Source organism: Rana temporaria, chromosome 2, assembly GCF_905171775.1.
Source record: "Rana temporaria chromosome 2, aRanTem1.1, whole genome shotgun sequence".
NCBI lineage: Eukaryota > Metazoa > Chordata > Amphibia > Anura > Ranidae > Rana > Rana temporaria.
In genome coordinates, this window is record NC_053490.1 from 181,466,337 (window position 1) to 181,610,151 (window position 143,815).

The window sequence follows — 143,815 nt, forward strand, 5'->3', positions numbered from 1 at the left end:
GTAAAATAAAAATAAGCCATATGACATGTATAAAAATATATCTTTTTTTATTATGTCACAATAAAATGTTTTTAACCAACACACAAAATAAATGTTGTCCAAATATAAAAACAGACAGTTTCAACATTTCTCCTTTGTTAACAATTTAATAAAAAAGAGATTATTCATTTATAAAAAGTAAAAAAGAAAGCATATTCCCCCTCAGGACTGTAATAATTATATCAATTTCCAGACAGATATATCTGCTACTGTTGCTTGCTATGCATTAGGCTTTGTGCATACAAATGATTATGAATGAACAGCGCTCTCCTGCCACAGGAATCACAGTTATTCTGTATCTGTATGTGAACAGCTGTGACCAGGAAGCCTACTCAAATGAAGGACAGACTGACAGTGGGCGCATGTAAGGGGTTACCTAGGGTTAGGGACAGATGATCGGTCCTGGATAAAGATTGTGTCCAGGGCCAATTACTAAGAGGAAATCAAACTGCATACAGCCTGTAAAAGAAAAGGGAGATATACAGTACAGACCAAAAGTTTGGACACACCTTCTCATTCAAAGAGTTTTCTTTATTTTCACTCTGAAGGCATGAAAACTATGAATGAACACATGTGGAATTATACATAACAAAAAAGTGTGAAACAACTGAAAATATATTTCATATTCTAGGTTCTTCAAAGTAGCCACCTTTTGCAGCAGACACATCTCTAGAACTGGTAAGAGGAGACTGTGTGAATCAGGCCTTCATGGTAGAATATCTGCTAGGAAACCACTGCTAAAGAAAGACAACAAGCAGAAGAGACTTGTTTGGGCTAAAGAACACAAGGAATGGACATTAGACCAGTGGAAATCTGTGCTTTGGTCTGATGAGTCCAAACTTGAGATCTTTGGTTCCAACCCCTGTGTCTTTGTGCGACGCAGAAAAGGTGAACGGATGGACTCTACATGCCTGGTTCCCACCGTGAAGCATGGAGGAGGAGGTGTGATGGTGTGGGGGTGCTTTGCTGGTGACACTGTTGGGGATTTATTCAAAATTGAAGGCATACTGAACCAGCATGGCTACCACAGCATCTTGCAGCGGCATGCTATTCCATCCGGTTTGCGTTTAGTTGGACCATCATTTATTTTTCAACAGGACAATGACCCCAAACACACCTCCAGGCTGTGTAAGGGCTATTTGACCAAGAAGGAGAGTGATGGGGTGCTGCGCCAGGTGACTACCTCTTGAAGCTCATCAAGAGAAATGCCAAGAGTGTGCCAAGCAGTAATCAAAGCAAAAGGTGGCTACTTTGAAGAACCTAGAATATGAAATATATTTAATTTATTTTTATATTTAGTTTTGATGCCTTCAGTGTGAATCTACAATTTTCATAGTCATGAAAGTAAAGAAAACTCTTTGAATGAGAAGGTGTGTCCAAACTTTTGGTCTGTACTATATATATATATATATATATATATATATATATATATATATATATATATATATATAAACAGATTTCTACCTTTGCAGCCAAATCTGCCAGCACATAAAAGGTTGGCTATAAAAGTGGAAACTTTTTAACTTTTGTGAAAAGTGGAGACTTTAGCGTCCTACGTCTTAAAATGTTGTAGTTGCAGATCTCCAGCCAGTCTATGGCACTTCTGGGCACGTCAGATACTTGCTCCCCTGTTGCTAATAACAGGACACTGACCGCCAGAAAGAAAAGTTTACATCTTCCATTACAGGCTGGGTTTTGTGTCATTTTACTTCCATTAGTGACAGGTTTGCTGTACCATTCTAGGAAGTAGCACATGTAGTAAATGCAACTCTCCCATATGGAGGAGTCACATATAAAACAGGGGACAACTATTCTACTACTCAAATCATTCAATGAAATCATCATTGTGAATCGGAAACCGCTTCCATCATTTTAGTGTAAGCAATAGAAAGACACCGATGTCTCCGGCATGCCAATGTGGCATTTAATTATTTGCCTCACAATCAATTACAACCAAGGAATAGATTGTAACTTTGTAATCATTATAAATGAACATATCTACATATGTTATATACTTCACTTTTCAGAGGTAATAAAGTGCATGATGTATAAATAGGACAGCATTATAAAATTCTATAATTCTATTCAGACATTTAGAAACCTATTTTTTTTTATTTATTTATCAACTAAATATATTTAGCCAACATATCCTAGAGAAGCGCCTTCATGGTAGTGTGTTCATTCCTCTGTTCCATCTACAAAAAAGGGCATCCTAGACCTTCTATACATATTGGTGCACACACTGGGGGTTATTTACTAAAAAACTGCATGGTGCAAAATCTAGTGCAGCTCTGCACAGAAACCAATCCACTTCCAGGTTTTAAATGTCAAAGGTTAAAGTGATTATTTAAAATAAAAAAAAGCTTTACAAAAACATGTTCTACTTACCTCCTCTGTGTAAGGGTTTTGCAGAGTGCCCCGATCCTCCTCTTTTGGTGTGCCCCGGCGGCGCTCCTCCTCTTCTCAGAGAGCCGCTTTCCATGTGGGCACCTTTGCGAGTGGGCTCCCTAGTCTTGCTGCTGTGCCCATTGACACATACAGCAGGACTCGGCCTGCCCCCCGACTCCCGTGTCACTGGATTTGATTGACAGCAGCGGGAGCTGCTATCAATCTATCCAAATGAGGACCCCGAGACAGCGGCTGGAGCTGCTGTGCTCGTCTCCATCGCTGGAATGATCGGGCTCAGGTAAGAAAAAGGGGTGGTCTGATGGGCAGCTGCAGCACAAAAGGTTTTTCACCTTCATGCAAAGAATGCATAAAGGTGAAAAACCTTGAGGGTTTACAACCCCTTTAAATGAACAACCTGAAGTTAGAAACCGATTGGCTACCATATACAGCTGCACCAGTTTTAGCAAATCTACCCCACTGATGGTTCGAGTAACCAGTAAATGCCAGCTGACTCTAGCTTCTTCATACGAGTATTAAACTCATCTGATGAGGTCATTGTGTAAAAGTGACTAAAAAGAATAAAATAAAAATAAATGTATTTAAGTTTACATTAAAATTCTTGAATTTAATACTTTGTTAAGGTATGTTTTGTTCAAGAGAGGAATTATATTACTATTTTCTTTGTTCCCACAATCCGCCGTTCTCTCCAAAAACTCTTTGCTTTGTATGTCAACAAAATGGCTCCAATGCATGCTCCGCATTCTTCCAGTTGTGGAAATTATTTTTGTACCATGTAACTGTGAAAACAGAAAAAAGTATACCAATTTTATTGTGGTTATATTAGCTTTTCAGCACATTTTATACCAGAACATTTGTCAGGTCAAAATGAAGGGAACCCTGTCTTGAAATAAATATGTGCGCGGCCATTGCTCAGCACCTACTGAATGTAGTAGACTGGTTGCCACTTTAATACCTGAGTGATCTGCCCATATTATTCATAGCAAATATGTGCAATGTTAGTTTGACGTTGCTGCCATCTAGTGGTCAGAGTTGGTTATTATTTTGCCAGAGCTTATAGGAAGTTGTATTTTCCTCAGAGAGAGAAGCAGTAACCTTTAACCTGGAACTGTATTTCCTCCATTTCATGCCTGCTCCTGGATCCAGGCAGACTCATACAGAGAAGCTCTTAATACATTCCTGGACTAGTGATGGAATTGTCTAAGTACTTTTACTGATGGACTGAGGCTGCTGTGTAATGTTTAATGTACTGACACATATGTTTTGTTTATGCTTATGTTGTAGTTTTACAAAGTTATTCAGAAAAACAAAGAACACATTCAGATCTGATGTCTCACGTTTCTTGACTTCTGAATTATTGTTAAGCTGTCTGACTAGTGTTATACAACAGTTCAATAACGCGAAGCAGAACACGGAGCCAGATTTTTTTTCTGGGTATCGCGGCTTCAGCGCTGGAGCCTCAATGTCGTCACTCCCGGGCATGCGCGCGGGAGACTTCTTTCCGGCAAGGTCCAGCGTCTGCTGGGGCTTCAGCCGAGAATCGGCATGTGCGCATTGCCAGTGGCTCATTGCGAGGGGAATATCTCCTAAACCGTAAAGGTTTAGGAGATATTTTTTTTACCTACAGGTAGGGCTTATTATATAGGGGGGAGAGGACACAGTAGACATATAGCGGTGTATGACATAGGCAAGTACATACTCCAGTGTCAGAGCTCAAAAGCCCTGATATATCGGAGTCAGCGTACAGAGGGTAGGGTAGAAACTGGCAGGATCAGACAGGTATTTCATGTGATAAAAGGGGCCAAATGACACAGCACAATCACTGTGCTGTATAATATGCTTTAAAGGGAACAGGATCGTTTTTTTTTCTTTTGGGTTAACTCTTTAAGCTTTCTTAAAGCTTCCAGTGAAGAAACTTTCCCTGTGTAGGTGGAGTCTCCAGACCTTCTACAAGTCAATATAAAATTGTGCACATGTAAATGACTTACAAGAAAGTGGCCCATAAAAGCAGTAGGAGGGTTGTCATTTCTCTGAAATAGAGTGATTTGTTTTAGATGGGAGTTGGAGTAAAAAAAGTTCTTCATGGGGATAATCTTTTAAAACATCAGTTGGACATTACCCAAATCTGGCTAGACAAAATAAGGTTATTTGCAGGAGTAAAACTAAATAACATACCTGTGCGTTCAATGCCTTCTTTCCAATGTACTTTAGGCCTCCACCCTAAACTGTGCATTTTTTCTGAATTCATTGCATATCGAAGGTCATTGACCGGCCTGCAAAAACAAGGATCAATTTACCCAATGTATAAATTTAAAACTAGCATACGAATAGAACAAAATGAAAAATGTCTATAATTAAAATGGAGAAAGTATAGCCAAAGCCAGTTAGTTCTGCACTCCTGTGACCCATTTCCAGCCGACAGCGTGCTAAAGTCTGCTCTCATCTGATCTCACTTATGCCTTGTACAAACACAAACGTATTTTCAGATGAAAAAAAATTCGTCTGACTTTTTGCATCGGATATTCCAACCATGTGTGCCCCATCTGACTTTTTTCCGTCGGAATTTAAAAAAAAGAGAACATGTTCTCCCCCCCCCCCCCCCCCCCGACGGGGGGAACTTAATTTTTCTCGGCTTGTCTTAGTGTTGTATGTTCTTGACGGTCGGAATTTGGTGCGACAGTGTGTATGCAAGACAGCTTGAAAGGAATCAGTGGTGGTGTATGGTCGCTCAGTTCTGACTGGGGACAGATGCAGCGATACTGCATCCACCTAGGGGAATATAAAAGGTTTGTTTTTCCCATACTTCTCTTTTTAACCAATAGCAATGCATATTACCGGTCATTCACATAATCCATCCAGTATTCAGTTTCTGTTTCTGAAGATGTAGGTTGAATCTTGAAAGACAAAAAAGAAAAAAAACTATATCAAAATATCATGTGTGACCATTGTACTCTAAACATCTTCTTCAGTACTAGATTTCCCCACCATGCAATATTCCTGCACATACAGTGGTTTTCTGCCCTTCAAAAATTGAATATTTTAATCAGCAGCTTCAGTCATCAGGTCATTAGCAATAATAACTATCGCCTACTCAAAGTGTTGTAATGTGGTTTACTCATACATGGCAAGCTATCATAATGAAATTCATGGATCTTTGGTGAAGCTCATAATACATATAAAGAAAAATGCAGCCTCAGGCATTTCAAAAGGAAAAAAAAGGGGGAAGAACAGTTTACTTGCTGTTTTTTTCTATAGAAAGCCTCTTCTAGAGGAAACAAAAAAAAAATATAATAATTAAATCTAGAATATACACAGGCATGAAAAAAACCTATAGGAGCAAAAACATAGGCTTTATAGCCTCTCTCACACAAAAAAAATAAAATGATTTATACAATTTTCAGCTTTAGGGCAGAACCCTAAAACTTCATTATGCCATTTTAGTTAAAATATAAGATATAGTTTTAACTTGATCCTCTTTAAGATTTGGACAATTTGAGAGAGGCCCTGTGAACATCCTATGCCTGGAATCTTTACAGGGACACAGTGCACTTGAACACAGTCAGTTACCTGCTGGTTGCCTAGCCGTGTCATACATATAGCAACGATGTGGGGGGAAAAAAAACACAATTCCTCATCTCCATATTCGTTCAATAAAGTCAATAAATCAAAGTATTGAAAACAGTATAACAAACCCTGATGTTTTCACAAGGACAAGCCAGCAAACCTATACATTTCTCACATGGCATGGCAGAAATCCCATCCTTTTCTTGTACATTACAGCCCTCTCTTTACCTACCAGTAACCATCAGTGGTTAACAACTCCTTCACCTACATACCCCTTTGTGTAGCTGCTAAGGGAGGAGAGAAGGGGGAATACTATAGTGTCACTGTTTTTTTTTTATATTTATAAATTCCCTTTTTTTGGAACAGTTGAAAAAGAAAAAAAAAAGGCAAAGAATATGGTCAAACAGGGTCATAAAAAGAAAAAAAGAAAGTCGATAAAACCTGTGTAAGGTTTATAAAACTATATCTGATCAAGCAGAAAAAAAGAAAAACACAAGAGCAGTTATATGGATAAAATATATAACAAAAAATAAATAAAAACAATAAATGACTTTTGACTTACCATTTGGATTAATTCTCTAGCAAGCTGGGATACAGATATTTCAAAACTTGAACCAATGTTGTAAATTTCTCCATCCTTCCCAACCTTTAGGATTGTCATTAATGCTTCGACAACATCAGAGGCATACAGAAAACTCCTGGTCTGTCTTCCACTTCCATGGATGCAGCTTCAAAAAGAGGAAAATATTTAGATTGTTTCTAGAAAAATTTCAAATGGATACATGGTTATAATACATTCAATATAGAGCCGAGTAAAGCAGAACCAAACTCTCCTATCCTTTATGGCCAAGGAAGCCATCATCTTAGCCTCCATTTCACCTGCAATGATGATGTGATCAGCTATGACACCAGCCTTTTGGGGGCTTAAAAGCCATGACAAAAGCACACCGGCAACTGTAAGGCCCCGTACACACGACCAAACATGTATGCTGAAACTGGTCCGCGGACCAGTTTCAGCATACATGTTCGGTCGTGTGTAGGCGCGAGCGGGCCGAATTCCAGCAAACATTTGCCCGCCGGGCCTTTTCCCAGCAGACAAATATTCCTGGACGTGTTTTAAAACCGTCCGCTGGAATCCTGCCCGCTCGGACATGTACGGTCGTCAGTACAGACCTACCGTACATGTCCGAGCGCCCGCCGTCCCTCGCATGCGTCGAATGACTTCGACGCATGCGTGGAAGCCTTTAAATGGCAGGCCCGCCCACGTCGCCGCGTCATCGTCGCGGTGATGACGCGGACACGCCCCGCGTATTGTTTACGCGCGGACTTCTGTACGATGGTTAGTACAGAAGCCCTCTGGCAGACATGTACGGTGAAAACGGTCCGACGGACCGGTTTCATCGTACATGTTTGCTCGTTAGTACCCGGCCTTATAGTCATCATTCAAGGCATGCAATGAAATCAACTGTTTTGGGAAACCAATGAATCCTTAAGCTTGGCTTCACATTAAGGTCCCTTACAGATTATAAGGAGAGGGAAAACCCTTCAACTGGGACATCTATTCCCATGACAACTCTCTAATAGGGAAATTTAGAGCAGGGGGCTTATAACCTGGGGTCCATTAAAAAATATTTACATTTACTATAAAACTCTCCCCCTTGTCCCAATCAATGGTTTCCTATTGAAAAAAAAAAAAAGTAAAGAAAATGCACTCTGCCACTGCTTATAGCACCGATTGCTAAGCATCTTTTGACTTGTTGCTTGCCCATGTATACCATTTACATTTGTATCATAATTCTCTACACAACTAGTAGTAATAGCAGTACTGGTAAATTTGAGCAAAATTCATTTGTTTAATTTACTCAAGAGGATTGTATCTAATTTTTGTAATGAGGGACCATAACTTTTTGCATGATAAAGGAGCGAGTTTACTTTAGTCAAACTTAGTGTATGTCATTCATGTATGAGGCAATCAAATAAAATAAAAGTACATATATTCATTTTATGCAATAATGTATTGGGCGGTGGTCCATAGCTTTCATAAGATTCTCAAATGGGGTTCGTGACTCGGAAAAAAGTTAAGCACTGAGATTCTCTCATCTCCAGTTGATTCTCCGGGATAAGTTGATTTACTAAAACCGGAGTGCAAAAACTGGTGCAGCTGTGCATGCTAGCCAATCAGCATTCTAACTTCAGCTTGTTCAATTAAGTTTTGACAAAAAAAAAAAAAAACCTTGAAGCTGATTTGTTCCTATGCAGAGCTGCACCAGATTTTGTACTCTCCAGTTTTAGTAAATCAACCATAGTGTGCATTAGAAGCTGTAGCAATGGGTTTAGTCGCACACATTTACGTGATACCTTGGGTGATCTACATTTTAATCCAACCTATCAATGAGAGCCAACCCCTTCAGACTGACATCCACCCATCAAGGCATTTGGTAATTTGCATAACTTCTCCCAAGAGCCAGCCTATTGTTTGCATCAGGACGGAGGCCTTAAAGAGTACTTAATGGGCAAGGATGTGCAGAAACCCTGTCAAACCCTCCTACCAGTTATGATCTGCCTTGCATTTTACAGAGAAACACAGAGACCTACTGATGACATCACTGGATAACTAATATAATGAAAATGTTTTGAAAAAGTTTTTTTGCCATTAGCTTGCTGATGAGGGGGTTGAAGCTGGGGAAGGGAACATTTAAAAAGAAGAAGATTACAATGAAAGAGTTCAAGGTTCTAGTTTTAGTATTGTAATGTGAGCTTATTTGAGGCTAGAACAAAAAAATATATCTCTCTATCTCTCTGGTGGAATAATATCCATTTCAAGTAAAAAAAAAAAAATTCTATTGATGCTCATTAGAAGTCACAAATTTTGTTCATTTTGTTCATGGGCTCATACCATTTTCTGTTACGTTGCAGCAAAGAAATAAACTTGGGTATAACCTGAGAACAAAGAAAACAAATGCTACATCAGTACATGTTGAAGGGAAAAATTGTTATCTTATTTTATAACGTTATAAACTTATAAACACAAATCTGAACAGCGCATGTTTAATCTATGAAGTAACAGAGAATTTGTGGCTGCCATCTGAAAGCCATATTTTCTAAGAGGTGGCACTGGACATTTTTCCAATGGACAAATAAGAAAGAACCTTTTACCACACACGCTGAATTACAACTTCTGCCAAGAGTTTAGTCTAGGTCAAGGATCTCCAAACTACGACCCTCCAGCTGTTGCGGAACTACACATCCCAAGAGGCATTGTAAAACTCTGACATTCACAGACATGATGGGAATTGTAGTTACTGAACAACTGGAGGGCCATAGTTTGGAGACCCCTGGTCTAGGTTATGACAGTGAGGAAAGAGGAGATCGGTCTGTATACTCTTGGATAGGTTAAACAAAAAAGGGGGCAATTATTACCTAAATTAAGTCTTTAGACTTGGAAGAATGGGAAGGATTAGACTACTCCTGCATGGCTATTGTTTTTTAAGGGATCAATAAGACAAGGTGAATGGTCTTGTTGTATGATGGTTGATTGTGTGCTTGTGTATGCACTTATGGAGTGATCAGATTCATTGTTGAACCCGAGGTTCAAACTTGTGCTTAGAACATTTGGCCATTAACATGTACAAGTCTTAAAGCAAAACTAGAGTTACAGAGTAAAACAATGGAGGAGATTTACTAAAACTAGTGTGCTTAATCTGCTACAGCTCTGCATAGAAACCAATCAGCTTCCAGGTTTTATTGCCAAAGCCCAATTGAAAACGCTGACGTTAGAAGCTGGTTGGCTACTATGCACAGCTGCACCGGATTCTGAGTACTCCAGTTTAGTTTTCCATTGTGAGCAGGCAGGCTCATAGCATGTCTCTTTTGAAAAAATACATATCTGCCTCTTCAACGCCTTGGTGACAGGATAAACAAATGCCCACGAGCAGGAATCTCGTCAGCCTGTGCCCGCCGAAGACCCCACTCCTGAAAGATGTTGATTAGAAGATGTTGGTGCAAGCAAGGTAGCTTGCAGATTTTGCAACGCAGAAAGTGGAAGGCAAGAATTTGGGGTCTCCAGTTACGCTTTACGATTAGGCTTCTTGCTGTCGGCAAGGGAGCTCATAGATGCTGCAGTGCTGGAGTGGAAGGGGAGTATTATAGCAGTCTTCAGTTCTGTTTTACAATTAGGCTTCTCCCTGACCACAGCAAATTAGGCAGAACAATCCCTAGGCGAATGGCTGCTTTATATCTTCTGGTAGGTAACGACTTAAGGAATTGAATATTTAGTCATCAAATATTTATGTTTGCGTAACATTAGGAAATAAAGAATATTTGCTAAAAGCATTAGTTAATCAATTACTGGATTTGATGAATGACAAAAATAGAAGAAAATGTCATTGTCACATGAAAAATAATTCTACTTAATGAGAAATGTGTCTTTAGAATTCAGAGAATTAAATGGAAGGGTAAACAAAAAGTACCATAACCTGTCAATTAGGTATGTATAAGCCTAGTGTACACTTGGGCATGACAGAGTTGTAATTTCACAGGGTTATTTCAGGACCCATGGAGATAAAAGAAGCAACAGTCACTGTAGAAACAGCAAAGCACAATTAACATCACATAATGGCACTGCTTCATACTGTTTGACTTAAATAAAGATGTGGTGAGCAGGCAATAAAACTAGAATTACGGAAGAAGAAAACAGATGTTAATCATGTTGTTCAAATTTTAATGCTTCCACAGAGTCCCCTAAATTACAATATAGAACACACCTTACCACCCCTTGCCTTTGCCAGGGAGCAGAAGACACTGAACTCTAGACTAATTTGCAAACATATTATATGAATATTTTTATAGCAACATATAGAAAAGACTATGTCAGAAATTATAACACAGATGTGCAGGAAGCGAGCCAGCCAAAGCAATAAACTAACCACTAACCTGCCAGCTAAAATATATGACACTCATAACTCGCAGCAATAATGAGACGGGTTAGAACTTTTTATATGTAAGAGCCGTAAGTATTGTGCTTCCACAATTTCAAAATTGTCAACTACAAGTATATGCCTAGGGCAAGGATATATGTCCTATATTCCCATGCTCTTTCCTCGTGAAAAAAAAATATTCATTTTTATTTACTCTGTAATATCTGTTGACAACCTTTCACACTTGCAGCGTGAGTGAATAAATGAGCATAACAAGTCACAAACTGCCTTTAATGAGTCATTGCTACCCGGAGCTGGCCCTGTCTTCTTCTCAATGGAATGAGGTAGTTACACAGAAACACACAATGGGGATGTGTATTGGCAGAAACATATGACACCAGTGCAGTAGGCCAAGGTTTAAAGAACACACACACACACACACACACACACACACACACACAGGACATCCCTGGAAAGGACCACATGACATTTGAAGCATGTCCTTGCTAAAATAAGGGCACTGGGTCAAGCAAGTCTACCATACTACATTCAAGAAAAAAAAAAATATATAGTATTTTGTATACACACACACACACACACACACACACAGAAATGGTCAACCCTTTTTTATTTTTAGAGAAGGCTAGAAAACTACTTGAAATATCAGACGTAAAATGTCTTTAGGTGTAGACTTAAGGAACACTTACTTTTTCTGGATACTGGTGTGGTCCATAGACATTGCTACTTCTGGTAATAATAACTGGAAACTTTGAAGAAAAAAAAAAAAAAAAAAAAAAAAAAAAGTATTTAAAATGACTGGTGACGTTTGAGACAGTTACTCAAAATTGTTACTAACACCTGAATTCACATGTCCCTTGCAACTTCATTCTACAATGATGCTCTCATCCTGAATGTCTTTGAAGACCCGGGTACTATTAACATTAGTGCCAAGCATACGGTATTGGTCTCTAGTTAAAGTGGATGTAAACCCACTCTCATCCTTTCTAAACTTCTGCCATAGTGCTGATCTATAAGGATATACATGCCTCCTGCATGTATCCTTACCTGTCAAATGTCTCTCCTCTGTCTGTTATAAGAACTGAAAAACTGCAGATTCTGTGGGTGGATCTGTTGTCTGGAGCTCGGTGATGTCAGTAGACTCCCTGCCCTCCTCTACACTCCCCTTGTCAACATGCATTTTCTCTTGTGTATTCCTTACACCAGGGCTTGACAAAATCCGGGCTCCCGGTTGCAATTGCGACAAGAAATAGTGACCTGGCGCCCGGGGAAGCTTAAGCCTGCAGAAGGCCGCAAAGCCGCAGCCTCAATTACCGGCCGGCGAGGGCGCACAGAGTCTCCGTGCGCCCCCACCTCCCCGCCACGTGATTGTGCCGGGCCCGCGCCGGCCAGTAATTGAGGCCGCGGCTTTGCGGCCTTCTGGAGGTCTAAGCTTCATTCTGCGATCTGGCACCATCTTGTGGTGGCTGTTGACATTACAAGTTAAACAGCAATTCTAATGTGTTTTTCACTGCGTTTTCACTGCCATCTTCTTCCCTCTAATTAGAGCCCCCAAACATTATATATATATTTTTTTATTCTAACACCCTAGAATACTTTCTGTCACACCGTCTTACAAACACAAAAATAAGATAACAGTAAAGTTAGCCCAATTTTTGTTTATATTGTGAAAGATAATGTTACGCCGAGTAAATTGATACCAAACATGTCACGCTTCAAAATTGCATCCGCTCGTGGAATGGCGACAAACTTTTACCCTTTAATATCTCCATAGGCGACGTTTAAAAAAATTCTACAGGTTGCATGTTTTGAGTTACAGAGGAGGTCTAGGGCTAGAATTATGGCTCTCGCTCTACCAATCGCAGCGATACCTCACATGTGTGGTTTTAATACCGTTTACATATGCGGGCGCTACTCACGAATGCGTTCGATTCTGTGCGCGAGCTTGGCGGGACGGGCGGGTTTCTGGCTCCTAACTTTTTTGGCTGGCTCCTAGATTCCAAGCAAATTTGTCAAACCCTGCCTTACACTAAATTCTGATATGATCACCAACATCCAGTCAAAATCCAGAAAAGTAACCACATGACTTCAGAAAAGGAGTGGGGGTGGGAATTAAAAAGTAATGCCCGTCTCCAGGCTAGTGCATGAAATATGTAAATAGCCTGTCACTCACAGCAAGGGGGCGGAACGGACTAAGGTTTTTCTCTGCAAGTCCATTTTATTTCACTGAACAATAAAAGAGGATTGCTCAGAGCTGGATTAACTCTATGTGGCAAGACTGGGCACAGATGATAGGAAATCTTATACTGTACATTGTGACATTCAAAAAAAAAAAAAAAATCGTGTTTACATCCACTTTAAGTTTTAAATCTTAGTTTAAATTGCTTATATTTTGCCTTCCCTGGTTTCTTTCGCTTCCCCTTAGCAACATGCTAAAGTTTTAAATGACATACTTTGTGTTGTCATCACCAGGTTTCGGTGTTTCTTTATGAAAGGGGAGATGGAGATCCTGGCTGATGGGAAGAGCTGGCAGGGGGCTGTACATAGCTTCCTGAAAAATGACACAGCATCCTGCCTAAGTTCTCCTCTCAAGAACTCTGATGCCCTGTACACACGATCGGTTCATCCGATGAAAAACAGACTGATGGATTTCTTCATCAGATATCCGATGAGGCTGACTTTCATCAGTCGTACCTACACACCATCAGTTAAAAAAACGATAGTGTCAGAATGCGGTGACGTAAAACACAATGACGTGCTGAGAAAAATTAAGTTCAATGCTTCCAAGCATGCGTTGACTTGATTCTGAGCATGCGTTGATTTTTAACCGATGGACGTGCCCACAGACGATCGATTTTTTGCTATCGGTTTTTTAACCATCAGATAATTTTAAAACAAGTTCCTAGTTTTTTCACCGATGGATAAAAAACCGATGGGGCCCACACCCGATCGGTTCGTCTGATGAAAATGGTCCATCAGACGAACTGATCGTGTGTACGCTGCATCAGCCCTAATGCAAACACTGGGCTTGGGAGGAATTACGCAAATATCAAAATACTCAATGAGTGGGTGTCAGTCTGAAAGAGTAGGTTTTCTGAGGCAGACTGCATTTGTATGCAGACAACCCCAGGTAACACCCACATGATACTGAGCCTTTATGATTGAAGGCATAAAATCTACTGAATGAAAATGGCGGGTGTGGAAAAAGCTAAACCCTAGCATATTTAAACATTGACTTCAGGGAAAGGAGCTTTAGACAAACATAATATGTCCAAAAGAAGAAAAAGACCAGCTGGTCAACAGCAGGAAGCTGAAGCTTAACACTCCTAACCCTTGGCTACAGGGAAATAAGGGAGGTTCCTTGCAAGGAAGGATTTTACAGCACTCGCAGCATAAAATGTAGGTGAACAGAAAGGAAAGATGCTTGAGGTGGAAAAAAATAAAGGAAACTAACTCTGAATCCGTCAAGGATAAAAGGGTAGGTAGGGATGATGCTTTAGCATAACCCAGACTGGTGTGCAAGAACACCAGAACTTGAAGAGAAGGGCTCCTTCTAGGGTGACAGGCACACTGCCACCTGCCTAGACACTTACAAACTATAGGATTCAAGTTTCTTGCAACCTACCCCTGAAAAGAGCAGCATTCTCCACCAAGGAGCATTGGGTAGGAATCCTACTGCTATTACTAGGGGCATTTTCCTGATAGAGGACAGGAGAAAGGAAGGTCTCTAGGGAGACTTCCCTAGAAGACTGCATTTGGGCCACAGAAAAAAAAAAAAAAATCTTTTCCACCTCTCCAGTGATTAGGTCCCATGAAGACCTCCAGATTTACATTATTCATCTTAGGGGAGGATCTGCAGCAGGGTAGCAGATTGCCATAGCTGGGGAACCATCCCATCCACCACCAGGAACTAGTGAAAAAGTCTCTTGGATATGTTGGTCTAACGAGACCACCTTAGTGTATTGTCCACGTTCCAGACTCCATAACACAGCACATAAGGACAGAACATAAAGGACAGAATCTGAAAAGGAGATCACATGGGAAGTGAAGACCATGTTAAAAAGGAGCCCCTCAAACCCCCCCCCCCCCCAAAAAAGGGAAGTGGGAATCTGCAACAAAAAAAGAAGAAAGGTCCATCTAGCAAGTGGCCTAAGGCTACCAAAGTCTGGTTATCAAGCAATACATCTCTAGACAAGGCTTGCAGATGATAGGACCTTCAATATTGCTTAAACTGGTAGAATCGAGGAAACTGACTCTTCATGGAGAGCTCACTGGGCATTCCACAATGAGAATTGTCTTTAAAAACATTGGGGCTAATTCTTTTAGCAGGGTCATTAAATGTTGGAAGTCACTGAAGAGTCAGGTCCTTACTAGAGAACAGATCTGATCTTGTAGAACCAAGAGGTCCCTTAGAAGAGGGATATGACAGGATGAGAATCAAGCAACATCTTGAGTGGTAAAAAAATGGAAAATCTGTTACAAGAAGGAGCTCAAGCTTGAGTGGGATACCAGTTCCAAAGATCAGTTCCTACCACAGTAGGAATCAGAGGTCCCGGGGTATGGGGAACACAAACAAACCTATAGAGATACACAGTTGGGTACAGGACAAAAGGGTGAAGAGGAGGTGCCGTATTCAGGGTTAAAAATCTGGAGGCTAGAGGGAGACCCAAGCATCCAAAAACCTGGTAGGCAACTGTCAGATGACCCAGCCGCTCGATGCATACGTGGGAGTGCACCTTCATGAGGAAAGCTGAATAAAGGAGAAAGAGGACATTTGAGCTTTGAGTCCTGTAGCTTGAATGGAAGGTAGGTTCTAATTTCCTATGAGGTAATACAGCTGTAGCACCTGAAGGAAAAGGGTGAGGTTCCTTCAGTAGAGGCAACATCACAGTGACATTGTTAATTATAGTGTCAACAGCAGGTATGAAGAGATGATATTGTCTCTTGAAGGGCAATGAAGTCAGATGTTCTTTGAACATATTATCGGCATCCCAGGCATTAGGAAGCCAAAGAGATCTACATATATGAATGGACAGTCTTATGTGAGACACCAGCTTAAAATGTAATTTAGGAGGCCATCACAGATGAAGCACAGGGCTTCAGACATTTGCTCCAAAAGTTCCAGGACACAAGTAACCAAGTCGCCATAGGTAAGAAGTAAGACAAGACCAGAGACTGGTACATCCCGAGGTTGCTTCAAAAAGCAAGATGGTGGTTCCTCCAAGCTGAATGGTGAAAAAACAGGTGTGAAATACATGCAACCCTCCACCTAACTGATGACACAAGCACCAGAGACCCTCAGCATCATCATTGTAAGGTAGCTCCAAATGCTTTAGCCAGACTGGCCTTACAAAGCAAGTCTTCATAGATCTATGAGCCTATAGTGGACACAAACTTGAATCAACTGTCCTTCATATTTAAGTGGCTCAGCATGTGATGCCTCAATAACGCCAGATTACCAGCACAAAAGGATGTTAAGCAGTGGGCTACCCTGGAGAAACTGAAGCCATGGGCAGGCAGGCTTTTAAATTTAAAAACTAGCTTGTGACTTGTACCCAATTTTTAACCCGTGTTTGGGTTAATTGTATAATATTTGACAGCTGGTAATGATACAGAAGAATATAGAATACATATACCATTTGCAGCAAAGTGCAATCAACATTATTTTTTAAGAAAGTAAAGAAACACTTTTGTTGTGAAGCAGACATTGATTAAACCCAACAATTCTCACGAGTAGGAAAAAATACCACCACAGATGCTATTCAAACACTAAACGGCATCCATGTATTTATGCTTTAACTCTGGGCAGATTACCGACTGCAGCTTCATGGGGTAAACAATTATACCATGAAAGAAATGAATGACAGCTGGTGTCTTGCAGAGCAGGTGGGACATTCTGGGCTCCATCCTAAATACATCCAGCGGTATAAATAATCATTTCACACTTCACAACATATGGCTGTGTGATGCTTCATTTACAGACATACCCCACTGAATAGAGCTAAGACTCCCTGTGCTAATATAAACTTGGCTCTCATATCGCCTCCTTACCTTGTATCTTTCCCAGAAAGACAGCACAAAGCTTTCTGCAGCTGCTTTGGACGATGCATATGGATTTGTTGGCCGTTTTGGTGACGTCTCATCAAATTCCTAATGAAATATGAATTTTTAAATATGCCAGTGAGGTGGAATAATGTTCAAAACGCTGGTCAAAAAACTCTATAATAAAGAGATTCATTTGCATAATTTTGCACTGGGAATAAAGCAATTTAAATGTTCAAAAACTCTGCGTACTCCAATGTGACCTCTAGCCATTTAAAATGTGTACATAAAAGGATGATTTATTAAGTTCAAAAACATAACCAACTCTATTGCTCCCTAAAGAAAAACACAAACTGTTTGGCAGGGTGTTAGCCGTGAACCTTTTAAACCCACTTGGGCACATTTATATACATTTGCTCAATACAAGATTTAAAACAGAAACGTTTATTTTGGAGTGAAGTACATTTCTATTACATATCTTGTCCTTCTCTGCCCTTCACAAACTGTTCTTGCCTTTATCCTTAGAATACAATGATACTCGGGTAAGGAGCTTCCAGATAAAGCTTTGATTAGAGCTTCAACTCAGCACCAAAGCCTTCTCCTGTGCATTGGAGTAATTGTAAATACGTAATACTAAGCTTACAGTGTATGTTTGAACAGCTGGCATTCATGTTGTACCACGTGCATCCAACTGGTATTAGGCATGTACTTTCTTGGGCCAGCAATAAAATTATACCCTTCTCTGAGTGCACCTATAGCAAGCTGCTTGCTATGGGAGCACTTGTGTGTGCTCCCTCCTCACTGGCTCTGATTGACAGTTATAGAAGCTAATGGTTCCTGCAGCAGAGCCAATGGGGAGTGAGAGAGCCTTGGCTTTAGTGCACAACGCTGCATGGAGGAGGAGGCTCAGGTATATCTTTTTTTTTCATGTGGGTAAATTCTGCATGTACCCACATGCAGAATTTTGTGAGAGAGAGAAAAAAAAGGGAGAGACTCCTTAAAGGGGACACAGATGGCACAACTCTATTCAAATGTAAAGAAAACTTGTGCCTTTAGTTATACTTTAACTTTAGTTATACAAGCCAACTCATTTCATAAAAATGTAGTAGGCACCGATGCTAATGCCACATTGCGTACTCATGGGTATGGAGTAAAAAGGCTTCAAGGATTGCCTGGTGCACATTAGAAAGCACACCAGGGACTCTGTTTTGCACGGGTGCTATATGTATATCAAAATGTGAAAGCAATTTTAAAAAGAACAAGGATTGACAATTAAAAAAATAAAATAAAAAAAATACTATTAGGAAAACTCTTACCTCAACAAGACTACCTCCATAGACTTCATCCGTACTTATGTAAATAAATTTTCCAACCCTAGCTTCATATGCCGCACGAAGAAGAACGCTTGTACCATATGTATTAACATAGGCAAATTTAAAGGAATCGGAAAAAGACAAATCTGCAAATAAAAAAAAATTAAAAAAAAGAGTTGACCTGTGTTGTTATCTAGTCTTACCACAACTTAACTCCTTAAATCTTTTCACAAAAATATGCAAAATTCCACATAACGATCTAATACAAAAGTTGTACAAGGCAGGGCTTAATCCTTGGGTGGTTCAGTGGATATGCAGTTGGCTAGAGGAGAGATATCAAAGTGTGGCTGTAAATGGGTTTCACTCAGAACAAAGAGCAGTTACTAGTGGTGTACCACAAGTCTCTGTACTGGGTCTGGTTCTATTTAATCTATATGTAAGTGATAGAACTAAAGGTTTGTTGGGCAAGGTAGGTATTTTTTGCTGAGGATACAAATGTGTGTAAAAGGGTTAATATCCCTGGAGGTGTCCAACATGGAACATTATTTGGCATTTCTATAAGATAGGTCAAAGCAGTGGAGACTGCAGCTCAATGTTTCTAAATTTAAAATAATGCACTAGGGAAAAATATTCCCTTGAGAGAGTAAAACATTGGGGGTACGGTTTTAGTCAGCACTACAGAGGAAGAAAAGAAATTGGGGGTGCTTATGTTAGATTATTGCAAAATTAGCAATCAGTGTGATCAGGCAGTGGGAAAAAGCAAAAAGAATTCTAGGATGCATCACAGAGGGATCACCAAAAGGAGGAAAGAGGAGGCCCCGATTCCCCTATATAGATTTTTAGTGAGACCTCATTTAAGTTCATTAAAGGTTTATTGAATTTTTAGACAAGTATAAACAGAAAGTCAACATGGTTTAATCGAGCATCCGACAAAGGGCGACCCGATCCGAAAATCATATAACATACACAATCCGTAATATAGAAAATAAAATGGTACAAACAGTTACTACAGTGAATGGAGTCGTACCGCTCAAATACCCAGTCATTGACCTGCGGGGTACCTCAGGGCTCTGCCCTTTCTCCCTTATTCTTTACCTGCTACATGCGCCCACTTGCCGACCTCATTACCAGCTATGGTCTAGGCTGCCAGATCTATGCGGATGACACACAGATCTTGGCAGACCTTGCAAGTGGACCTAATATGCCTGAGCAGCTGAATAAGGGATTATCCAACAATGGATGGACTCAAACAGGCTAGGCCTTAATGCCGACAAAACTGAGCTTTTGCTGATCGGCCCACAGGCCAACTCTACCTTTTTACCTGCCTGGCCATCCTCGTTTGGCCCTGCCCAACTCCAGCTAAGCAGGTAAAAAATCTGGGTATAATTTCTGATGCTGAACTAAGCTTCGTACCTCACGCAAAATATTGCATAAAATCAGCCAACTATCATCTGCAATTATTACGGAAAATTAAGAATCTCTTCACTCAGCATAACCGTATGATCTTGGTTCATGGACTTATCCACTCTAGGTTAGATTGTTCTAATGTTTTCTTTCTAGGGCTCCCACAGAAGTGGATAATAGGATTTTTATAACAGCTTACCTGTAAAATCCTTTTCTTGGAGTACATCACGGGACACAGAGCCGCATAGCCATTACATGTGGGTTATAGAGTCTACCTTCAGGTGATGGACACTGGTGTAATCAATTAAACAGGAAGTTCCCTTCCTATATAACCCCTCCCCTACTGGGAGTTCCTCAGTTTTTGTAGCAAAGCAATAAGTGTCCCAATATCCCCAAACAAGAGGGGCGGGAGCTCTGTGTCCCGTGATGTACTCCAAGAAAAGGATTTTACAGGTAAGCTGTTATAAAAATCCTATTTTCTTTATCGTACATCACGGGACACAGAGCCGCATAGCCATTACATGTGGGATGTCCCAAAGCAATGCTTACTGAGGGGAGGGAGACACCAACCATGCAGACCGCCATCAGACGTGAGGACCTATAATGCTGCCTGCAGCATACTGCGCCAAAAAGCTGCATCCTCTAGCCGTCTTATGTTCACCTGATAGTAATTAGTGAACGTAAGCACAGATGACCAAGTTGTGGCCTTGAAAATCTGCGTCATAAAGGCTTGGAAATGCATTGCGCATAAAGCGCTTACCATCCTGGTAGGGAGCACCCCCACAAAAAAACAGGGGGAATCCTACTCTAAACCACAAGCCTGAATAATAACCTGATGAATCAACCTTAAAAACAGTTGATTTTAGACGCTGCCTGCCCTTTCCTGGGGCCTCCTGGTAGCGCCACAACATCAGTTTTCCGTATCCGAGCAGCCGCTTCAGATAGGCCTAGACCCTTCTTACTCCAACGAGAGAGAGAGTGTAACCATTTTAATAGCTGACCTGAACACTGCCTGCCCATCTAGGGTCTTCTGGCAGCCCAATAAAAACGTCAGCTTTCTATATCTGAAACCTTCAGATAGGTATTTAACTGCTCTCATCTCAATTGAGAGAAAAGCAATAACTTTTCCTTCCGTGAAACAAGGTTTTGAAAAAAGGGAAGGTAAGAATATCTAGATTCAAATGAATACTAGATCCTTCTAGTAAATAAGGTTGGGTGAGGATGAAAATCACTCTACTTGTAAGAATAATTGAGTATGGCTCTAGTCTATACCAAGAAAGTTGCCAATACTGAAACTCTCTTGGAGGCTACCACAACCAAGAACACCAATTCCCTTGTTAAAAGATGAAGGGAAATATGGTGCATCGGCCCAAGGAGCTGACCCTGTAAGCCGACAAAACTAGAGCCAATCCTCCGAGCACAAGGGCGACCCAACTGGTGGACTTATGCACGTCACCCCTTGTATAACAGCCCGGACCAAAGAGTGTGAAGTAAGCGGCCTTTGGAAGCAAGGCCGAGATCGGATCCTTGATATAACTTAAGGCTAGCTCCGTCTCCTTTCCAAATGTAGGAAGGCAGGAATTTTACCTTTGACAAACTTCCACGGATGCCACCATCTGGTTTCACACCAGGAACATGGGCCTTCCAGACCGTAGGATATCTGGTCCTGGAGGCCAGCTCTCTTGTATGAAACAAGGGAATTGCCGCTAATTTTGAAAGCCCCGATCCTCGAGAATGTGGGCTATAATAGCCAGACCATTAATTCACCTGTTGCAGGGCAGGATGTAATACCCCCTGCAAAGTAGGCCTGGACAAGATGTAAGGGACCGTGGGTCCTCTACTACCACCCTTACTGTTCCTGCACCGAGAGGTCGTCAGGGTTATGCCGGAGTAATCAGGCCAGCTTCCGTTCTCCTCTAATGTTGCATAGAAGCCACAAAAGTCACGGCACTGGGGGGAGAGACACAACCAGTGATAACTGGTCCCCCCGGATTACAAACACATCTGCCCCGCATGCGGGTGGATCCTTTATCCTTGACCCCAAGCTGTTCAATTTCTTGATGACCCTGGACGCCAATACATCTTATGTACAGGGTACTATTTCTGTGACATTTGGTCAGGAAAACAGTCGGGGTGTAGAGGTCATTCTCCCGGAGACACTTGTTGACGGCTCCAGCGAATCGCCTGCCAACTCTGCATTTCATGAAATGACGAATGTCAATAGGCAAGGCACAAGCTCCTCCTTGGTAAATTAAGTAAATCACTAGTATGGCATAGTCTGATTGTACTCTGACAGAACCAACCTGCCACCTGAACGTTCAGGCCCCTAAGCCAGATGCTCCATCGGTAGCTCTAGCTGACAGATAAGGCTCCCTTGGAGCTTGACTACTTCCCCTGGGCCATGGTCTCTTCCTGATCTGGCAAACCCTTTTAGTTAAGAATCACCAAGAGGAATTCCAGCATATCTCTGAGACCGGGTTCTTTGGATAATGCTAGGTCAAGATCCACTCTTTCTAGGCCGACAAAATACTGTTTATAACAGCCCTGAATAAAAGTTAGTATAGGGAATTGTCTTGAATGAAGCCAGCATCTTCCCTAGTGCCTTAATCAAAAGGCCAAAAGTAAGGAACTGTTCCTTGCTGTGACCACATAGACCAGTTTTCTTATAGCGATGGTCTTGTCTGAGGCCAAAAAAACAAAACTCTCCTTTTTGGACTGTGCCAAACATACCCAGCTTCTTGTCAAATGAAAGAATGTATCTTTAGACTGGAATCCCAACCCAGGAGTTCCAGATACTTGACCATGCTGGACACCCTTAGGTTCAGCCATGCTACTGACTGACCCATCAGCAGGAGTTTGCTTCGGTATGCCATTACTGCTATACCCTGGGCCTACAGGCCTGCTAGAGGCGGGCCCTAGCACCCTGACAACCCAGGCACGGAGGCTAACCCAAAAGGGCAAGACCACCAACTGGAGATAGTGCTGTTCCCCTGCGAAACGCAGACAACCTCTGCAGACCCAAGTAAATAAACACATACAGTGAGGAAAATAAGTATTTGAACACCCTGCTATTTTGCAAGTTCTCCCACTTGGAAATCATGGAGGGGTCTGAAATTGTCATCGTAGGTGCATGTCCACTGTGAGAGACATAATCTAAAAAAAATATTCCAGAAATCACAATTTATGATTTTTTAACTATTTATTTGTACGATACAGCTGCAAATAAGTATTTGAACACCTGTCTATCAGCTAGAATTCTGACCCTCAAAGACCTGTTAGTCTGCCTTTAAAATGTCCACCTCCACTCCATTTATTATCCTAAATTAGATGCACCTGTTTGAGGTCATTAGCTGCATAAAGACACCTGTCCACCCCATACAATCAGTAAGAATCCAACTACTAACATGGCCAAGACCAAAGAGCTGTCCAAAGACACCAGAGACAAAATTGTACACCTCCACAAGGCTGGAAAGGGCTACGGGGAAATTGCCAAGCAGCTTGGTGAAAAAAGGTCCACTGTTGGAGCAATCATTAGAAAATGGAAGAAGCTAAACATGACTGTCAATCTCCCTCGGACTGGGGCTCCATGCAAAATCTCACCTCGTGGGGTCTCAATGATCCTAAGAAAGGTGAGAAATCAGCCCAGGACTACACGGGAGGAGCTGGTCAATGACCTGAAAAGAGCTGGGACCACCGTTTCCAAGGTTACTGTTGGTAATACACTAAGACGTCATGGTTTGAAATCATGCATGGCACGGAAGGTTCCCCTGCTTAAACCAGCACATGTCAAGGCCCGTCTTAAGTTTGCCAATGACCATTTGGATGATCCAGAGGAGTCATGGGAGAAAGTCATGTGGTCAGATGAGACCAAAATAGAACTTTTTGGTCATAATTCCACTAACCGTGTTTGGAGGAAGAAGAATGATGAGTACCATCCCAAGAACACCATCCCTACTGTGAAGCATGGGGGTGGTAGTATCATGCTTTGGGGGTGTTTTTCTGCACATGGGACAGGGTGACTGCACTGTATTAAGGAGAGGATGACCGGGGCCATGTATTGCGAGATTTTGGGCAACAACCTCCTTCCCTCAGTTAGAGCTTTGAAGATGGGTCGAGGCTGGGTCTTCCAACATGACAATGACCCGAAGCACACAGCCAGGATAACCAAGGAGTGGCTCTGTAAGAAGCATATCAAGGTTCTGGCGTGGCCTAGCCAGTCTCCAGACCTAAACCCAATAGAGAATCTTTGGAGGGAGCTCAAACTCCGTGTTTCTCAGCGACAGCCCAGAAACCTGACTGATCTAGAGAAGATCTGTGTGGAGGAGTGGGCCAAAATCCCTCCTCCAGTGTGTGCAAACCTGGTGAAAAACTACAAGAAACGTTTGACCTCTGTAATTGCAAACAAAGGCTACTGTACCAAATATTAACATTGATTTTCTCAGGTGTTCAAATACTTATTTGCAGCTGTATCATACAAATAAATAGTTAAAAAAATCATACATTGTGATTTCTGGATTTTTTTTTTGATTATGTCTCTCACAGTGGACATGCACCTACGATAACAATTTCAGACCCCTCCATGATTTCCAAGTGGGAGAACTTGCAAAATAGCAGGGTGTTCAAATACTTATTTTCCTCACTGTATGCAACTGGCTCCCCATATGTGTATGTGGCAAGTGTTAAAGCCATATGCCTCAATGGAAGTGTGTGTACATGGCAGCGTGTGTTCCTGGAAGCATTAATTCATATAAATATGTTTTAAGCAAAACATGCATATAGCATGTGTGCTCTGGAACAAGCATCTTGCAAGCAAGCATGCGCTATAAACGTGTTATGCAACAATGTGCAACATGAACCCATGCAGACACGTATTTCTATGCAAACACAAGGAATCCTGTATTGCTTAATTAGGCCACCATGTGCAACTTTAAAGTAATCATGCATCCTTATGCGATTCAGCATCTTCCATGCGATCATCATCTTATGCATTCCAAGCACTATTGTGCGGACAAGAACCCTTGTGTGACCAAGGACTCTTGTGTGACCAAGCACCCCTGTGCGATCCAGCATCCTTATGCACTCAAGCATCTTAATGCGACTTTAGGCATTTCTGTGAAACAAGCCTCTCTATGTGATCAAGTATCCTTGGGTAATCCAGGATGCTGTTGATCCGACAACCATGTGTGATCCAGCTTCTTTTTGCATTCAAGCATCTTTAAGCGATCTTTAGGCATTCTTGTAGAAACAAGCCTGTTTGTGTGACCAAATATCCTTGGGGAATCAAGGACTTGGGTGATCAGGTAATCATGTGTGATTCCAGCATTTTTATGCATACAAGCATCTTTATGCGAACTTAGGCACTTCTGTGGAAACAAGCCTCTCTGTGTGACCAAATATCCTTGGGTAATCCAGGACGCGGATGATCAGGTAACCATGTGTGATCCAGCATCTTTTTTGCATCCAAGCAACTTTATGCGATTTTAGGCATTTCTGTGGAAACAAACCTCCTCTGTGTGACCAAACATCCTTGGGTAATCAAGGATTTGGGTGATCAGGTAACCATGTGTGATCCAGCATTGTTATGCATACAAACGTCTTTATGCGATTTTAGGCCTTTCTGTGGAAACAAGTCTCTCTGTGTGACCAAATATCCTTGGGTAATCCAGGACTTGAGTGATCAGGTAACTAGCATCTTTATGCACTCAAGCATTTCTATGCAACTCTAACAAACATGCAACACCATACAGACAGAAACATGTATCCTTATGCGATCCACAATAAAACATGCTCTGTTACTTGTTTTTATCCCACATGCATTCCAAACTCATGTATCTTATGCAACATGCGGACTGGTAAAGAGGAAGTTATCCTCTGTAGATGTGCGTTTCCTCAATTAAGAGACGTTAGCAATGTGTACCAGCAACTGTGCATCCCTCAGATGTGCATTTGGTTAGCCTGAAGCCGACACCAGGCTGAGGACCATATGGAGGTCTTACTAGCCACCTATAGGAAAAACCTCTCTTTACACTCCAAGGAGAAGATAGAGGCTTTGGCCGAGTAGGCAGAGGGAAATTATATGCAGCATGAATCTCTGAAAAGACTGCAGGTGCAATCAGAACCTGTAGGGCTATTGATAGCTTCTCCTCGTTAGGCTGCAGCTCCTGTCTCCTGTCCTCTGACAGTGAACCTTCATCCCCAGCTCTTCTAATCCATTTGTTTAAGGATTAAAGCAGGAAAAGGGACACACCCTGCTTTTTTTTTTTTTTTTTTTGCTTCTTGCGAGGATGCTGCGAACATAGCAGTTAACCTCTTGTAGAACAACAAATGTGATACAAAAAACAAAACACATGCAGAGTGGCTGCAATGTTGGGGGAGGCTGCATTGATTGCCTGACAGGTCTGATGGCTCAATCTGTGAGCTGTTTAAGTCTCTACAGGGGAGAATAAGGGGCCACCAGGTTCAGGTGGCGATTCCTTTTTATATTCCTACCCCTGACCTTATTCAATGGGGAGACAAAAGTCCTAAGCTAAAAGCAGAGGAGCTTAACCCAGGTGCATCAACAGCTGAAGTCTGGCAGCAACAATGCCTGCTAATCTGCACAGCTAGATGCGGAGTAGGCGTCTTAGATGAATCTGTATCCAACTCACACAAGGTGCTTACATTTGTGTCCCCCTAGCTTTACAGAGCTCTGACATCTGGGCCTTTTTGAAGAGCCCTCTCTGCGACTGCACTGAGCCGGTGAGCACGTGCGACATGGTAGAGCCTGAAGCTGAGGAAGTGGGACGCACAATAGACCAGCTAACACTTAAGCTTCCGTTTTTGGAAAGCATGGTAAGCGAAAACATCAGGCATGTCTTACTGCCCATAGTAGTGGAAAAACAGATAAGACTTGCAGCTACTCATGGAAGACAATCCTTTGCATAGGATTAAGGGCATTTTTTTTTTTTTTTTTATGTACCAGCCCCTTCAAGGGGAGATATATGGGTACTACAGCCATCCTGTCTGAACAGACATAGTGGCCCAGGCTACATGCCGGCTAGGGGAGATATATGGGTGCCCTGAGCCATCCCGTCTCAGAAGACATCGTGGTTTACATTGCCCATGCATAGAAACATAATATAGGCGAGACCCATAGTCCCCTACAGAAGACCTACTGTCGAACTAAGTCCCGTAGGTCCCTCTCTTACCTTTCCACGCTGCAGGGTATTGCCAAGCAAGAGGCCCAATCTTCCCCCTTCACCGTGGGTATAGTCCTAGACCTTCAGGGACCGGGGTCCATAGCAGGAACACCACACCCCTGGACCTATATAGCACCCTGGCAGCAGAAAAAACATTTGGTCCTTAGAAGGCACAAAGTTCTGGAACCCAGGATCCAGCCCTCCGCAGAGAGGCATTATAGGCTAAACCTCGTTCTTCGTACCGAGGCACGGGTACCGTCCACTTTGGCTATGAAGCACCTTGGACGGATCCGGATTTATGGAGGCTTTTTACATCCAGCATGGATCCCTCCAGTGGAGCTCCTAAGAGCACATGTTAACTCGTGACCAACACCTTAGACACTGATGAAAAAACTGAGGAACTCCCAGTAGGGGAGGGGTTATATAGGGAGGGAACTTCCTGTTTAATTGATTACACCAGTGTCCATCACCTGAAGGTAGACTCTATAACCCACATGTAATGGCTATGCAGCTCTGTGTCCCGTGATGTACGATAAAGAAAAAACGATTGCAGTTTTATCCACAAATCTTGGGGTTCTCTCCTATAGACAAATAGCCCACCACCGATGAGCTTTGCTACTAACAAGCACACCGGGCAATATGAAAAGTATAAGAAGAAGGGTTTGGCCAGCATTCAAAGTTTGATTAATGGATTGCCCCAGGATTTAACCACTTGCCGACCTCCTCATGTAGATATACGTCAGCAGAATGGCACAGACAGGCACATGTACATACCCGTACGTCCTCTGCTTGACGTGGGTGGGGGGTCCGATCGGGACCCCCCCCCCGCTACATGCGGCGGTCGGTAAGCCTCGGGGAGCGATCCAGGACGACGGCGCGGCTATTCGTTTATAGCCGTCGCGATCGCTCCCCGGAGCTGAAGAACGGGGAGAGCCGTGAACACCAAATGTTACAGCGCCCCCTGTGTTTAACTCCCAAACTGCAACTGTCATTTTCACAATAAAGAATGCAATTTAAATGCATTTTTTGTTGTGAAAATGACAATGGTCCCAAAAATGTGTCAAAATTGTCCGAAGTGTCCGCCATAATGTCGCAGTCACGAAAAAAATCGCTGATCGCCGCCATTAGTAGTAAAAACAATAAAAAAAATAAAAATGCAATAAAACTATCCCCTATTTTGTAAACGCTATAAATTTTGCGCAAACCAACCAATAAATGATTATTGCGATTTTTTTAACCAAAAATAGGTAGAAGAATACGTATCGGCCTAAACTGAGGGAAAAAAAAAATTATATATGTCTTTGGGGGATATTTATTATAGCAAAAAGTATTGCATTTTTTTCAAAATTGTCGCTCTATTTTTGTTTATAGCGCAAAAAATAAAAACGGCAGAGGTGATCAAATACCACCAAAAGAAAGCTCCATTTGTGGGGAAAAAAGGACGCCAATTTTGTTTGGGAGCCACATCGCACGACCGTGCAATTGTCTGTTAAAGCGACGCAGTCCCGAACTGTAAAAACCCCTTGGGTCTTTAGGCAGCATATTGGTCCGGGGCTTAAGTGGTTAAAGTTCTACAAGTGTAGAGGTGCTGGGAAAGGCAGTTGAAGGCATGCTCTTGTGTTATATTGATGCAACCTTTTCAGAGATGCAAGGTGTACATTAAAAATGTATTAACGATTAGCACACTTACCTACATGGGTCTGTGCAGCAAAGTGTAGGACCACATCTATATGTTCTACTTCAAAGAGAGGTTTTAAAAAATGCACATCACAGATGTCTCCCTGGGGAACAAAATGTCAAAATTAGATCACAAGAAAAGAAAACAACAACATTCAAAAGTAGTTCAATGATAAAACAGGTTGAACCACCTGTCAGTACAGAAAATATAACTAACGTTTGTATATTGTACTCACAGTGCAGATGAAAGGAAATTCCTCTTTTTAATGGAATTTCAAAAGTTAAACTATGTCAACTGGCATTTTAATGCTGAATGCCAGCATCTAACCAATTCCAACCGGATACCATGTGAACTAAATTGCATGTGCATGATGTGGTTGGTGCCATACCTGTATAAACTTGTAGTTTGGCTGATCCGAAACGGAATCAAGGTTTTTCAAGCTAGCACAGTAATCAAGCTGAGGACAGAGAAAAGCGATTAAACATTTTTAAAAGTTTGCATTTAAAAAAAAAAAAAAAGTAAAGTAAAAAACTTTGACGATCAGAATTTCAGACACAAGTTTGAGCCAACATTTTGTTGTTAAAAAATCCACGTTTTTTTCTTGTCAGAATTTTCGATCGCGTGTACGCGTCATTACTGTGGCTTCTTTTTATTGAGATAAGTTCATAAAGAAATACCACCATATGGGTGACAAGGAAAGTGGAAGTAAATAAGACATCTTTCCGGTTGGGAGTAAATTATGTTACAGAACAGTCCCAGAAATGTTTTGTCTGCAACAGATTCATGTACTCGTTACTACTTGTACATGAATCTATTGTAATGCCGCGTACACACGGTCGTTTTCTGCGATGTAAAAAAACGACGTTTTCTGTGAAGTAAAAAACGACGTTTTTAAAACGACACTTTTCAAAAACGATGTTGCCTACACACCATCCTTTTTTCACAGTGCTCTAGCAAAGCGAGGTTACGTTCACCACGTTTTTCCATTGAAGCTCGCTTCATAACTAGCTTCTGGGCATGCGCGGGTGTAAAAACGTCGTTTGAAACGTCGTTTTTTGCTACACACGGTCAATTTCTGTGAAGTCAAAAACGACATTTTGAAAAAAGGCACATAAAAAAGAGATTTTTAATACAGCTTACCTGTAAAATCTTTTTCTTGGAGTACATCACAGGACACAGAGCGGCATTCATTACTATATGGGTTATATGGAGTACCTTCAGGTGATGGACACTGGCAATCTCAAACAGGAAATGCCCCTCCCTATATAACCCCCTCCCATAGGAGTACCTCAGTTTTGTAGCAAGCAGTATGCCTCCCAAAATGGTCCTCAAAAGAGGGGTGGGAGCTCTGTGTCCCGTGATGTACTCCAAGAAAAAGATTTTACAGGTAAGCTGTATTAAAAATCTCTTTTTCTTTATCGTTACATCACGGGACACAGAGCGGCATTCATTACTATATGGGATGTCCCAAAGCAATGCTTACAATGAGGGGAGGGAGAACATCTCCAAGACAAAAGGATTTAATTTAGAGAAATACTCAAATCATAATAAATCCAACTTAGTTGAGAAAAATAATCTTAAATTTTAAATTTAACTCAAAAAAGAGGAGCCCCCGGAATCCGAGGGTCTCAAACTGCAGCCTGCAGCACTGCCTGCCCAAAGGCTGTATCAGAATTCCTTCTTACGTCCAACTGGTAGAATTTTGTAAAACGTGTGGACAGAAGACCAGGTTGCCGCCTTGCAAACTTGAGCCATAGAGATCTGGTGGTGTGCTGCCCAGGAGGCGCCCATGGCCCTAGTAGAATGAGCCTTTAATGATACTGGAGGAGGCAACCCTTTCAAGCCGTAGGCCTGAGTGATTAATTGCTTAATCCACCTAGCAATGGTGGACTTTGCAGCTGCCTGCCCCTTCTTGGGCCCATCCGGTAATATGAACAGCACATCTGTTTTCCGGATCTTCTTTGTAGCTTTAAGATAGGCCTTCATGGCCCTGACGATATCCAAGGTATGCAGGAACCCTTCTTTTCTGGAAGTAGGTTTAGGGAAGAAGGATGGTAATACCAAATCCTGGTTCAAATGAAAACTGGATATAACCTTCGGTAGGAAGGAAGGATGAGGGCGGAGAACGACCCTGTCCTTATGAAAAATAAGATATGGTTCCTTACAGGATAAGGCCGCCAGTTCCGATACTCTTCTTGCGGAAACTATGGCGACCAAAAATACTAACTTCCTTGTCAGTAAAACCAAAGGAATTTCAGCCAACGGCTCAAACGGTTGTTTCTGTAAACTTGACAGAACAAGGTTTAAATCCCACGGGCAAAGCGGGGATTTAACTGGAGGTTTAATACGTAAGACCCCTTGAAGGAAGGTCTTAACCAGCGAGTGGGTGGCCAGCGGCCGCTGAAACCACACTGACAGAGCAGAAATCTGTCCTTTGATTGTGCTTAATGCCAATCCTTTATCCACTCCTAGCTGGAGAAAACTTAAAACTCTATCAATGGTGAATTTGCGAGGAAGCCATAGCTTGGACTCACACCAGCCTACATAGGCCTTCCAGACCCTGTGATAAATCACCCTAGAGACCGGTTTCCTGGCTCTGATTAGGGTAGAGATTACTTTCTGAGACAGACCTCTACCCCTGAGAATCAGGGATTCAGCTTCCAGGCCGTCAAATTTAGATGCCGTAAGGCAGGGTGGAGGATCGGACCTTGCGATAGCAGGTCTGGCCGTAGAGGAAGAGTCCAAGGGTCTCCCACTACCATCTTTAGGATTAGTGAGTACCATGCCCTTCTGGGCCATGCTGGAGCTACCAGGATGACTGGTATGTGCTCCACCCTGATCCTGCGCAGCAGGCGGGGTAGTAACTGAAGCGGGGGAAACGCATAAAGAAGTTTGAACTGATGCCAAGGGCAAACCAGCGCATCGGTTCCGCAGGCCATCGGATCCCTTGAGCGGGACATGAACCTGTCTAGCTTCTTGTTGAGTCTCGATGCCATGACATCCACGTCCGGCACTCCCCATCTTTGGCAGAGTGCTTGAAAGATTTGTGGATGCAGAGACCATTCCCCCGGCCATAGAGTCTGGCGGCTTAAGAAGTCCGCCTGAAAGTTGTCCACTCCGGGAATGAATATTGCCGATATGCAGGGCACATGAGCCTCTGCCCATAGGAGAATCAAGCTCACCTCTCTCTGAGCGGCTTGACTCCTGGTTCCCCCTTGGTGATTTATGTATGCCACGGCCGTGGCATTGTCTGATTGAATTCTCACCGGGAACCCCTGCAATTTTGACGTCCAAGCCCTGAGGGCTAGTCGAGCAGCTCTGAGCTCCAAGATGTTGATGGGCAACTGCTGCTCTAGCTTTGCCCAAGTACCTTGGCGAGTGCAACCATCCAAAATTGCTCCCCAGCCTGCCAGGCTGGCGTCTGTGGTCACTATCTTCCAAGCCACTGGGCTGAAAGATCTCCCCTTCAGTAGGTTCTGAGGGTCTAACCACCAACACAGACTTTGTCGGACTCTTGATGAGAGCGGCAACGGGATATCCAAGGCCTGTGGCCTTCTGCTCCATGCTGACAGGATGGCTGCCTGCAGGATGCGAGTGTGACTCTGGGCGTATGGTACCGCCTCGAATGTGGCCACCATCTTGCCTAGTAACCTCATACATAGGCGAATAGTCGGTTCCTTTTTGCTTAGAACCAGTAGGATTAATTCCTTGATGGCTTTGACCTTCCTCAGAGGTAGAAACACTCTTTGTTGTTCTGTGTCTAATCTCATGCCGAGATATTCCAACTGCCTTGTGGGCAGGAAAGCTGACTTTTCTCGATTTAGGACCCAGCCGAACTTCTCGAGGTATTGGACCGTGAGGGCCACTGCTCGCTCCAAGCCGGGAGACGAGTGATCTATGACTAGGAGGTCGTCCAGGTATGCTAGGATCGTGACCCCTTGGATCCTTAGTTTGGCTAGGATTGGAGCTAGGACCTTCGTGAACACCCGGGGGGCCGTAGCCAACCCGAAGGGAAGCGCCACGAATTGGAAGTGACGCGAAGCCACCATGAAGCGTAGATATCTTTGATGTGGCTGATAAATTGGAACATGAAGGTAGGCATCCTTTATGTCTATGGACGCCATGAAGTCGTCCTTTTGGAGTGTGGCAGCTGCTGACCGCACGGATTCCATCCGAAATGAGCGGATCTTTAGGTATGCATTTACCATCTTTAGGTCCAAAATTGGCCTGACATCTCCATTGGACTTCGGGATGATGAATAGGTTGGAGTAGAAACCTAGCCCCTGTTCCAGGACTGGTACCTCTACTATTACTTCTTGGGAAAGTAGATGATTTAATGCCGACATTAATGCGGCTCCTTTTTCCGGATCGTTTGGAATCCTCGACTCCTGGAAATGAGGAGGAGGAAACTTTAGGAAATCTAATTTGTAGCCCGTGGCCACGGAAGACCGTACCCACTCGTCAGGAATGCTGGCTTCCCAAACCTCTGAAAAGAGTCGCAGCCTTCCCCCCACCTTCGTGGGTGGGGGCGCCCCTTCATAAGGGCTTGGGGGCTGGTTTTGCTGGTTTGCGAAACCACTGCTTTCTGCCTCTAGCAGCCTGTCCTTGAGACTTGCTGTTGAAGCCGAAGTTTGCTTTCGCAGGAGGCCATCGATACTGTTTGGCATTAGAGGGCCCCTGCCCAGGGGAGTACTGTCGTTTAAACGCAGGCCCCTGAAACTTCTTTTTAGATGGCAAGAGAGTACTTTTGCCGTTTGAAATGGTCTGAATGTATTTATCTAGGTCTTCTCCGAAGAGTCGTCCTCCATAGAAGGGAAACCCTACCAGGAGCTTCTTGCATGGGGGCTCGGCCTCCCAGCTCTTTAACCATAAGAGTCTTCTCATATGGATAAGGGATAACGATAAACGTGACGCTTGCTGGATAGAATCCTTAATTGCGTCTACTGTAAAACATATGGCCCTAGGGACATCCGAAAATTCTTCTGCCTGCTGGGCAGGAATAAGTTTAAGCATCTGCTTAATTTGATCCGATAATGCTTGAGCAACCCCAATCGCAGCCACAGCTGGCTGTACTACTGCCCCTGCCGTAGTGAAGGAGTTCTTAAGTAGTGCTTCCAAGCGTTTATCAACTGGATCCTTGAATACCTGTATGTTTTCTACAGGGCATGTTAACGACTTGTTAACACATGAGATGGCTGCGTCCACTGCAGGAGTAGCCCATTTCTTGGAAAATTTATCTTCCATAGGATATAGGGCAGAGAATCTTTTAGGTGGTAAGAAGATTTTATCTGGCCTGTTCCAATCTTGGAACAAAACTCCCTCTAATAGAGGGTGGATCGGAAACACTGCATTGCTTTGAGGCGCCCTCAGTGAGCCCAAAGCTGAAACCGTCGATACCTGGAGATCTGGTACTGGCAAGTTGAATGCATTATGGACCAAGTCCGTTAAGGCTTGAATCCACCAGCCCTCCCCTTGGGAGACTGCTCCAGACTCCTCTGTATCCGGATCTTCGATCCCTGAACCTACTTGGTCCTTGTCCAAGAGATCGTCCAATTCCCCTGAGGAAAGGACCTCCTCTTCTGAGGGTCCACGCTCGGGCGACGGAGATCTAATCCGTTTACTGCCCCGCATAGCTGTGGCTATCATTTTTCCCATTCTTTTCTCCATCTCTCTTAAAGAGGTGAGTAATACCTCGTCCGTGACCATCTTAGGGTTGGACTGACCCGCGCCAGCTCCAGCCCCAGATCCCGATGGCCCCAAGGCTCCCTGTGGGGAAAGCAGCGGCATAGCTTTGTCCGAGACCTCAGACTCTCTGGGGGAATCCCCACCTCTTGTACCCTCTGACCCGGATGCCATGGTACAATACCGAGGTACACCTGCTACCTATTGGTACTTGGAACTATAAAAGTTAATTGCCCAAACACCTGTTTGGGGGATAAAAAATGCTTCCTCTCCCCTAGATGACTTTTTTTTTTTCAATCTTTTTTTTTTTTGTTTTTTGTTTCAAATCCAGGAAAGAAAAATCATTCTGTCCCCCTGAGTAGTATTGCAAGAAAAACTATGAGATGGAAAGAAACAGCCTATTTCTAGGCTTGAAAACAGTCTTCTGAAGACTGCAATATTCTTTTTTGGCCACTGTGTGTCCTCGGCGCCCCGTGCTGCCGCTCTGGTCTTTCCTCCCCAGTTCCAATGTATCGAATGCTGTTTGGAACGAAAAGGAAGGGCCGCCCCTTCCTTAAACCACTGACCCGCCCTTCCCCCCCTAAGCTAAACGGCGCGAATTGCGCCTATAACACGTGAACGCGCGCCCGCCGATAGGGGGGGGGGGGTTGGGGGGAAGGGAGCCTCTCTGCTCCAGCTGGAACCACGAGGAGGTCAGCGTTTTGCCTGCTTTGCAGGCTCTGAGGAGGAAGACTGATGGAGCATCGCCTGGAGGCTTGCAGGTAAGCATAGCTCTCTGACACACACATACACTTTATATTACACAGGCCCTACTCAAATGCTTTTCCAACACTACAAGGGAGGTCACTTCTTATGGGGAAAAAATACACATAGAGCCATCCTATCATTAAGATATGTGACTAGTTTGCCAGATGCAGCGCATAACTTTAGGCATGTCCCCTGTGACCCCCCAGAAAAAACCTGCTAAGAACCAAGTTCCGCAAGTTTTCCCCTCACTTACCTGCTCCATGCCGCAGGACTTTGCCAAGCAAGAGGCCCAATCTTCCCCCATCTCCGTGGGGATGTCTAGACCTTCAGGCCCTGGGTTCCTATGAAGGATCCACTGTCCTGGGCCCATATAGCACTCTGGCAACAGAAACATTAGGCACCCAAAGGTTTCTAAGTTCTGGGCCCAGGGTCCAGCTCTCTAAAAAGAAAAGCATTATGGGCTATACCCCAAGGGTTTGGGGTCCGGTTACTGACCACTTTAGCGCTGAGGCCTTTGGACAGAACCGGTTAGCTCACCTAATCCCAAGGATGCGGAGGCAAGCTAAACCATGACCAACACCTAAGACACTGGCGTAAAAACTGAGGTACTCCTCCTATGGGAGGGGGTTATATAGGGAGGGGCATTTCCTGTTTGAGATTGCCAGTGTCCATCACCTGAAGGTACTCCATATAACCCATATAGTAATGAATGCCGCTCTGTGTCCCGTGATGTAACGATAAAGAAATTGAAGCATGCTTCAATTTTTTTTGGTCGTTTTTCAGAAGACATAAAACGTCGTTTTCTCCCACACACGGTCAATTAAATTGACGTTTTTAAAAAACGTCGTTTTTTTACATCGCAGAAAACGACCGTGTGTACGCGGCATAAGTTGCGCCATTTGTCATATTGCGAGACACAGTCCCCGAAATTCATAAAACCTAGCGCAGACAGGTTTTGTGAGCTTGTCTTGCGTGTGTTCTAAAAGTGGCACAATGTGCGCCAAAATTGTGTACCTGTCTAAAACTTGTATTTGAATCGGGCACAATGCTTTTACAATGGTCTCATGCATCTCTGAGGAGAATTGGGGATCAAACTTGCTATTGGAGAAAATATCTCAAGGTAACATCTTTAATTGGGCCTACCAGTACAACATGAAGGAAAGCAAAGGTACCGAAGGAGGGGGGGTACAGTCGGGGTCTACTACACGACGCATAATAAAAAAAAAAAAAATATGATAAAAAAAACTATCAAGTTCCCAATAAAAAAAGACAGCACCACAGTAGTGTCTTCTGTCCTCTTCACATCACCCTTCCACTATAGTTTCCCCTGCCCCCCCTCTCAATGTGGTTTCCTCTGCCCCCTTCCCTTCCCACCCACTGTGGTGTTCCCTGCCCCCACAGTCGTGTTCTATTAACCCCCTAACGCAGTGTCCACTGCTCCCTTCGCATCATACCCCCCCCCCCACTGTAGTATGCTCTGCCCACTCCCCCCACAGCAGTGTTCTGTACCCCCAATGCTGTGTCCTCTACTCCCTTACCCACCCCCCCCCCCCATTGCAGTGTCCTCTGCCCCCCATAGCAGCACCCTCCTCTCTCCACAGTAGTGTTCGTTACCAACCCCACTCCAACACAGTGTCCTCTGCCCCTTCACATCACCCCCCATTGTAGTATCCTCTGCCCCCTCCCCCCACAGTAGTTTTCTGTAAACCCTGCAATGCAGTGTCCTCTGCCTACCACAGTAGTTTCCTGTACCCTCCAACGCAGTGTCCTTTGCCTGTAGTGTTCTCTGTCCACCACAGTAGTTTCCTGTACCCCCCAATGCCGTGTCCTCTGCCCCCTTCACATCACCCCCCCCCCCCAACTGTAGTGACCTCTGCCCCTCTCCTCCCCCTGGTAGTGTCCTGTATCCCCCCAAAACAGTGCCATCTGACCCACTTCACATCAATCCCCCCTGTAGTGTCCTCTGTCCCACCTTCAACAGTGTACCCCCCCTCCCCCCACATACACACATTGCTGTGTAGGTAGCACTTACCTGCCAGCATGTGTTCATCAAAGCAGAGATCAGGAGACAGCATAATGCTGGGTGGAAGGCGGGAGCTGCCCGAGTTCATAATAGCAAACCAGTGATTGGTTGCGAGGACTGCCTAGCAACCAATCACTGAGCAGCTGCCCCCCCCCCCCAACCAGCTCTTGCCTCCTGCTCTCTGCTCTGCAGTTAACAGAGGTTGTTGAGGGGCAGAGTCATGGGCACAATCCACCTGTCGTCGCCCCCCCCCCAACAGTATTGCCAACCCCCAGTATACAGGCACAAGAATGATAGCAGTAACAATCCAATGTACTGCACACACATTTGTTTACGATTACTTATCTCCATTCAAAAAACAGGAGGCCACCTTTAGTATTAGGAGGGGGCAGCAATACTGCAGACTGTTGAATGCTTGTTTCATACTGTCTCGTTGTAGAGTATGGGCCTAGAAAGATCTCACAGAGAATGTCCGATTTCCTAAGCAGAAATACAATGGGGTTGAGTTACTATAACAGGAGAGTGCAAAATCTGGTGCAGCTCTGCATGGTAGCCAATCAGCTTTTAACTTCAGCTTGTTCGGCTTCCAGTTTTTTTTGTCCAAAAACTTAATTGATTTCTATGCAGAGCAGCACCAGATTTTGCACTCTCCAGTTTTAGTAAATCAACCCCCCAAAAAATGCGCAAAACATACAGACCTTACCTTGTCTAGATTTATTACTAAATATTCTGGATAGTTTTCGACCAGGGAAATGATCATATGTGATGCTCTGAAAAAAAAAAGAAATACATATATAAGTAATAAAACACAAAAGATTGAAAGCAGAATTGAACTTGAAAATGTGATTATTATTTTTTTAACAGGTAGGGTTTATGTAGGACAGAAAATACCTTATTGGTCTCCTGTTACAAATGCTTCTCCCTGCCCTGATGTGTATGTGCAGTTCGAACAAGCACATTATAGCCAACTGCTTAAGGAGGGTCCACTTAATTAACGGATTCCCGCTCACATCATTGTAAAATAACAGATGGGCAGGAACCTTATTGTTCTGGGAGGACGTTATAAATGTCCTCCCGGGAATGTGCCGCGCTCTGGCACAATCTGTAACCCATGCACCCACTAGGCACAGCTGATGACTAAACCGGCCTGCTGCTAGAGTCATGTGGTCGATGTGACCAATCACAGCTGATCACATGCCATTTGTAAACAACGAAAGGCTTCCTTTCATGCCATTCATTATATACAACTGTGTTGCTAGCTGTGATTGGTCACAGTGATCACACGGTACAGACAGGGCCAAGCACAGCCCATTTGTACCACGTCTACACACTGTCATTCGGTAAAAATATTTGAAATTAGTTTGGGGTGTGGCAGCAAGTCTCAGGATTAACCGAAGCTCAATCTAGTTTCTCTTTCATAATTTTCTCATGTGATGGAGACACGTACAGGGAGGGGGAGGGGATGGAGACACGTACAGGGAGGGGGAGGGGATGGAGACACGTACAGGGAGGGGGAGGAGACGCAGGGAGAGCTGCAGATAGCAGTGTATGATGGAGACATGTACAAGGAGGGTGAGGGGAGAGGAGGAGACACAGGGAGAGCTGCAGATAGCAGCGTATGATGGAGACTTGTACATGGAGGGTGAGGGGGAAGGAGACACAGGGAGAGCAGCGTATGATGGAGACACATACTGACTCTGATGTCAGAACTCTGCAGCCCTGATACATGGGAGTCAGTGCAGAGAGGGGGAGGGTAGAAACTGGTAGTATCAGCCAGATATTTCATACACCGCACAAGCACTATAACAGGCTTAAAAGGAACAGGATCTTTATTTTTTGTTATAAAAACATCTTTATTGGAGTCCAAAGTTACACATGTATAGGAATGGAAATAGATATTGATTAGAGGTCACCCCCCCCATAGAGGCTGGGTGTTTAATAAGAAACAGAAGCACTGCAGATTACTCCCCCGCACATGAAAATTAAGAATCAGTTCCCTTTCTGACTTCATTCATTTTAGTGGGTTGGCATAACTGCCAGGCAACCAGAATTGTTATAGGAAGGCCAGTGATCCCCATGTTGGGTTTGTTTATGGTCCATGGCAGGGCTCGACAAATCCCGGGCGCCAGGTCGCCATGGCGACTAGAAATAGGGTCCTGGCGACTTGGCTTGGAAGGGGGGGCAAAAAAAAAAAAAAAAAAAAATTTTTTTTTTTTTAATTTTTTTGTGAGCTGGCTCCATCTGGTGGTGAGCCGTTGGTATTACAAGTTATTACCACCAGATGTGTAAGCTGGCGCCATCTGGTGGTGGCCGTTGGTATTACAAGTTAAGCATTACAAGTTAAACAGCAATTCTAATGTAATTTTTCACTATTTTCACTGCCATCTTCTTCCCTCTAATTAGAACCCCCAAACATTATATATATTTTTTATCCCTACACCCTAGAGAATAAAATGGCGATTGTTGCAATACTTTCTGTCACGCCGTATTTGCGCAGCGGTCTTGCAAGCGCACTTTTTTTGGGAAAAAATTACACTTTTTTTAATTAAAAAATAAGACAACAGTAAAGTTATCCCCATTTTTTTTAATATTATGAAAGATAATGTTACGCCGAGTAAATTGATACCCAACATGTCACGCTTCAAAATTACGTGCGCTCGTGGAATGGCGTCAAACTTTTACCCTTTAAAATCTCCATAGGCAACGTTTAAAAAACTCTACAGGTTGCATGTTTTGAGTTACAGAGGAGGTCTAGGGCTAGAATCATTGCTCTCGCTCTACCAATCGCGGCGATACCTCACATGTGTGGTTTGAACACCATTTACATATGCGGTCGCTGCTCACGTACGTGTTAGCTTCTGCGCGCAAGCTCGTCGGGACGGAGCGTGTTTTCTGGCTCCTAACTTTTTTTAGCTGGCTCCTAGATTCCAAGCAAATTTGTCAACCCCTGGTCCATGGCATTGGAATTTTGAACTTTTCTCTGTATAATTTGAGATTATATATTATGGCCCGGATTCACGTACAGCGGCATATCTTTGAGCGGGCGTAACGTATCCTATTTACGTTACACCTCCAACTTAGACGGGCAAGTGCAGTATTCTTAAAGCACTTGCTCCGTAAGTTGCGGCGGCGTCGCGTAAATAGGCCGGCGTAAGCCCACCTAATTCAAATGTGGAAGATGTGGGCATGTGTAATATAAATGTTATGTGTCCCCATGTAAATGACGCTTTTTACGAACGGCGCATGCGCCGTCCGTGGACATATCCCAGTGTGCATTGCTCCAAAGTATGCCGCAAGGACGTATTGGTTTCGACGTGAACGTAAATTACGTCCCGCCCCATTCACGGACGACTTACGCAAACAACGTAACATTTTCAAAATTTGACGCGGGAACGACATCCATACTTAACATTGGTACGCCTTATATAGCAGGGGTAACTTTACCCAGGGAAAAGCCTAACGTAAACGGCGTATCTGTACTGCGCCGGGCGTACTTTCGTGAATTCGCGTATCTAGCCGATTTACATATTTCTAGGCGTACACGCTCCTAGCGGCCAGCGTAAATATGCAGTTAAGATCCGACGGCGTAGACTTACGCCGGTCGGATCTAATACAAATCTATGCGTAACTGATTCTAAGAACCAGGCGCATAGATACAACGGCGCATCTCCTTTGAGAATCTGGGCCTAATATATATATATATATATATAAAAAATAAATAAAAAAATAAATAAAAATAAAAAAAATGTAGGTGAAAGTGCTAAACCCGATTCTTCTTTTTTTATTGCAGAGACAGCTCACAAGGCAGGACTGCCCTAGTGAGCGAGACAGAATATTAACGCTACATTGAGGCTTCACCAGCATGCAACGTTCACACGGAGGCTTCACCAGCATGCGACGTTCACACGGAGGCTTCACCAGCATGCAACGTTCACACGGAGGCTTCACCAGCATGCAACGTTCACACGGAGGCTTCACCAGCATGCAACGTTCACACGGAGGCTTCACCAGCATGCAACGTTCACACGGAGGCTTCACCAGCATGCAACGTTCACACGGAGGCTTCACCAGCATGCAACGTTCACACGGAGGCACCACCTAAATGTCACATTCATGTTGAGACTCCAGCACAATGTGGCGTACATGTTGGGAACCCACCAAAAAAACAGGGTAGCCATGGGAATATCTCCTCCCATGAAGATGAGGGCAAGCTTACAGAAAAGGATAGGCAGATTCTGGTGGTATTGGATTCTGTCATTAGAGGGACAGAGAGGGCAATCTGTCAGAATGACGGTGATCGACGAACAGTATATTGTTTCCCGGTCGCACGAGTTCGGGACATTGCAGATCGGATGGACTGATTGTTGGATGCGGCTGGGGAGGACCCAGCTGTCATGGTACATATTGGAACCAACAACAACATTAGAAGAAAATGGAGCGCCCTACAAAAATGAATTCAGGGACTTAGGAGCTGTACTGAAGAAAAGAACCTCCAAGGCAGCATTTTCAGAAATACTGCCTGTACCTCGAGCCACACCAAGGAGGCAGCAGGAGTTTAGGGAGCTTAGCAGGTGGCTGAAGAACTGGTGCAGGAAGGAGGGGTTTGGCTTCATGGAGACCTGGACCGACTTTTCAATTGGTTACTTGCTCTACAGCAGGGATGGACTGCACTTAAATGAACAGGGTGCAGCTCTGTTGGCAAAGAAAATAGCCCAAAAGTTGGGAATTTCTTTAAATCAACCACGTGTCATTCACATGAAGACTCCTTCAGCGTGCAACGATTCTGTTGAAACTCTGGAAGAATGTAACTTTCCCACTCCAGAATGCGACATTCACAACTAGACTACTCCAGAATGCGACATTCACAATGAGACCACTCCAGAATGTGATGTTCACAATGAGACCCCTCAAGAATGTGACGTTCATGAGACCCCTCAAGAATATGACGTTCACAATGAGACTACTCCAGAATTTCGCAATCACAATGAGTCTCCTCCAGAATGTGATGTTCACAATGAGACCCCTCCAGAATGTGACAATCGCGTAAAGAATTCACCAGCATGTGACTTTCACACAGACTGCACCTGCATGTGACAAAGATGGGGGCAAGGTTACAAGAAAGGATAGGCACATACTAGTGGTAGGGGATTCAGTTATTGGAAGAATACAGAGGGCAATCTGTCACAAAGACCATTATCGCCAAACAGTATGTTGTTTACCGGGTGCTCGGGTTCGGAACATTGCAGATTGCATGGACAGATTATTGGATGGCGCTGGAGAGGACCCAGCTGCCATGTTATATATCGGTACCAATGACAAAGTTAGAGAAAGTTGGATCGCCCTACAAAATGATTTCAGGGACTTGGGGGCCACATTGAAGAAAAGGTCCCCCAAAGCAGTATTTTCTGAAATACTGCCTGTACCTCGAGCCACACCACAGAGACAGCAAGAGCTTATGGTACTTAACAAGTGGCTGAGAAACTGGTGCAGGGAGGAGGGGTTTGGCTTCATGGTGAACTGGACTGACTTTTCAGGCCGTTACCATTTTTATAGTAGTGACGGATTGCACTTAAATGGGAGGGGTGCAGCTTTCTTGGGATTGAAGATGGCAAAAATGTTGGAAGAAAATTTAAACTAGGTGATGGGAAGAGGACGATTTGCTAGTGAATATGAGGGAGATGATCTTCATTTCAAGCCATCGTGACAGGAATCCTCTACGTCATCAATCTCTTAAAAGATTCTCATAAGCAGCTTCTGAATCACCAACTATCAATGTAGATGGACAAACAAGGCAATTGGCTGTTCCTAGAAGAAGACTCAATAAAAAGTTTGAGGGACCCTCCCAGGGGCCAGGTACGGCTGTACCAACACTGGTGGAGGCTGCCACTCCAGTAACTAGAGGGTCTTCCCATCAGCCCTCTATTTACCTTTCTGCAGAAGCTTTAAGGTTCGACAATACATTGCCCAAACATAATCACCTGTAAAAAAAAAAAGTGTCTGTGATGTTGGTGGTAAACAGCCTACTAGGCCCTAGGGGAACCAAACCAAGCTCTCCAAAAGTTGCCAAGAGTGTAAATGTAGACATTAAGCTTTAAGGTTAATCAAAAATAGAACACTCTAAAGGGAAAGGTAGAACAAATGGGGAGTATGGAAGAGGGAGAGATGGAGGAAAGGGGGGAGAAGGGAAGGTTGGAGGAAGAAGGGAAGGTTGGAGGAAGAAGGGGGTGAGAGTTTGGGGGAACCCCCACACCCCTTCCTTACCCGCAACTTTCCATCCCCCTTACTTTGCTCCCTCTCTGCCCCTTCCATATTCCCCTTCCCGTGTTTTACCTTTCCCTTTAGAATGTGATATTTTTGATTAACCTTAAAAGCATAATGTCTACATTTACACTCTTGGCAACTTTTGGAAATGAGGCAGCTTTTGGAGGACTTGGTTTGGTTCCCCCCGGGCCTAGTGTCTGTGATGTTGGTGGTAAACAGCCTACTAGGCCCTAGGGGAACCAAACCAAGCTCTCCAAAAGTTGCCAAGAGTGTAAATGTAGACATTAAGCTTTAAGGTTAATCAAAAATAGAACACTCTAAAGGGAAAGGTAGAACAAATGGGGAGTATGGAAGAGGGAGAGATGGAGGAAAGGGGGGAGAAGGGAAGGTTGGAGGAAGAAGGGAAGGTTGGAGGAAGAAGGGGGTGAGAGTTTGGGGGAACCCCCACACCCCTTCCTTACCCGCAACTTTCCATCCCCCTTACTTTGCTCCCTCTCTGCCCCTTCCATATTCCCCTTCCCGTGTTTTACCTTTCCCTTTAGAATGTGATATTTTTGATTAACCTTAAAAGCATAATGTCTACATTTACACTCTTGGCAACTTTTGGAAATGAGGCAGCTTTTGGAGGACTTGGTTTGGTTCCCCCCGGGCCTAGCAGGCTGTTTACCACCAACATCTCAAGCACGTTTTTACAGGTGATATGTTTGATCTATGTATTATCGATCGACAAAGTAATTGATTATGTTGTGAAGTTTTGAGGCGTGTGTTGGACCGTCTATAAGGGGAGGTTGAAGGCCGGTATGTTTTTGAGGCGTGTGTTGGACCGGCTATAAGGGGAGGTTGAAGGCCGGTATGTTTTTGAGGCGTGTGTTGGACTAACTATGAGTGGAGGTTGGAACTCTTTGTCGTCAGAGGACGGAGAAGTCTTTCCAGCTTTCTCTGCTAGAGAAATGAGAACTCTTCCCGCCAGTGAGGTCCTTCATGGAGAAGTCCAAGGCCTTACTCACACGGTGTGTATGAATCTGTGTGGGGGGCTGCGTTAACCCCAAAAAGGACATCCATGTTGGTGCAGTTGCGGACGCACCCTGGGTGCGTTCGGGGCCGTGCACCGGCACCCACACAGATGTCACACTGGGTACAGTCACTGCACCCCAGTTGACAGCAATGGGACTGCCTACACGGAATGCTGGGAACACCTGTGCATCCCCGTTCCGGTAAACATGGCCCTCCAATGGGGTACGGATAAATACCCCCCGTGTGAATGAGGCCTATGGGTGAGAGGAATATTTAGCTCCATTGTGTTGCTAATTTGGGGAACACTGTACCCTCTTTATTGTCATTTGGGTGTGTTTTAGTACAGGAGTGTTATAAATTGTAGTTTAGGATAAGTTTGGATTTCTTCTGAAGGCACTTTGAGTAAACATAAGTGATTTACCCCGCTCAGAGGGGGTGGGCCTTAGAGAACAGAGGCCGCATATGGGCAGCACAAAGGCTTAGGGGTTAGCCTTGCAGCACTGGGGTCCTTGTTTTAGATTCTGACCAGGACACTATCTGCATGGAGTTTGCATGTTCTCCCTGTGCTTGCGTGGGTTTCCTCCTGGTACTCCGGTTTCCTCCCACACTACTTTTGCGTTGGTGGTGCAGTGGTAAGCATAGCTGCCTTCCAAGCAGCTGACCCGGGTTAGATTCCCGGCCAACGCCATCTCCAATACTTGGAGTCCTCAGAGAGAAAAGCTCCATACAAGGTCAATGCGGAGTATATATTAGCGGTTGAATAAAGAATGAAGAGAATGTGTGGAATGTTTGAGGAAGAAAACGTTCCTCCGGAATCTATAGAAGGAGAACCAGCAGCTGATAGAAGACGCTTAGCTTTGGCTGTGATCACACCTAGGCGTTCCGAATCGTGGGCGGAATTACTGCAGTTTCCCGAATTGCCGCAAAACGCGTGACACGCTTGTGATCCCGTTACTTTCAAAGGCACCCCAATCATGGGACAATATTGTCACCTGACAAATCACACAAACAAAATGACGGGACGCCCGTTTCCCAAAAGCAGTCCTGCGATTTGACTGGCGACAATCGCAGCAAAAAAAAAAATCACAAAATTGAAAGTAAGGGGATTGCATACTCCACCCAGCGAGAATATTACACGCCATGTGTGATGTAACCACTTATAGACCACAATAAATATATACAGCATCTCACAAAAGTAAGTACACCCCTATGTGTGCGGGAGATCACATACAGTATGTCACAAAAGTAAGTACAACCCTTGCATTTGTGCAAATCTTTTCTTATATCTTTTCATGTGACAACACTGAAGAAATTACACTTTGCTACAATGTAAAGTAGTGAGTGTACAGCTTGTATAACAGTGTAAATTTGCTGTCCCCTCAAAATAACTCAACACACAGCCATTAATGTCTAAAACTGAAGAATTTTATACAGGACAGTCAATGGAAGAAAGTGTAGAACTCTTGTCATTTGGAAGTTCAATCAGCCAAAAGTAAAAGGCGTATCACAAAACGGGGCACATTGCCTGAAACTAGACAAAAATACCAACGTTTTGATGCATAAATTGTGTATGACAAGTAGATCTTGTGGGCGTGAGCAATTTATAGAGAAGGAACAAAGATTATTTTTTTTAAAGCTGTGCTGTAGCGATCACATCATCCACTCTATCCAGCCCCATAGACACTCTGTTTAATCGATTAAGTTTAGTGATCTTTTTAGGAAACTAACAGGTTTTTCACAAAAACTGTAAAAGATATCAAACTGAAAATATATAGCCAGATAGCTGAATATTTTGTGAACATTTTAAAGTTTGTTTGGTGTCTGTAGGTGAAAGTATGAAGGAGCTGAAACTTTTGGTAGCAGAGAAGATTTTAAGGATTTGAAGCATGCTCTCATTGACTTCAATGTTAAACAAAGTGTCTAAAAGCTTAATATTTAAAAAAAAGCATAAATAGTACAAAAAAAGTCGAAGAAGTCCCATCATTAGCTGAAAAAGCTGGATATAGCTGAAAGTATGCAGAAGTTACGCAGAGCCAAAAAACGTATGGAATAAAATAAAAATTAAGATTAAGAACTAGAAAATGCATTTCCTGCAGAAAATGCGTGGGAATGCTGAATAGCTAAGCCCACACCAAAGCCATTCACCATAACCACTACACTATCTTTAGGACATATAAGCAGTGTTCCTTCAGTACTTATAAAGCCTCTCTTTGATCATTAAAGGGGTTGTAAAGGTATTTCCCTAAATAACTTCCTTTACCTTAGTGCAGTCCTCCTTCACTTACCTCATCCTTCCATTTTGCTTTTAAAATGTCCTTATTTCTTCTAAAAAATCCTCACTTCCTGTTCTTCTGTCTGTAACTACAAACAGTAATGCAAGGCTTTCTCCCTGGTGTGGAGAAAGCCTCTTGTGGGGGGAGGGGCGAGCAGGAGTGTCAGGATGCCCACTAACACACAGCTCGCCTGCTCACCCCCTCAAGAGGCTTTCTCCACACCAGGGAGAAAGCCTTGCATTACTGTGTGGAATTACAGACAGAAGAACAGGAAGTGAGCATTTCTCAGAAGAAATAAGGACATTTAAAAGCAAAATGTAAGGATGAGGTAAGTGAAGGAGGACTGCACTAAGGTAAAGGAAGATATTTAGGGAAAAAAAAAAAAAAAAATTACCCTTACAACCCCTTTAATCCCTACACCTAATGATTTTGAGAACCCTTCAAACAAACCTTAAAGTGGAAGTTCACCCAAAAATACATTTCTAATAATACCTTGAGCTGACAGGTTATTCTGCAAGGATGCTGTTTTTTTTTCATCCATACCTTGTTAGCGGTGTTTCATCCCTCGGCTTCCGGGTACGATTCTAGCGGGGCTGGGCGTTCCTAGTTGATTGACGTTCCTCCGACCGGCGCATATTGCACATCACGACTTTCCGAAAGAAGCCGAACGTCGCTGCGCAATGACGTTCGGCTTCTTTCGGAAAGTTGTGACGCGCAGTATGTGGCGGTCGGAGGAACGTCAATCAACTAGGAACGCCCAGCCCCGCTAGAATCGTACCCGGAAGCCGAGGGATGAAACACCGCTAACAAGGTATGGATGAAAAAAAAAAAAACAGCATCCTCGCAGTATAACCGGTCAGTTCAAGGTATTATTAGAAATTTATTTTTGGGTGAAATTCCACTTTAATAAATCCACAACAGTACATGCTATCGAAACAGCGACTTCACCGTTAGAGACACACGACCTTTGTGAACGTATGGGTATAAAATTTATGTTGATAAACTTAAAAATTTGGGCATGTCAGTGATTTAAAAAAGAAGTTCTCTGTGCGTTTCGCTGGGAAATCTGATTTTTTTTTATACAAGACAGTCAATGGAAGAAAGTGTAGAACTCTTGTCATTTGGAAGCTCAACCAGCCAAAAGTAAAAGGAGTATCACAAAACAAGTGTATGACAAGTAGATCTTGTGGGCGTGAGAGCAATTTGTTCCTTCTCTATAAAGATAATTTTTTTAAAGCTCTGTGCTGTAGCGATGACATCATCCACTCTAACCAGCCCCATAGACACTCTGTTTAAAATCGATAAAATTTCCTGAAAAGATCACTAAACTTAAACAGCTTTTTCACAAAAACTTACCTTTACAACCCCTTTAATCCCCACTCCTAATGATTTTGAGAACCCTTCAAACAAACCTTAAAGCGGGAATTCACCCATTTAAAAAAAATAAAAAAATCTCCCCTTAGCTTCCTGCTCGTTCGGTCTAGGGGAATCGGCTATTTATATTAAAATATGTGCAGTACTTACCCGTTTTCGAGCTGCATCTTCTTCCGTCGCTTCCGGGTATGGGTCTTCGGGAGCCGGCGTTCCTTCTTGATTGACATTCTTCCGAGAGGCTTCCGACGGTCGCATCCATCGCGTCACTCGTAGCCGAAAGAAGCCGAACGTCGGTGCGGGTCTATACTGCGCCTGCGCACCGACGTTCGGCTTCTTTCGGAAAATCGTGACGCGATGGATGCGACCGTCGGAAGCCTCTCGGAAACCTGTCAATCAAGAAGGAACGCCCATTCCCGAAGCCCATACCCGGAAGCGACGGAGAGGATGCGTCTCGTAAACGGGTAAGTACTGCACATATTTTAAAATAAATAACCGATTCCCCTAGTAAAAACGAGCAGGAATCTAAGGGGGAAAAGTGCCCTCTAAGGGTGAACCCCCGCTTTAATAAATCCACAACAGTACATGCTATCGAAACAGCGACTTCACCTTAAAGCCCTGTACACACAATCGGTCCATCCGATGAAAACAGTCTGATGGACCGTTTTCATCGGTTAACCAATGAAGCTGACTGATGGTCAGTCGTGCCTACACACCATCGGTTAAAAAAACGATCGAGTCAGAACGCGGTGATGTAAAACACAACGACGTGCTGAAAAAAAACGAAGTTCAATGCTTCCAAGCATGCATGGATTTTTAACCGATGGACGTGCCTACAAACGATCGTTTTTTTCCTATTGGTTAGGTATCCATCGGTTAAATTTAAAACAAGATTGCTTTTTTTTAACTTATTGATAAATAACCGATGGGGCCTCCACACGATCGGTTTGGTCCGATGAAACCGGTCCATCGGACCGTTCTCATCGGTTTGTGATCGTGTGTACGCGGCATTAGAGACACATGACCTTTGTGTTTTAAGGATTTGAAGCATGCTCTCATTGACTTCAATGTTAAAAAAAAAAAAAGTGTTAAAAAGCGTAATATTTTAAAAAGTATAAATAGTACAAAAAAAAGTTGAAGAAGTCCCATCATTAGCTGAAAGAGCTGAACATTTTAAAAGTTGAATGGTCTTAATAGCTGAAAAGTATGCAGAAGTTACGCACAGCCAAAAAACGTACGGAATAAAATTAAAATTAAAATTAAGAATAATAAAAAAACGAACAACAATACTGGGAATGCTATTCAGCATTCCCACTAATAACAATACTGGAAATGCTATTGAGCATTCCCACTAATAATAAAAAACGAACAATACTGGGAATGCTATTGAGCATTCCCACTAATAAATACATAATAACCCTTTATATCCTAGACTACAAATAATTTGTATTCTGGTAAACTGCATACTGCTTATATTATAACTCCTTAAAAAAATAAAAACAAATTATCATCATGTATATAATAATTATTTCGGATTCATGAAAATTAGTTTAGTTGCCATCTTCCATGTCATAATTTGTATCCAATCATGCGCAGCCTTGTCCCTTTAAAAAAATCTAAGGATGAATATTGTACTAATTAAAAATAATAATATTTGTTCCGGTAACTAATGAGAAAAATTTTCCAACATGTCCCTTCGAAAATTTTCATCTGAACAATTGGTACTGGAAAACAGTATACTAACGAACAGAAAATCGAACGATCATTCAAAATATGAACATTTTTGTATAACTTTCTAATGTGTATTAGGCTTAAATTAGGGGAGCACTGAATGGGTTTTTTGGTGCCGAAACCAATACCGAAAATGAAAAATACCCTAGGCCAAAACCGATACTGGAAATGTCCGATAACGAAAATGACAGTTTTATATAACACATTTCTAATAGTATTAGCAAAATTTCCATGCGGTGCACCTCTAGCAGACATGGTACAGGAGGTGGTCAGAGACTGCGGACAATGCAGCCTCACCAGTGCCTGTCAGATGCAGCCCACCTGTGCCCATAAGACAGGGCTCGACAAATCCCGGGCGCCAGGTCACCATGGCGACTAGAAATAGGGTCCTGGCGACTTGAATTGGAAGGGGGGGCCATCTGGTGGTGAGCCGTTGGTATTACAAGTTATTACCACCAGATGTGAGCTGGCGCCATCTGGTGGTGGCCGTTGGTATTACAAGTTAAGCATTACAAGTTAAACAGCAATTCTAATGTTGTTTTTCACTATTTTCACTGCCATCTTCTTCCCTCTAATTAGAACCCCCAAACATTATATATATTTTTTATCCTAACATCCTAGAGAATAAAATGGCGATCGTTGCAATACTTTCTGTCACGCCGTATTTGCGCAGCGGTCTTACAAGCGCACTTTTTTTGTGAAAAAATTACACTTTTTTTAATTAAAAAATAAGACAACAGTAAAGTTATCCCCATTTTTTTTTTATATTATGAAAGATAATGTTACGCCGAGTAAATTCATACCCAACATGTCACGCTTCGAAATTGCGTCCGCTTGTGGAATGCCGACAAACTTTTACCCTTTAAAATCTTCATAGGCAACGTTTAAAAAAAATCTACAGGTTGCATGTTTTGAGTTACAGAGAAGGTCTAGGGCTAGAATTATTGCTCTCGCTCTACCAATCGCGGCGATACCTCACGTGTGGTTTGAACACCGTTTACATATGCGGGCGCTGCTCACGTATGTGTTCGCTTTTGCGCGCAAGCTCGTCGGGACGGGGCGCGTTTTCTGGCTCCTAGATTCCAAGCAAATTTGTCAACCCCTGCCATAAGATGCAGCCTCACCTGTGCCCATAAGATGCAGCTTGCCAGTTCCTGTCATGCAGCTTGCCAGTGCCTGTCACGCAGCCTGCCAGTTCCCGAATCAGAGCGGCGATCTTCATGTGTCACAGAGCTGCATTTGAATTGTCCGGGTCGCAGTAACAGTGTCCTGCCTCCTGTGATCACATCGCACTGATTCAAAGTCCTACCATTGGATCAGTGCGCCGTCTGTCACAGGAGGCGGGACATTGTTACTGCGGCCTGTGTAGTTTAGCTCTGTGACACACGAAGATCGCCGCGGAGGAGAGGACTGCAGCGCGCCGTGCCAGAAGGACACCCCCGTAATGGGCGGCACAATTAGCGTCAACATTTATCTTTCGGCAAAGTGCCGAAAAGGCCATTGTCGGCCGATATGTTTCGGCGGCTGAAATTTCGGTGCAACCCTAGCTTAAATCACAAAAACAAAAAACAAACACACACACACACACAACACTTAACACACCGATGCGATTGTTCACCATAAGCTGATCTCTATCATGTGTACAAAAAAAAAAGTGCCTTTTAATACACTGGTATATATTGCTAAAGCAAGTCTTATGTGAAGGCACAAGATCCTCACAAGATCAACAGAACCTTTCCGGAGGCCAATGCATTGTGTTCACAAAGGGGGCACTTATCTGAAGAAACAAAGGCATTTATACACAGTTCAATACAAGTTCACCCATAAATAGGCAAAAGGAACCAACCCCCTTTAAAACAGTACAACTAAAACCTAAAGTTTGTGAGGCAATTCTACTACTGACAGCGAAGAACAGAATCCTTGCTCCTGGTTTATAACAGAGCGGACAAATTCCAAACACTGTGTTAGCCCTATAAAACCATTTCCATTCATACCCCTTGAAATTTTACACATTTTGTCATGTTACTACCAAAAACATAAATCTATTTTATTGGGATTTTATGTGATATAGACCAACACAAAGTCACACATAATTGAAGTGGAAGGAAAATGATAAAGGATTTTCTAAATGTTTTACAAATAAATATGTGAAAAATGCAGCGTGCATTTGTATTCGGCCCGCCTTACTCTGATACCCCTAACTAAAACCTAGAGGAACCAATTTCCTTTCAGAAGTCACCTAATTAGTAAATAGAGTCCACATGTGTGTAATTTAATCTCAGTATAAAGACAGCTGTTCTGTGAAGCCCTCAGAGGTTTGTTAAAGAACCTTAGTGGACAAACAGCATCATGAAGGCCAAGGAACACAGCAGACAGGTCAGGGATAAAGTTGTGGAGAAGATTAAAGCAGAGTTAGGTTATAAAAAAATATCCCAAGCTTTGAACGTCTCATGCACTGTTCAATCCATTATCTGAAAATGATAAGAGTATGGTACAACTACAAACCTACCAAGACATGGCGGTCCACCTAAACTGCAAGGAGAGCATTAAAAGGGTTACTAAACCCTTGTTTTTTTTTAAATAACAAATATGTCATACTTACCTCCACTGTACAGTTGGTTTTGCACAGAGTGGCCCCGAACCTCCTCTTCTGGGGTCCCGGCACTGGTGGCTCCTTCTCTATATATGTTTTCTTTTAGGAAATGTAGAATAGTTGCATATTTTATTTATTTAAGAATAGAAGTATGGCCAAAAGCTTTTTTGCCCACACTTATTGTGGGTGACAGGAATGCACTTACTTTGGCACTCCTGTGGCCTAGCGTTGGCCAACATAGCAGAGCTGCTCCAGGCTCTGGAAGAATCCCAGACCTACAGACCTGTTAGTCAGGTCATTATAAAATATTGTATATGAATATTACGTAGCCATTTATCCAGCCTGGAGGTCCATGGTCCTTTCATTTCTCCATCTCCCTACCACATGTTGGAAAATGTACAACGCTAAATAAAGCAAGGTGAAGCGCAAGCATACCTAAGGGCTCATTCACAGAGTGCACAGGGTCGGATATACCCACATGGGAGGCACAGGTGTTCCATGCAGCCTAATAAAATCAATGACAAGTGGATGACATATCCCATTGTGTACACCCTGGCAAGATCGACGCAAGCATCAAAATCAGGGTGGATTTGATTTAAATCACTAGTAAAAAGGCTTGATTTAAATCAACTGTCATCCCTGTCCCACAGTGGCTCCTCCTCTGACCCGCTGTTGACTCTACGACAGTCACTTTAAATGTGACGGCTGGTGATGTGGCAGTGACACAACAAGGTGAGGGTCATGGCGGCAGCAGGTGAGTGGACAGCCGCTAACCGGCACTGCCATGACCGGTCTGAAATTACAGGTGCTCTTTAACTGCTTGCCGCCCGCCCTATTACAAAATGACGGCAGCAAAGTGGTTTCAATATCCAGACCCGACATCATATGGCGTCTTCAGGATATTGAGCCGCTGCGCGCCCCCCCGGGGGCGTGCATTGCAGCAATCGTTGTTGTGGTGTGTCAGTCTGACACCCCGCAACACCGATCTAGGTAAAGAGTCTCTGACAGAGACTTTTTACCACGTGATCAGTCGTGTCCAAACACGGCTGATCACGATATAAACAAGAGCCGGTGATCTGCTTTTCCTCACTCGGGTCTGTCAGACGCGAGTAGAGGAGAGACAATCGGCTGCTTCTCTGACAGGGGGGGTTGTGCTGATCGATTATCAGCGCAGCCCCCCGTCCCCCCCCCCCCCCCCCGAGGATGCACACACTAGACCACCAGGGATGTCACCAGACCACCAGGTATGCCACCCTAGACCACCAGGGATGCCAATCAGTGCCCACAATGGGCATCACTGATTGGCAGGCATTATTGTTTGGCACTGATTGGCATCCATCAGTACAATTTATTACAGTACATCTGTGCCACCTATAAGTGCCCATCCATGCCACCTATCAGTGCCCATCCATGCCACCTATCAGTGCCCATCCATGCCACCTATCAGTGCCCATCCGTGTTGCCTATCAGTGCCCATCCGTACCGCCTATCAGTGCCACCTCATTGGTGCCCATCAGTGCCGCCTTATCAGTGCAGCCCCATCAGTGAAGGAGAAAAAAAACTTACTTATTTACAAAGTTTTGTAACTGAAACAAAAAAAAAAATACATTTGTTTTTCAAAATTTTCGGTCTTTTTTAACCACTTGCCTACTGTACACATACACCCCCTTCCTGCCCAGACGAGATTTTAGCTTCCGGCACTGCGTCGCTTTAACTGACAATTGCGCGGTCGTGCGACGTGGCTCCCAAACAAAATTGATTTCCTTTTTTTCCCCACAAATAGAGCTTTCTTTTGGTGGTATTTGATCGCCTGTGCGTTTTTTATTTTTTGCGCTATAAACAAAAAAAATAGCGTCAATTTTGAAAAAAAACACTATTTTTTAATTTTTGCTATAATAAATATCCCATTTTTTTTAAAAAAAATATATTTTTTTTTTCTCAGTTTAGGCCGATACGTATTCTTCTACATATTTTTGGTAAAAAATATGTAGAAGAATACGTATCGGCCTAAACTGAGAAAAAAAAAATATATATTTTTTTTGTTTATAGCGCAAAAAATAAAAAATACCACCCAAAAAAAAAAAAAAAAAACGCAATAACCTGGTTTGCGCAAAAGTGATATTGCCTACAAAATAGGGGACATAATGATTTTTTTTTCATTTTTTTTTTTTTTACTAGGAATGGCAGCGATCTGCGTTTTTTTTTTTGGGACTGCGACATTATAGCGGACGTATCGGACACTTTTGACACATTTTTGGGACCATTCACATTTATACAGTGAACAGTGTTATAAATATGCATTGATTACTGTATAAATGTGACTGGCAGGGAAGGGGTTAACCACTAGGGGGCGGGGAAGGGGTTAAATGTGTATCCTGGGTGTGTTCTAACTGTAGGGGGAGGGGACCGATCTGTGTCCCTATGTACAAGGGAGACAGATCGGTCTCCTCTCTCCCTGACAGGACGTGGAGCTCTGTGTTAACACACAGAGCTCCACGTCCCTGCTAAGTTACTGGGCAATCGCGGGTGCCCGGTGGCCATCGCGGCCGCCGCGCATGCGCACCGTGTTCCCAGTGACGCGACGGGTGCGCGCGCGCGCCCTAGAGGCTTTAAATGACAGGACGTCATATGACGTCCTGTCGGAACAATAGAGCATTCCGCCCGCCGTCATTTGACGGCGGGCGGATGTTAAGTGGTAATTTTTTTAGCAGAAAATAAAAATCCTAGAGGTGATCAAAGAAAGCTCTATTTGTGGGAACAAAATGATAAAAAATTAGTTTGGGTACAGTGTAGCATGACCGCGCAATTGTCATTCAAAGTGCAACAGCGCTGAAAATTAGTCTGGGCAGGAAGGTGTTTAACCCTTTCACGCCGAGCGAACGCATATATGCGTCCTCGGCTTTCGGGGGTTATACCGGGATGATGCCTACAGCTGCAGGCATCATCCCGGTACCGTTGTTTAGAGCGGGCAATTGGCTCTTCAGACAAAACAACCGATGCGGCTAAAAACCGCTCGGTTGTTATGCCGGAGGAGCGGGAGGGGACATCCCCCCTCCCGCCGCCTCTCTGACCGGGCCTCCCGTCCCACCGGGAGACCCGATCCTCCATCCGGCGCCTTCTGTGTCCAGACGGAAACTGAAACAAAGCTGTAAACGGCTTTGATTCAGTCTCCGCAATGGAAACACGGAAGCAGCGTCATGACGTCACTTCTGGGTTTCTCGGCTGCCAATGGCGCCGGATTTAAAAAAGTACACAGTATTCAGAATCGCCGTTTTCGGCGATCTGAATACTTTGAAGTGCAACGGAGGGATCGGGGGTTTTAGACCCCCGATCCCTCCATAAAGAGTACCTGTCACCACCTATTACTGTCACAAGGGATGTTTACATTCCTTGTGACAGCAATAAAAGTGATCAAAATGTAAAAATAAAATAAAAAAATTAAATCTTAAAAAAAATTAAAAAAATTTAAAGCGCCCCCCTCACCGCGAGCTTGCGCAACAAAGAAAACGCATACGGAAGTCGCGCCCGCATATGAAAACAGTGTTCAAATCACACTTGTGAGGTATCGCCACGATCGTCAGAGCGAGAGCAATAATTCTAGCACTAGACCTCCTCTGTAACTCTAACCTGGTAACCGTAAAACAAGTTTAAAGCGTCGCCTATGGAGATTTTTCGTTATTGTAGTTTGTCGCCATTCCACGAGTGCGTGCAATTATAAAGCGTGACATGCTTGGTATTTATTTACTCTGCGTAACATCCTCTTTTACATTATGCAAAAAAATTGGGCCAACTTTACTTTTTAATTTTTTTAAAATTCGTGAAAGTTAATTTTTCCCAAAAAGTTGTGTTTGAAACACCGCCGCACAAATACCGTGAGACATAAAATATTGCAACAATCGCCATTTTATTCTCTAGATTCTCTGCTAAAAAAATATATATAATGTTTGGGGGTTCTAAGTAATTTTCTAGCAAAAAATATGGATTTTAACTTGTAAACACCAAATGTCATAAATAGGCATGAAATGGATAAGTGCCTGGTATGGAAGTGGTTAAATGTAAGGACTTATTTTTGCTGTTTTTTTAGAATCTTTAATATTTGCAAACAAAATGAAGGTTTCCTATGTAGAATAATAAGCGGTCAGTAAAACGGTGGTATCAGAACAGATTCAATCATACAGTTTGTAGTGTACAGAGATTTGCAAAACAATGGGATAAAGGAATATTCCTAAACTTTGTTGCATCTCATGGTTGCTGTGAAATTGTGTGAATGCATCAATGCAGTACATGTTATCTCAGCTTGCAGGGCCTGGATTCATTGAATGAGTTTACCAAAAATGAAAATAATGAGGAATATACAGCCTCACACTATATAACTAAGCTCCATTCCATGCTGAATAAACTAAATTATTAATGTACAGTATCTTAAATAGAAAACTATTTTTAGATGGATTTTACACTCCAAAAGCATCTTATTAAAATAAATTTGATAAAGAAAATGTTATATATAGGGCCGTACACATGCCAGCCTCCCCCAGGGCCGTACACATGCCAGCCCCCCAGGGCCACACACATGCCAGCCTCCCCCAGGGCCACACACATGCCAGCCTCCCCCAGGGCCACACACATGCCAGCCTCCCCCAGGGCCACACACATGCCAGCCTCCCCCAGGGCCACACACATGCCAGCCTCCCCCAGGGCCACACACATGCCAGCCTCCCCCAGGGCCGTACACATGCCAGCCTCCCCCAGGGCCGTACACATGCCAGCCTCCCAGGGCCACACACATGCCAGCCCCTCAGGGCCACACACATGCCAGCCTCCCCCAGGGCCGTAAACATGCCAGCCTCCCCCAGGGCCGTAAACATGCCAGCCTCCCCCAGGGCTGGACACATGCCGCTCTGCTTTGCTGCTGCAAAAAAAAAATTAAACAGCATGTTCCATTCATTACTGCCAACAAACGCAACACATGCAGGTCTATGGGGCCGCACTGCAACGTATGACTGTGGCCAGGCATAAAGTGTTAAACGCATAGATGTGTGTGCGCACCGCTGTGGGTTAGTCTCCCATCTCCACTAACACACAGACAAGGTGCTGGCCCCATCCATCACAGATTCCAATAAGTAAAACTAATTCTGCTTGGCCGCACATCCAGTAAATCATCTTTATTTCAGCAAGTCCATAAAACCTTTCCAAAAACACAAATAGATGTGAACAGCATCACCAGCTAACGCGTTTCATGCTTCCTTCGTCATCGCTCACCCATCACTAAGGAAGCATGAAACGCGTTAGCTGGTGATGCCGTTTACCTCGATTTGTGTTTTTGGAAAGGTTTTTATGGCTGAAATAAAAGGTGATATTTTTCTGGGACGTGTGGCCAACCGGAATTCTTTTTTCTCATTTAAAGTGTTAATTCGTGTGGTGAGAAAGTGACAGGTCGCATCCTCGCCTCCTGTCAAGCGCCACTGAAAAACAATCCACCGCAGCTTGCTTTTCAGAGGGGTGGTAAGGGCTGCCGCACACGTTAGGGATCCCTCAGGCTGCAATCCCATACATGCCACGTAGAAGAGTCATGGTTCTTCCACAACATATAGAGCAGGGCATTCACTTTTTACACCAAAGCAGCTTCTGCGCCCTTTCTGGAGCAGACTTTGGTGCCGCTGGGGTGCCGATAAAAATCAATGGCAGCCAATTGTGCGTTGGGCATTAGATGTGAATGAGACCCGAAGAAGATGATACAACCAGACTGTATAGTGTATGGTCAGTTTAACCCCTTGCCTACCAGCCGCCACAGTTATAATGCAGCAGGTTGGCTCGGCTGCGTGAATCGCCTCATCAGGACGGCGGTCCCTTTAACGGCTATACGAGGTCGCCGGAGCGAATGTGTGTGTGTGGCCGGAGGCCGCGATATCTGCTGGCCACCCGCGATCGTTCCTCAGAGAGCCAGAACGGGGATCTGTCAATGTAAACAAACAGATCCCAGTTCTGTCCGGGGAGTACAGAGTGATTGTCTGTGATCAGGAACAGCGATCTCTCTGTACTCCCAGTCAGTCCCCTCCCCCTACAGTTAGAAACACCTCCCTAGGGAACACTTAACCCCTTGATCGCCTCCTAGTGTTAACCCCTTCCCTGCCAGTGACATTTATAAAAGTAATTAGTGGCTACTTTTAGCTCTGATCACTGAAATAACGTCACTGTTCTCAAAAAAAAAGTGTCAAAGGTGTCTGATTTGTCCGCCACAAACCTGCTGAAAAAAATAACGCTGATCACCGTTAAAGGGGAGGTTCACCCTAAAAACGACTTTCTAGTATTACAATGGCCCGCCACATTACACTACAATTATGCCTATTATGTTTTTTTTGTGCTGTACATACCTCGGTACAGCTAATTCAGCCGTGGCTTCCGGGTTGCGAGTCCCGCGGGAGTGGGCGTTCCTAACATGCTGTTGATTGACGTGATGACAAAAAACGAGCTCCCCCCTGTCGCGTAAGCTGCGTCACGATTGGCGAAAGGAGCCGAACGGCAATTCGGCGCTATACTGCGCCTGCGCACCGCCGTTCGGCTCCTTTCGGCAATCGTGACGCAGCTTACACGACGGGGGGAGCTTGTTTTTGGTCATCACGTCAATCAACAGCATGTTAGGAACGCCCACTCCCGCGGGATTCGCAACCCGGAAGCCACGGCTGAATTGGCTGTACCGAGGTATGTACAGCACAAAAAAAAACTAATAGGCATAATTGTATTGTAATGTGGGGGGCCATTGTAATACTAGAAAGTCGTTTTTAGGGTGAACCTCCCCTTTAACTAGTTAAAAAAATAAAAGTAATAAAAGTACCATAAATCTATCCCCTATTTTGTAGGCGTTATAACTTTTGCGCAAACCAATCAATATACGCCTATTGCGATTTTTTTTTTTAACCAAAATATGTAGAAGAAAACATATTGGCCTAAACTGAGGGGAAAAAAAAAAGTGTTTATTTTTTGGGATATTTATTATATCAAAACGTTTTTTTCCCCCCAAAACTGTCAGTTTTTTTTGTTTATAGCACAAAAAATAAAAACCGCTGGTGATCAAATACCACCAAAAGAAAGCTCTATTTGTGGGAAAAAAAAGGATGTCAATTTTGTTTGGGTCCAGTGTTGCACGATCGCACAATTGTCAGTTAAAGCGCTGCAGCGCCGTATCGCAAAAAATGGCCTTGTCATTAAGGGGGTAAATCTTTCCGGGGCTGAAATGGTTAAGGACCCATCCAGACAGAGGCTCTCCCTGCTGCACGCATGCTCTGTTCTATTGTTTTGTCTGTGGAGAATGACTTCCTGCACCCCTCAGATGTAATGTCCCCACACTCACATGAAGCCAGCCCCTCCGGTCACCAGCAGCCTCTTGTGGAAGGCCCCAGGCGGTCCGCTCTCTGTACTCATGGCTCTTCTTTCCCCGGCCGGCTCCCACCTATATACCGCTCAGTGTATCCACATTCCACACTGCCAACATCCCCAATTCACAACACTGCATGACAACGGCGGCCGCGCTTTACGGCTCTACCTGGCGACGTACACGTCGCTATGTTTCGCTTTCCCCGCCAGGCTCCTCCTACGCGAGGCAGCGATTGGAGGAGCGCGGTGACGAGCCGGCCCCGCCCTGTCCTCCTGCAGATGTGGCGGCTGGAGTTGCACATGTCCCCGGGAAGCGGATAAGAGGGAGATGCTGGCCGGGCTGCTGGTGGCGGGGCTGTGGCTGCTACACACGGCGGGGGCCAAGACCGTGCATGGCAGCTTCGACAGCGCCCTGGCCTGGCACGGCCGGGGACAGCACATCTTCACCTTCTTGTTCCATGGTGGGTACAATATGACATGTGTACATAACAGGGAGGAAGGAAGGATGGAGCATCCCATACAGGGGCTGGGCCTAGTCCATGACATAGAGCACTGGACTTTGCTCTTTACACACCACTCTATGGCCAAACTGACAAGTGACTGATTGCTATGTCCCTGTAATAGGCTACACTGCAGGGGTAGGCAACCTGGGGCCCTCCAGCTGTTGCAGAACTACAAGTCCCATCATGCCTCTGAGAGCCAGCCTTGCATTGCCTCATGGGAAATGTAGTTTCACAACAGCTGGAGGGCCCAAGGTTGCCTAACCCTGGGCTACAGTCACACCAGTGATTAGCGTAATACAGAAGAGACATAGCATGATCCCTCTGGAAGATCCTAATCACCGGTGTGACTGTAGCGTAATACAGAAGAGACAGCATGACCCCTCTGCAAGATCCTACAGTCACACCGGTGATTAGGATCTTCCAGAGGGATCATGCTATGTCTTTTCTGTATTGCGCTACTGTCACACCGGTGATTAGGATCTTCCAGAGGGATCATGCTATGTCTCTTCTGTATTGCGCTACTGTCACACCGGTGATTAGGATCTTCCAGAGGGATCATGCTATGTCTCTTCTGTATTGCGCTACTGTCACACCGGTGATTAGGATCTTCCAGAGGGATCATGCTATGTCTCTTCTGTATTGCGCTACTGTCACACCGGTGATTAGGATCTTCCAGAGGGATCATGCTATGTCTCTTCTGTATTGCGCTACTGTCACACTGGTGATTAGGATCTTCCAGAGGGATCATGCTATGTCTCTTCTGTATTGCGCTACTGTCACACCGGTGATTAGGATCTTCCAGAGGGATCATGCTATGTCTCTTCTGTATTGCGCTACTGTCACACCGGTGATTAGGATCTTCCAGAGGGATCATGCTATGTCTCTTCTGTATTGCGCTACTGTCACACCGGTGATTAGGATCTTCCAGAGGGATCATGCTATGTCTTTTCTGTATTGCGCTACAGTCACACCGGTGATTAGGATCTTCCAGAGGGATCATGCTATGTCTCTTCTGTATTGCGCTACTGTCACACCGGTGATTAGGATCTTCCAGAGGGATCATGCTATGTCTCTTCTGTATTGCGCTACTGTCACACCGGTGATTAGGATCTTCCAGAGGGATCATGCTATGTCTCTTCTGTATTGCGCTACTGTCACACCGGTGATTAGGATCTTCCAGAGGGATCATGCTATGTCTCTTCTGTATTACGCTACTGTCACACCGGTGATTAGGATCTTCCAGAGGGATCATGCTATGTCTCTTCTGTAATAGGCTACAGTCACACCGGTGATTAGGATCTTCCAGAGCGATCATGCTATGTCTCTTCTGTATTACGCTACAGTCACACCGGTGATTAGGATCTTCCAGAGGGATCATGCTGTCTCTTCTGTATTACGCTACTGTCACACCGGTGATTAGGATCTTCCAGAGGGATCATGCTATGTCTCTTCTGTATTACGCTACTGTCACACTGGTGATTAGGGTCAGTGCGAATAGTAGTGGCAGAGATTCCTGATTGGTGTGACCATCATCCCCGCTCATTAGAATGACAGGTCACCAGCGGGCACAAATCTGTGCCCGTCTCTGCGCAGAAAGCCATGAATAACTGCCCACTGGTGACCTGTCATTATAGTGATCGGGGCTGGTGACCGCTCAGATCCATGGCAGGAATTCCCAGACTCCCGCCACTACTATTCGCCAGTGTGAATGTAAGCCTAAAGTGCTTGTAAAGGCACAAGTTTATTTATTTTTTTATCTTGATGCATTCTATGTGCAGAAGCCCCCCTAATACTTACCCGAGTCCCCTCTCTATCCAACGAGCCTTGCCTCTCTGGGGACTTGCACTCCTTATTGGCTCACTGGCTGCTGCCAAAAGCCTATCAGGAGGGGGGTGGGACCTTGCCATAGCTCTCTGTCTGAATGGACACACAGAGCAGCGGCTCAGCTCGGGGGTTCCCCCCATAGCAAGCTGCTTGCTGTGGCGATACTAGGCAGGAGGGAGGGCTTCAGAGGCCAGTGATGCCGACGGGACCCAAGAAGAGGAGGATACGGGCTACTCTGTGCAAAATCACTGCACAGAGCAGGTAAGTATAACATGTTATATATTTTTTTAAATAAAAAAAATCAAGACTTTAATATCACTTTAATGCATTCTCTTCATTACAGTGGTTGTTGACCTCAGACATCAAATATGAACAAAGCATATCCCTCTATACTGTGTACTTGTCTCAGTTAGGAGCACTGTTATTTCTGTGTGTTGGTTGGTTCATTCCTCTGCTATCAGCATGAGTCACTTCCGATAAGTTTTTCTGACACCAAGAGAAAAATGGTGACGGGAGGGACCTCCAGCTTATTGACAGCCTCAGCTCTTTTCCTGTGTACTGTGAGAAGGGGGATGTGTCCCTTCTCTCCATTTAGCTCTCAGGGCTGTTCTTACTGAGCTCTGCACTGTGTCATTTCAGCTCTTCGCCCCTATTTTCTGACAGGTCAGACAAGCTTTATAAATTTTGGACTTTGAACGAATGAGAGAACCAGACTGTACTCCACAGGCACTTGATGCACAAGCTGGAACAAACTGAAGAGTGACGCTAATGTACTCAATTATGGTGACCTTTTTTAAACCTTTGGAGACATCCATGGTCATGAGCTGCCAGTCCTCAGGATCCAGCTCCATGCCAAATTCATGTTCCCATTGCTGGCAATACGGTGATACAGGAGGTTGCTTGCTGGAAATTGTAAAGCAAGGAAAAATGGCTTTAAACTAGTGGTGCAACGGATCATCACCGATCTGTGATCCGAACGGGTCACCCTGTTTGGATCGGCACACCGATTGGTACACCTGGCGGCGCCTGTCTCGTCAGGAAGTGACGTTTCGTCGCCGCCATCTTGCTCCACCCCACACTCCTGCACAGTAATGTTAGTGAGAAGGGGGCAAGCGGACATCTTGTTACACCCAACAGAGTTTTAGATTTCACAGATATTTTCAACACAAAACTGAGCTTATGTGCTTAAAGGGTTTGTAAAGGATTTTTTTTTATCTTAATAGCTTCCTTTACCTTAATGCAGTGCTGTTTTCATGTCCTCATTGTTTGTTTTTGCTCTCAAGTTGCTTTAATTCTTCTCTGATCTCCACACTTCCTGGTTGTCTGTTTCCTGATAACCACAGTACTGGGAGCTTTCTCTCTGTGGTCACTAACTTCAAGGAGGTGTGATTACTGTGTGTCTAAAAGCCCTCAGCACCTCCCCTTTGGATCAGTTTAGTTTTCCAAACCATCACTGCCCTGTATTGGCTCTGTACAGCAGAGGCAGGAAACAACATGCAAAAATGAAACTACAGGTACATTAGATGATTGATTCCTATCTATTTTTAATCGTTTTTAAAAGGAATCGGTTAACTATTATGTCTCTATACCCTGTAAACAGTAATTTCAGCAAAAACATTTTTTTTATTTACAACTCCTTTTATATACAGTATTTGGAAATCAAACGGACTGTTTACATGTTACATTTTAAAAGCAGCAGCAATCCTTACATGGTTGCTAATGTCAGAACACCTCTGATTTTCACATTTAGTTAAAATCAGAGGTGTTCTTTCACATTAGCAAGCGTTAGGTCAGCAGGTTTGCTGCGGCTTTTAAAATGTAACATGTAAACAGTCCGTCAGATTTACATATACTGTATTTTTAAACGCATAAGCTCTGTTTTGTGTTGAAAATGACTGTGAATTCTAAAACCCTGTTGGGTGTAACAAGATTAGTCTTTTTTTTTTTTTTTTTTTTTTTTTTGCTGATCGGAAAAATAATCCGATCTGTGACTCTGATCTGAGGTTTGATCCGATCCGTGAGTTTTTTTTTTTTTTTATCCATTGCACCCCTACTTCAAACAGTACGATGAAAACGCACGGCTCACATTGCATGCATTATTGTGTGACATTACCCTGATCTTGCTGCTCTGTCAATTGCATGACATTACACCCGCTGTCCTGAGTATGCTAAACAATATCAGACATTAACAACTGAATGTTTTGGTATAAACCCCCATTGTGGTACTCCCATTTGTTTTTTGGGTAACTATATTAAAATATTTTGTGTAGAGGAGTGTGGGTTGTTTATTGCATTTCCCAACTGTTATTTAGCTTTCAGTATTTTTCTCTTTTAGGGGAGCAAGCTGTGTTGCGCGTTCGCATTAGCAATGTTGCAGCTGCAGTTGGAAAGGATGCAGCCTTGTACTTGTATCAAGATGAAGAATGGGTGAGGATGCATGGGAGTATGGAGGAATACAGCTGTCCGGAAAGATTGGCTTTGGCACAAGTAACAAGTAAGTGTTACATTTTCATCTCTGCGCTACATACAAAGACCAGCAGGCAGGGATTTGGCTACATAGTGAGAAGCATGCCTTTTCATTGTACAGGGTGGGATTTAGAAATATATAATTCACCTCTGTATGATAATATGGCAATGCTGTGATAACTACTGTTATGGAATATATAAGATACAGCACAGTGTATAGAGTGGAGCAGTCTGGGGGTATGTACCATACTACACAGTAAATAGAGAGGCGATATCACCATACCCCCCAATACAATTGCATACCCCATCACATCTCAGAGATTCCTATCTGGGGATCAGAAAAAAATGCTAAATTTGGATGAGGTCATTATCATCACCTAAGCAATCTTGTTTTCTCTTTCGTTCATAGACGGACACAGCCTTCATTGACCTTAGGGTTATGCTTCTTCCTACCAGGAGATTTAGGCAGAATTCTACAGCACTTAAGGTGTTAAAAACCTTTCCTTCATGCCGCTCCTCCCAGGGGGCGTGGCTCCCCCAGGCATAACCCACACCCTGCTCTAGCAGCTTTTTTACTATTTTGTTCCTGCATTTTTGAATCCTGCGATTCTTCTATCAACAGCCGACTGGGTGACAGGCTGGGTCCTAGACCCTTGTAGTCCCCCCATGTTCGGCCTTCGAGCGTGTGCCGGCCCTCAGCTCCGCTTCGGGACATCCACGACAGGCCCCGTTGCTCCAGGGGCGGCCGGGGAACTTCGGTTCTAGGGCACACATATGACCGGTCTCTATGGCTTTGTCACAGTGTGTCTGGCCGACAGCCATGCCGTTTACGGACGTTGGTTCTGTCTGGGATACCTCCAGCCGGGTAGTCGCAGGACGGGTAAGTAGTGGCCCCTTACTCAGGTAAGTGGTCTGGCTGGTGTTTTCCCTGGGGAGGTCGACTGAGGGTCCGCCCTGCTTTCCTCTCTCCCCTTCCTCTCCCCTTCCTCTCCCTCCTTCCCCTGACTGGGTAGTGGCTGTGAAGGGGGCCTCCTGGGTTTTCTTTATTATCACCGGGGCCCGTGTGTTGTTGGGGGACTGTGTTGTTACTCTGGGGGGTGCTGCTGTGTGCTGCTGTGTTCTATGAGTTGATTTTTACCTCAGACAGCGGCCATCTTGGAAATCTCCTTGGTAACGCTGTGATTCTTCCCTGAGGTGACAGACAAAGCACAGCCAGTGCTGCTGTGTTCTATGAGGTAATTTTTACCTCAGACGGCAGCCATCTTGGAAATCTCCTTGGTAACGCTGTGATTCTTCCCTGAGGTGACTCAGCACAGCCTCTGGTCTCTTCTATCAGTTTTAGTGCTGTAACAGTTTTAGTGCTGTGAAACGCTGTGAATGACTGACACATCACAGCCAGCACATCAGAGCACACCTCAGGTTTTTTTCAGCTCCCTCTGCAGCTGGGTGGGGTGGTGAATACCGGGGGCCCCCCATGCTCTGCAATAGCAGCAAGGAGGTGACCAGTGGGTTTTTTTTTCGTCCTGCCTTGCAGGGTGGGTGACTCAGCGCTGATACTATGGAACCTGGGCCAGGTCTCCCTCTCAAGCTATGCCTGAGTTAACCCTTAACGCCCCTTCCACATCTGTTATGTTGGCTGTCCTGGGTTTCTTGCCAGGTTTGAAGCAGCTAGTGCCCAGATGGGGGGTAAAAAAGCGCCCCCTCCCTGAGCCTGCTTCTGGGGATGACACAGAATCGCTGTTTTTTTCTGGTTCTGTTATGTCAGAGGCTGCGGGTTTAACCCTTATGGATAGTGAGGATGACTCTGCTGCAGTCAGTTGCTGGCAAGAATTTGTTGGAGCTCTTGTTTCTGAGGTGCGTGAGACTCTAAAAATTGAGGATGTGGCGGAGACACCTCCATGTCAGTACCAGCAGACTACCACGCACCGCTGAAGGGTTTCCTTGTGTTCCTTATTTGGACTAACTTTGCAACCCGTTACCCCCTTGAGGGGGGCTTTAAAAAAAAAAAAAAAGTAGGTCTCTCCTCCGCCAGTGGACCCCCCTGTGTCCAGACTGCGCAAGGCCACCACGTTGCCTGTGGAAGGGGCTCCTGCATTTCAGGATCCCGCTGATAGGAGAGTGCAGGCCGTGGCCCGCTCCCTATTCACGGTGGTGGGTTCGGCGGTGAGGCCGGCTCTGGCCGGGGCCCTGGTCAGGCCCCGACTAAAAGGGCGAAGCTCCTGCTGCAGGAGCTGGAAGAAGGACCTCTAAGGTGGCCTTGGTGATGGCCGTTAAGGGTGAACGGTCCTTTTGGGACTTCCCTGAATGGCATCATTGAGGATGCCACGGGTGGTAAGCGCATGCTGTTCCCACAGTCTGGGAAGGGCTAGGGACCTCGCCCTGTGCAAGGACCCTCCTTGCCTACCTCCGAGCGTTTTTTCGCTCGCCCTGTGCGGTGGGGGTAGGTCTACATGGTGCTTGAATCCCCGCTGCGGGGTAGCAGCGCACCTGATACCGCATGCCTAACAAGTCTGCGGACATACCTGCTTCCGCCTGAAGGTCTGCTCCCGCCCGTGTCTCGGGTGGGAGACTGGCTTCGCATTGCGAAGTGTTTTTTCCTTGGGGTACAAGATTGAGTTTCTCTCTTGTCTGCCAAACAGGTTTTTTCCCTCCGGCTTCTGGCCTCCTCCGGTTCGCCGGTTGACTCTGTCAGGGGCTGTCCAGGATCTTCTGGTCAGGGGAGTGATTGTGCCAGTTCCCTCGTTGGAACGGTCTCGGGGTTTTTACTCCATTCTGTTTGTGTCCCCATGGAGGATGGGGCCCGGTCAATCCTGGGCCTCAAGTCCCTCGTTTGTTTTGTCAAGGTGCAAACTTTTAGGTGGTGTCGATTCGCTTGGTAATAGCGGCACTCCATCAGGGGGATTTTCTGGCATCCTTGGATGTCATGAACGTGTACCTGCATATCCTCAAACCACCGGAGATTCTGTGCTTTGCGGTCGGGGGGGACCATTTTCAATGGTGTCCTTCCCATTCGGCGGGTTTTCGCCAAGGTGCTCGTCCCGATACTGGCCCGGCTGTGACAGCGGGGGTTTGTTATCATGGGATGTCTGGACGACATTCTCCTACGAGCTTCTTTGAGCTCTGCATTGGTGGAGCCGTGTCTATCACGTGTCAGGCTCTCCGAGTGTTCGGCTGGTTTCTGGATTGTCCTGAAATCAGGGTTGATTCCGTCTCAGGGACTGCAATACCTGGGACTGGTCCTGGATTCCTCCGGGGCGGGAGTGTTTTTCTCCTAACGGAAAAACTTCAGACTCTGCTATCTGCTGTGCAGCAGTTGCCGACCCAGAAGCGGTCATCTCTGCGATTCTGCAGGAAGGTTCTGGGTCAGTTGGTAGCCTCTTTCGAGGCGGTTCCCTGTGCCCAATTCCACGCCAGGGTACTACGGAGGGAACTGCTGTCACGATGGGACTAGCTTCCGTCATCTCTGGATTACCAGATTCAGTTGAGTCATCTGATCATGTCTTCCCTGGTGTGGTGGCTGGCGTTTTCCGGTGCTTCGGGCCGGAAAGTCATTTTTCTGCAGGCCACTGGACAGTGGTCACAACGGATGCCAGCCTCTCCGGTTGGGGAGGGGCGCTTGGGGCACCCAGTCAGCCCAGGGGCACTGGACTCAGGTGGAGTCCTGCCTACTGATCAACGTTCTGGAGCTCCGAGCAATCAAACTTTGCCTTGCCAGGTGGTCCCTGGATCTACAGGGCTGACCGGTCAGGATCCTGTCCGATAACACCACATCCGTGGCGTAGGTTGATCATCAGGGAGGCACACGGAGTTCTGTTGCAGCGACGGGGGTCGCGCGCATCCTTTCGGTGGGCCGAAGGGTCCGTTCCGGCTCTATCGGCCGGGTACATTCCGGGAATACGGAATTGGCTAGCAGACTACCTAAGTTGCACTGCACTGGGCCAAGGAGAGTGGTCTCTCCACCCGCAGGTGTTTTGGGGTCTGTGCCGAAAGTGGGGCACTCCGGACGTGGACCTTCTAGCGTCCCGTCTCTATCGGTAGTGCCACGGTTCGTGGCCAGGTTTAAGGACCCCTGGGCGGACGCGTCAGGCGCGTTGGTGGCTCATTGGGGTCACTGTAGCCTACTTTACACCTTCCCTTCTCGGAAGCTTCTTCCTCGCCTGCTGCGCAGAGTAGAAGCTGTAGGGATTCTATCGGTCCTGATTGCCCCAGATTGGCCGCGTCGCTTCTGGTACGCGGATCAGGTGCGTCTGGTGGCAGACGCCCCCTAGCGTCTTCCCCTGGGAATTGATTTTCTGTTACAGGGTCCGATCTTCCACCCTGTTTCACAGCCACCAGCCTTAGCGGCGTGGCTGTTGAGAGCCAGGGGCTTAAAGCGGGGGTTCACCCTATAAACAAAAAAAAAATAAAAAATTTTCTTCTAGCATAAAATTAGGCATAGTAGCGTGAGCTACAGTATGCCTGTCTTGATTTTTTTCGCCCGGTACTCACAGTGCAATCCTCTATAGAAGATTCCAACTCCCAGCGGGGAATGGGCGTTCCTATCCAGACGGAGGATGATTGACGGCCGGCTCTGGCACATCACGCTTCTCCGGAAATAGCCGAAATAGGCTTGGCTCTCCACGGCGCCTGCGCATAGTCTGTGCGCAGGCGCCGTATAGCGCCATGAAGAGCCGAGACCTACTCCGGCTGTCTTCGGGGAGCGTGACGTGCCAGAGCCGGCCGTCAATCATCCTCCGTCTGGATAGGAACGCCCATTCCCCGCGGGGAGTCGGAATCTTCTATAGAGGATTGCACTGTGAGTACCGGGCGAAAAAAATCAAGACAGGCATACTGTAGCTCGCGCTACTATGCCTAATTTTATGCTAAAATGTTGCTATGGAGGGTGAACCACCGCTTTAAGGACCGAGGCCTATTGGGCTCGGTGGTCTCTACCGTGCTGCCTGCACGGAAGTCTACCTCACGTAGGTTTTTTCCTCATACATGGAAGGCCTACTTCTCTGTGTGTGGGGAGATGAACTGGCACTCTCGTACATGCGTTGTGTACAGGATTCTGCTGTCTTTGCAGCAGGGAGTGGTTCAGGCTCTCGCCTTACGTACGGTTAGGAGCCAGATTTCTGCTCTGGCTGTTTTTACTTGCAGCGACCCTTGGCATCGCACTCCTGGGTGCGTGCGTTGGGTCAGGGGGTCTGGCAGGTGGCCCCTCCGGTGCGCCCTCCATTACCCCCATGGGACTTGAATTTAGTCCTTTCAGTGCTTCGGGATGCTCCCTTTGAGGACATTCGGGAGGTTTTTTGTTTATTGTCACAAAAGGTGATTTTATTTCTGGTAGCAATTACCTCGATCAGACGGGTGTCTGTCTGTTCTGGCGGCCTTGTCTTGCAAGGCTCCCTGCTTGGTCATCCGTAAGGATGAGGTGGTGCTGCGGCCGCAGCCGTTTTTTTTCAGGGCTGTGGAGTCGGAGTCGAGGAGTCGGGGGAAATTTTGGGTACCTGGAGTCGGCAAACAATGCACCGACTCCTACTAAATTTAGATTGGAATAAAAAAAAAAAAAAAGCAAGTTTAAATGTCCCAATTCACAAAAAGTTATAATTAATGACTTCTCTACTGTAAGAATAAAGACCAATGCATGCAGTGCCTCACGTAACCGCAAAACGAACACGTTAAGTGACCGTGAAGAAGCATGCTTTTCATGTGTTTCACTATATGGCACGCAACGCACAATTAGGAGCTGCAATACTTATACTTTCCATAGTGTTGTGTTCTGCTTTTACAGGGAACGCATGTTAGAGAACCAGTAAGTGTCCAAATAAAAAAATTCCAACAGGAGTTTTATAAAGCACTAAAAGAAGTTGAAAAGTATGATCGCTCATCAAAACTTACTGTTGAAGAAGCCATCCTTGTTTATCCAGAGATCGTTAGTGATGTGGCCAGAATAGTTACTGCAATGCCACCCACCCAAGTCAGTGTCGAAAGATTATTTTCAGCCCTAAAAATAATAAAGTCTGACTTAAGAGCCTCTATGAAAGAGGATCTGGCAGAGGCAATTCTCTTCCTTAGAACTCTACATTGAATTGATTTGCATTTGCTAAGCCTAGAACTACATTTCAAGATTAATATAAACCATTTCTAGGTTTTGCAGATTTTGTTTTTGGTTCATTATAGATAAGCTTTGTTTTTGTTCTAAAACAACCAAATAATGTGGTTTGTATTTTTGAACTGGTAAAGATCCTGTTCCTGATGTTTATGCCTGCTGCTACTATCCAGTCACTTGATTGTTTTCATTGTGTTTGTCTTTTGCTTAAACTGTGCAATACAGTAGACTGTTGGCTTCCCAGCCAGTAGTCCTGTGGTAGGTTGCGTTTCTTTCCCTCAAGGAATGTATAAAATACATTCGCATATTAATACAGAGGAGTCGGAGAGTCGGAAGTACATAAAACTGAGGAGTCGGAGTCGGAACATTTATCTACCGACTCCACAGCCCTGGTTTTTTTCTCCCTAAGGTCGTTTCGGCTTTTCACTTGGATGTGGACATTGTTCTTCCATCCTTATGTCCTCGGCCGAAATGCCAAGAGGAGGCCACTTTGCATCCTCTGGATGTGGTTCGGGACCTACGAGTGTACTTATATGTTACGGTTCCGTTCCGGAAGTCGGGCTCACTGTTCGTGTCGGTGGCTGGCCCTACAAGAGGGCCTGGCAGTCTCGTCGGCCACCGTTCATAGGTGGTTCCGACGGATTGTGCTTCAGGGCTATGCCCTGAAGGGGCGGGCGCCCCCCCTTTCTGGTCACGGCGCATTCGACCAGGGCGATCGGGGGCCTCTTGGGCTTTCCGACACCAAGCCTCTGTGTTACAGGTGTGTAAGGCTGCGACCTGGTCGTCGGTCCACACTTTTTCAAAGTTTTATAAGGTGGATGTGAGTGCATCTTCTTTTTTTTGTATAATCAAGTTTATTAGTTTTTTTCAACCAAAGAAATACACATGACATACACATGTTTAATGGAAAATTGTCGGTAGGCAGTACTAGCGACCTCGCAGGGTCTCTCAGGCTTCAAGGCCCCGGAGGGGTCTGTTAAACATACAAAACAAAAACATATATTTTAATAAGGCGTGGGGGCGCCAACGGGCATCCCATAACATGGTGTCAACCAAGGAGGGGTGTTAATTTCCGGGTTAATAATATAGGGTCCGGCCGTAACGCCAGCCGTTCCCCGAGGGTAAGGCTACCGTAATCCCCGTGAACGGCCTCGTCCTACCGAGGCGAGTCTGGTGTCCGTCCACGCGGGTTGCTACATCAGTGGGGGCCCTAGCCCGCGAGCCGAACAGGGGGGGGGGGGGCCATGGGGCCCTCCAACAAACCTCTCCCTGCTACAACTCGCCCGCCCCGGGCACCCCACATGAGGTCCTGGAGTTAGACTTGGGGCCAACAGTGTCCCCTCAATACTCGGGGACGGCCCCATAGTCACCAGTGTCTGAAAAATCGGCCTTACCCTCGGCTCCGTGAGTGGCTCCTTGGTTGAGAGTGCAATCAGCAACAGAATATGTAAATCAACAATTGTAAACAGGGAATAGGGATTGGGTGAGAAGGGAAACAGGGGGAGGAAAAGAGAGGGGATGAAATAGAAAGAGAGAGGGGGAAAAGGGGGGAGAAAAAGGACAGACCAGGTTTACCTTCAGGCGTCCAAAAGGCTGCAAGTTACCCCTCGCCGGGCTCGGTGCCATGGTGATCAGTCCTCACTGGTTCTCTCCGGCCGCTGGGCATAGCCGGATTCACGTGGGCAGGGGGTTGTCATGTGCACTTGCCAACCTGCGGGCTTTAAGGGATGGGTCTGACAGTTCTAGTAGGGCAGCGTCCAAACTTGACGGGTCAAAAGTGGGGTCTGAGGTATATTCCGACCAGGGGGCCCATATGGTAGTGTATCTATCTCGTGTGTCGCGACAGGTCGCTATCCAGTCCTCTGCTTCCTTAACCACAGTCACCCCCGTGATCCAGTCTTCCCTCGTAGGGATCCTGGATGTTTTCCAGTGAAGTGGCACGAGGCGCCTTGCTGCATTAAGCAGATGAGGCAGCACATTTTTTTTGTATTGCTGGATGGGGATCGTGGGGATATGTAGCAGGAAGTGTTTTCGGGGATAGAGGGATCTCCAGTCCAGTCACTATTTTAATTTGCTCCCGTATGTCTTCCCAGAAGGGTTTGATCAAGGGGCAGTCCCACCAAATGTGGAGTAGTGTGCCTCTAAGTCCGCAGCCTCGCCAACATAGTGGCGACGTAGAGGAATAAATATTTGCCAGGTCTGTTGGCACTCTGTACCACCGGGATAGAAGTTTAAAGTTCGTCTCCTGCGTCCTTGAGTCAATGGAAGACGAGTGGGTTAGTTGGTATAGGTGGTCAAGCTGTGGCCCTGTGAACGTCGTTCCCAGATCAGACTCCCATCGCCTAACATAAGCGGGTCTAACTTGTGCTGCAGTGGAAGTGAGGAGTCGGTATAGTTCCGATACCATGTGCGTAATAGGAGCGTCCTCTGTGAACAACCTTTCAAAGGGGATGAGCGTCAAGGGGTCTCTAATAGTGCGACCATGAATCTCGAAAAAGTGGTGTATCTGTCTATATTTCCAGAAGTTCATACGGGAGCCTTGCCTGCCTACCGGGAGTGTTTCGTAGCTTTGAAGTTTACCGTCCCTCATGAGTTTCCCACAGCTGGCGTTCCCATCATCCACCCACGGGTCAAAGAAGGACATTTGTTCGCCTGGGGGAAACCATCGGAAACCTCCCAGGGGGGCCAGCGGGGACACCGGGGGGGCCAAGCCGAACTCGGTATTGGCCTTGTCCCAGACGTTTAGAACATGGGTCGTCAGAGGTGAGGTTGTGTCTGACAACCCCCTGTGTTCCCGTGACAGCCACGGTGCGTAGGATAAATTCCTGCCCGCCAGGCTTTTCTCAAGAGGCACCCAGACCTTGGTGTGGGTATGGAAGCGCCAGTTCAGGATCCTTTGCAGAGCTATTGCTCGGTAGTATTGTTTAACGTCGGGGACCCCTAGACCTCCCGTGCGTTTTGAGCGTCGCAGTATTCTGAGCGCTATTCTAGATTTACGTGCATTCCAGATGAAAGCGATCATCATGCTAGAGATGCGGTCGAAAAATTGTTTGGGCAGGGGGATCGGGAGCATTTGTAAGTAAAAAAGGATGCGGGGCAGTACAGTCATCTTGATAATATTAACCCGACCCAGCCAGGTGAAAGCCGTACGCGTCCAGCGTTGTAGGTCACTTTTAACCGTCGTCAGTAATGGGGTATAGTTAGCAGCGTACAAGGTGTCAAATTTATCTGTCAGTTGTATACCCAAGTATCGCAGGGATGTCGTGGCCCAGGTGGTGAGTGCATCTTCTGATGCCTCCTTCGGCCGCAGGGTGTTACAGGCGGCAGTTTACGGTTGGAGTTCCTCCGTTGAGTAACTCCGGTTTTTGTTTGGGGTGTAACCTGTTTTTGCTGTGTTATTTTTCCCACCCCTCGAATTTTTTGACACTGCTTGGGGACGTCCCTAAGGTCAATGAAGGCTGTGTCCGTCTATGAACGAAAGAGAAAAAAGGATTTTTGTACTCACCGTAAAATCCATTTCTCTGAGTTCATAGACGGACACAGCACCCACCCCTCCTTTGTTTGTACTGCTTGTTACGAACTGAGGCTGCTAGAGCAGGGTGTGGGTTATGCCTGGGGGAGCCACGCCCCCTGGGAGGAGCGGCATGAAGGAAAGGTTTTTAACACCTTAAGTGCTGTAGAATTCTGCCTAAATCTCCTGGTAGGAAGAAGCATAACCCTAAGGTCAATGAAGGCTGTGTCCGTCTATGAACTCAGAGAAATGGATTTTACGGTGAGTACAAAAATCCTTTTATTGTTAATAAGAAAAGGAGCATCGTCTGCAGCCTTTCAATAGCAGTAGTGTCCTAGGAAGGTACATCAGCAAAAATAAAGTTATGCCTCTAATTGTACCTCCAGTTCTATATAGATTTCTGAGCAAAAGCAGTGAGCCAATCACCAGCAAACAACGTCATAGGAAAAAAGCTAGTGAAATGGTATAATAAGGCACACCGCCGTACAGGAGCTATAGAGCGCACAAAGCCAGCGTGGTCACTTTCCTGGGACCCCTTTCACCTTCAAATTTAAAAATATTTGGTTATGCGTCAGGGTTGAGTAATGCATGCACACGGAAGTATGCTCCAAATGTCATTGTGAGAATGCAGGAGCTTTACATAACCATGTGCATTTGCATCTTCTAATTATTCTCAATGGGTATCAATATGCAGCAGCTGTGGGTCCCAGGAAAGCCCCTACAGTATACGGCCGTGTACATGAGGCCTTAAAGCGAAACTTAAGTCTGCAGTACTCGACTCCCATCTTGCGATGCAGTGTGCTCCCTCATTGACGACAGCATCTTATCCAGGTTTTCCTGTTTCATCATATTTAGGCATCTAGATTGGCCAACCTAAGATAACACCCAAACATGTACATGGGAGTTAATTTATCCTGACACCAAGGCATGCCAAGAGTAGAGCTTCGTACACACGATCAGATTTTCGAACGACCGCTCGTCTGTTTTTTGTGGCATGCTAGTCTCATGTCGAAGGTGAAGAGGTTACTCGCCATACAAGCTTATATGTCTTGCTCTTTTTTTTTTTCATACGAAAACCATACTGATTAAACGAAACGCAGATTTTGTGTTCACATCCAACAAAAATTTTATAGTCTGCACATCCAGCTTTTGTCTGACGAAAAACCAGAATCGGTTGTTGAAAGCACCGTACTAATAAACCGAAAATCGTCAGACCGTTCGTCGGATGAACTTTTACTTCCGATTTTTGTATCGTGTGTACGGGCCTTCGGGCAGTTTAGAAGTTTTTACTTCACAGTAATATCTATTGGAAGCAGAAAAAGAGGCGCCCATTAGACCATATCAATGTTGCCTAATTTCAGATGCAGGAGCATACACATTTTGCTAATTTTAAAAATGGTGACGCTCTTATTAATGAAAATTCTTTCAGCTTTTGGAATGCCTGTGTTATAGCTTGTATTTTACATTTTTTATTTTAGTTCCCTTGAACCAAACTGAATATAACTACACTCTGCCACAGATCGTCTCTCCGGTTGCCTGGTATGCCATATATGTGGACAAATACACCTGTCTGATGAGCTATGAGGATCCCACTTCTGATGAGATCACTTTTCAAGTCACTCTACTCAACCCTGATGCTGCAGGCAATCCTTTTGACCATTTTGGAGCAGATGAGTCGGGTACGTATAACAACTACAGTCTAATCCACATTCTAAACAAATACATATATATTTTTTTTTTAGGTACAGTTTAGGTCACGTTTGTAAACCCCTACTAGTTGTTTAAAGCCCACCTCCAGGAATGTATAAAAAAAAATCGCCCTTGCAGTGGGGCCCCTACTAGTTAAATGTTCATTATGTCCAGGGGGATAAAGTTCTGGCTGTATGAAATGTCAGAGTCTTGGGGTCATCACAATCAATACAGGTACATTAACATTGAGGAGCCTGGAGTGTGACCGTTGCCGGTCTGGGCCTACAAAGGTAGCTGCAGGGGACCCATCGCAGTGCTGGAGAGACCCTATTGGAGCGGATTCTCTACACCTAGACATTATGAGCATTTAACTTTTGTAATGTGGGGGGAGTTGAGTGAGTGAAAAACGTATATAGCACAACACATGCGAACTGAATCGCCTCTGGGCGCTGTATCCATTTCATGGGTAAGGAACCCCTTGACCTCAGAAGAGATAGGTTTTAATCTTTCTCCTTAATGCCTAGTGGTCCAACTCCAATCGGATGGTGGTTGGTAGTGCATTCCACAGGCGAGGTCCCTGGACTGCAAATCTTCGATCTCCTTTGGACTTGTATCTGGCTTTGGGTATATGGAGCAAGTTTTGATTGGTGGATCGCAGAATGCGATTGGGGTTGTGGGCTTTTATTTTTTCGCATAGATATTGGGGGGCGTTTCCTTGAATACACTTATGCGTTAGGCAGAGTGCCTTGAAAGTGATTCTGTCTTTTACTGGCAACCAATGAAGGGATCTCAGTGAAGGTGAGATTGATTCCCATGGTTTTTTGCCAGTCACTAATCGAGCGGCCGTATTTTGAACCACTTGCAGACAAGTGATTTGGTATTTGGGGAGTCCTAGATAGAGGGCATTTGCATAGTCAAGTCTGGAATTGATGATTGTTCCCACCATGACTGCAATGTCCTCTTTCAGGATAATGGGGGTGAGTCTGCATAGTAGGCGCAGCAGATGGTGGGATGATGACTACTGACCCTATTTGTGCATCCATTGTCATGTTGGTGTCGAAAATGACTCCAAGACTTTTGACTTTGGTGCTGGGGGTGATCGTTTTACCCAGAATGGGCGGGGGTGTCCATGTTGACGCGGGGTGATTTTTCCGGTTGGCGTGAAACAGGAGAAGTTCTGTTTTCGAACCGTTGAGTTTAAGATAACTGTTTGTCATCCAGTTATCTATCAAAGTAAGGCATTTCTCTAGTCTGAGATAATGATCCTTTTTGTTGCAGATGCAACAAATACAGTTGTGTGTCATCTGCATAGGAGTGGTAAAGTAACTTCTGGTTACTGATGATTTCAAAGAGAGGGCGAAGATGGATATTAAACAATACGGGCGACAAGGGGGATCCCTGAGGGACTCCGCATGATACCGTACGTTTTCCAGAAGTGAAAGGCCCCAGTTTCACTATTTGTGATCGGTTTTCCAAGGAGGAGAACCAGGGTAAATCAGTAGTAGTCCATGGTCTACAGTGTCAAGTTGAACTTCTTTATATTCCTGGAGATGGGCTTTAAGCACAATCCAATTTTCCTTGAATGAATTGTCCATTTTGATTCCACTGGCTGCACTGCCTGGGTTAGTGGCTCAAGTTAGTACCATGGGGAGCCATCCATCACACAGTACCTCTACCATGTCTGCAGTCTCTCTGGTCCTCTCCTTACCCTGTCTGCAGTGTGTCTCTCTCGTCCTCTCCTTACCCTGTCTGCAGTCTCTCTCTCTCTCTCTCTCTCTCTCTCTCTCTCTCTCTCTCTCTCTCTCTCTCTCTCTCTCTCTCTCTCTCTCTCTCTCTCTCTCTCTCTCTCTCTCTCTCTCTCTCTCTCTCTCTCTCTCTCTCTCTCTCTCTCTCTCTCTCTCTCTCTCTCTCTCTCTCTCTCTCTCTCTCTCTCTCTCTCTCTCTCTCTCTCTCTCCCCCCCCCCAGGGTCCAATTAACATTAAAGACGACCCTGCATACCATGTATGATCTGAATAAACTATGATAATTTACAAGGGCCGTGTTTAGGGGAGGGGTTGGGTGGGGCAACTGGTTGCAAGTAACTCTTAAGGCCTGGCTAGTAGCTCAGGACTTGAAATTTTGAGGCCTGCTGTATAACCACTTTAACAATTTGCTGAGCGATGACGAACTTTATTATAATTTTTTTTACATGCTGTAAATCTTCTGTATGCGGTATCCAACTCTTAGATGCTTGGTATTATATGGGAGTCAACTAAAACCTCAACATTTAGCAGGTCTCCCAATCCTCTGGCTGTAATTACCAATCTATTTCTGGGTCACGTGGCCAGTTTCTGTGCCTCTTCATTATTGTATGTCACCAGTACCTCTGTGTGAAGTTCTGGCACAGGCTAGCCATAGGGGCAAGAAATGAAGAACGCCAGGACTTGCAGTCCTTGATAATCGGATAAAATAAATTAATATTGTTGCCCAGCAGTCCTTTTTTTTTTTTTTTTCTGTTAGTGGGATCTGTATGTATCTACTCTTAGATATAACACATGATGCTGACTTGCAAATATTTGATTGTGTGTGTCCAGCTTTAGATCTAGAGTTCATTGTACTTGTAAAAACATTCCTTCCCAGAACCATCTAGGCATAAATTACCTCCATTCTAATCTGTGTGCGGGGAGGGATTGTGCTTTTTGTAATGTATTATCGTCTGGTAGTTGTAATCCTCTGGGATTCATGTCGCACATCACAGGGATTATTCTGTTTAAAAGCTGTGGCTATCATCCTGTAAATTTAAGCTTACCGTCATACTGCCTCGGTACCTTTTTTATGTTTGTAGCCGTACAATTAATAATTTTGAAATGAATTATTAGATGATTGCATACATCATCTTCATATAAAAGGCTGGTATAGGCACATTTTATAAAATATTTCAATACAAACTCATTTCTGGCAATTTTAGTGAGTCCTTTTCCTTTTTTTTTTTTTTTTTTATGTTCGGTTGCCACTAATTTTATATCTTTTAAAGTGGCTGTAAAGGCTGAAGGTTCTTGCCTTCATCTATTCTATGCATGAAGGTAAAAAACCTTCTGTGTGCATTATGTTTTGTGAACACAGAAGCTGCTTGAAAGCGAGTATGCACAAGTGCTCCCATAGCAAGCAGCCTGCCATGCAGGCACTCGGCAAGGGGGAGGGGCCAGAAGTGTCAATTTTTATTTTTTTTTCTTTCAAAATTACTTTTTCCAATTTTATTTTTCCAGTCCCATCTTTTCTGCTTTAGTGCTTCCACTCACTGATCACACGGCTCCAGACGTCCGCTCCTGATTCTGCTTAGTGATCACTGGCTCCCTTGTTGCCTTTCCTTTTGCTCACTGATCACACAGCTTCTGGTATCCTCTCCTGCTCGCGTTAGCTGATCACCCAGCCCTCAGCGTCTATTCCGCCTCCAGCTCCCACTGACCTGACTCCCAGTATGCTCTCCCCTTGCTCCCACTCACTGATCACACAGCCTTTGGCGTCCTCTTCTCCCTGCTTACTGGTCACCTGGCCCCCTGTGTCCTCTCCTCCCACTCGCTGATCACACGGTCCTCTGCATGATATCCTCTTGGTCTTGCTCGCTGATCATATGGCCATCAGCATCCTCTCCTCCCTGATACTGGTCACCTGGCCCCCTTTGTCCTCTCTTCCCACTTACTGATCACGCGGCCCTCTGCATCCTCATATGGCCGCCAGCATCCTCTCCTCCCTGCTTGTTGGTCACCTGGCCAATTGTGTCCTCTCCTCCCCACTCACTGATCAAATGGCCCTTGGCATCCTATCCTCTTGGTCCTGATCACAGATTTCACAGGCCAGTTTCATCTGCCAGAGAATGTGATTTTTGGTGGATAGCCATGCTTGTGATATACATATTTTTGATATTCATTATGATCACTTGCTTCCCAAGTCATCTGTGCTCCCTGGGCAAAGCTGATGATGGTGATTCACTGTCCATTGAGAAGTTTGGAAGTGGAGAGGTGACATAGGAAGCTGAAATGCTGAACCAAGAGTCATTGAAGTGAACCAGTGCTAAGTGCTTTGTCCACTTTCCTTCATTTTCTGCTGCTCTGTTGGCTCACAAGCACAGATGCAAAGCTCTGTGTAAACTTCAAGCTATGATGTAGTGTTTATACTATGCTGAGGACCCATTCCCTGCTCTGTGACAGCACTGGATGCATGAGCAGCCAAGTACCAGCACTGTCGCATGCTCCCTGTACCCTGAAGTGCCAGGTATGTCACTTTTAGATGTCTAGTTGAATGGAGCATCAAGTGAAGGAAAGGAAGACCAGTTTCTGCAACTAGAGTCTTGTGTGCGTAATCTTACCCACTTGCCTTGTGAAAGCTTTCTGTCACTTCCTGATGACTGACAGCCAGTTCCCCACTGTGCATGCTTGAAATAATATCCCAAAGTCGTCTTGGATGTATACGGAGCAGGACATAGGATTAGAGGAAGGAAAAAGTTGGAGCAAGTACCTGCTAAAAAAGGCCCCCCCCCCCCCCTCCAAAAAAAAAAAAATTACCACAAATGTGCAATAGGGAGAACAGAGGATTAGAATGAGGATATTTGTAAACTGTGAGTGAAGGTCCACTTTAAATTTGGCATGTAAAACCATATATAATAAAAAAGTGTGTGTGTGTGTGTGTGTGTATATGTGTATAATATATATATATATATATATATATATATATATATATATATATATATATATACACACACATACACACACACACACACACACACACACATATATATATATTCTCTTTTTTTTTTTGACGTTTTTACCTTGAGCTACCTAAAATGATGTTGGAATCTCAATTTGATAAATTAAATAACTAATTTTTTATTTTTTATTCCCCCCAGGACTGCATGAATTCTTTTTCCTCCTGGTCCTTGTGTATTTTGTGGTTGCCTGTATATACATCCAGGCACTGTGGCAGACCATTAAAAAGGGTGGTCCTATGCACACTGTGCTAAAGGTTCTGTCGAATGCTCTGGTGCTGCAGGTCATTTCTGCATTGGCCAACTATCTGCATTTCTCATGGTAAATACTGTCCTTTTTTTGTAGTACTGTTTTATGTTTAAAGCGTTTGTTAAAAAAAAAACGGATTTTGTTCCCTTAATGCATGTTATACGGCACAGCACTTGTGCTGTGTCATTTGGCCCCCTGTATCACCTGTAATACCTGTCTGATCCTGCCTGGCTATGGTCCTTTCCCCTGTACGCTGACCACGATATATCAGGGCTGCTAAGCCCTGACATCGTTTTCCATGTACGTGCTTCCGTTAGCCGCAGCCATGCTCTCTGTCTCCTGTATGCTCTCCTCCCTCCCCTCTCTGCCTGCTCGTGTCAGCCCCCCCACTCCTGCTACTCTCATACTTAACATTAAAAGCTCCAATCCCCTCTGTATTAGAACAAGAAGTTCCCCTGTGTCTGTTTTTATATCATAAATTTGCTCATCTGTACTTATAACACATCGTCTTCCTGCGATCATGTGACTCCTCGGCTGTATCTCACCTCTCCTCTTCTCTCCTCCCTGGCTGTCGGCGGCAGTGCTCTGCCCCGTCCGCTGGAAGTGTTAGCCGGGAAGAGGAGAGAGGAGGCAACTGATTGCAGGAAGATGGTGTGCTGTCTGTACAGATAAGCATATTTATGATATAACAGTCACATGGAAACTTATTGTTCTAATACAGAGGGGATGGGAGCTTTTTATACAAGTGGCTTAACAACCACTTTTGACAGAATCTGTAGCTGACATTTCTCAAACATGGTTCCCTGTGCTGAGAGAATGTTAATCTATATTGCAGCTGCTGCTTCATAGACTTTGTTGTCACTGATAGTAGCAAGGTCCCAGTCTAAAGCTGGCCATAGACGGTTTAAATCTTGGGGACCATCAGAGATTCAAACCATCTATGGGCAGGCTCATTGTACCCAAGATGATCTATCAACCGAGCAATGTTATTGCATGAAAGAAAATCGCACCATCTATGGCCCTCTTAACAATCATGATCGACACTAGAGATGGGCTTGGGCATGTTTGAAATCCCACATAACCAATCCAGCCAGGAAGCCGACACTGCACACAGCTAATCGGACAGTGATACCCTGTACACACGATCGGTTAATCCGATGAAAACGGTCTGATTTTTTTCATCAGATATCCGATGAAGCTGACTTTCATCAGTCTTGCCTACACACCATCAGTTAAAAAAACGATCTTGTCAGAACGCGGTGACGTGAAACACAACGACGTGCTGAGAAAAATGAAGTTCAATGCTTCCGAGCATGCGTCGACTTGATTCTGAGTATGCGTGGATTTTTAACCGATGGACGTGCCCACAGACGATCGTTTTTTTTCTATTGGTTTTTTAACCATTGGATAATTTTAAAACAAGTTCCTAGTTTTTTCACCGATGGATTAAAAAAACCGATGGGGCCCCCACATGATTGGTTCATCTGATGAAAATCGGTCCATCAGACCGTTTTCATCAGACAAAATGATCGTGTGTACGCGGCATGAGACATTTTCCTATTCGGTGAAGCTGTGGACTGGGAAATGTCTCACTGTCTGATTAGCCGTGTGTAGTGTCTGCTTCCTGGCAGGATCGGGCACGTGGGATTTAAAACACGCCTGGGACCATCTCTAATCGCCACTGCGAATAATCATGGTGATCCTATGAAAGCTGAAGGTTTGCTTTCCAACAAATCATCTCCAGTCTGCAGGTGGCACTCTGCCTCTCTCCCTGTAACCTCACTGTGCACAAAGAATGTATAGTGGTCAAAATAATTCCATTTTTATTTTTAGGCCCCTTTTACACAGGACGGATCCGCTCAGCGGGAATTCTCTCCGTTGATCTCCGCTGAGCCGGAGGATGACAAGTCTGTCTCTGCTCACTGAGCGGGGAGGGACCTGTCAGAGCCCTGCTGATTTCTATGAGGTGCATGTCTGTTTTTCATCAGATCCACCAGACGGATGGCTGAACATATCGCCATACATCTATTTTTAGCGGATCTGATGGCAGCGGACACATCTGTGCTCACATCCGCCTGCCCATAGGAGTCAATGGGTGGCCCGCTCGGATCTGCCTGAAAAACTGAGCGGGCTTATCCTGTGAAATTTAATTCAAAACGGTTATTTGTAAAACAACCAAAAAAAATGCATTCTCTTCATATTTTCAAAACTGTTTACCTAATATTAGAGTTGCACGTATGTCCTTCTAAAATATAAAAATGATTTACGTAAGCAAAGTAGACATATGAGCAATTTTATAAAACGGGGAACATGATATTCACTGCAAATTAATCTTCTTGGTGCACCTGTTTTAAATGACAGTAATTGATTCACCACCAGTGAATGTTTGAAATCACGTTTTCTGTTTGAAAAAAAAATGTGCCCTATAGGGTTATTGACAGGTTTACAGATTCATACTGAAGCTGCTAAACTTAATCTGTACATGTAGGGCCAGATTCTCAGCAGATACGCCGACGTAACTCCGAATCTAAGCCCGTCGTATGTTTAAGTGTATTCTCAAACTGAGATACACTTAAACATGCCTAAGATACGACGGCCTGCGCCGTCGTATCTTAGGGTGCAATATTTACGATGGGCGCTAGGTGGCGCTTCCATTGCGGTCGGCGTATAATATGCAAATGAGTCGTTACGCCGATTCACGAACGTACGCTTGCCCGTCGCAGTAAATTTACGCCGTTTCCGTAAGAGATATGCGGCGTAAAGATAAACATGCCCCCTAGGTGGCGTATCCAATGTTAAGTATGGCCGTCGTTCCCGCGTTGAAATTTGAAAATTTTAAGTCGTTTGCGTAACTCGTCCGTGAATGGGGCTGGACGCCATTTACGTTCACGTCGAAACCAATGACGTCCTTGCGACGTCATTTAGCGTAATGCACGTCGGGAAATTTTAGGGGCATGCGCAGTACGTTCGGCGCGGGAATGCGCCTAATTTAAATGATCCACGCCCCCTGCCCGGATCATTTGAATTAGGTGGGCTTGCGCCGGGGGATTTACGCTACGCCGCCGCAACTTTACAGGCAAGTGCTTTGTGAATCAAGCACTTGCCCGTAAAACTTGCGGCGGTGTAACGTAAATGTCATACGTTACGCCGCCGCAGATTTGCCCGATTCTACGTGAATCTGGCCTGTAGACTTCAATGTGTGCTGGTCGTATAAAGCTCATTTTACATGTCTAACGTTTACTCCATCTCTGTGCCTCAGGTACGCTAAAGACGGTAAAGGAGCGCCATTCATCGGAAGTTTGGCAGAATGTGAGTATTAAAAGCAATGTGTTTTGTTTCCCAGGTGAAGGCACAGACAAATGACTCCTCTCTTGGGTCTGAACTTGTAAATATGGCCCGCTGTGTTTTATATGTGTGACTTGTGTATAATCATTTTACTTAGTAATACAGTCAGGTATGTGTGTTACAATAAGAATGTAAATGGTTTTCTGCTAGGCATTGTCTCATAAAGTTTGGTGAGAGAGAATTACTGTTGTATGTTGCTAATACAACTTCAGAGTTAGACATTTTTGATCAGTAAGAAAATATGTTCAATATATTGCTGCTAAGTCCCCCCCCCCCACTTCCTTAGTATTTGGGCTCCAAAATTCTGTTTAAAGGATAAGTTCACCTTTTGTAAAATGTTTCAGATCCCGATCCCCTGTTTTGACAGCGAGTGGGGGAATCTTCTCCCTGACCCGCTTGCTTCTCCCTGACCGGCTCCCTCTGTTTTTACCTGGTAAAACTATTTCAAAGGGAAATGGGTCCTAGACCAAGTAAATGGCCCCTGTATTTTTTTGCAAGGGTGGCATGATGGGCCACACTGGTAAATCAATTATAATTGTATATTTTATAATTTATAGTTTATTATAATAATTCTTATTAATAATTTTTGTATATTTATAGCTTAAGGAAAATTTCCTTCAGTATCATAAGATTATCTTTAGTCATTTGCCCTCTAGAGCCATTCAAAGTCCAGAATATACACAGGATCTCTCCGCTTTGGAAAGCAGGGGGCGGGATCTTAATTCTCCTAGTGGAGAATTCAATGTGGAGAGCTTTGAACCCTGATTGGAGGAAAGGGACACGCTTCCCTTATAGTAGTTGGGGAATATGCACAGATAGGAATATCACTCGCAGACTGTGCTTGGGCTTCCCTCCATGTCACCTTTATCTCTTGGTGTCAGAAAACACAGAGCTCTTAAAGGGGTTGTAAAGGTAAAAAAAAAATTCCCTAAATAGCTTCCTTTACCTTAGTGCAGTCCTCCTTCACTTACCTCATCCTTCCATTTTGCTTTTCAATGTCCTTCTTTCTTCTGAGAAATCCTCACTTCCTGTTCTTCTGTCTGTAACTCACCACAGTAATGTGAGGCTTTCTCCCTGGTGTGGAGAAAGCCTCTTGAGGGGACGAGCAGGAGTGTCAGGACACTCTACTTTGCAGATAGAGAAAGGAGCTGTGTGTTAGTGGGCGTCCTGACAACCCTGCTCGCCCCCTCAAGAGGCTTTCTCCACACCAGAAAGAAAGTGTCACATTACAGTGTGGAGTTACAGACAGAAGAACAGGAAGTGAGGATTTCCCAGAAGAAAGAAGGATATTTAAAGCGGTGGTTCACCCTCCATGACAACATTTTAGCATAAAATTAGGCATAGTAGCGCGAGCTACAGTATGCCTGTATTTATTTTTTTAGCCCGGTACTCACTGTGCAATCCTCTATAGAAGATTCCGACTCCCCGCGGGGAATGGGCGTTCCTATCCAGAGGGAAGGTGATTGACGGCCGGCTCTGGCACGTCACGCTCCCCGAAGACAGCCGGAACAGGTCTCGGCTCTTCACGGCGCTATACGGCGCCTGCGCACAGACTATGCGCAGGCTATTTCGGCTATTTCCGAAGAAGCGTGACGTGCCAGAGCCGGCCGTCAATCACCTTCCGTCTGGATAGGAGCGCTCATTCCCCGCGGGGAGTCGGAATCTTCAATATACGATTGCACAGTGAGTACCGGGCTAAAAAAATAAATACAGGCATACTGTTTTTTTTTTTTTTTTTTTTTTTTTAATAGGGTGAACCCCCGCTTTAAAAGCAAAATGGAAGGATGAGGTAAGTGAAGGAGGACTGCACTAAGGTAAAGGAAGCTTTTTAGGGAAAAAAAATTGTACATTTTATTGAGACAAGTACACACTATGGAGGGATGTGCTTTGTTCATATTTCATGTCTGAGGTTTACAGCCACTTTAAAGTAAAAACTCCGCTCTTGTTGAGAAAGGAGCAGCCTTCTGTAAGCCAACTGTATAGTTTGCAAGGATTTTGACAAACGGCATTTAAGATTCTTACCGGCAACTGCTCTGTAGATATAGAAACAGGCCAATGACTAATCTCTTTAAACTAATGACTAATCCTTCTGCATCTCAGGTTTTGTGTAGAAATGAAAGTGTCTGGGCTTTTACAGGAATTGATAGGTCTATGGGTGTTCTGTAACTGTTTGCCATGGTTGCAGGAAAATCTAAAATACGAAGCCCAGATTTCAGCAGATTAGAAGATCTTTTTCAGGAACATTATTTATATTTATTATAATTCTTATTAATAATAAAAACATTGTATAGTTATAGCTTTTTAATGAAAAGTGTTTTGTTCCCTCCAGTATCATAAGATTACTCCGTGGCTACTAACTATTAATTGATAAAAAGTATCGCATGTAGCTGAGCCCCTGGAGGCAAAATAGTCTTTCCCTAGTTCTGGGAATTTTCAGTAGATATCTCCACACTGGTTATCTGGATCTCCAGGAAAAAAAGCAGATGCAAGTAGATGACCATGCCAAATATTGTTAAAGCAATCTTAAACCCAAAACAAAAAATGTATTATATTACAGCTTATCAATCATTGCATGTGGTGGCTGCATTTGTGTTCTTTTCTTAGGCTTTTTTTCCCTCTGTTTTTACCTGGTGAAACTATTTAAAGGGGAAGTCGTTCGCGAATAGGGCTAGGTGTCATTTACGTTCACGTCGAAAGCGTTGGCTTCTTGCGGGTTAATTTGGAGCATGCGCACTGGGATATTTTTACGGACGCCGTTCGTAAAAAGCCTCATTTACGTGGGGTCACATAAAATTTAAATAACACACGCCCACATCTACCACATTTGAATTAGGCGGCCTTACACCGGTCTTTTTAGAATACGGCACTTGCCTGTAAAAGTTGCGGAGGCGTAACGTAAATAGGATACGTTACGCCCGCACAAAGATACGCGCATCTATGTGAATCCGGGCCTAAGTGCATGGCTCTTGTATTTTACTGCAAGGCTCGCTTTAAGATGCCCGTGATGGCAGGCTAAAGCAAGCATGTATGTTCAAGTCTCTATTTTTTTTTTTTTTTTTTTTATATACTATAAAATTACTAGGAGGAACTGCAGTCTGCTCACATATTTTGTAATAGAAAACATCTTTGGCATTCTGAAGCTTCCCTCCAACCACTTTGCATATTATTTTATATATACTGTGATTCTGTACTTGCCAAATATGCTGCAGAAATCTCCCTCCACTGAGCCTGGCTGCAACCATTTCAACTGCTGACTTTCACTTCCTGGATTTACACAGAGGCACACCTCCAGCTCTGCGGCTCTCATTGGCCCTCTCATGAGAGAGAGCTGTGCATGATGTCATAAGCCTAGGCTTTTTACCAGGCAAGAAACAGGAAGTGGGCTTTATAAGGTATTTACTGGCAGAAAATAAAATGTTTTACTATTCAACGTTAAAACAGGGCAGAGAATGTAATAGATGGAAAGATGAAAAAGACTGAAGGCCCAAGTGCAGCCAAAATGAAAAACAGAAAAATCAGTACAAGGAGCATAACTTGGTCAGTAGGATGTCCCTTGTGCTCGTGCCTCTATTTTAGGTGAAAACTTCCTCTGATTTTCTCATCAGAACGTTGATGATGCATCAGGTGATTATGATGAACCAATACCTCCTATTCAGAATCAATATCCAAAAGCCATGGTTAAATAAAGAGCTATTCCTTTGGAGCAGAAACAAGTTGGAATCTGCAACAAAGTATGTAAAATCCTTGAAGTGTACATTGATCGTAGAGGGTATTTTTTTTGGGGGGGGGGGGGGTTATTTTGTTTTTCTCAACCAAAATATAATTATTGGTAGGTTATTTTAATAAGCCAACGTCCCCTTCTTGTTGATACAAGTGTTATTCTGCAAGTCTCATCTTTTTGTTTCTTTTCCAGTATGTGATATGGCCTCAGAAGTACAGATGCTATACTTGCTGCTAAGCCTGTGTATGGGCTGGACTCTCAGTAGAATGAAGAAATCCCAGAGTAGACCCCTTCAGTGGGATTCTACCCCCACATCCACTGGCATTGCTGTGGTTGCAGTTGTTGTTCAGGTGTGTATTTATTATTTCCAGCCTTACAATGACATGTATTCAAAGAATGTACATATACAGTATGTTGTAATGGATGGGAATACTTCTGAACAGTATGTTTTATTTTTATTTTGCATAATATAACATGCAACTTCCACTCTGTGACATGCAGTGTCTGTTCTGCCACTGGCTTGGGGTCTTATGTGTAATATTTCATTAAGTAGTTAGTATTGGCATGCTTGAATACCTTGTTGAACAGTTACCGTCTACTATAATATTTTTTTTAGCTTTTAACCATAATGTGCTAGTATACACAGCATATTAACTCACTGTGGCAGACTTGCCTGGCAAGTGATCACCTACAGCACTCTAATGGGAGCTGCGATCTTCTCCCAGTCCTCTTTCGGGTTCCATGCTATGATGATGTCACTGCTGTGTATATGTATAGTAATCACATCATGGCGCAGGGCTGTAAATGTATGCTAAGCTGCACCTGCATGGCTCAGGGTGCATAAATACTGACAGGCTGGGTGAAGGGTTTGACTTTTTTAGTTGGTGTACAACGAGCGACCTACTATGATCCATGTACTACACCTGGAACTACAAGTCTCAGCTCCAGATGTGTGGGCTAAATGAAAGTAATAGTTTTACCAAACAGAGCAGAAAAAATGTGTAACAGACATTAACGGAGGTCATTTTCTATTTCAGAGCTTTCAATGTTTAGGCCTGGTCAACATAGGTTATGATGTCCTCCACCCTGGGCATGTGCTCAGACTCTCATGTAACCTCTCTGTACTTTTTATCTTTTTTTTGCCCCTCTTGTTTCTTATGTTTGTTTAACTTGTCTGACTTTTAGTAAGATCGTGACGGACATTCCATGGGTTTTATATTATAATATAATGTGGGATGACTGTTTCTTTTACATGGTCACCTCTCTATAGCTGCTTTCACACTTCAGCCGCCCAAGCATTAGCGGTAAAGCGCTGCTTGTTTTGGCGCCGCTATTCTGTCAGTAGCGGGGTGCTTTTAACCCCCAAGAAGGGGTTAAAAAGGGGTTTCTATCTGTCAATATTGGGAACGAAAATATTTGAAATGTAAAAAATGTATTTTTAAAGTGGTTCTAAAGTCATAAGGTTTTTTATTTTAATGCATTCTATGCATTAGGCTGCTTTCACACTGATGCTCTTTGCAGGCGCTATTGTGCTAAAAATAGCGCATGCAAAGCACCCTGAAAGAGCTGCATCTTTATATCCAGTGTGAGCCTGAGGGCTTTCACACTGGAGCGTTGCGCTGGCAGGACGGTAAAAAAAAGTCCTGCCAGCCGCATCTTTGAGGTGCTGTAGGAGCGGTGAATATACTGCTCCTACAGCGGCCCTGCCCATTGAAATCAATGGGGCAGCGCCGCAAAGCGGCATTTTTCCAGGCGGGTTTAACCCTTTTTCGGGTGCTAGCAGGGGTTAAAACCGCAAAGCTAGCGTCCGAAAATCATGACAAAAACTACGGTAAAGTGCAGACGCACCCATCGCTTCAGTGTGAAAGTAGCCTCAAGGTAAAAAAATAACTTTTTGTGCCTGTTTATCAGCCCCTCAATACCTAAATACTTACCCTATTCCTATATCAATTTAGCTCTTTGCGTCTGTCACTGTTAGTCAAATCCAGTGAAGAGGGAGCAGGGGTGGGCCAAGCCAGACAATGGACACGCACAGCCTGGCTTGGAAGGGAGCCCACACATGTGCCACCATATGAAGCGACTTCCATTCTGGCACACGCAGAAGAGGAGTCTGGGAAACCCCAGAAGAGGGGGATTAGGGCTGCTGTTTGCAATGCCTAGCTGATCCTACCTGGCTATGCCCCCCCCCCCCCCCGTAAGCTGACCACGGCGTATCATGGATCTAAGCCCTGAAACCATAGTCAGTTTATGCGATTCCGTCATCTGCAGACCTGCTCTATCCACCTCTGTCCTCTAAACCCCCCCCTCCCCTCCCTCCCTGTCTGCTCATGTCAGTGCCCGCCCCCTCTGCTCCTACTGCTATCATAATTAATATAAAATGCTCCCATCCTCTCTGTAATATAACAATAACTGTCCCTGTGTCTGTGGTTTATATAATACATTTTCCAATTTGTACCTTCTGCACTTTCCTCTAGCGGTAACGTGCTGCCGGCAGCTGGCCTCTGCTGCGATTACTCACAGCGGAAGCCGATCTGCAGCACACATGGGTACAGTAAAACATTGTCTAGGCGCACAGTTAACTCTTTGATCGCCCTATATGTTTAACTCTTCCCAGTCAGTTGGTACAGTGACGGTTCCCACAAAGTGCAGCTGCTCTCGTGCACATCGGTGGATCGAGATCTGTCTCTGGTAAGTATAAGGGGGAGGGAGCTGCATACTGAAGGTTTTTTACTTTCGTGAATAGAATGCATGAAAGTAAAAACCTTCAGCCTTTAGAACTGCTTTAAACATTCAGGTTATACTGAAATTTACAGGAGACCTGGGCACTGGCAAACAAAAAAGAAACTGTAGGTCAGCCCAAACTATAATCCCTCCTGAGATGTGTGCAAACCTGGTGGCCAACTACAAGAAACGTCTGACCAAACACGCAGCAGATCTCCAGTTTATACCTCATCTTCTACAGATGGTAAGCTTGATTTGCAGCCCTATTCCTGGAAAGGCTAGAGGGTGGGATATTACATTAAACATTGCTTTACAAGGACATACACAAAAAACACTTCCTCCCTTCAGATTAATAAAACACAACAATCTGTTTAGTTCCAAGAGTTTGTAAAAAAGAGCCTTTTGATCAGCATTTTTGTAGAACAACATAAGGAATCTATGTGAAACTCACTGTCTGGTGGGATGACCTATCACATGTCAATGTAGTGAGTGAATGAATGTAGCTTTTACACAAAAATGACATTGTACCCCATTATTGAGATTTGTTTGTCTTTCTCTTGTTAACAAAGTGGTTGTAAAGGCTATATTTAAAAAAATAAAATAAAAAAATAACAAACGCGTTATTTTCCTGCTCTGTGCAGTGGGTATTGCACAGGGTAATTTCGATAACGCCACTTCTAGAGGTCCCCCTCTGATGCTTTCGGCTCCTCCTCTTCTGCGTCCTGTGGAACCTGCTTCCTATGGTGGCGCATTTGCGTGCTTGCTCCAGAACCAGGATGTGTGGGTCTACAGACATCTTTCGCTTACATCCTTTATACAGGATCTCTTAGCTCTGAAAAGCAGGGGGCAGAGAGCTGATTGGAGGGAAGGGAACCCCCCCCTTCACACATCACACCGGAACAGAGCTGAGGCTGACGATCACAGGCTGTGCACTTCCCTGTCAACATTTTTCTCTTGGTGTCAGAAAAACTCATCAGAAGTGATTTATACTGATGGCAGAGACCTACACTTAGTGCTCTGTATTGAGAAAAGTACACACTATAGAGGGACATGCTTTGTTCATATTTCATGTCTGAGGTTTACAACCACTTTAACCACTTCCGGACCGCCTCATGTACATATACGTCAGCAGAATGGCACGGACAGGCACATGTACGTACCTGTATGTGCTCTGCTTGACGTGGGTCGGGGGTCCGATCGGGACCCCCCCCGGTACTTGCGGCGGTCCGGTTGGCTTCAGGAGCGATCCGGGATGAGGGGGCGGCGGTTCGTTTTTGTCCGCCCCCTCCGGATCGCTCCCCAGCCAATCCGCTTCCTCCCCCGCCCTCCTCCGCCTGCATTGTAAACACAGGCAGAGGAGGAAGTGATGTCACCGCTCCTCCCGCCGGTATATTTGTCCGGCGGAGGAGCGGAGACATCACACAGTAAGTACACAAGCACTACACTGACACCTGTACACATAGGCACACAACCCCGGTCACCCCCCCCCCCCAGCCCCCCCCTGTCACACTGTCACTAAATAGCAGTGATCATTTACTGATCACTGCATTTAGTGTCAGTGTGACAGGCAGTTAGTGTCAGGCAGTTAGTGTTAGGGCCAGGGTAGCCCCCTACCCCCCCCAATAAAGGTTTTAACCCCTTGATCACCCCCTAGTTAACCCTTTCACCCCCCTTTTGCCAGCGTCACTAAGCGATCGTTTTTCTGATCGCTGTATTAGTGTCGCTGGTGCAGCTAGGTAGCTAGTTATTTTTTGAGGTTCGCCCGCTAGGTTTTTATAGCGTTAGGTACCCCCATACATTTTCTAATAAAGGTTTTAACCCCTGATTGCCCCTAGAGTTAACCCTTTCACCCCCTATTGCCAGCGTCACTAAGTGATCATTTTTCTGATCGCTGTATTAGTGTCGCTGGTGCCGCTAGGTAGCTAGTTAGTGCCAGTAACGCTTACACCCACGCGCAAAGCATACTCCCCCCATATGTGGAATTACACCCCAAAATACATTCTGCTGCTTCTCCTGAGTATGGGGATACCACATGTGTGAGACTTTTTGGGAGCCTAGCCGCGTACGGGGCCCCGAAAACCAATCACCGCCTTCAGGCTTTCTAAGGGTGTAAATTTTTGATTTCACTCCTCACTACCTATCACAGTTTCGAAGGCCATAAAATGCCAAAATAGCACAAAAACCCCCCAAATGACCCCATTTTGGAAAGTAGACACCCCAAGCTATTTTCTGAGAGGCATGTCGAGTCCATTGAATATTTTATATTTTGACACAAGTTGCGGGAATATGATAAACTGATTTTTTTTTGCACAAAGTTGTCACTAAATGATATATTGCTCACACATGCCATGGTTATATGTGGAATTGCACCCCAAAATACATTCTGCTGCTTCTCCTGAGTACGGGGATACCACATGTGTGGGACTTTTTGGGAGCCTAGCCGCGTACAGGGCCCCGAAAAGCCTTCGAGATTACTAAGGGCATAAATTTTTGATTTCACTCCTCACTACCTATCATAGTTTTGAAGGCCATAAAATGCCAAGATGGCACACAACCCCCCCAAATGACCCCATTTTGGAAAGAAGACACCCCAAGCTATTTGCTGAGAGGCATGTTAAGTCCATGGAATATTAATTTTTTTTGCCCCAAGTGATTGAATATTGACCAAAAATAAATAAATTACAAAACGTTGTCACTAAATGATATATTTCTCACACATGCCATGGTTATATGTGGAATTGCACCCCAAAATACATTCTGCTGCTTCTCCTGAGTACGGAGATACCACATGTGTGGGACTTTTTGGGAGCCTAGCCGCGTACGGGACCCCAAAAACCAATCACTGCCTTCAAGATTTGTGTGAGTGAAATCAAAAATTTATGTCCTTAGAAATCTTGAAGGTGGTGATTGGTTTTCGGGGTCCCGTACGCGGCTAAGCTCCCAAAAAGTCCCACACATGTGGTATCCCCGTACTCAGGAGAAGCAGCAGAATGTATTTTGGGGTGCAATACCACATATAACCATGGCATGTGTGAGAAATATATCATTTAGTGACCACTTTGTGCAAAAAAAAATCAGTTTGTCATATTCCCGCAACTTGTGTCAAAATATAAAATATTCCGTGGACTTGACGTCCCTCTCAGCAAATAGCTTGGGGTGTCTACTTTCCAAAATTGGGTCATTTGGGGGGGGTTTTGTGCTATTTTGGCATTTTATGGCCTTCGAAACTATGATAGGTAGTGAGGAGTGAAATCAAAAATTTGCGCCCTTGCTGAAGGCGGTGCTTGGTTTTTGGGCCCCCAGTACGCGGCTAGGCTCCCAAAAAGTCCCAAACATGTGGTATCCCCGTACTCAGGAGAAGCAGCAGAATGTATTTTGGGGTGCTATTCCACATATAACCATGGCATGTGTGAGCAATATATCATTTAGTGACAACTTTTTGTAAAAATTTTTTTTTTTGGTCATTATTCAATCACTTGGGACCAAAAAAAAAATATTCAATGGACTCAACATGCCTCTCAGCAGTTTCCTTGAGGTGTCTACTTTCCAAAACGGGGTCATTTGGGGGGGTTTTGTACTGCCTTGCCATTTTAGCATCTCAAGAAATGAGATAGGCAGTCATAAAATAAAAGCTGTGTAAATTCCAGAAAATGTACCCTAGTTTGTAGACGCTATAATTTTTGCGAAAACCAATAAATATACGCTTATTGCGATTTTTTTTTTTTTTTACTGAAGACATGTGGCTGAATACATTTTGGCCTAAATGTTTGACTAAAATTTAGTTTATTCGATATTTTTTACTTTTTGTTATAAGAAAAATCATTTTTTTTCAAAATTTTCGGTCTTTTTCCGTTTTATATCGCAAAAAAAAAAAAATCGCAGAGGCAATCAAATACCATCAAAAGAAAGCTCTATTTGTGGGAAGAAAAGGACGCAAATTTCGTTTCGGTACAACATTGCATGAGCGCGCAATTACCAGTTAAAGCAGCGCAGTGCCAAATTGTAAAAACACCTTGGGTCTTTAGGCAGCATATTGATCCTGTCCTTAAGTGGTTAAGGTAAAAAAAAAAAAACTTTTGGCTTTAGACCCACTTTAATAAAAAATTACATTTACATAGGTAAGGTTACTGTAAGTACAATTAAAGGACAGAATCCAGTAGTGAATGTGAAACAAAAATCAAATTTCCAGGTACAAAGAAAACAATCCAATAAATACATTTAGAAAATGGTGACACTTGTAAATAGGGATGCACCGAAATATCGTCCGAAAATGGCGTTTTCAGTACGTTGTCAAAAGAAAAAACGTGCGTGGTGCCGCCCAGTATGAGGGTGTTGTTCTGGAGCACCCCAGTCCAGTCCTCTCCTCCCCCCTCCCTCCCTCCTGGATGCGATTGCCTGAAATGACCGGGAAGCTCTGGCGCCGTACACAGTGCCCAGCTGAATAGGAGGCGGCTGAAAAGTTTTAACAGAGCACTGTTTTTCTTTCTGCCTATCTATAGAGGAAAGCTGCTAGCACACCACGTTAAGCAGCGGCTTGACGATATGATCAGCGGGAGGAGCATTATCGGTGTGCAGCGCCCGGGGGTTAAGAGTGCAGGACTTGTTGTTTGACATGCTGTTAGATACTTCCGCCACCCTGAATTTGTGTGTTTTTTTTTTGTTTCCCCCCCCCCCTTTTTATTGAATGAGACCTAATGTCCAGGTGGCTCCAGCACAGTGGGGGGGGGGCCTACCTCTGACAATGCACTATTTGCTGACGTTGGCATCCTACTCTTTATGGAAGTAGAGGAAGCTGTTGGCCCCCCTAACTGTGATATTTCAGAGATTGACTGTAGTGAGGGTGGAAAGGCAAATTACCCATAGTTTTAGTTTACGCCTTTTTGATAAAAACCTGTAAAAAGAGAGAGAAGTGATGCTACTGTTGGCCGATTTTTAGGAATTCTAGATTCTGGCTGTCTCTGGCTTCAGTACATTGAGTTACTGGTCCAGAACAAATTAGAAAGAATGAAGTCAAAACTGTTGATTAATGTGTTCGTTACAGGACAGTGTTTGACTAAATGTTGAGGGTTAGAACAGCCAAGTTTCTACATTTTAAGAAGGAGATGGCAGCTTCCATGCTCACTCACTACAGGTTTATTTTATATAATATATATATATATATATATATATATATATATATATATAATCTCTATCAGTGTTAAGATTATTGTTAATACACTAACCTAGCATAGTACCAGTAAGTCTCACTGGCTAACTGTTGTGCGGTTTAAGTGGTCTACAGGTCCTAGTACTTAACGCCTGCATTTCAAGAAAGTCAAGCCATGGTGCCATATCCCGCAGTACAAGGACCACAGTGACATTACCGAATGGTATCCAGAGTGCTCGGTAGACTGTGATGAGGGTGTGCTTGTGCTGTACTTTTTGGGAAGTCGAGCATTGTATAGGAATTCTGGAGGCTTTTGTGGGACACTAGAGCTTTTCTGAAGCTATTGGGATCTAGAGGCAATGGGATTGTCCTGGTTTCACCCTATGAGGTTGGCTTACAGACTTTCTAACTGTTCTCTTTAAGACTGGTTACAAATCTCTTGCTGCTCTCTAATATGCACAATGATTGCACATGTGATCATATTAAATAGTTCATTTACTGCTAAATGGGATGTTTGTGCTGCTATAAGAACTTGGTTCCAGGCAGTGTCTTGACTGTGATCATGAAGGTGGTCACATGATGGCACTTAATGGGGAAAATTGTCAGGGGAACTGGTTCTCAGATAAGGATTATGCTGCATTCCATTGTCACATTTTCCTGCCCTCTAACCCCCAGTTTATCCTTGTTTGACAGAAATGTAACACTTGAAGGCTTTGTGTCTTGCTGAGGACATGATGCAATGTAACCCATGGTATTGCATGTCCTTTTAAGCTGAATTCTGTGATGAATATTGTTTGTGTGTGTGTGTACGAGTCGTGCATTCTTATTTGAATCTAGGCGTGCTTTTGTATATATTTTTAGATCTGTGCAGTAGTCCAGCAGGAAGCATATGTTTGCAGCACCCTAATCATCAAACCATAAATATAAATCAGAAACCAACATAATGTAAATAACTTAATTTGTACATAAACTTCATGTGACACTTCATATAACAAGTGCAATACGTTGTGATACAAAGGATGTTTTATTTCATCCAAGTGCAAATAGTTTGGGTGAGATTTAGGTGGAGGTACTTGATTGGCCTGCACAGAGTCCTGACCTCAACCCAATAGAACACCTTTGGGATGAATTGGAATAGAGACTGCAAGCCAGGCTTTCTCGTTCAACATCAGTGCCTGACCTTACAAATGCGCTTCTGGAATAATGGTCAAGCATTCCCATAGACACACTCCTAAACCTTGTGAACAGCCTTCCCAGAAAGTTGAAGCTGTTATAGCTGCAAGGGTGGGCCAACTCAATATTTAACCTTACAGACGAAGACTGGGATGCCAGGAAACTTCATGTGCGTGTAAAGCAGTGTTTCTCAATTCCAGTCCTCAGGCCCCCCAACAGGTCAGGTTTTCAGGATTTCCATTATTTTGCACAGGTGATTTGATCAGTTTCACTGCCTTAGTAATCACCACAGCCTTTTCATCTGAGGGAAATCCTGAAAACCTGACCTGTTGGGGGGGCCTGAGGACTGGAATTGAGAAACACTGGTGTAAAGGCAGGTGTCTCAATACTTTTGACAATATAGTATATATATGTAGCTGTATTTGTGCTGTAAACCAGTTCTAGGTGCACAGGTGGCCCAGGGGCATAAAGAAATGATTTGCATGGCCCACCCACTATCTTAGATTAAGAAATAAACCCTTTATTTTTGGGGTGTGTGATTTGTAATGGAAATAGACATGCGGATTCTATCTGCTTTATAAGCCACCTTCCACCTGGGATGGATCTGCTTTCAGTGGTCCACCAGCTCAGTGTGAGATCTCCGCTGAGCCGGCGGATGACAGGTCTCTCTCTGCTCACTGAGCGGGGAGGGGCTTGTCCAGCGCCGCTGTCTCCTATGGAGAGATTGGACAAAAACGGACAGCATGTTGATTTTCATCAGATTTTACCCGATCCGATGGACGGATGACGACGTTTTGCCATCCATCTGATTTTATCGGATCAGGTCAGATGTCAGCGGACATGTCTCTGCTGACATTGGACGCTCCATAGAGATGTATGGAGTGGCCGTTCAAGTCCGCCGACAAAACAGACAGGCAGATCTGAGCGGTTCCGACCGTGTGAAAGGGGCCTAAAAACTCGAATGTACTCTGAAAAGACCAAAGCCAGTTTTGTGGTGTTTTTTGATACTCTATTTATGTGTTTTTTCTGAATCGGTGTCCATGCAATTAAGCCTGCTAATACATTTTGTTTGTTTTTGCAGGTTATTCTGTTAATATGGGAGCAGTTTCAAGACACCAACCACCACAGTTACCATGCTCAACAGAGTCTAGCGGGTTTACTCCTCATTGCCATGAAAGTTTGCCTGGCTGTATCGCTGGCCTTTGGTTTGTACCACATTATCACTATGGAGAGAAGCACCATGAAGCGACAGTTCTACATCACATTTGCTAAAGTATGCAAAGTTTTATGCCACTTTTTAGTCTAATTTTTATTTTTTGTCCTGTTAATTCTTGGTGCAAAAAAAAATTCAACACCCATGCATATTTGTTGTTGATGATGTTGACAAAGCTAACATGTTGGTGTACATTTTATTACAATTTAAAATATAACAGAATTACTCCCAATATTTTTATTTATTTTTTGTAAACCTTGATTTGGTCACCTTCAGTACCATCATATTTGTCTCTTTTAACTGTTCTCACTTAGACCCCATTCACATCTAGGCGTTTTTACGCCTGTAGCGCTACGCCTCTGCCGCCAGAGGGCTGGAAATACATGTCCCTCTATGGAGATGGTTCACATCTCCACGCCGAACGCCTGTCGCCTGCGGCGTGAAAAAAGGTCCCGGACCTTTTTTTCAGGCGTCTTCGAGCGTTCGGCTAGGAGATGGCAATCATCTCCATAGAGGGGGTCATCTTGGGGCACATCTAGGCGGACAATACCCGCGTTTTGTCGCCGCAAATCGCGGTACAAAACGCCGCTATTTTTACCGCGATTTGCGGTGACAAAACGCCGCGATTTCGTCCGTCTAGATGTGAATGCAGCCTTATGTGGACACTGCCAGCATGTAAGAAAACGGCTGGCTGCTAAAGCCGCTAGAAGCTTATTTACATTTCACACCCCTCAGCCAACTAGCGCATAGAAGTGATCACATTTGCAAGCAAGCCACTGAGCCTCCCTGTGATAACAATAAAATTAGGTTAAAAGATATGACTAAAAATTAAAGATTAATAAAAAAAAAAAAAACATTAAAAACACACAAAAAAATGAAAAGACCCCACATACATATATATATACAAAGGCAAATGTGTGCATCAGATTCACACATCATTTATGTATATCTCTGCAGGCTGGAGTCAGAGTAATCATTCTAGGGCCATCATTCACTAATAAATCTGAACTGATGAGCTGTAAATGGTTTTAAAGCACTACTTATGGGCAATTATGAGTGCCATATTTTTTCATTGTTTCGCAGTCATATTCCTTTTCTTCAGTACTGTATCATATGTTTGGTATCCATTTACTCAACCTCATCTTTTATATTTTACAAAATACAAAAAAAATGGGTATCATATTGTGTTTGTGTGCACTAAACTTAGGAGTTCCAGTCTGTAATTTTTTTTTTTTTTTTTTAAAGTCAGCAGCTACAAATACTCTATCTGCTGACTTTTAATATAAGGACACTTACCTGTCCAGGGATCCTGCAATGTCGGCACCCAGAGCCGGTTCGTCAATCGGCTTTGGGTGCAAGCGCCCTCATCTGTAGTAAAGGTTTCACAGCACAGTAGGTTTCCTACTGCTCATGTATGAGTCGCACTGCGCTTTCTGAATGGCCCCATCGTTTTCTGGGACCTTTTGTGTGTCCCAGATGGCAGTGGGGAAGGAGGAGGGGCCTGAAATGCCATAGATTGGCATGCAACGATTTTTACCAGGAAGTATGAGCAGGTACCTGTTAAAATCGGGTACCCGCTCCCCCCCCCCCCCAAAAAAAGTGCCAAATGTGGCGGGGGGAGGATTTGAACAAGCAGAACTTCCCCTTTTGGGTGGAGCTTTGCTTTAACCACTTGAAGACCAGGCATTTTTCTATTTTTTACTAGAATATTACTTGGACACCCAAAACATTTATATATATATTTTTTAGACGAGGCCCTAGTGAATAAAATGGTGGGTTTTGCAAATTTTTTTATGTCACAGTATTGGCTCAGCAGTTTTTCGAAAAACGCGTTTTTTGGGGGGGGGAAATCCTCCCGCCTGCTCTAAAAAATTATACCGGACGATGCCTGTAGCTGCAGGCATCCTCCCAGTACAACCAGTTACAGCCAAATTACGTACATGTACATGATTTGGCGTTAGGTGTTTTTTACTGTAAATTTATTATTTACTGAAAATGTAGCTAGATAAAAAAGTAGCACAGGAGGCCGCCGGCGTAAGTTTTCACGCAAGTGCTTGGTGAATCAGGCACTTGCAATGTAAACTTGCGGCGGTGTAACGTATATACGATACGTTACGCCGCTGCAATTCTACGTGAATCTGGCCCATACTGTTTTAGTGGGTTTGAAGTAATTGTCAGGCCTAAAATTTGCATTTTGTATATGTGCCAAAATAAAGGGAAAAATGGCACACGCAGTAAAAGGGGTTAATAGACAATTCATTCTTTGATTCAAGTTGTCCTTTAAGGGACCCTGAGTACAGCCCACCTGGTCCAATACACCTCTGTACCTAAGTTAAATGATGTTCCCTGTAAGTGGAGCCTCAGCGTGTGACTGAATGGGTCCTGGGAGGGATGCTTTCACAAGAAAGACTGCATCTCTGGGCAGTGCTGCATACGGAATATCACTGGAACCAGAACAAAGGTAAGTACTGGACCTGGTGGGCCGCATTAGAAGGGTGGGGCATATCTCAACTGACAACTTGTGCCAAAGGTACAGTTGTCCATTTAATGTGGTATATGTGTATCTTCGCAAAATGTTTTGCGGCAATGTCCACTTCCTCAAGAGTTATTTAGATCGCATTTTTGCGAGTAAATTGATACCCAACATGTTGCGCTTTGAAATTGCGCCCGCTCGTGGAACGGCGACAAACTTTTAACCTTAAAAAGACGACATTTACATTTTTTGAGTTGGGTTTGAACACCGTTTTCATATGCGGGCGCTGCTCATGTATGCGTTAGCTCACACCGAGCTTGTGTGCAGAAGCAATTTTACCTTTTTATTCTACATTTTTACACTGTTCTTTAAAGAAAATAAAAATAAATGGGTCACTTTTATTCCTATTACAAGGAATGTAAACGTCCCTTGTAATAGAAAAAAAAGCATGACAGGTCCTCTTAAATATGAGATCTGGGGTCAAAAAGATCTCGGATCTCATATTTACACAGAAATGCAATAAAAATAAAAAAAATTGAATGTGATTTTAAAAAAAAAATCCCTTTTTAAGAGCATTAGGCGGAAGTGACCTTTGGATGTCACTTCTGCCCTGCAATGATATGGAGATGGGTGGGGGCCATATTCTCCATGTCACACAGGGGAGCAGAGGCAGCGGCGGGAGGGGGGGGGCGGTCCCGATTAAAAGTGATCTCACAGCAAAACCGCCACAGAGACCACTTTTATCTGAAAGCTGACTGCCCGCTCTTGAAGAGGATACCGGGGTTATGGTAGCTAGTTGCTATCATAACAATTTTAAGCGGCGGCGGGATCATCCCCCGCCCCTCCCACTGCTTAAAAGTGATCTTGCAGCAAAACCGCCACAGACCATTTTTATCTGAAAGCCGACCGCCCGCTCTTTAAGAGGATACCGGGGTTATGGTAGCTATTTGCTACCATAACATTTCCTCTTCAACGTAGCGACGTATAACTACGGCAGGCGGTCCATACAGCCTCTTAACTCAAATTTCCATGTAATGTGGTAGCTGGCCTCATTTAACAATCAGGAGGTGGAATTGTTAATCATAGCATCTAAACATGTTTTAACATTCTTATTATGGGAATAATAATCTGGAATTCTGATGGTGGTTGTGGGAAATAATTACTTTTTTTTTTTTTTTTATTCCAGTTTCTATGAATCAGCCACCTTGCCTGTAACTGGGCTGTAATGATGCATGTAACACTGGAAAAATATATAGCTGTCTTTATAAAAAACCATGGTTAAGTGACCTGTCACTAGTAAATGAGCTATTTTTATTACATGGAAGATTCTCCTTAGTCTTGCATAATCCTGTGTTTTTGTGGAACTTGGTGATGACTAAAGTGTTCAAAGCAAATAATGTGAATCACTGTTTTTTGTGTTTCAGGGCTGTTTATTGTGGTTCTTATGCCACCCATGTTTTGCAGCCATCTCATACTTGTTTAAAGAATATCAAAGAGAAAAGGTATGCTTCATAATCTAATCTGACACATTTATACATTTACTGGTGTTTTGTTCCATTCTATCATGCACTTTATTGCTACAAAAATATCCCTTGCACACTACTGTTTGCTTCGCTTTGCTTACCAAAAGTGCTCTTGTACAGGATATATATATATATATATATATATATATATATATATATATATATATATATATATATATATATATATATATATATATAATATTAATGTACTACATTACCAAAAGTAATTGGGACGCCTGCCTTTACACGCACATGAACTTTCATGTCATCCCAGTCTTAGTTCGTAGGGTTCAATATTGAGTTGGCCCACCCTTTGCAGCTAGAACAGCTTTAGCTCTTCTGGGAAGGCTGTCCACAAGGTTTAGGAGCGTGTTTATGGGAATGTTGGATCATTCTTCCAGTGAGGTCAGGCACTGATGTGGACAAGAAGGCCTGGCTTGCAGTCTCCGCTCTAATTGGTGCGCAGTCCTATTGGAACTGGAAGGGGCCATCCCTCCAAGTGGTTCCCACAAATTTGGGAGCATAAAATTGTCCAAAATGTCTGATTTGATGGTGCCTCAAGAGTTCCCTTCACTGGAACTAAGGTGCCAAGCCCAACACCTAAAAAACAACCCCACGCCATAATCCCCCCCCCCCCCCTCCACCAAATGATTTGGACCAGTGCACAAAGCAAGGTCCACAAAGACAAGTATGAGTGAGTTTGGGGTGGAGGAACTTGACTGGCCTGCACTGAGTCCTGACTTCAACCTGATAGAACACCTTTGGGATGTATTAGAGCAGAGACTGTGAGCCAGGCCTTCTCATCCACATAAGTGCCTGACCTCACAAATGTGCTTCTGGAAGAATAGTCGAGCATTCCCATAGACACACGCCTAAACCTTGTGGACAGTCTTCCCAGAAGAGTTGAAGCTGTTATAGCTGCAAAGAGTGGGCCAACTCAATTTTGAACCCTACGGACTAAACTAATGCCCTGTACACACGATCACTTTTTGTGATGAAAAACAATGTCATTTTTTATCATGAAAAAAATGACATTTTTCCAACTTCATCATTAAAAATGATGTTGCCCACACACCATCAATTTTGAAAAATGATGAACAAAGCGACGGCACTCTAAAGGGGAAGTTCTATTCGCCTTGAGGCTGCTTTTAGTTGGTTACTTGTTGGTAAAAGACGATTCATGCTTTTTTGTCTGTTACAGCGTGATGAATGTGCTTACTCCATTATGAATGGTAGTTTAACCTCCCGTCTCAAAACTTGCTTCTGGGCATCTGCGGGTTTAAAACGTCATTTTTGCCCACACACGATCATTTTTTATGACCCAAAAAATGACATTTTAAAAAATAACATAAAAAATTCAAGCATGTTCGAATTTTTTTTTTGTCATTTTTCAGAAGACATAAAATGACATTTTGCCCACACACGATCATTTTAAATGACATTTTTAAAAATGTCATTTTATTTCATCACAAAAAGTGATCGTGTGTACAGGGCATAAGACTGGGATGCCAATAAAGTTCATGTAAAGGCAAGCGTCCCAATACTTTTGGTAATTAAGTGTGTGTGCATATATAATCTATCAAGGGGTATGAATACTTTTTCAAGGCACTGGGCATATGTGTGTGTGTATACCCAGTGCCTTGAAAAAGTATTCATGCCCCTTGATATTTTCCACATTTTGTCATGTTACAACTAAAAACTTAACTAATGGGATTTTATGTGATGGACACAAAGTGGCACATAATTGTAAAGTAGAAGGAAAATTATAAATGGTTTTAATTTTTTTTTTTTTTTTTTTTTTTTTTACAAATTTGTGAAAAGTGTGGCGTGCATTTGTATTCAACCCCCTTTACTCTAATACCCCTATTTAAAATTGCCTTCAGAAGTCACCCAATTAGTAAATAGAGTCTGCCTGTGTGTAATATAAACTCTGTATAAATACAGCTGTTCTGTGAAGCCCTCAGAGGTTGGTTAGAGAACAAACGGCAGCATGAAGGCCAAGGAACACACTAGACAGGTTAGGGATAAAGCCGTGGAGAAGTTTAAAGCAGGGTTAGGTTATTAAAAAAAAAAAACAAGCTTTGAACATCTTACGGAGGACAGTTCAATCCATCATCCGGAAATGGAAAAATTATGGCACAACTGCAAACCTACCAAGACATGGCCGTCCACCTAAACTGACAGGCCAGGCAAGGAGAGTAATAATCAGAGAATCGGCTAAGAACTACAATGGAATGGTTTAGATCAAAGCCATATTCATGTGTTAGAATGGCCCAGTCAAAGTCCAGACCTAAATCCAATTGAGAATCTGTGGCAAGACTTGAATATTGCTGTTCACAGGCGCCTTCCATCCAATCTGACAGAGCTTGAGCTATTTTGAAAAGAAGAATGGGCAAAAATGTCACTCTCTATATGTGCAAAGATGGTATAGACACCCCCAAAAAGACTTGCAGCCATAATTGCAGTGAAAGGTGATTCTACAAAGACTCAGGGGGGCTGAATACAAATGCACACTTTTCACACATTCAGTTATAAAAAAAAAAAAATGGAAAACCGTTTATCATTTTCCGTTCACTTCACAATTGTGTGTGTGTGTGTGTGTTATATATATATATATATATATATATATATATATATATATATATATATATATATTATATACACACACACATACACACACACACACACACACACACAGCTCGGCATAAATGAGTACACCCCTTTTGAAATGTAAGATTGTAATCAGTCTCTCAATGTACACAAGAACAATTTCCAAAGTTTCGACAACTTTTATAGGACATTTTGTTTAGCTCATTACATGAAAGTAAGGTTAATATTGTAACTTGGATTACAAAATCTTAATTTTTACTCAAATTAATTGATGTAAAAATGAATACACCCAACAAGAAAAACGACTACATCTAGTATTGTGTATGACCTCCATGATAAGGACAGCACCAAGTCTTCTAGGGATGGAATGAACAAGTTGGCGACAGTGCAACATCTATCTTTTTCCATTCTTCAAGAATGACCTTTTATTAGAGCCTGGATGCTTGATGGAGAATGATGCTAAACTTGTCTCTTCAATGTTCCCCATAGGTGCTCAATTGGGTTCAGATCAGGAGACATACAGGCCCAGATTCTCGTAGATCGGCGTAAAAATGGGCGGGCGTAACGTATCTGATTTACGTTACGCCGCCGCAAGTTTTTCAGGCAAGTGCTTTATTCGCAAAGCACTTGCATGTAAAGTTGCGGCGGCGTAACGTAAATCACCCGGCGGAATTCAAATTTGGCGGGTAGGGGGCGTGTAGCATTTAAATGAAGCGCGTTCCTGCGCCGAACGAACTGCGCATGCGCCGTCCGTCAAATATCCCAGGGTGCATTGCTCCAAATGACGTCGCAAGGACGTCATTGGTTTCGACGTGAACGTAAATGGCGTCCAGCCCCATTCACGGACGACTTACGCAAACAACGCAAGTTTTCAAATTTCGACACGGGAACGACGGCCATACTCAACATTGATTGCGCCTCATAGACCCAGGGGCAACTTTACGCCGGGGAAAAGCCTAACGTAAACGTCATAACTTTACTGCGTCGGCCGCGCGTACGTTCGGAAATTCGCGTATCTAGCTAATTTGCATACTCGACTGGGAAATCGACGTAAGCGCCACCTAGCGGGCCAAAAAAAAATTGCAGTTAAGATCCGACGGCGTAAGAGACTTACGCCTGTCGGATCTAATGGATATCTATGCGTAACTGATTCGAAGAATCAGTCACATAGATACGACGGCCCAGATTAGGACTTACAACGCCGTACATGGCGCTGCGCCGTTGTAAGCCCTTTGAGAATCTGAGCCACAGTACTTGGCCACTAAATCACTTTCACCCTGTTCTTCAGAAATGCAAGAATGGTGTGTTTTGGATCATTGTCATGTTGGAAAAGTGCATGACGACCAAGGGCACAGAGTGATGGTAGCATCTTCCCTTTCAATATAGAGCAGGACAAATGTAAATTATGATGATGCCATCAATGGAATGCAGCTCCCCAACACAAGCAGCACTCATGCAGCCCCACAGGAGGACACTGCCGCCACCATGTTTCACTATAGTCACCACACATTTTTCTTTGTACGCCTCACCTTTGTGATACAATACAATTTTGAAGCCATCAGTTCCAAAAACATTTATCTTGGTCTCATCACTCCAGACTGCAGAGTCCCAGTAGTCTTCTTCTTTTTCAGCATGGTTCTGCCAAATTCTAGGCAGGCTTTTTTGTGCAAGGGCTTTGGGAGAGGCTTACTGCATGGACAACACCCATGCATGTGATTCCTCTGCAAAGTACGACATATTGTGGAACCGGAAACAATCGCCCCAGTTTGGCTTTTTAATTCTTTAGCTAATTGCAGTGAACTTGCATGGCAATTTTGTTCAACCCTTCTCATCAGAAGACGCTCCTGTGGAGGTGTTAACTTCCGTGGATGTCTGTGAGATGGTTACAGCTAAATTTGTTAGGCTTGGGCCCCTTTCACACTGAGGAGTTTTTCAGGCGGTTTAGCGCTAATAATAGCACCTAAATACCATCCCTGAAAAACTCCTGCCCTGCAGTCTCGGTGTGAAAGCCTGAGGGCGCTAGCAGGACCACTCCAAAAGTCCTGCTAGCAGCATCTTTGGAGCGGTGTGTTTACCACTCCTTCCCATTGAAAGCAATGGGAAGCCACGGTAATACGGCCTCTGCAGAGGCGCATTGCCGGCGGTATTAACCCGTTTTTGCCCGACGGTATAGTGCCGCTAAAAATAGCACCGCTGTAACGTCGGCACTCCTCCCGCCCCAGTGTGAAAGGGGCCTTAGACACAGTTGGCCATGTTTGGCAGCTCTTTATTAGGTATTTTGTTATATCAAAAAAAAAATGTGGAAGCAAAATGCAAATCATTGTAGAGGGCTTTTTGTTTTTTTGTGAATGTTACATTATTTGTGGGTGCCCTGTGAAATGGGGGGACAGGACCTTGGCTGACAACCTCACAAGCTCTCTCTCTTCTTCTCCACAGGTTATAACTGTTGGCGTGATCCTGTCTCAATCAATCTCAATGATCACCCTTTATAGACTTTTCTTGTCGCACAGCCTTTACTGGGAAGTGTCGTCTCTTTCATCAGTATCCCTTCCTCTTACTGTATCATCTGGACACAAAAGTCGCTATTACCCATGATACAATCAAGGAACTGTGTTTAGTTAAGTAGACCTCACATTGCTTGACAATAAATCCCTGATGAGCTCCAGGGCTGGGACAGCTAAAGATATGACCCCTCCACTTCTATATGCTTGGTGACCAGATTTGTTGCTACCTTATAAAGGATCAATGCTCCCCCCCCCCCCCATGTCTTGTTACTCTAGTTGTTGCATATTTTCTAAAAATGGCTGTACGTACTCTGTGCTTTCATCCTATATGAAAAGATCCAAAATCTGACTGTTCTCTAAAAAACATCCAATGCCAGTTGGAGCGATTGTGGGTTCCTCTTGTTGGGGTTTGCGTTGTGAAAAACCCATACAAGAAATTGGCTGTAAACCTTTGCTAACATGAAGAGTAGAAATTTTCTAGCATGCTTGGGTCCCGAAGTGACACTTCTAGAGGTCAGTTTATAAACCTTATCACACAAGATTTGTGTATCTGTCACCCAGGGTTTACTCATTTACCAGTTAAATCCCATTATAAAAATGTGTGAATCCCAGGGAAAGTTTTGTGAAAACATTTATCCATAGACCCCCAAGTATGTATTTCATTGGCTGGAAGAAACTGCTGGCCTATGGTCTTTTTTGGGACTAGTAACAAGCAATCCCTGAGTAAACATGGCGTCCTTTCTTTACACACTACAACATTAGAAAGTACATGGTCCTTGTGTATTTCAAGTTGTAGATATTTTGGTGCTGTTTTATCGGCTCTAGTAATGAGCTTTGAGGCACACAGCATCCTTACCACTACAGCAGATTATAAATGAAGTGCCATTTGGCTATGCATCTATTTTTATATGTGCATGTTTTATGTGTTTTTATTTATATGGTTTGTGATTCTGCTGTAAATGTTATGTTTGGGAAAAATGTAAATGTAACTATTATAGCATAAGAAGACTTTTTATATTATTTAAAATTGTGTCATTTTGTTATGCTCGGTTTTAGCAATCACAACTAAAAAAAAAAATCAAGAAGTGTGTTTCAAAAGGAGTAACCAGCTTGTCATCTCTATCCATAACCACTGACTGAGAATAAAACTGGTTTAGAAAATAAATGGGAATCTGTGGATTTGTGAGAATGAAAAAATAAATAAATTATATATAATCACACACACATATATATATATATATATATATATATATATATATATATATATATATATATATATATATATATATATATATATATATATACACCGTGTTTCCCCGAAAATAAGCCCGGTCTTATATTAATTTTGGCAACAAAAGACACAGTAGGGCTTATTTTTGGGGTAGGTCTTACTATGTAATGTGCGATCTTCTCTCCCCGTCTCTCTCCCTGCCTGACAAGAATCCTCAGTGTGAACCGAGTTAAAATGCTTGTAAAAGCCTATAATCCACTCTTTTACAGTATTAGATAATGTACAATGTGTGTGTTTTTGTAATATAATTGTGCCAAATACCTTTGTTATAGCGCCGCTCTGCGCTTCTGTGTTCTGTGACCCACCGGAGCTTTCTTCCCCGCATTTATTTTACAGAAACACACACATTGTACATTTTATTTATTTTTATATATATATATATATATATATATATATATATATATATATATATATATAAAAAAATATATATATATATATATATATACTGTAATAGAGTGGGTTAAAGGATTTTACAAACATTTTAAACTAGGGCTTATTTTCGGGGTAGGGCTTATATTGCAGCCACCCTGGAAAATAACACTAGGTCTTATTTTCGGGGTAGGTCTTATTTTCGGGGAAACGGGGTATACACACACACACACACCCAGCCTTCTGTGCTCATGTTATACTTCAGTTCTGCTTCCTGTTTCTAGTGTGGCACAGTAAAGGCTCATGCACATGACCTATTAAGGTAGAAAACCGCCCACATCGTTGAATTTCTGCAGCAGGTAAGGCCAATATGTGAAAATTTTACTACAGCGCTATTAAATTAATAATTATATGAACACCTTATAAACAACCAAATAATACAGCCGCTATCTGAGTGATACCAAATCAGAAATAATAAACCGTGAAAAATATAGATGCGCTGAAATTAACTTATAAAGTGAAAACTTACAAAACTAATCAGGGAGAAAACTCCATAAACTGTGAATGAATGTGATATCCGGTTCACAATAACCATAAACCAAGTCCTCAAAAAATGTGCACAGTAATCAAGCCAATGTGTCCCAATTAGGAAAATCACACAATGCCTTCCTTCACTAGGAACTGCAGATCCCAGCACTTAACTGCTGACAGTTCGGTGAGCAGGCACTCAAAGGTAGATATATGTGGAAAAGAAAGAAAAAGACCTCATTGCGCAGCACATCAAAAACAAATGGATAATGTGATTCGATACATAGGCAGTTACACTCACGAATCCCCGCTTGTTAAAAGCATGAAACGCCGCTCAGTTTGCAGTCTCCTCAATTCGATCCGATGGGCTCGGATTCGATCATAGGCTCCTCCCTACGCGTTACGTCACAGGCACGCGACTTAATCATGGGTTCCTACTTGGTAGAGGATGGCTTATGCTTATATAGCCACCTCGCTGTCAGCGTGTCATTGGAGTGAGCAGCAGAGGGAAAAAACAAAACATCATTGTGGCAACAAAATGTATTCACATAGCGGTATTCTATGTGAACATAATGCGGATGCATAGATGAACATAAAGTTTAATACATATACTATATTTAAAAATTCACATAAAAGCTGAATATTAAAGCGGGAGTTCACCCATTAATCTATTTTTTCAAACAATCCCCTTAGATTAATGCTCGTTTTGTCTAGGGGAATCGGCTAGTTGTTTTAAAATATGAGCTGTACTTACGGTTTACGAGATGCATCCTCTCCGTCGTTTCCGGGTATGGGTCTTTGGGAGCGGGCGTTCCTTCTTGATTGACAGTCTTCCGAGAGGCTTCCGACGGTCGCATCCATCGCGTTACTAGTAGCCGAAAGAAGCCGAACGTCGGTGCGGCTCTATACTGCGCCTGCGCACCGACGTTCGGCTTCTTTTTCGGAAAATCGTGACGCGATGGATGCGACCGCCGGAAGCCTCTCGGAAGACTGTCAATCAAAATAGGAACGTCCAGTCCCGCAGCCCATACCCGGAAGCGACGGAGAGGATGCATCTCGTAAACCGTAAGTACAGCTCATATTTTAAAACAACTAGCCGATTCCCCTAGACAAAACGAGCATGAAGCTAAGGGGAAAAAGTATATTAAATAAAATCCCTCTAGTGGCTATGTACCAAACTGATCATTTAGTACCATGGAGAAATAACATACCATACTATTTGTTATCTCAACCGAAAAATATCAGATTAAAAATATCAGATTAAAAATATATTAAATTACACATGTGCACCCACACTAATAAATATATATAAAACCATCATTATATAATACATATGTCAAATGGGACCCAAGGAAATTAATATAGTTAAAACATTTTTTTTTACCCTATAAGTATTGAGTATCACGAAATTATTATATTATTAAAAAATATAATATTAATAAATAAAATACAAGGGGGATTAGAAATCAGAAATGAAACAATTTAAATCAAATTCAATGTTCAGGCCATTGGGACATAAGGTCTGCATCTCATGTATCCAGCGAGACTCGGATTTACTCAGTTCCCTTATTTTGTGACTCCCTCTCCAATGTGGAGTATATTTAGCAATGGCCCAAAATTTCATTTCCTTAGGATTATTATGATGACACAAATCAAAATGTCGAGACACATTGTGTTTGGGGAAGGCTTTCTGTATGTTTTGGACATATTCCCTGATGCGTTTCCACATCGGACACTTGGTGCGTCCCACATACTGAAGTGAACAAGAGCACTCCAAAACATAAACCACACCCTCAGTCCTGCAGGTAATGAGATCCTTTATGTTATATTCTTTCTTTGTTGCTGTGGATATGAATTTGGAACATTTTTGTCCATTAAAATTAGTCTGCTTACATGCGAAGCAACGTTTACACCGGAAAAATCCCTTACCCTGGTAGAAGGTAAGTAAATTATTTCTCACCGGTGGGTCAGGAATGTTTTTTGCTACCAAATCTCTCAGAGTTGGTGCTCTCCTGTACACCACCCTTGGGTAACTAGGTAAAATTCCCTGTAATTGTCTGTCTGCTTTTAGTATTGGCCAGTGTTTCTTTATGATTGCTTCAAGTTGCTTATGTTGGGTATTATAATTTAAAATAAGAGGTAATTCATTTTCGAGCCTGTTTTGCTTGATTTTATCTTGTATTAGGGAGGTCCGTGGGATTTCATATACCTTTAGATATTTGTTCCTGTATAAAGTCCTTATTATAGCCTTTATCAATGAATTTTGTTCCAATCATTTTTGCTTGATCCAGGAATGCCTCAGGGTCTGAACAATTTCTTCGGATCCTCAGCATTTGACCCTTGGGTATATTGATTAGCCAAGGGTCATGATGACAACTATCTACAGGGATGTAGCTGTTTCTTTGAACCGGCTTGAAATATGTTTTGGTTTTTAGATGTTGATTCTCCATGTTGATCTCCAAATCAAGAAACTGAATAGTTTTACTACTAATAGTGTAGGTAAGCTTAATATTCTTCTGATTACAATTTAATTTTTTCAAAAAATTGGTTTAGGGAATCCTCATCACCTTTCCAAATGATGAAGCAGTCATCTATAAATCTTCTGTAGAGTGTCAGCTGTTCAGGCATATTCTCATATATGGACGACTTTTCCCACTCAGACATGAAAACGTTAGCTACACTTGTTGCATTCTTCGCACCCATTCCTATACCGTTGATTTGCCGATAAAATTCTGATCTGTGCCAGAAATAGTTGTGCTGTAGCCCATATGCCAAACATCTCAAAATGAATCGTTTTTGTTTAGATATGAGATGACTAAAGCTGTTCAATGCCCATTTTGTAGCCCCAATGGCTTCCTCATGATTTATAACAGTATACAATGATGCCACATCTGCTGTGGCTAACAGATAACTGCAATCAGGTTCCATCACTGTACTCTCAAGAATTTGTATTAGATGCTTCGTGTCCAGAGGTACGCCCTTGTTTGGGGCACTAGTGGCTGGATGAATTTGTCCACATACTCCCCTAGACGTGAGTTGATAGATTGGATACCATTTATAATGGGTCGTCCAGGAGGTTTTTCAGGATCATTGTGGACTATGGGGACTGTATATATAATGGGTACTCTGCAAACATCCGGTATCAAATATTTAGTTTCTCTTTTATTCAAAACACCTTTTTCTCTTCCTCTGTAGATAAGTTTGGCTAACTCTTCTTTGTACTCTCCTGTAGGGTTGGATCGTAATTTAATATAGGTATTAGTGTCCTCCAATTGTTTGGCCAATTCCTCATAATAATAATCCTTAGATAGGACCACAATGGCCCCACCCTTATCGGCAGGTCTTATTATAACTTCTTTATTTTCTTCCAGCAACTTAATACCCTTATGTATAGCCATAGGTAAGGCCAAGTGTTTCCAGTCACTCTGAATGGAATCACTTGCATGTGATTGTACACAGAGCCATTACCTGTGGTTAGAAAAAGAAGTGATCTCTTGGGCTTGAATCCATTCTCTTCCTGTCCATGGCTGATCAGAAACACAGGCCTGTGCCTGCTGCTGAATTATGCTAATATGGGTGGTGTATAGCCTACATGGCCATGTGCGGCGTCCGCTTTAGTCTACAGTGCTTTTTTCTCTGTTGTCTGTGCAGATAAAACCGTTAATGTGTGTAATTGGTTGTTTGCCTGGAGTGCTACTTCAAGAGATAATGTTCTTGAGGCGATTTAGTTTGCATTTGTAGCGCTATGCAAGTTACTCACTCACTCACTCATAATCTAATGGAGTAGTTGGGTACAGGCAAAAATACTAAAGTAGAACTACGACCATGGACATTTACATGAATACATATTTCTAACAAACATTAAAGCCGTAAACAAGATCTCTCTGACCTCTGTAGCTGCAGATACTGTAGAGCAATTCAATGTGAAAGTTTACAGCAGAAACTTCTTCTTTCGCTATCATTTTACTTTCAGTAACTTTTTTTGTTATCCTAACTTGACAGCCTTCTAATCTCTCCAATGTAAACAGTCACACCATTAACCACTTGCCTGCTGGGCACTTTTCCCCCCCCCCCCCCTTACTGCCCAGGCCAATTTTCAGCATTCAGCGCTGTCACACTTTGAATGAAAATTGTGCGGTCATGCAACACTGTACCCAAACAATAATCAAGCTTTCTTTTGGTGGTTTTTAATCGCCACTTTTTTTTTTTTTTTTTTTTTTTGCTAAATAAACAAAGACCAACATTTTTGGGAAAAAAATAACTTTTTGATAGTTTTTTCTTTTTTTTTATAAGATTTTGCAAACAGGTAATTTTTATCCTTGACTGATGTGATTCGCTTATGAGGCAGCACTGGTGGACACTGATGTGGCAGCACTGATGAGGCTGCACTGATAGGTGACACTGATGAGGAGGCACTGTTGGGACTGCATTGATAATCAGGACACTGATGATCAGTGTACATGTCCTTTTTTAGAGAAGCTGGTTATCGGCTCTCTTCTCCTCTCCTAATGCTGTCAGCATGCGGAAAGGAATGCCGATAACCAGCTTCTGTTTACATCTGTGATCAGCTGTGATTGGACACAGCTGATCACGTGGTAAAGAGCCGCTGATTGGGGCTCTTTACCTAAATCTGTGAGCAGCAGTAATCAGAGGGCACTCCCCCCCCCCCCTCCCCTCCAGTGGGCATGATCACAGGGGGCTGTTCCAATGACGGCTTTTCCAGAACTAGCTGTCTGCGCTGTAGCTGTCATTTGGCTATAGTGCAGTTAAGAGGTGAGAGTGCAGACTTGAATAACTTCACTTCTCCTCCATGTGACTTTTATGGATGAATTGTTCCACAGCCTCATAAGGTGCTGAGGTTAGTGAGAGTGTATCCTAAGCTTCTTTACTGCTTGTTAACAGTGTATAACTATTTGAATGGTCATAGACCTTTGCAAACCTATTTTTAATTCCCAGGTAGACCAGTTACTTGGGTGCATTAGGGCTTTGTTAGACTAACGATCCTCTGACTTGTGGCAACATGCCGGTGTTCAGGATTGATAAATACAACACTTGTCTGCTTCTACGGCAGCACTCCTATGCTAACCAAAATGCTGCACAACCTTTTTCACCAGCAAGCGAGCAGCAGGGGAGTGACACCAGGTTTGTCCAGCGAGGAAGAAATGCAAAGGAAGCAGGTGAGTGGCATTTTTGCTCTCCCAGCAAGTTGTAGCCAGCTGCAGGATTGCTGCCTTAGGCTGGGTTCACACTGCTACACTACTTTCATCCTACTTTGCTCTGTGTTCAATGTTTCCCTATGAGAGCGTCTTGTAGCGTCCTACACAAGTCGGTCCGACTTTGAAAATGCTCCCTGTACTACTTTTGGTCCTACATTGATCCTACTTCAGGCCCATTGAATATCATTGAAGTCGGACCAAAGTAGTATCCTGTTCATGAAAGTAGGATGGATGTAGGACCAATGTAGGATAAATGTAGGACCAATGTAGCAGAGCAAAGTAGGATGAAAGTAGTGTAGTAGTGTGAACCCAGCCTAAAGCTGGTCATAGACGGTTCAAATCTTGTCCGGTTCCTGCTTAAACCAGACAAGATTAAGGCTGGGTTCACACTACTACACTACTTTCATCCTACTTTGCTCTGCTACATTGGTCCTACATTTATCCTACATTGGTCCTACATCCATCCTACTTTCATGAACAGGATACTACTTTGGTCCGACTTCAATGATATTCAATGGGCCTGAAGTAGGATCAATGTAGGACCAAAAGTAGTACAGGGAGCATTTTCAAAGTCGGACGGACTGGTGTAGGACGCTACAAGACGCTCTCATAGGGAAACATTGAACACAGAGCAAAGTAGGATGAAAGTAGTGTAGTAGTGTGAACCCAGCCACAAACCATGTACGAGTAGGCTAATTAATCAACTTGGATACAACCAGCCTGCCAGATTTTACATGCAATTATTGCAAGCAGCTGTTACTGTCTGTGTTGTTCGAAATTTGCTCTGTGTATGGTCTGCCTAAGTTTCATCAACTGGGCTAATTAAGAAGCAGCATATTGATTGTATAAATTTTCCTTAAAAGATGCAAAGTTATAAAGACTTTGTTCTATTTGTCTTTATTTATAACATGAACTGTTTAATATGGTTTCATATTTCCTCAAAAGTGAATTTGATACGGTAGTGAGAAAACTGATCTTGATGAATTGGCTGTGTATATCGGCAAACATTTCCACAAGGCAGGAAAACTAACCATTCAGTATCTCTAGACGTTCTCGGCATTGCAGATAACTTTGGCCCCTCCAGTCTGGAATTGTTTCACGTAAAATGCTAATTGGCAGCAGCTTATGCAAATCAAAACTTTGACAAAAGTAACCAGAAGCGCAAAGCATAGCATGGGCACAATAACAACCCACTGGAGACCCCAGAATGAATCCTTTTGCAGAACAGTTAAAAAATTCCTTTTAATGCTGACACTTCTGGGCTGCCTTTCAGTACTTCAGTTTGTTAATGGATTTCTTATTTCATCAGGGTAAGTGTTCATAGCAAATGATTGTGTGTGTGTGCCTTTTGAACTGCTCATTTCACCAACGTTCTCCTATAACTGCAATGAAGCCATAGCAGCAGATTAACTTACAGAAGCACTGATAGAAACAGCTTATGCAAACAGATCTACATGGGTTCATGCCTAAGGATACATAATCAGGATTATTTTTTAATTGAAAACAAAAATACTTGAGGGATTTGTTATAATCCTTTGCAGCAAAATGTCCTAAATATCTTCCATTTAAGAAGTATAGTAATGAAGCCATATAGCTTGGTATTCTTCCAGCGTGTCAAACGCCATGGTTGTTTTACTCCTATTCTCTGATGGGTGTTTTTTTTTTTTTTAATTGACCTGAAGAATTGGGCTTTGTTTTGATGTGACTATAGAAATCTCATGGCTAAATGATGGAGGAGGAAATTTCTATAGATTAACGTATGGAGGCTGCAATTTCTGACTTGAAAAGGCTAGTTCCCCCGAGTTTCTCTTACCTTAACCTACAGTGGTTAAAGGAAACCTGTATCGGGAAGAAATGAAGATAAATACTGTATATACTTGAGTATAAACTGAGGCACCTAATTTTCCCACCAATTAAACTCGGAAAACGTATTGACTCAAGTATAAGCCTAGGGTGTCCATCTGCATGCCTCACTGTGCCCATGACTAGACTGACGTTTAACATGGGAGTCTATGGAGGGGGGGGCCGGCTTAGAAAAATCAGTGCTCCCCACCAACAAACTTTGCACACTTGTAGAGGAGAAATGAGGGCTACACGTGTGCCAAGGTCCAGGGGACCTACGACCGGCCGGTACCGGGTCCCCAAAGAAATTACTGTTAAACATGGGAGTCTATGGAAGGGGTGCCCGACTTTGAAAAATACGTCCCCTGGACAACAAACTTTGCACACTTGTAGAGGAAGAGTGGGGCTACATGTGTGCCAAGTTTGGGGGGACCTATGGCCGGCCGGTACCAGGACCCCAAAGTCCGGGAGATCAGGCGCAGAAAGGTGACTCGAGTATAAGCCGAGGGGGGCATTTTCAGCAAAAAAAAATGTGCTGAAAAACTTGGCTTATACTCGAGTATATTCGGTAGGTAATAGGCATCTTAAACTACTACTCATAGCCCTGCTCTAACTAAAATACTTGCCAGACCAGGTGTTCCTCAAAGAATTTCATATGCAAATCGTGCATATTAGCATATTGGTATGTAGGCAGGGCAGGAGGCCTACCTACCAGTGTTTTGATCAGTGCATGCCTCCTTGTGTGAGGAGAAGCTGTGCTGGTCCACTGCATACTCATGCATGATCATGCCACTTATGTAGACACATAGATTTTCTTTGACGCAAATCTGTTATCAAACTTTCAAAACTTCTCAGGGTGTCTGAAAAGAGTCTCCTCCTCTGATTATAGTTGTGCTCATAAGTTTACATACCCTGGCAGAATTTATGATTTCTTGGCCATTTTTCAGAGAATTTGAATGATAAGACAGAAGCTTTTCTTCCACTCATGGTTAGTGTTTGGCTGAAGCCAAACTGGGTTTACTCTTTTTAAATCCTAATGAACAGAAACTAGCCAAATGACGCTCATCAAAAGTTTACATACCCTCGTGATTTTGGCCTGATAACAAGCACACAAGTTGACAAAAAGGGGTTTGAATGGCTATTAAAGGTAAACATTCTCACCTGGGATCTGTTTGCTTGTAAATAGGGTGTGTGTATAAAATGCCAATGCGTTCCTGGACTCCTGACAGACCCTTGCATCTTTCATCCAGTGCTACACTGACATTTCTGGATTCTGAGTCATGAGGAAAGCAAAAGAATGGTCCAAGGATCTTTGAGAAAAGGTAGTGGAATTGTATACAGGAAAGGGATATAAAGAGATATCCAAGGAATTGAGAATACCAATCAGCAGTGTTCAACCTCTAATCAATAAGTGGAAAATGAGGGGTTCTGTTGAAACCAAACCACGGTCAGGTAGACAAACTAGAATTTCAGCCACAACTGCCAGGAAAATTGTTTGGGATGCAAAGAAAACCCCACAAATAACTTCAGGTGAAATACAGGACTCTCTGAAAACATGTGGTGTGGATGTTTCAAGAGGCACTTGAAAGATGGGCTGCATGATCTAATCGCCATTACTACGCAAATGCCACAAAGTATCCCGCTTACAATACGCCAAACGGCACATAGACAAGGCACAAATTCATTTGGAGTGATGAGACCAAAATTTTGCTTTTTGGCCACAACCATAAATGTTTAATTTGGAGACCAGGCCTATGATGAAAGCTACATCATTCCTACTGTGAAACATGAAGGTGGAGCGCTGATCTTTTGGGGATGTGTGAGCTACAAAGGCACAGGAAATTTTGGTTAAAATTGATGGAAAAGTGAATGCAGTATGTTATCAAAAAATACTGGAGTAAAATTTGCATTCATCAGCCAGGAAGCTGCGCATGGGACGTACTTGGACATTCCAACATGACAATGATCCAAAACACAAGGCCAAGTCGACCTGTCATTGGCTACAGCAGAATGAAGTGAAAGTTCTGGAGTGGCCATCTCAGTCTCCTGACCTCAATATCATTGAGCCACTCTGGGGCGATGTCAAATATGCAGTTCATGCAAGGCAGCCCAAGAATTTCCAGGAACTGGAGGCTTTTTCTCAAGAGGAATGGGCAGCTTTACCATCTAAGAAGATAAAGAGCCTCGTCCACAAATACCGCAAAAGACTTCAAGCTGATGTTAAGAATTGGGGTATGTAAACTTTTGATCTGGGTCATTTGGGTAGTTTCTGTTGCCATTACGAATTAAAAAGAGTAACCACAGTTGATTTGATAAATGGCTTCAGCCAAACACTAACCATCAGCGAAAGAAACTTCTTTTTTTTTTTTTTTTTTTTATCATTCATATTCTCTGAAAAAATGGCCAAGAAATCATAAATTTTGCCAGGGTATGTAAACTTATGAGCACAGCTGTATGTAGTAGGGTGTCCTCCCTATATGTATTTGAAGGTTTAACTTTTGATTGAAGAGTTTCTTTAATTTAATTTGATAATTGACCGCTGGGTGGGCTCATGCTATAGTGTGCAGGTATGCACATTATGGCACACTTATCGTGCAAGTGTGCCCTTCTCCTGTGTTTTGGAATGCAGGCTCTGTCCCATGCCATCTATGCGGCTTCCAGGTACCCAGATATCCTCTGTAGCTACTTACTTTAAGCCTGGGTTCACACTATTGCGATGCGGCAACCAGTGCGATTTCAGTGGCAGTTCCCGCAACGCATCTCTCCTGCAGGCAGTGCACAATGCCCTCTGCAAACCGCTGCGGGTGTCAATACAAAGTTAATGACACCCCCAGATCGGTTCGCAGAGCACAATGCGACCTGTGAATTCGGACAGAAATCGGATTAAATGTGGGTGTGAACACCCATTTGATCCGATTCCAGTGTGTGGGGGAGGTTATTATTATTATTTTTAATTTTTTTTGTGCGAATCCAATGCGAGTGCACGATGCACAGACGTTGCATGTGATCGGCACAGCAATGTGGTGCAAATCACATGTGATGACTGTGTTCAATAGTGTGAACCCAGGCTCAAGGATTAGAAGACAGGATCATATAGTACACCCATGCACTAGATTGTGGTTTTTAACTCACTAGTTAAAGAGGGAGTAAAGGCGGATTTTTCCTACAAAAAAAAAAACCCTGCAAGAAAAAGGCATAATAAGCTAGTATGCATAGCATACTAGCTAATTATGAATGACTTGCCTGAGATCGAGGACCCCAGAGCGCTTCTCGTTTCCCCTCCACCGCCATGCTTCTTCTGTGTATTGCCGCTGTGATTGGCCAAAGCGCCGATGACGTTACTCCCTTTCATTTTTGCGGGACCGGCATAATCCCAATCATAATGGGATGCTCAGTGCGCCTTCGCCGATGCGTGCTGTAGACATCGGTGCAGGGTTTTCTGCAAATATCTCTTTAACCGTGTAAGTTAAGGAGATATTTCTTGCACCTACAGGTAAACCTTAATCTAGGCTTACCTGTAGGGCCAAGTGGACTGTAAGGGTTTACAACCACTTTAAGTTACCTACTGCTCGCTTGATTAAAGCGGAGGAAGGAATGGTGCATTTTACAGGAGACCCAGAGCACATGCCACTGGTGCCCAGAACTAGCAATGCCACTGTTCTCCTTCCTGCACACTCACCCACACTGTTCCCCAAATCTGGAGCATACAAGAAGTTGTTCCACTTTCAATTTACAGTTTTACCTTTTATAATAGCCAGGGGAGATTGACATATACTGTATTGGCTTGCTTGGTAATTCTACTGCATTTTGTGTACATCAGCGGTAACGCACAGTTTGAACAGTAATGTTTTTAACGAGGCTTTTATTCTGAGAGTTTACACTGTTTTTTATTTTTGCAGCATATGAACCTCTGGTGTGTGAAGCTTACTGGAGGGTTGTTGGATTTCTCTTGGATGAATTGAAGCAGCCTTGTAAGCTGGTGCCTGCCTCTGAGCCATGGCAAAAGTTTAATTCTACCTTTCTGGCAGCCTCCTGTGCAAAGTTTTCATCTCTCACCCCACGCACAAAATGGTCTCTTATTAGAGAATCCAAACTGCTGCCAAATTTACAGTCCAATGGCAACCTGGGCAATTCAGCATTATATTCTGAGATGCTTTCACTTGGCAATTGTTTTTTTCCTGTTAAACGAAAATGTCTACAGTATCAAAACAAGCAAGCTAAATGCGATTTTTTCAGAAATGGAATAATTCCCTTAAACGACCAGTCGTTTGCTTTATTAGGAGCCACAAGGGAGTGATTAATGTAAATCATCTTAGGTTCTATGTCACCCTCAGCAGCACAGCACACATCTGAACAGGATCAGTTACAGTATTCGCTTCTAGGAAGAAATTTGGCCTTTCACCATACGAGTCCCATGATGTTTAGAAACATTAAATTCCTCGATATATCCCACAGAATTCACACCGCTAAGAGTTCAGTCATTAATACAGGATTCACTGCATCAGGATTACCTGCATGACTTCATGGCAAGATGCAAACATAATTGCAACATTTTCTCTTTCCTATCCGATCAGTTAAATGGGTGGCGTGTTTATCTTCCATTACAATCTTCAAAATGTGTCTTCGAGCTAAACATGCAAAAGTAAAAAAAAAAAAAAAGTGTCTCTTCTTTAAAAAAAACACATATATATCTATATATATATATATATCTATATATATATATATATATATATATATATATATATATACATACATACATACAATGTGAAATAATAAATACAAAGATGCTGTATTTATAATTCCAGCCAGGACAGTGGGGCTCTAGGCTAACTCAATAGCTGAAGCTCAAATTATAAATGACACTGATTTATCTCCCCACATCTATCCCCTAACAGGCGATAAAGTAAAACATCTCATGCAAATTCCCCAGTTAGTGCAAAGAACTAATACTAAGTTATAACTCGGGCACCCGGTTGCACTTGCATAAGCCTACGCTGGACCAGCTAGGGAGGGGCTAATCCCCTGAGTATCCAACCACACTTGCCAAATAGAAGAAAAAAAATGTTGTACAATATTATTCTTTTAATTCAATTTCTTCCAGATCATGAGAGAGTTAAAGCGGAGGTTCACCCAAATAACATCTATATAAGACCAAATTCTTTATACTTCTTCTTTTTTTTTTTTTCACATCAAAGTTTATTGAGAAGAAAATTGAGTGTACATACACAAATGAAAATCAGATCAATGACAATTTCTCATACAACCTTATGAGTCGGCTAAGTTAAACATATATATCATATTGCATTGTAAGGGAGGCATGCGTGGCTAGCATAGACCGGTCCAAGACCACGCCCTGGGCCCAGGCGGTGTGTGAGATTGTCCCTTACAGAAACTTAAAATTGTTCCGAATGGCACTGAAATATAAAAAGGAAAGTAGAAGAGGAGCTAGAAAGGAAGAAAGGCAGGGGGTAGTAAAAGAGAAGAAAGTAGGAAGGGTGGTGAGATTCTGCATGTAAAATCATTATTACACAGTGAGTAGTAGTTACGCAAGTACAGCAATGACTGCGATTTGGGTAAGGCAACTGGCAGTGGTCTTTCATCTATGACTAAGAAAATGCTCGTATTGGTCTCAAGTCAAGTAATCACAGTGGTGGGTGTAGCAGTGGACCAGGTGTAGAGGAAAACAGAAAGAAGACAAAACAGAACAGCTGAGGAGTTCCATAGTTCTCACCTCAGCCATTCAAAAGTAGCTCATATTCTTTCGAGTATCTAAAGGCAAACCAAGGAGACCACGTCTTGTGGTATCTTTCCACGTTCTCTGTGGACTGGGCTGCAGTGTCCTCCATCTCACATATGTCAGCGACCTTACACAACCAATCTGAAACAGTGGGGAATTTGTGGATTTCCAGTGCAGTGGAACCAATGACTTGGCCGCATTTAGTAAGTGTCTGGACAAAGATTTCTTATAGGACCTGAGGGAGAGATGTGAGATGTGCAAAAGGCAACATGCTGCATCAAGGGAAAGCTTGGTCTCCGTGATTTGCCTCACGACCTCCCTAACCTTTAACCAGTAAGGCGTTATCATATCACACTGCCACCAGATGTGTAGTAGAGTTCCCTTCTCCCTATGGCATCTCCAACACCTGTCTGGAGATTGGGGGAACCATCTGTTAACTCTTTCCGGCGTGGCGTACCACTGTGTTAGGAGCTTGTATGCAGAATTCTTTATACTTCTAACATGTACAGTAGGCACTTTTTTTTTTTAGGCTGTACATACCTTATTATCGCTATTTTTAATCCGGCTTCCGGGTACTCACTCCCGCGAGAGTAGGCGTTTCTATGCTGAGCCGCAATGTAATCTGGGAATTTGCCCAGATGATTGATGTCCTTCAGAAAAAGTTCCCCCCGGCGGATAAGCCCCCCCCCCCGTATTGCGTAGGCGCGTCACGAGAGTCACGGAGTTTCCGAAAGAAGCCAAACTTGTAGAGCCGCGAGTTAGCTCTACACTGCGCCTGCGCACCGACTAGGAGCCGTGCAGAGCTGACTGCGCTGGCGCCGTATAGAGCTGACTCGCAGCTCTCCATGTTCGGCTACTTTCGGAAACTCATCATGCCTTGTTTATTATGTTTTTGGAAAGCCTCATGGATCATGGAATGGTCAACTAGTGATAAAGTAGAATAACGAACTTGAGTCTGCAAAGCGTGTTTAAGTTAAAGGGGTTGTAAAGGTTCAGTTTTTATTTTCTCAATAGGTTCCATGAAGCTAGTGCATTGTTGGTTCACTTACCTTTTCCTTCAATTTAACAATGCACTAGCTTAAAGGAACCTATTTAGAAAATAAAAAACAAATATTTACAACCCCTTTAAGTTCAATTTGGTTTTATATCTAAACTTATTGAAACTTACTATTGGCTGTCCAACGCCAGGGTTCTCTCAGAATCCAGAAGTCTTGCAGGCGATGACTTTGATGCAAAGGGACCGCTGGGTACTGGCTGGTGTGTGCACATCTGTGTTGCTTGATTACCGGCCCCCTTCAACCAAGGGTGCCGGAAAGAGGACCTTGACACCGACTTAGGGGAGTAAAAAAACCTGCACAAGGTATTGAAAGCAAACTGCAGAATAGGTTGGGGAGGCAGGTTGTTGTCTCATCTTCTGAATTTCTAGGTCTTTTTTTCAGGCGTTGTCGTGGTTAGGGTTGATGGAGGAGAACTTGCTGTGTTAAGTCCATACTGTAACGTTAACCTATTATTTTCCTAAAATGAGAAAAGCATATAAAGTATTCTTTTTAAATATTACTGGTTGTGTAACACAGTAAGAGAATATCATTTTTCCGCAGCATCCCGGATCTGTGAAATTATTTGACTCTCTGTTGCAGATAACATAAAAGAAGGAACACTGGTACCCTACCTCGATGATATCGAGTGTTCCATCAGGGTCTGTTAGATACATGTCTATGGCCATCTACAATGACCCATTACTTTCACTATAAGATGGCTGCAGAGCCATCATCCCACTTCTGCCTATCACAGCTACACCGTCACACCTCTGTTTATTATTATGGGAAGCAGTGAGGTGTAACTCCTTTTTAAAGCCGAGTAGGGACTGATAAACATGCCATTAATGTTGTCTCTACACGCTGTGCTTCTGAATGAACATTTCTAACAAGTCTGGATGCAAGTGCTATTTTTTTTTTAATGGAAGAAATACAATTCTACTCTGACCTCTCATTTGTCTTTTGTGCTCACACAATGTGTTTTGATTTAAACGTGTTCTTGATTTTGCATTTAAATTAACAGAACATGAATGTTTCGGATCTGGCAACAATGTGGTCACTGAAGAGCTTGTTAGTAATCACATGTATTCTTGAAATCTCCATTTTATAATTGGGGCAGTAGGCCCACGGTTTTGGTTCTAGAAGTACTAAGAAAGTATAGAATAAGAGGTATCTGAATTGTGGACATGTTTCACTGATCATGCCCAGAATAGAAAGCTACTCAAGGGTCTCACTTACTCTAGAAATACATATATTGTGTGTGTGTGTGTGTGTGTATATATATGTATATGTATATATATATATATATATATATATATATATATATAAAACCTCCTCTGTATATATGTGTGTGAAAGTAATCAGCTTAATGTATATCATTTTATTAATGCAGGGTTACATTTCAAACACATTGGGGGAATTAAAGGCTATGTAAACCCAACATTTAATATGCCTAATGCCAAGGCTGGTGCAAAGATTTTTTGACACCCTAGGTGAAACCTAATTTTGCCGCTCTCATTGGCTCCACCCCTGACTCCACCCATTTGCCCTGCCCATGTGACTGGAGGTGGCGCTATACAGGAAGAATCGGCTCTGCTTCCTCTAGCGCTGGCTCCAGTGCTGCACTGCGCCCCTAATTACACTACCTGTCAGAAGGAGCAGCTGCCTGAGACTGAGTTACATGCTGCAAACACAGAGGGAAACCAGTGGCCGGGTGCCCCTAGGCAGCAGTGCGCCCTAGGTGGTTGCCTGGTTTGCCTAGTGGTAGCACCAGCACTGCCTGATACATGCCTGCTGTACCATATACTTGTATTGAAATGTATCCCATTCCCTTTGTATTACTTCCCTGGTTTACCTGCAAGACCCTCTGATTTCCTATTAAAAACTGAGCATGCTATATCAGTGTTTCTCAACTCCAGTCCTCCAAGGCGCCCCAACAGGTCATGTTTTTAGGATTTCCCCTCAGATGAAACGGCTGTGGTAATTACTAAGGCAGTGAAACTGATCAAATCACCTGTGCAAAATAATGGAAAGCCTGAAAAACATGACCTGTTGGGGCACCTTGAAGACTGGAGTAGAGAGAACACAGTGTGGTCAGTTCTCTAGTTATTCTGGGAACTCTGCCCGCTCTCCTGCAATATGTCCTGACTCCTCCCCCATACAGCTTTTCACTGGGAAGTTTAGTGTGTTGCTGTTTCTCCTTCCCCAATTCTTATGCAACTAAAAACAGGGAGGTATATGATCACTTATAAAGAAAAGGTATTTGTAATGTTTTTTTTTATTGCTATACACAAATGCTTGGTCTTTTATTTCTATTTTAAACTGAATGTGTTATTTTACAAGGTGATAGTTTACAATTGCTTTAACCTGTTGCTGCCTGCGCTATAGCCAAATGACGGCTACAGCGCAGGCTTACTTTGCCGTGAGGGCATCTATTGATGTCCTCCCATGATTGCGCCCTCTGCAGCACGCTCTGTGATCGCTAATTCATAGCGGCCCTTTACTACATGATAAAGAGGATAGTAATTCTCGTGTATGAATACAGAGGTCAGTCAGCCCACAAAACCTTAAAATACAATAGGATGAATTCAATCCGAGAAGTGTGGCTCCTCTAGTGGGACTTTAAATTAGGCGACTGTGTAACCTCATATATAATGTCCTGGACTCTGAACTGTCCTTTAAGCCCCATGTTCAATCACTGTCCAAATCTTGCCGCCTCAACCTCCGCAACATCTCCAAAATACGCCCCCTTCTAACCAATGACACCACAAAGCTCTTAATTCACTCCCTGGTCATCTCTCGCCTTGATTACTGCAACTCCCTTCTCATTGGCTTACCTCTGCATACTCTAACCCCCCTTCAGTCCATCATGAATGCTGCTGCCAGACTCATCCACCTTACCAAACGCTCTGTCTCTGCTTCCCCTCTCTGTCAATCCCTCCATTGGCTTCCACTCACCCAAAGAATTAAATTCAAACTACTAACTACTACCTACAAAGCCATCCACAACTCTGCCCCCAGCTACATCACTGACCTAGTCTCTAAATACCAACCTAATCGTTCTCTTCGCTCTTCTCAAGACCTCCTACTCTCTAGCTCTCTCATCACCTGCTCCCATGCTCGTCTCCAGGACTTCTCCAGAGCCTCTCCAAACCTATGGAACTCCTTACCCCAATCTATCCGCCTATCTCCTTCTCTACTAGCTTTTAGAGGATCCCTGAAAACCCTCCTCTTCAGAGAAGCCTATCCTACCCACACCTAACAACTGTATTTGCATTTGAGTCCATCTGATCATCCCCCACAGCTACTACCCTTTGTTCCACTTGACCCTCCCTTCTAGATTGTAAGCTCTAACGAGCAGGGCCCTCTGATCCCTCCTGTATTGAATTGCATTGTGACTGTACTGTCTTCCCTGATGTAAAGCGCTGCGCAAACTGTTGGCGCTATATAAATCCTGTATAATAATAATAATAATAATAATAATAATGGTATATCAAAAGATCCTTTATAAACATTTTATTGAAAAAGATGAACAAATGCTACAGAAACACATGAAAGACATATCTAAGCAACAATGGGAAACCAGCACAATGCACTGATAACAATTGTACAGTGATAGTAACAATACATGAACCAATTCTGTCAGAGAACATCGGACAGAAAGGAACCCAACGTTTCTAGGTTGTGTAGGGGTAGAACCTCTTCTTCAGGGGTGGGTAGTTGCACTAAGACAACAATGGTATCTAATCAGCAAAAGAAGAAAACATAAAAAAAAAAAAAGAGAAAGACAACAATTATAAGAGCAAACCAAGTACCCAATGTTCATCATGCAAACATAACCACATATGTGAAAAATATCCTTATTACTAACCAAAAGCGCAGAATATGCGTGTTAGTCAAGCATCAGTAGCAAATTTTAAAAACAATAAAGACTGTATTAACAGGTGATCAAGGCTGATGGCTTTTTTTTCAGCGTGAGGAGAAAAGAAGAAAGCCAATAACGGGCTTGTGTTAAAGGGACATCGGCACTGATAATCAGGGCACTGATTATCAGTGCAGTCCCACCCGTGCTGCCAATCGGTGGCCATTCGTGTCACTTATCAATGCCCATCAGTGCAGCCTACCAGTGCAGCCTCATTAGCACACATCAGTGAAGGAGAAAAATTACCTGTTTGCAAAATCTGACAGTTTCTTGTGCCATCATAATGGAGCAGGAAGCTTAGTTACCTCCTTATCATGTTTCTATATACTGTATGATTGGGTGAGTTGGAGCAATATCTGACCAAAAGAGTAGGAATGTTTTACTGTAAATTTCCTGCCCTCGGTTTGTTGCATTGTAGGATGCTTAACATTGTCTCAAATAAAAAGGAAGCTATATGAAGATCACATAGTGCTGTGTTAAATGCAAAGCACATAGAGACACCACAGACAAGTAGGACAGAAGTGGAACCCCATTCCATAAAACATGACTCCACGTAAATGACTTTTTGACTAACGGCGCATGCGCCGTCCGTGAAAGTAACCCAGTGCCCATGCTCCAAATGAACCCGCAAAAAGCCAATGCTTTCGACGTGAACGTAAATTACGCATATCCCCATTTACAGACGACTTACGCAAACAACGTAAAATTTTCAAAATTCGACGCGGGAACGACGTCCATACTTAACATAGGATACGCCTCATATAGCAGGGGTAACTATACGCCGGAAAAAGCATAACGTAAACAACGTAAAAAAATGCGCCGGTCAAACGTTTCTGAATCGGTGTATCTACCTAATTTGCATATTCGACGCGTAAATATACGGAAGCGCCACCTAGCGGCCAGCCTAAAATTGCAACTAAGATACGATGGCGTAAGAGACTTACGCCGGTCGGATCTTAGTCAAATCTATGCGTAACTGATTCTATGAATCAGGCGCATAGATACGACGCCGCACACTCAGAGATACGACGGCGTATCTGGAGATACGCCGTCGTATCTCCTACCTGAATCTACCCCATAGTGTTTGTATCTCTACATGCCATACTGTATGTGTTGATTGTGTGTATATATAGGCTTTGCTTTCTGATTTGTAATGCTTCCAATTGATTTTAATTTACTGCACCTTTCTCTTATTGCCAGGTTAGAGCTGATTGCAAACAAGGCACTCTCTAGATCTCTTTTTGACTTAAATCATATATTGGGGGTTAATCAAGGAGGCTATATGCCGGGGGGATTACAGAATTCGAACAAACATGTAAAATTGAATAATACTTAGATTTTTTTAAAGTGACACTAAACTCTAGTTAAAAAGAAAGGTATGTATTTTTAACACAAACTTTCAGCCTCCTAGAAATTTTTTATTTGAGAGTATAATAATAACCTGAATTGTGGTTGATTGATGGGACTTTAGCATAGTTAGGAAGCTTTTCCCGATATCCATACCGCTTCGGTAAACTTTCGTTGGTCATCTGGAACAAAAAAAGCTGGTGCAGAGTCAAATGGGTTGCATAGCACATCTTTTTAGGTTATTTTGCAAGCATTTTACTTCATTGCAGATACCTGTTTCTGTTCTTGATAATGAAATCGGGAGGGGAGTTTCCTAAAAGTAAGGTCTGAGTAGTAGGATTAGTCAGCTTTAGGGTCTGTGTCAATGGGCATCAATGGCAATAGTCTAATGTGAGTTTGAGACAAATATCATTCAGCCTTCTTTGACAGGAACAGCTGACCTGCTTCAAATGGGATTAGCTATCACATAGACTTATATGGGAATGGAAGACTCCAGCATTCATTCATACAGACCAGATCCATGGAGAGAATCCCATGAAAGGCAGAAGGTTCAGTGTAGTCTATCTAGGGAGATGCCTGAAGTTATACCTCAAGCCCTAACAGTGAACATTTTGGGGAGCCCTGTACAGGTTTGCCCCACTGGGCACAGGTCCAAATTATTACCAAATATAAACCTATATACTCTCACATGTACTGGACATAACATGTATTATTTTTAAAAATAATTCCAGCTTAAATAATGTTTTTAAAAACAATCCTTACTACCTGCAATGTTTTTTTTAGACCCATAAGACTGAATATTTAGCTAAACTTGTTCATTGACTACATATTGGCCATTTTTTTTCCTGACAATCTAGCATTGTGAGAGTGGCTACATTGCTGCCATCTAGTGGTAAATTTTAGGAGTTGTCTATGTTTTTTTTTTTTTTACGTTCAATACATTTTTATTATTATCAAATTTTTTAGACGAACATACATGTAACATACATATACTTATTATTATATGTTGATGACGAGATAATGGTAAAAGCACAAAAATGATATTACAAGTAGAGCAAAGAACATTTAAGTTACCATATCAAATATTATATAAGAGAAGAAAAAAAAAAAGAAAGAGAAAAAAAAAGAAAAAAAAGGGAAGAAAAAAAAAAAAGATTCCAGAGGGAAAGGGGAAAATAGTGAGAGGGAGTGGGGGTGGCGTGCTCCTATTCTAGACGGCCCACTACATCTATAAAGTAGAGTGGAGTGGACCGACGTGTTATACTAAACAAAAATTTTAGGTAGGTTCAACCTAGATTTTAACTTATCTGAACTGGAATAATGCTTCCATACACTCCAAGTAGAGAAGAAATTGGCATAGGTGTCAAGGGATTTAGCCTGTAGTTCCTCCATAAGCATGATATTGTTCATCTTGCATACCCATTCGGCTAAGGTCGGGGGGATAGGGGATTTCCAATGTCTCGGAATCAATTGTCTGCCACCACTCAAACTAAATTTTAAGAGGGTATCTTTTTCAAACCTAAATGAACCTGGAAGAATGGAGAGGAGAGCTATAAGAGGGGAAGGAACAAGCGGTTTATCATAGAGCTCTACATAAGTCTTAAAAATGGAATCCCAAAAAGGGCGGATTAAGTCGCACTCCCACCATATATGACAATACGTACCTATGGCTGTGTCGCATCTCCAGCAAGAGTCAGAAGCGGATGAGAACATGGTCCTGATGGTGACCGGAACACAATACCACCTTGACAATATTTTATAGTTCTTTTCTTGAGCATAACTTGAGATGGAGGACTTGTGTGTATAGAAAAAGGATTTACGCCAATCTGCCTCGCTAATATCTCTACCTAGCTCCTCCGACCAAGCTGCAGTAAACCTGGGTAAGGTTTTATGTGTGTGGTCCAATATCAATTTGTAAATCTGGGAGAGAGTATGTAGCGGAATGTCTGGGAGCGAACAAAGTTGCTCAAAGTCAGTCAGAGGTCTATGTACCTGGCCAGTATCATGAAGTGTTTTACAATACGTTGAGAGGTGTAGCCGGGTAAGCCAAGTTACCCCGTGACGAGGCGGAAGATTTAGAGGAAATGAAAGTCCCTGAGGAAGCGCCAACAAAGTGGTGGGCGGTAGGCCAAGAAGCTCTCTCATAATCATCTATGGTCGAGATTGATCTGCTTTCTGGAAGAGCAGGGTTGTCAAACAACGAAGTTAAAGGACCAGGATCGGTGGAGAGAGCATATACCTCCCTCTTCCGATACCAGATGTCCAAAGCATCTTTGGTCAGAGGGGACAACCCCATTTGGGACCTATATGTCTTAGCATATCCCCATAGGAGAGCCCAGATGTCTACAGGTGACAACTCCTGCTCCACCATAGTGGAGATTTTACACGATGATCGAGGAAACCACTCCAAGATTCGAGAGAGTATTGCAGAGGTGTGATATACTTCAAAATCAGGAAGACCCGTTCCTCCGTTCATAGCGGGGGAGCATAAGAGTTTATGTTTTAATCTTGGGCGGTTTCCCCTCCAAACAAACCGAATAGCCATCGAACAAAGTGATCGAAAGAAAGCAGACGGAAGAGCTATCGGAAGTGTCTGAAATAGATATAATACTTTTGGTAAAACATCAATTTTTAACACATTCATACGCCCAAACCACGATATAGGAAGGTCTATACGATCCTCCATGAGGCGTCTAAGTTTGGTTAATAAAGGGCCATAATTCAATGTATAAACCTCTGATGACTGTGCAGGGATTGCAGTTCTTAGGTAGGAGATAGAGCTCTCCCGCCATTGAAATGAAAAATTTGATTTAAGAGTATTAAGAGTCGATTGGGGTAAGGATACATTTAAAGCTTCTGTTTTGGTTAAATTTAGTTTATAATTGCTAAGTCTACCAAACCTAGCAAGTTCTTGCAGGATGGATGGGATACTGATATGTGGCTGGGTAACGTAAAGGAGCAGGTCATCTGCGTACAGGGAAAGTTTACAATGAGACGATGTAGTTTGTATTCCTCTTATACTAGGATTTGTTCTAAGTGCCTGGGCGAGATGTTCTATGACAAACGCAAAGAGGGAAGGGGATAAGGGGCAACCTTGTCTGGTACCGTTCCCTATTGATACCGTTTCTGACTGAACACCATTTACCAATACTGTTGCAGAAGGGGAAGTATATAGAGACATAATGCGGGAGAGCATCTTTGGTCCCAGCCCGATTTGTATAAGAGTGGCTTGCAAAAATGTCCAACTGACCCGATCGATGTTTTTTTTAAAGAAAGTTTTGCTATTACAGTTGTTAGTCTACTATCATATATAACATGAATAAATACATGGTTACTTTAATTTTATAATGCATGGTGCCATAATACAAATTTTATATGCTTTTTATTTATGCATTGGGGCTGGTGTCAAACAGTATGCTATGTCCTGTCATAGAATGACAACACTCAGTGTCTGCAGGAAAAGGGTCTGCACATACATGCCCTAAACTAGAAACTGATGTGCTGATACAGCATGCCTGCAACACGTGGCCATACCTCCAAACTTTTTGAGATGGGAATGAGGGACACCTTTCAGCAAAAGGAGGATTATAAAAAAATATGATTAGTTAAACCCATACGTGCTTTTTTTTTTTTTTACCATTACTAGTCCTTTATACTGGCTTTTAAAATGTACAGATTCAGCAATTTAGAAATTGGATGAAAGGGTTAGCACTGGGAAACACTTTTTGAAAGATAAATAGTGCATTTTATATACAACAATATGGATCAGACCAAAATGAGGGACAAATGAGGAAGACAGAGGGACATTGTTCCAAATCAGGGACAGTTGGGAGCTATGAACGTGGCAGCGGTTTCAAGTGGGAGAAGGAGCACAAGGGAACATTTGTACTCTAGAAGTATGTAGCCATGTCACTGCGTAGGGACTTGCAGCAGTGGCTACAATGCAAATAAACAGCAGAAGTAGTCTGATGCCGTACTAGTGTAATAGATAAATCACGATAACTTGTGCAACAATACGTGTAAAATATTTTAAGACACATAGAAACCTCCTGAAGCAGTTCTTCTAGGTGACGTTATTTCCACTTTGGCACACGCTGAGATACCAGAACAACGGTGCTTCCTGGTTCTACTATATGCAAAGAATGCCTATTCTAAATGTAGGTGCACTGTTTTTTTTATTATTATTTAAATAAATACAGTATTTCACTATGGAAGCTTCCCCCCCCCCCTTTCCATGCGTATGTTACCTATTGTGTGATGATGTGGGCAACTGGGTTTCCCAGGGAGACCGTGGTGGAGAGATTTTCAAAGTACTTGGAATAGGTTCCCCAGGAGTTCTATTAAAGGGGTATATATATATATATATATATTTTTTAAATAAACAACGTGGCCCCGAACCTGGTCTTCTGGGGTCCCTCGGCAGCTGTCTCAGCTCCTCCCCGCAAGAATTAACCCCCTTCATGGGAGCTCTCTCCCATGGAGGTTAGTTCTTGCGGGCGCGCTCCTGTGATAGAGCCGGTGGCCATAGACGCTCACTGTACCATTTGGCCCCGCCCCCGGGGAATGCGTCATTTGATGTGATTGACAGCAGCGCAAGCCAATGGCTGCGCTGCTATCAATCCATCCACTCTAGCCAATGAACGACCAGACTGAGCTGAGAAGAGAACGTCGGGGGCGAGTGCAGCAGGTGAACAGGCTCAGGTAAGTAAAACGAGGAGGCCGTAAGTGTCAAATGTTTTTTCACCTTAATGCATAGAATGCATTAAGGTGAAAAAACATGAACCTTTACAACCCCTTTAAGCGTGGCACAAGAAGTCGTTGATTCGTGATTCTGATTCTGGTGAGTTCAAGCTGAAGCTGGAGTCACCCAGGGAGTGCACAAATCTTCTGTGTGTGTGTGTAATACACAGACTTTGATTTGGAGAAAAAAAATTGCACAATTTTCAGTTTGGATTTGTTTGTACAACTTTACTTTATCCCCTGCGCGCCGAGCGTATGCACATGTGCGGCCTCGACTTTACGAATCCGGCACTGCGTCTTCTGCTGCTCTATCCCACGGCGGTCTTCTTTGGACTCACTCCCCCAGACCCAATGGACACAAAGGAGGGGGTGTTGGAATCCTTTTAGCCCCACATAGCACCTTTCAGGTACTTCACCCACTTCCCTCTCAGTCACTCTCCTCATTTGAGGCACATTGCATTCGTCTCTTCTCCCCAATTTCTCTAAGGATAGCTGTGATCTACCGGCCCCCTGGTCCAGTATCCTCCTTTCTTGATGACTTCTCTGCCTGGCTACCCTACTTTCTCTCTTCTGAAATCCCAACAATCATTCTTGGCGGCTGCAACATCCCTACTAATGCTAGCACTCCTGCAACTTCCAAACTTCTCAGTCTAACCCAGTGTTTCTCAATTCCAGTCCTCAGGCCCCCCCAACAGGTCAGGTTTTCAGGATTTCCCTCAGATGAAAAGGCTGTGGTGATTACTAAGGCAGTGAAACTGATCAAATCACCTGTGCAAAATAATGGAAATCCTGAAAACCTGACCTGTTGGGGGGACCCGAGGACTGGAATTGAGAAACACTGGTCTAACCACCTCTTTTGACCTGAAGCAATGGATACATGCCTCTATTCACTCTGAAGGCAATACCCTTGACTTTGTCTTTTCCCACCTATGCACTCCACGCAACCTCTCCAACTATCCTTACCCCCTCTCTGATCACTACCTTATTAATTTCACTCTCTCCATCTCCTTCGCCTCCTCTCCCTCCAAATGCCTAACAGTTACTCGTAGAAACCTTCATCATATTAACCCTTCTCTTCTCTGACCACCTCTATGACAAAATCGCACACCTGTCCTGCACTGACCTAGCCACTTCTGTCGACAACACTTCACTTCTAGCATCACTGGATTATACTAGAAGTCTGAAAAAACACAGCCGCAGACTCTACGGTCCGTCTTTATCCAATCCCCCATAGAGGAGAGCGGTGCTCTGACAGGTCGTCCATGCACAGTGTCCATGTGAAAGGGCCCTTATAGTCCATAGTCCCTAGCCTAGTGAATCTTGGGAGTAGGAAAGAAAGGGTGGCTACACTCTTAGACAGTGGGACCATGGAGAACAAATGTAGACACCCTCTAACAGGAAGTCAGATCACAGCAGCAAACAAAGACATTTTGAGGTTTGGAGGAGGCTGAAGTAAATAGAGTACCTTAATATGGACTTTATCATATACCACTATTGTTTTGCAATGACTATGTACAGTAGTGTCATCTTGTAAATGTGTGATTTACACAATTGGTGGGTGCATTATTCATTTATGCTTTTCATATTTCTTGTTTAGCATTTAATTTGGATGCTTAGGCATCTCATAGCAGCAGCTATGATTTCATATGGGTTTATAGGTAGCGCAGGAGGTTATTAACACTTTTAGAATTGTGAACACTTGGAATAAACATTTTTCTTAAAAAGAATGGAGAGAGATTAGAACAACTTTTAGGTGTTTATTGTCTGCCCCCCCCCCCCCCAACTCCCCCTTGATTAGGGAGATATACCCTCTTTTTTTCCCCCCAGTTTTACCATTATCACCAAAAGTGAACAAAAAAATCGAAAATGTTGGTTTGTCACCAGAACAGGAGTAGACAATCAGGCATTCCCGGTCCCTTCAGAGGGATTTTCTTTCACCTCCTATTTTGGCTTACAGACTGGAAGCAAACGCAAACTTCCCCAATGGGAGCGCAAATGAAAAAAAAAACAAAACAAAAACTGATATCAGTTATAGCACCCCCTTAGTGCCGGTTCACACTACCGCGACTTGGGATCCGACTTGAAGTGAATGGGAGCCATCTTAATGTACACTACTGAAGTCGCTCCAACTTCAGAAAAGGTTCCTGTACTACTTCAAGGCGACTTCTAGGCAACTTGTACTCATTGATTTCAATGGAAGTTGCCTTCAAAGTCGGATCCCCTGTCTTAACTGAAGCAACTTCACAGGAAGAGAAAATAGTTTACTCAGGCAAACCCCTCCCTACCACAGAGCTGATTATTCTGTGATTGGCCACAGCCAAAGTCGTCTGTCCTGGAGGCAACTTTAAGTCGCGTTATAAGTTGCTCCAAGTCGCGCAAGTCGAGTTGCCCCTGTGTGAACCGGCATTTACTCTGTCCAAAAATTAAATTTTTTTTTTGCCTTGAGTTCTATTTTAAATACTCTCTCTATGATTCTGCTTAAATAACAACCTTTAAACTTCAAACCTCAAAGCTAGTCTCCTTCTAATAGTATTCAGTACAGCCAAGTATCAATGCTTAGAAACATATGGATAAAACACTAAAGAAAAATGGAAGCAATAGAAAAGTTGTTGAATCATCTTTATTCACTCAAAGCAATAGAATGTCATCCACAAGTAACAGAGTGACAGTTTCAAGCAGCCTTGCTCTTTGTCAATGCTCTTTGTGTGAATTACTATATAAAAGGAGATTGAAGTGGGTGACTCTCCTGTTATGTGCTGCTTTATTTTGTTTTTATATATAGTATATACACACATTCTATAGATATCCCTGTAAGTGTATCTCCTTGTGAACAGAGTGGATATCTTTTGTCACTCAGCACCCTAGAGGTGACACAAGCTCTTCTAAGCCTAGATTGTCAGGGTGATAAATTGAGGGCTTGTAATGAAGGTTAATGTCCCAAATGCAAGCCATGAAAGTATAGTTCAATGACACATTATTTCAGAATTCTGATCAAATCTAACAATTATCAGTTTAGAATTCCTTCCATTTCCTTTCAACCAAAATAGCATGTTTAAAAAGGTATTAAAGTGATGAAATGGTTTGGAATAGTTTTAGTTTTTTAGCATGTATACTGAGTTCAACAATCCAAAGAGCATAGAATATTGACATATACATTGATTTTACTCGTCAACAACTGTGCTACTAGTTGTTTTTTTTTTATCTATTTACCTTTTAAAGTCACATTGAGCTCTTTTAATACATTGCATCAAAGGGTGTGCAAAGTATTATAGTTTGTTTTCTTTACAAAGCAGCATAAGCCTGAGTAGAAAAGCCTGTCCTCTGCCAGCAGCTGCCATTACTCTCTGTGGGAAAGCAGTGATCTCATTGTAGAGGTTTTACATGCCCCCTACTGAGTAAGAGCCAGAGCTTTAAAGGTGAACTCCAAGCCCATATTTAAAAAACAATAGGGAAAGGGAGAAAGTGAGTGAGGGGGCAGTATATAACAATTTACCCAAACAGCCATTTATTTCAATAAGCAGACTATTTTATTCCTACCATTGTTATTTATATCTCTTCTATTCTGTCAAATGTTTAGCACATTATACAATGCCATTCAGTAACTACCATCCGAACTGCCATCTAATGCACATTGTTGATAATTTTCTTTTTTTTTGTATTAAAATGCATTTAAAAAACTATTTGATGAAGTTATATTAAATTTAAAGCCAAATACCAGGAGATCAGGTTTAAAGCGGGAGTTCACCCGAAATATTCGATTGGGCCTAATTACGGGAAGCAGAATCGGGTGTTTTGATTAAAATCAATGCAGTACTCACCTTTTTTGAGATAGATGTTCTCCCGCCGCTTCTGGGTATGGTCTTCGGGACTGGGCGTTCCTATTTGATTGACAGCCTTCCGACGGTCGCATACAGCGTGTCACGAGTTGCCGAACGTCGGTGCGGCGATATACGGCGCCTGCGCACCGACGTTTGGCTACTTTCGGAAACTGGTGACAGAAGGCTGTCATTCAAATAGGAACGCCCAGTCCCGCAGTCCATACCCGGAAGCGGTGGGAGAACATCTATCTCAAAAAAGGTAAGTACTGCATTGATTTTAATCAAAACACCCGATTCCGCTTCCCGTAATTAGGCCCAATCTAATGTTAAAAATTAATTTTTTGGGTGAACCTCCACTTTAAGGAATTGCTTGACATCTCCTGGGTTTATCTCTCTGTCAGGTTTATTTCTCTACCAAGAATTACACTTGAGACACTCTGGGAGAAAGGCACACAGAGCAGATATGACCACCCCTCCCCTCTGCTGCCCATTCAGAGAAGCCTTTGTATTTTTTAATGCATTTACATAATACAAAGGCTTCTGGGAATGGGCAAATGCAGAAACTCTCCTGTTTAGGATGCATAGCCCGGAAGGATCTTCTGGGAGTACTATAAAAATGTCACATATAAAAAAAATAGGAGCTAAGCCGGTGAGCAGGGTTGCCAACCTCCCGCAGCATTTTTTACTGACAAAACATGGAAAGTTTACTGGCAGAGCACTTTTTTTTTTTACTGACAACTTGAAAAATTAAAGAACTCCTATTGAAAACAAACACAGTCAGTGAATATTTAAACCGTATAAACATGATATGGAAATGCTGACAATACCTATAACAAAGTAATTCGCTTGATTTACACTTATATAGTCAACACAGCAAGACATTTTTAGCCCCTGAAATTTACTGGCAGTTGTCAAAAAATCACAGGTTTTTGCAGACTGTCAGTAAATTTACTGGTGGTTGGCAATGTCTTGCACCTCGCTGCACTTAACTCATAGTGTGCCTTCATTTATTTTTTTAAATAAGCAGAATTCCTGGAATTCAGCTTTAAAAATGTGTAATTAATTACAGTTAATGTAAGTAGCAGAATCTTTCTTGAAACCCAGACCATGTAATCCATTGTATAAGAGCACCCAGACTTGGAGAGGCAGAGATTAGTATATGGAACCCATTAGGCTCTTCTACATGCATGTACGGTAGGCTGATAAGAAACTTTGAACAGAGGAAAGGGGTCATCAGTGTGCTGCTGCTCCTTCATAATTCAAGATGGCCAAGCTGTCTTATTTAACAATGTTAGAGAAAAGTAAGGTCACTGCAGTATGGCAGGGTTATGTAAATCTTAGGACTTGTGGGACAAAATACGTGTAGGCAATACTCACTAAGGCCTCGTACACACGATAGGTTAACCAGAGGACAACAGTCTGAAGGACCGTTTTCATCGGTCCAAACCGATCGTGTGTAGGCCCCATAGGTTATTTAACCTTAGGTTAAAAAAATGGCAACTTGCTTTAAAATTTAACCGAAGGATTGCTAACCGATAGGTCAAAACCGATCGTTAGTAGGCACGACCATCGGGTTCAAAATCCACGCATGCTCAGAATCAAGTCGACAGATGCTTGGAAGCATTGAACTTCGTTTTTTTCAGCGCGTCGTTGTGTTTTACGTCGCCACGTTCTGACACGATCGTTTTTTTAACTGATAGTGTGTAGGTGCGACGGACCATCAGTCAGCTTCATCGGTTAACCTAGGACAATGGTCCTTCAGACCGTTGTGCTCTGGTTAACCTATCGTGTGTACGAGGCCTTAGCCTACTGGTCCCTTAGAGGGTAATGCCACGTACACACGATCAGGCTTTTGCCCGGCCAAAAGAACATCGGAATTCCAATGGAATTCCATTGGATTTAAATAGAACATGTTCTATATTTAAACTCCTGGAATTTCTCCAATGGGGCATACACACGGTCGGAATTTCCGATGGAAAAAGTCTGTCTAACTTTTTCCATCGAAAATTCTGATCGTGTGTACGGGGCTTTAGTGGTTCTGGTAAAACATGCCACAGGAGTGATTTCACTACCAAAATAAAAATAGAGTGACCTACCCCTAAAAGACTCTGGAACAACAAAAGGGTGAATAGAATAGTGACCTATTCACTTTAATGTATAACCAAGAGGCAGACGTATGGAAATATTTTCTTCCATAAATTTCTTTAAAATTACTGTTCATTGTACGTCAGCCTTTCTATGCTAAGGCTCTGTTTCCACTAGTGCAACCCCAAAGTCATACAATGTACAGTGCGACTTTTCAATGCTATTTTGATGCGATGTCATGCGACTGGTGAGAACCACTTGAGAACAAGTCGCACCGAAGTCAGAACAAAGTAGTACTAAAACCTTTTTTGGAGTTGCTGCGACTTGAGTTGCACCAATTAGAAGCATTGAAATACATGGATTTTGACTTGTCATGTCAACAACTCGCAGTAGTGGAAACAGAGCCTAATCCACTATGGCAGGGGTGTCAAACTCAATTTCATTGTGGGCCGGATTATGATTGTTCCGGTTGTATCTGTAATATTAGATGTCCTGCGCTTCCCCTCCCCTTACATTAGATAAGAGGCACCCCACCATCAGAAGTTGAGTCCCCCACTCTCCCTTAGTGTACCCCCCTTTCCTTATGCTGCTGCTGGATGCATTGCTTGAAAGCAGAAAGTAAGGGTCTGGGGGAGGACCAGAGGAGGGCTGCAGGAGAGGTGCGAGGGCCACATGAAATGGCTTAGAGGGCCGGATTCGGCCCACAGGCCTTGTGTTTGACACCTGTGCACTATGGCCTCCAATGCCATAATGGAATTACAATATCTGAATATTTCATATATAATATTTCTATTTATTATTATTATTTCAATATTAATATTTCAATATACTACAGCTGGCTTTGCCAGAGAATGCAAAATGCTTCTATGCATTGGAATGGACTGTTGAAATAGTCATGACTTTTTTCTATAGTGTCAATAAACTCCCATAGCAAGCCAGCAGTACCTTTGTCAAGTTGAAATTAACTGGCCACACTATTATGTAACCAGCTTTAAAATGATCGAGGATTCACAACATTCACAGTCTCGCTTATCCACCTCCCACTCCAATTCATTTTACCTCACAAAGGGCTTAAAGCAGTATTAAACCAAAAAGCAAATGTTTTTTTTTACAGCTTACCAGTTCATAGATGTGATTGCTGCATTTCTTTCCTTTTTTAAACTTTTGTTTTATTTCATCTGGTGATCTGGCCAGAAAGTCTTTTGTTTTTAAACATTACAAGCTGTTCTGTAAATGTAGCAGTTAGAGTGTTGAACAATGGTTCAGAACAAACCATTTACAACTGACGACTGGGGTGCTTACTATGATCCACTTTTATCGATTCAAAATGTTTATCCAAGAACAAAGCTATTACTGTAACTGTTTATAAAGTGTGAGCTGGAGTTTGGCTTCTGTTTGTTAGTGCATCTAAATTTGCTAGTAAATAACCCCCCCCCCCCCCCCCAGACTGACAATGCTGCTGTCTAAAGCCTAGTACACACGGGCTAAATGTCAAGCAGCATCGACTGGCTTCTGACGAAGGGTCATGAGTGGAAAAAGGTCTGTCGACTGTCTCCCGATCAGCGCTCTCAGCCAATGTGCCACGGGGGCATCCCCTTGTCAGAACACACAAGAACAGCATGGGAGATCGCTGTACTAGCATCGGATTGTTAGTACCCCGGGTCCAACATGAGCTGTCAGTTTTAGTCAGACTAGTAGTGTGTACGAGGCTTAAAGGTGTCTCTGTGCTCCTTCATCCAGAGTGTAGGTGACCTAATACAAAAGGTGTGTTACTGGCCAGATCACCAGATGAAAACAGAGAGGAAAAAGCCTAAAGTGGTTGTAAAGTCATCAAATGCAGTCACTGTGCTATCAATTGCAACCACTGTGCTATTGATTGCAGCCACTGTGCCATCGATTGCAACCACTGTGCCCATCGATTGCAACTAATGTGCCATCGATTGCAACCACTGTGCTATTGATTGCAGCCACTGTGCCATCGATTGCAACCACTGTGCCATCGATTGCAACCACTGTGCCCATCGATTGCAACTAATGTGCCATCGATTGCAGCCACTGTGCCCATCAAATGCAGCCACTGTGCCATCGCTTGCAGCCACTGTGCCGATCAAATGCAGCCACTGTGCCCGTCAAATGCAGCCACTGTGCCCGTCAATTGCAGCCACTGTGCCCATCAATTGCAGCCACTGTGCCCATCAAATGCAGCCACTGTGCCCATCAAATGCAGCCACTGAGCCATCAAATGCAGCCACTGGGCCCATTAAATGCCACCACTGTGCCATCAATTGCAGCCATTGTGCCATCAAATGCACCCACTGTGCCCATCAAATGCAGCCACTGTGCCATCAGTTGCAGCCACTGTGCCCATCAAATGCAGCCGCTGTGCCCATCAAATGCAGCCACTGTGCCCATCGAATGCAGCCACTGTGCCCATCAAATGCAGCCACTGTGCCCATCAAATGCTGCCACTGTGCCCATCAAATGCAGCCACTGTACCCATTAAATGCTGCCACTGTGCCCATCAAATGCAGCCACTGTGACCCCCCCCCCCTGCCTGCACGCTCTCTGTCTGACAGGCACTTACCTCATCTTGGTGGTGGGTCAGCAGCGGGTGACAGCGGCGACCTGTGGGAAGGGCAGCGGGTCAGGCAGCGGAAAACTGTTACCTCCAAGTGTTTCTTCTTTCTTCCTGCTAGGCATCCAATAGGAGCGCCCGTCCTTTCAGCCAATCGGGTGACAGGTATTAGACTCACACTTTCTGATTGACAGTTCAGTGTTAGAAAAGCGAAAATTCATTTGCTTTTCTAACACACCTGGGTGTGCTCCGAGCACAATGCTCTGCTCTCCGAGTCCACCCTATTTTGAAGTCTAGTAGAGCCTAGGATTCTAATTAGGTGCTTCAAAAAAATTCCCCCGCTACTGTAATTCAGGTGCCTGGTGGCCTAAAAGGGGCCGGACGCCTAAATAGGGGGTGGCCATGGATAAATTCATGCTATGCATGAATCTATCCATGATACATATACAGGGGTGGCGGCATAGAGCGGCCCTTAATGGACACAGTAGCGGCACCATTGACTCCCACTGCTATTAATCAAAGTCAGTTAGTCAATCAGGAGAGAGAGGTGACAGGGCTGAACCGCAGCTCCATGTCTGAACAGACACACAGAGCTCCAGCTTAGCTTGGGTGCCCCTATAGCAAGCTGCTTGCTTTGGGGGCACTCAACAGGAGGGAGGGGCCAAGGGTACTGAAGAGGAACCTGAGAAGAGGAGGATCCGGGCTGCTATGTGCAAAACCACTGCGACAGAGCAGGTAAGTATAATATGTTTGTTATTATATTACCAAAAGTATTGGGGCACCTGCCTTTTACATGAACTTTAATGGCATCCCAGTCTTAGTCCGTAGGGTTCAATAATGAGTTGGCCCACCTTTTGCAGCTAGAATAAGGTGACCAGATTTTTCAAATGAAATCAGGGGACATATTCTTTTTTTACTAGTAATAGCAGCAATCGGCGACTCTCTGCCCGTCACCGCTCCCCTCACAGCCTGTCAAGTCTCACTCTTCCGGCCTCGGCTACTACTGGGTGGGGAGCAGAGGAAGATCACTCTGCCAGGGAAGGCAAGGAGATAAACAGGCAGGCGGCTGTCCGGGACTTGAGCCAAGGCAGAAGAACATGCAAGCGGAGCTGAATGGGCATGCGCCCGAAACTGAAGAAATATTGACTCCATTCCGACCAGCACATGATCATCAGAAAGGGGCACAGATAATGGGAAAAAATACCCCTAGTAGGCGCAGTGGAGCGGGGGTGTATAATTCAGAATTATTATTTTTTTAATTCTGCACTGACTGTCTTTGAAATTGCCCCAGCCCCTGTTCAAATCCAATCCGGGGACAGACTTGGTCCGGGGACAGTGTCCTCAATCCGGGGACTGTCCCCTGAAACCGGGGATGTCTGGTCACCCTAAGCTAGAACAGCTTGAACTCTTCTGAGAAGGCTGTCCACAAGATTTATAAGTCGGTCTATGGGAATGTTTGACCATTCTTCCAGAAGCATTTGTGAGGTCAGCCACTGATGTTGGACGAGAAGACCTGGCTCGTGTCCCAATACTTTTGGTAATGTAGTGTATTTTGGGGTTCAATACTGCTTTATTTATGAGCCACTTTTTAGCCAATAGTATGTGTTTTTGGATTGGAACAGCAAGCTGATTAATTCACCTGGAACTCTAAAAAGATAAATCATGTACTATTAGTGATCACCAAATAACTGAATTAATCTTAAAGCTGTTGTATGAGGCTATTTTGTCAGCACATTTGCACACAGCAAATTGTCTCTTCCTCCTCCAGTGTGAATGCCTCTGTACAGGAGATAACAGAGGGCTAATAGCAAGATGGATTGAGTCATGTCTTTATTTCATAATAATTAAATGCATTTTAATGGTATAGGTTTTATAGTAGGAATACTCGTATTTAAAACACATTTATTTATTTTTTGTATTTTTTTTAAACACTTAACTGAAGTGGTTGGTGATTTATATCTATGTCTGAAGTGAACTTTAAATTAAACCTGTAATGAGAAAATGCCAGAGGATGCAATTGCTGGCTTCCTTTATTGCCTGGCTATAATGCTTATGGTTGCACTACATTGTATTGTCTGCTGATCAGAAAAGTCAGGAGCCGTTTTCTGCATCTGTTTTCCAGAGTGACTAAATCTATTGAATCCAAAGGGTCAGCATGATTTGCAGACAACTTGCCCTTATA

General features: G+C 43.5%; 2 protein-coding genes and 1 non-coding gene across 3 annotated transcripts; 2 read left to right on the forward strand and 1 right to left on the reverse strand.

The window, feature by feature from the left end:
* Nucleotides 1-2,820: 2,820 nt before the first annotated feature.
* Nucleotides 2,821-59,834, reverse strand: TGDS (TDP-glucose 4,6-dehydratase). Its single transcript, XM_040336096.1, has 12 exons — nucleotides 59,602-59,834; nucleotides 37,714-37,780; nucleotides 28,947-29,015; nucleotides 28,571-28,661; nucleotides 18,302-18,444; nucleotides 16,995-17,093; nucleotides 11,633-11,692; nucleotides 8,906-8,949; nucleotides 6,572-6,737; nucleotides 5,281-5,339; nucleotides 4,621-4,718; nucleotides 2,821-3,224 (listed from the first exon to the last, which is right to left on the reverse strand). Exons 1-12 carry the CDS (start codon nucleotides 59,670-59,672, stop codon nucleotides 3,157-3,159), a joined length of 1,035 nt encoding a protein of 344 aa, XP_040192030.1. The 5' UTR covers nucleotides 59,673-59,834; the 3' UTR covers nucleotides 2,821-3,156.
* On the forward strand, nucleotides 44,901-44,972 carry TRNAG-UCC. The gene has a single exon. It is a non-coding gene; the product is annotated as a tRNA-Gly (tRNA).
* A 44-nt stretch (nucleotides 59,835-59,878) lies between the features above and the next one.
* GPR180 (G protein-coupled receptor 180) lies at nucleotides 59,879-108,294 on the forward strand. Its single transcript, XM_040336095.1, has 9 exons — nucleotides 59,879-60,085; nucleotides 64,287-64,445; nucleotides 75,498-75,698; nucleotides 80,592-80,772; nucleotides 83,960-84,009; nucleotides 87,959-88,116; nucleotides 97,888-98,079; nucleotides 101,917-101,994; nucleotides 107,062-108,294. The coding sequence occupies exons 1-9, from the start codon at nucleotides 59,953-59,955 to the stop codon at nucleotides 107,218-107,220; spliced, it is 1,311 nt and encodes a 436-aa protein (XP_040192029.1). The 5' UTR covers nucleotides 59,879-59,952; the 3' UTR covers nucleotides 107,221-108,294.
* Nucleotides 108,295-143,815: the final 35,521 nt, after the last annotated feature.

Coding starts and splice junctions, on each gene's coding strand:
- TGDS (XM_040336096.1), bottom strand. CDS start 59,672: ATGAGTACAGAGAGCGGACCGCCTGGGGCCTTCCACAAGAGGCTGCTG. Junction 5,340..6,571: donor CTAGAGAATTAATCCAAATG/GTAAGTCAAAAG, acceptor TTGTCTTTCAAG/ATTCAACCTACATCTTCAGA. Junction 3,225..4,620: donor AGAAGGCATTGAACGCACAG/GTATGTTATTTA, acceptor CTGTTTTCACAG/TTACATGGTACAAAAATAAT.
- GPR180 (XM_040336095.1), top strand. CDS start 59,953: ATGCTGGCCGGGCTGCTGGTGGCGGGGCTGTGGCTGCTACACACGGCG. Junction 88,117..97,887: donor TGGTTGCAGTTGTTGTTCAG/GTGTGTATTTAT, acceptor TTGTTTTTGCAG/GTTATTCTGTTAATATGGGA. Junction 101,995..107,061: donor AAGAATATCAAAGAGAAAAG/GTATGCTTCATA, acceptor TCTTCTCCACAG/GTTATAACTGTTGGCGTGAT.